The sequence below is a fragment of the Melospiza georgiana genome, chromosome 19, assembly GCF_028018845.1.
Source record: "Melospiza georgiana isolate bMelGeo1 chromosome 19, bMelGeo1.pri, whole genome shotgun sequence".
NCBI lineage: Eukaryota > Metazoa > Chordata > Aves > Passeriformes > Passerellidae > Melospiza > Melospiza georgiana.
The window spans coordinates 12,978,322-13,098,446 of NC_080448.1; the positions used below are offsets into that span (position 1 = coordinate 12,978,322).

Genomic DNA, 120,125 nt, shown 5'->3' on the forward strand with positions numbered 1-120,125 from the left:
AACAGACGTGGAGAACAGCACAGGTCACCTGTTTGCTGGTCTTGATCAGAAGCAGCACATTCAGAGAGCTTTTACCAAAAATTGCTTGAGCTTTTTTATTAGTGTTCAAGATCATACTGGATATTCCTTGTCAACTGCCAAGGTTGAAGCTTTCTGTGCTCTACCTTGCACAAAACTATTTTGAAAATTTAAACCAGAATGGCTGCAATTTCAAAAAAAATGTACCTAGGTAAAAAGACAAGCGGCTTTCCTTACATGGAGAAACACCTACTCTGTTGAGAAAGTCCATTACCTTCCTGCTTTATCTGAAGTTAAGCAGAAGGCTGGCTCCAGCATAATACTGAGTATCATCTGGTGCAGAAAAGGACTTGAGCAGGAGAAATAAGGGGGGTAGAGAGACAAGATGAGAACAGCATTAAGGAATAGGTAAAACAAAGACAACAAAAGTTAAGGGTGCATAAGGGTGATGCGAAAGACACGGGAGCAGAGAGAGGAACCGTAGTGGCGATGGCACAGGGAAGTGTAACAGAGAGCAGGAATTCCAGGAGAGGCGGGCTAGCAGAGAGAAGGAAGTTTTTTGATAGAATACGTTGTGGATTTCAGTGGCGACCCCATTTCTGGTGCAGTCTTGCCAAACTCCCCTCGCCTCCAGCGAGCCCGGAGCTCATCCCTGCCCCGCCCTGCCCCGGGACAGCGGCGCCGGGCGGCACCGCCACCTGCCGGCGGCCCGCCGCAACTGCAGCCGGGCGGGCACTGCGGGCACACCGCGGGCCTGTGCCCCGCTGCCCTCCCTGGGAAACACAGCCCGGCACGGCGGGCGGGCTGCTCCACAAGGACACGGACCCACTGTTTAAAGGACATGTATTATGTGCTGCAAGGCCTTGTGAAGCCTCTGAGCTGCAGAGCATCGCACAGAGTACAGACCCAGCTGAACGGGCACAGACCCCACTCAGCTGGCCCTGACCCCACTCGGCGGGCACAGACCCCACTCGGCGGCACTCTGACAACACCAACCATCCCAGCAGAGGCCGATGTGACCCAGCAGAGTGCCAGCCATAACCAGTGTCACACACACAGAGGATGAAATGCTCAGTCCCCAAATCCACGGTGTCTCATGCACGGGCACCTTGTCCCCAGAGAACCTGCACAACAAGCGTTATCACACACTGCTAGGGTTGAGCCAGGCCTAACAGTATAATGGAATAAGTTACTCAAATGTTAGGCAAGCTTGGGATTTAACATAGAAGTTCACAATTATACAAAGCAATTTACAAAATTAAATTTCTTCAGAAATACTAATTTAGCTTCATGACATCCCAGTGAAATATAAATTATTGTATTTATATTATCCAAGACAAAACTTCAGGCAATAATTCTAATATAGCATGTGCTTGACTGCAAGTCCTCTAAGGATGTTTACCAATGTCCTCCTTGGTTTCATCCTTCCTCTTCTACTTCTGGTCTTTATACTGAAAAAAAAAAAGAATTTTTTTTGTGGGAAAGGGCACATAACTATGTAAAAGTTCATACCAACAAGGATTTACAACTCTTCTTCATGATCCACATAAATTTATGTCCATTTTCTTTAAGTTAGATTGAAATTTGGTAGGCTTTCCCTTTGCAGTATAAAACAATAAATCAGGCACAGTTATTGACTAGATTGTACCTGCTGGGATTTGGTTACTGCTAAAATATCATAATCTGGGACTAATCTGTGTTTGCTCCTGTAACAATTCTCATTTGGCTCTCATGGACTGCCAGAGAGAAGGACTTAACAGTCACTTAGTAAATTAAATCACAGATATTTAGAGAGAAAGTTGAACTTTTGACTTGTTTCTTTATGCACCGTGTTAAGGTATCACACTCCCCAGCCAGACTGAAATCCCAGGAAGCACACGTAGTCACAGACTCTCAGCTGTCTGATGGAAACCATTCTCATTCTTTCATCTGAGAAACAGTCTGACAGCCCAGGGGCAGACCCACTGGGTGACAACTGTGCACTGGGGGCCCAGCACCACAGCTTGGCCACTGTGTGGTCTATCCCTGATCTCTGCAGACATGGGCAAGGTCCAAGGAAAAGCAACAGTAGTTCTGGAAGTTCATGTAAATTGTCTGAGGATAGATGCTGTTAGGAAAGCAGATGATGCATAGCAAGATGTGGCTTGCAAAATGCTGTATTTTAATTTTTTCTCCTACAACAGTGATACTAGCCACCACTGCTGATAATTAATAGAATTCTACATGGAGACAAAGACTTACACAGTGACCAACCTAAATTGTTATTGGTTCTGAAAAAAACCCACTATTAGTTTATGCTGACTAAGAGAATTTTCAAACAAAAACTGTCAATCACAGATCCCTCCTGGCTGGGTATTTCCTTTCACCCAGACACTTCAAAATCCAGGACAACAATTTGCTACTCAGAACTTGCTTTCCAATGTTTTCTTCTTTGTTCTGAAACCAAAATGCAGACAATCCCAAGCACTTACTTTATTCATCACCCAGTCAGCATCTTCAATGGCTCTTTTAATGATCTGCTGGATTCGCACAGGATCATCTTCATCAGCGTGGACTTTGAAACTCTGCAACATTCCAAGTGTCATTGACTTGTCAACACAACAGTTGTCAAAATAAAGATAGCATTGAAATCTCAGAAAAATATTTCTTGCAAATGAATGGATGGTCTAAAAAGGTAAAACTACACATTGTAACACCTGGCCATATGGAATTTTATGTTAAGTATTCTACTCCTTTCATACATCAACAACAAAAACCCCAGAGAGCTTCAATTCAGAACAACTGAAATCGCCTGGTATGTTAAAACTAGAAAGAGGACAACAAGTATGATCAAAGGCATGAAATTACTTCCATATGAAGCATAGAATATGAACAGTCAGATGAGATTTACCCGGGGGGGGGGGGGGTATATAAATGACTGACATGCAACCAGTAGGTTCTACCATAAAATATGTGTTTATGGAGTAAGTAATGACTGTTCACTCTCTTGACTAGCAGAATTAGAGATGAAAGCCAAGAAGAATAGGTTTCAGACTCAAAGCAAACAGAAAGAATCGGTCCTGCACTCGCTCCCACTATAACCCTTAGATGCACTAAGGTCCCAGGCTGCAGGAGAGCCGCTGTTGTTGGCTCAGCGGCAGAGGAGCCGCGGTACGCACCTGGCGGATGGCGTGTCGGTAGTGCTGCTGGATGTGCCCGGGGGGCAGGCGGCGGCAGCAGCGCAGCAGGTACCGGTACAGCTGCACCGAGCTGCGCACCAGCTCCGCCTCCGGCAGCGGGGACATGGCCGGGCCCGCGGCTCTGCAACACACAGAGAACCGAGCACAACACCGTGAGTGTGACCGACAGCACGGAACAGGCCCGGCAGAAACTTTAGAATAAACCCCAACATGAAATGAATGAGAACTTGCTGAGGTTACGGACAGACGCGGGCTGGCTGTCACTGCTCAAGGGAGCAAAGCACAAAGCGCAGAGCTCACTCCAGAGGATCGCTCCAGACTGCCAGTGTGACTTTCGGTGAGTGCCCAAACCTGTATCACAGCCCACAGCCAGGATCCTTAATGTCCTTCAAACTGCCAGCGCTTTCCCTGAGCATCCCTAGCAGTTCATCCACATGGTGCCTTTTTAGAATGAGGATGCTTATAAAGACTACAAATGGTGCTGGAATTTAACAATATTTCCTATTTTGTCATTCTGTCAAGAATTTCAAGGCTTCAGATGGAAACAACACAGATAAACATAGGAGAAGACAGAAAGAAACATTGTTAGGTTTGAAATTTTACATGTATTGGTAACAGCAACAGGAAAAGAACAAATTTACCAAGTTTCACTTCCATAACTATATTTACATGTCGTAACAGTAAGTCCATCCAAGTCCTATAAAGTGCTAATCAAAGACTGTAAATGCCTTGTCATTTAACAGATGGTTGCCATCTGCAAAGAACTAAATTAACATTTGGAAAAAGGCACTTTTTACATCATTACTCTTAAGAATAGAGATAATAAATAAACAACTGAATAATGAAGTAGGTTCATGCCATTGTTTTAGCACCATTATGATACCTACTCATTATATGAAATAATTTTTTCCTCTTTCGTAAGTAATTTAAGTCCTTTAGCCAAATGTATTTCAGAGTACACCACGACAGCTATTACATGCCTGGGCTGTATATTTGCACAGACTCAATCTTGTTGCAGTGGGGAAAATCTCCTCTCTATGCACCTATAAATGTCCATCATAATGGGATCCAAATACCGCCAAGCTTCAAACATTCCTTTCTTGTTTTCTTCCAATGTTTTTCTCTGTAAAATACCCTTTTCTCTTTGCAGTGAAACCTATGCTGGCCATCAGCTCCATGCATTTTTGGTTGGGATTCATTTCACTTTGGCATTCAAGTTGGGGAGGTGATTACACGTCCAACAGTCAGCTGAGAGATCCCTGATTCCCCTTCAAGCAGCAGAAAGACAAGCAACTCCAAAATGTGACTCCTAACACAGACTGAATCATTCCCTGTCCTTCTCTCCATGAGAGAGAAGTTTTTATCATCCAAAACAGAAAACTGGAATATGTAGTTGGATTCAAATTGATCTGTATCCAAATTTAACTTTACACATGTTTTTTGGGCGTGTATTTGGGCGCATATTCTTGGCTGGTAAGAATTTGTATAATTCCACTGACCCTAAGAACCCAACCCTGCATTTCACATATTCCCACTTAATACAGTGAATCATCCCAAAATTCAATACAGATCCCAAAATACACTTTGGGACCACAGCCAATTTGTGAAGTTGTTTCTAGGCTTTGATGTGTAAACTCATCATATGTCACTGTGCTCTAATTAAACCTAAGGGGTGCAATAGATTTCCTGTCACAAATGCAAAGATCCCTCACGTGCTGGGACTGTCCAGGGCAGCTTGCTCCAGCACACAGAAAAGCAGCTCTGGGAGAGAGGAAGGAACCAGTCATGGAAACATATGGATATGGAAAGATGAAGCTGATCAATGGAATTGAAAACGTTTCACCACAGATAATTAGGAATTTTCCACTGCAGTAATTTTTCATAGGAAAATGATGAGCTGTTGAATTCAAATTGTGTGACAAATACATTTGCACGGATGAATTTTTTTCATCCTTCGCTTTTCATAAATACTGGACTTTCTAAAAGGTTTGAAGATGGAAATCTTCACCGCATCTATTATCAAACTTAAATTCCTATGGGGCTCTCATATTCAAATTAAAAAAACAAACTACCTGAGTTCCAACAGATTCACAGCTCCAAAAATGCTTCAAATGCTGTGATATGGGCAAGTTTCACAGGGAAGTTTATCACAAAAGATCTATGTTTTTCTTAGGATGTAGCTTCATCCATTGAAAACTTCACTGGAAATCTACCACAGCACATGGAAAACTTCATGGCTGTTTTTAAAGTGGCTGTTTAATAATAAATAATCTCATGACCTGCCCATTGTTGAGTTCTAAGATGCTGGTGCCCTGTACAAGCACACCTCAACAGGGACTAGACCTTGACAACAGGTAATGCTACCCTCTGCTCTTGTGCACCCTGATGCACTGGGGAATCTGCACAGCCTCTACTGTGATGTGCCCCTTCCTCGGCACAAAGAGGACAATGAAGCACAGTGAGAATCTGCACTGTTGCCTTTTGTTCTGAAAACATCTCCCCTCGAATCCCACAAATGTTACCAATTTTATCTGCCACGCAAAAACACTCAACCTCATAAAATCTGGCTATAATCCTGACTAATAATGTAAATCTCCCTCTGATAACTTAAATATCGTGCACAGCACAACAAACAAACTATGTACACCAAGAACTGTTGAGTCAGAAATAAAATAATCCGCTAATTGTGCTTTTCTGGAATGGATGACTGTATAATGTCCTAATCAGAAGGCTGAAATCACATTTGCATTTAGATAAAGCCCTGTTCACAAAGAGACAAGTATAAAAGGAGACACTGAGACTATTGTGGCATTTCTCTGCATTGCATAATCATTTATATTCCTGATAATGATATTCAGATAGTGAAGCAAAGGCTGACTAAAGCCAATTAATCTTCACTCTGCATTAGCAGGTTTGGCAATTGACCCTGTGCACAGCAGAACCCTGATGAAGCTAAGATGACACTATGCCACTGCTTTCAGTTTACTTTTTTCCCTGCTATTGTGAGTGTTTTTCAAGCAAATCCCCACAGTTCAACAGTCATGATCCCAATCCCTCCGAACTAGTTAAACAGCCACCAAAGCTGGGCTCCAGAGACTAGAAGTGTTAATTAAAGGACTGCAAGAGTTACCTGAGCTGTTGCTATTTACAGGTTGGCTCCTCCTTCCTGCTCAGCCCTCTCTTTCCCCAGTATACAGGCTAGAGATGTGTTTTACTACTTTAAAGTATTACACCCTCAGAAGTCTTAACTCAGGAATTTATGATTCCCCATCCTTGTCAAACTTCACGATCTCAGGAAAAATAAGAATGCCAAAATAACAAAGAAATTTGAAGCCTTGTGAAACCTCTTTAACCACAAAACATCTTAGTTCATGTTGTGACATCAGTCCAGGAAGGCACCCAAGTGAACTGCTGCTACCCAGAAGGTTCTTCCTCTTTGCTCACATCTGTCCTCCCTTGCAGGTTTCCCAGATTCAGGTCTGTGAGTCCAGCCCCACGTGCCTGCAGCAGGGGCAGAACTCCCCCCTGTGGGCCACAGCTGCCCTCCCTGCTCATGGCACTGTCACACCTCCCCTCAGTCCCCAGTGGGTCACGGGAGCGCCTGGCACGTCCAGGGCAGCGTGAGGGGCTCTGCTGCCCCAGGCAAAGCAGCCAAGGTCTGTCTGTCCATGCGTCCCTGCCTGCTCACAGCACTGAGAGGCTCAGAGGGCTTGGCAGCCCCAGCTCCCTGCAGCCCCAGCCCTGCTGTGTGGGTGAGCACGGACAATGCTGCAGTCACTTCCAGCAGCCACGTCTCGCTGGCTCTCATTGAGATCCTGGCTCTGATGTGATCGCTTCTGACGAGCCGGGGCCGGGCATTGTTGGGGTTTTGTCCTTTCTAAACACGAGCTGCAGAGTGCCCTTGCATGAGTGATGGCAGCCAGGCCTGTTCACTTCTATTTCTGCTCCTCTGCCCTTTATGCTTTGATTGATGCACGAGGCAGAAGCAATGTCAGGTGGCTCTGCAGAACAATTTGGGGGGCACAGCCCTGCGGTGTAAAGTTTGCTTTACACAGTATTTGTAGAGCACATGAAGACTTAAGAACTGGAAAATGACAGATCCTGAAGATGTCTTTGTTGACAAGGAATCACCACTGCTTGGACACCCTTCATGCAGTTCTACAGCATCAGGACCCGGCCTAATGCTATTCAACAATGTCACCAGTTTAAAAATATAAAACATAATAAATTATAATATAAATACAAAATATAGAATTGTAATTGATAAAACTTGAGAATGACAGAGAGGGCTAGAGCTGGGCATAATGGCTACTTGTATAAATTAACCAAAGCCACAGGGCAGATGTCTTACCTTACACTCTGGTTTGGTATCACACAGCACAGACATGCAATACTGCAAATAAAACACTCAGGCTTTTGCAATCCTATACCAATGAGGAAACATGCTGCCCATGCTGAGGCCAGATTACCTTGTTCTGTATAATTAATAAGCATGATCAGACTAATTAGAGTAACATTCTTTGGTGCATACTCACTAGTGAGGACAGGAACCTTCCTGGTTTAGGTGCAATTCAAACTTCTCCACTTTTTCTCCTGAAAATTATTCTCCTGGCTTAAAGGAAATTCTGAAAGGCACAAGTTCAAAAGAACTTTTTCTTCTCAGCTCTGAATTGCTCAGTTCAACTGAACAAAATTAATTTTGTTCACAGTGGCCAAATCTGTACATATTTACCTCTGGGATCGTGCTTGAATAAGAATTATCAACTTTAAGCCAAAACCGCCTGTTCATTCCTTTCTTGTAAATATTGTATTTTGAAACGATCCAGTGCTTAGTTCCATTTCAGCAATTGTGATTCTCCCAACTACTTCATGTCAGTTAGTGCAACAGCTTTCTGGCTGAGGTTGTATCACCTTCTGAAACATCCAACTGGGCACCAAATAAGCTGCCACAACTGTTCTTGACAGACAGACACCCAGCTGGCAGCATAAGGCATGGAAGTGCCTTTGAAGGGCAAAACCATGCTGTCAGATTAATGACCACATTAACTCTATGGACTATGGCTCAGACAAGCATGGGAAGAATAGTAAGTCTTACATAAGGTTTTTTAGTGGCTTCTCACTATTCAGGAAGGACTGAAATTGGTTAAAGTTTATTTTACCATTATTCTTTAACACATGCTTACTTTGCTCATGCAATTCAACTTTATAATTTTTTCAAGGAAAAGTCAAGACACAAATCAAGGAGCTGTCAGTGCAGAAAGAGCTCATAGGAAAGTACAAGAATTGCAAACATCCCACTCAGCTTACAAGGGAATAAACCCTGTGCAGTGTGACCTCTCCTTTTCCTGCTCCCCCAGCACATCCCTTCCAGCCCTGGCTGTGCACATAATCCCTGGATGGTGACAATGGGGCTTGTGCCCTGCCCAGGGATTGACACCTCATCCTGGAGTTGTCCTTCCCAGCTCACATTATCCTTCACTGCAGTGTCAGGAACAACTCAATGTCTATTATTCCAAATCCACACCTGCTGAAATTTAGCATCTGCCAATCCTTCACTCTCAATCACAGCAATAATCTGAGCCAACCCCTTTCCTGGCATAAGCCCTGTCTGTGGTGGAATTAAACCACGGATGAATTTGACCCACCACATCCTGAGCAGAATCCACATTCCTGGAGCAGTGTTTACAAGCAGCAGTATTACAGGACATGTAAGTCTGGGAGCCTTTAGCCTCTTAGGGGGATTGGCCCAGCTCACTAATCAGGGATTGTTTCCATACCAACAGCTAATCAGGGGCAGATCCTGCCATGTCTTCGGGACACTTCTGAGCTCTTAAAGCCACAGCTCAAGTTTCCCCCAAAACTTCACTGTCATTCTCCAAGGCCTAGTCTAGCTCAAAGGCAATCTAACGAAAAGGAAGGTATGGGCAGTGAGAAGCTCTCACAAGTACAGACATCCCCCAGAACCCCACAGGACATTTGCTCTCGGTGGTACAGGGATTGCTCTTCACTGATTACGCACAACACACCACCTCTATTGAGTAACCACACTAATTTAGAGCGCTACTGAGTAACTGCACTAATTTAGAGCTCTGGCAGAGATGAAGGGGGTGAGAGAGAACTCTTTTCCCTTTGCATTTATCAATACTCATCTGAGTGAACGAGCATGGCAGGACAATTCTGAGTGGCAAAAGCATTTGATGGAAATGGAGCTGCCTTAGGTTTCACCCATGATTCTGGTCTGCTTACATTTGGTGAAACCTCAGGAAAAGGGGGATAAAAGCTTTGGTTCAATCGAAGTCCTGGTGGTAACCTCCAGCGCTAATAATTAACTCAATTATGCTGAATTAATTTGATATAATTATTGGTGATGAAGCAAAGACAGCGACCCAGAGAAACTTTGAGAGACAGGAAGAACAGAAGTCCTAACAATACAAAATACCCTATTAATAGCATATTTTTTCCCTCCAAACTGAGTCAAAGACACAAAATGAGTTCATTACAGTCATCTGGCTTCACTCAACCCTCCAAATTACCCCCGTACCCAGACAAATAGCTGTGAAATCCAGCAAGTGCACTAGAATTACAGCAGGCCCTGACGAATTTGACATAGCACTCAGCACAAGTGTCTGTCCCCATCCAATTACCTAAACAATGAAGATTTAATAATACATTTAAGAGATCCACAATGATTCTCCTTTAACTGAAGATGTTAATTAGGAACACTTTTCTGTTGTACTGTTGTCAGTTGGGTGTTTTTTTTGAGGAACAATCTGGAGGATGCTGCTTATGGAGTCTTTTCATTTGATCTGCAGTTTTTATCGAGTATTTTCAGACTTATTCAGTTCAAAACAAACAAATCCCAGCTATAAAAACCAAACATCTACCTTTTTCCTCCCCCATTTAATATTTCTGTGATTTGCTTTGAGAGTATTACAGAAATGCCTTCCCTGCTATGACAATACACACATTTTTACTGAGGATTTTTTAATGCTTATGTGTTTAAAAAGAACAGAAAATGTCAGTGGAAGCAAAAATCAGATGTGGTTAAGTCTTGGGAGGTGGGTTAAATGACAATGAAATCCAAAGAATTCTATGCCAATTATTGCTGGAAGCAGCACCAGAACGTCTCAGGAGTGTGCCCAGCTGCCTCAGCCTGCAGGAAGCACCCCTGGCCTGTTTCAGGGTCAGACAAAGCCTTCAGCACCCGAGCCCCCCCAGGGCAGAGCACCCTGGCAGGACACAGCCCCAGGGCTGTCCCTGTCCCTGTGCACCCCAGCAGGACACAGCCACCGATGTAGCACCACGGATAGTCCCTGCCTGTTGCAAGCAATTTAACACCCGCAGCATCACTATATTTAACGTTTTACAGTCCTGCAGGACCAGTGACATCCACCCAAGGAGACCTGGGTGCCTTTGCTCTCTGGCTTCAGCCTGAAATGCTGCTTGACTTACCCCTGTCACAATGCTGTAAATACACAAGTTTCCAAGCTTCTACTGCATTTTTATTATCCTTGGTGACAAGAATAAAAATATTACCTCTATCATCACCAATTGCTTCTGAGGAGAGATTCCTAGTGCTTCGATGTAAGAAATGAATAATATTTTTCCAATTTGCTAAGTAGGTGCTGCTCACACGCCCCCAGATCACTTCCTCCCTGAGTTCTGCTGGTTCTCAAACACAGCTGATCTTTCAGAACTCGATTTAATTGCCACCAGGCTCTGATCAGACTCATCAGTTCAAAGCAAGCTCCATTACATCCATAATTTATGTATTTGATTTCAACAGATCCTTTTGTGCCCAATAGTAAGGGGGCAAAAAGTGTTTTCCATGGGGAAAATGCTAATGTTTTCTTAAAAACAAGTTTAAAAAAATATTATTTCTGTAGAGACACCACATTTTAAAGTGGCGTGAGGGATTTTTCAAAGGCTCCAACACTTATCTGGACAGTCACTGAAATTTTGTCTATGCCTCTTTCCTACAATCTCTTTCATTTAGAGAGCTGTTGTTGCTGCACGGGGACGCATCCTGGGGAAGGGCAGGCACAGGCTGGAGAGAAGCACAGCTCCCCCTACTTCAGCCAGCACACAGGAACGAGCTGCGGGCTCAGCCAGCCCAAACGCACCTCGTACCCATCTGACACACAGGGGTGTGTGCGAAAGCCAGGAGCTCGGCAGCCCCTCCCTGCCAGCACCCCGCCTCCCCCAGAACTCCCTCTGCCCACCCCAGCCCTGCTCTGCCGTCACAGCCTTCATTTTCCCTTTCATGGATTTTTGCTTGAAAAAGCATCACTGCCTCGATTGTCTATTTTCAGCCTGTATTTAAGAAAACCCTTTGGTTCCATTTGTAGCCACATCCTGTCTCAGCCTCCCCCTCTTTTTGTTCCTAAATATAAGGCTGATGCAATTTGATGTGACATGACAAAATAGCACATTTGCATTGGCAGAAACTTTCTCTCAGCAGCAGTAATTAAAGGGAGTAGATGAGACATTGCTGAAATTGGTGTTTATTTAGCCTGGAAATAAAAGGCTTCAAGATGTCTTGAGAGGGATGTTCAAGTGTGTCACGACCATGAAACTCATCAATGAGTGCCGCCTTCTACAGGCTTCCTTTCTGACAAAGAAATGGTCACTCAAACAATGTTATTGATTTAAAGAGAGTAAAAACAGAAATCAGATTTTGTACACCATATTCCTAACCAGTGAAAATTATTTCATGTGTTTCTTGGGATTATAAATAGTACCAGGGCACTTGTGGTTCCACGTAAGACAAGGCCAGTCAATCTCTAACTTTAGAGCAAAGGCTCTCTAAACATGAGAGGAAAACCAAGATCTCATTGACCACATTAAGAATTAGGCACTTAAATATCTGAATTTTTGATCTGAGATGAAACAGCAGAGGACAGGTACTCACCTTCACTTACAACACAGACTTTTATTAATTCTCAAAGACAGAAATCCAGGAACAGCAGCCTGAATCCTGTAAGTTCAACAGGATTCACATTACAGATTAAAATTAATCTACAAAACTCATGAAATAATTTACTATGTCCAGTTTTGCTGAACAGATGCATAGCAAACACCCAACGGGGTCAGGTAATGTCAGCTTTCTGTACTCTGTTCCATTATTGATGACAGCAGTAGAACAAAGTAGTGGAAGAAGAGCGATATTTAGAAGTTGTGGGGGTTTTCTTGATATTGAGAAGTAAATTTAGTTTACTTAATCCATATGAAGAATTCAGGGAAAGGTCTGGTAGTTGTTCCACAGGCCACAGGATTTAGTAGACATAATATGGTTTCAAGGGAAACTTCCTGCTCAGGAGCATCTTCCCTCTCCTTGTGCACACAAGGCTATTCTTTCAAACCCATCTGTGATCAGCTCAAAACCGGCAGCCCACGTTTTGAGCAGGCTCGTTTCCATCCTAACACAGATGGCACCAAGAACAGGGCAGGCCAGAAAAAAATCAGTTTGCATATTATGCTTCAGTTTTTATGGGTCAGATTACCATTCAAAGCCATCAAAATGGCAACCCATATGTGATGTGTCTGCCATCAGAACTGAAGTGATACACCATCAAAATCTTACAGGGCTGATTAGACAGCATTTGATTAACCACTGACTAAACTCTGATATTTAAAAGTAAAGACAGTTTCCTTCCCAAGAATTTTTTCACTCTGACAGACCAATAAAATTGCTTTGGTGAGTCAATAAGGAAAAGCCATTTTGCCATCTTCATCCCTGAACAACTGCATCAGCACGGCTCTCTTGGCAGAAGGGAGCTCAGCTTCTATGCCAAATATTCGCTTCCTCCGTGAGCCAGGTGCAGATGTTGGCTATGTCATCTGTTCCAACTTCTTTGTTCTACAAGCCAGAAAATTGTTCCCACAGCTTTGGGGAGAAAACGGGGATCTGAAGAGCTCTTTGCATGCTTTCATTGATGGAAGAACATCAGATGTTTTAAAGAAACTCTCTCAGAAATAAGAAACGTGTCATTCCCCCACTTGTGACAATTAACCCACAGAAAGCCGTGCCCTATGGATCCCAAAGGGATGCTACAACAAGGTCAAAGCCATGGCATTCTGTTCCCAGCCTCCTCCACATCCTCTGCCTTCCTGCAGTGCCAGCTACAGCCCATGCCCTGCTCTAGGGAGGGCATTGTCCCAGATGCTCCAAAGACTCTGCTGCCACAGGGACAGGGTTTAAAGTGGGCAGGCCTCTTCTGGGAGAAGTCTATTGAATAGTAAAGGGTATTGGAAATGTCCGACTATGTTACCAGGCACCTGGAACTCAACTGCCATGCTAATGGCCAGGGCCACCACCCTGTTTCACACTGCCAATGAGAACATCCTTCATTTACACTTTTTTTCAGCCCTCTAGCCTCTCTACATGATATTTTGCTCAATGCTGATACTTCAGGTGCATATTCTCAACCAGATACAAGACACACAATGAAAAATTCACTTACAGCATCCACAGCAGAGGAACTTTAATTATCTTCACAGATTAGGCCTGTCCAAGTCCAAAAGTAAGCAAGAGACCTGCAGAGAAGAATCAATTTTCATTATCTGTTTCTCTTCAACTCGCTACTTGAAGTGCCATTAATAAAGAAGTGCTGAGAAGCCCATCCACAGCTCAATTTATCCCTATGGGAGCTTTCACTTTTGTCTGACCAGTTACATCAGACAGGAATGTATGGCTTTAACATGAACAGGCTGTTGCTTTCAGTCATCTACTCTGAAAAGCTTAAAAAAATATACCCTACAAAAAGATTTAAGTAGAGAGAAATTCTAACTGAGGAGAACTGACCCTTCAATATTTCCTGATAAGAGTTACTGGAGGTAAGAAAGCATTTACCTCCTTTAAAGAGGTAAACCTCACACTCAGAACTCTGTACAATGACATAATAATTACTTTACAGTATTCTGCTTACAAAAAACTGCTTTGGACCGAGGCAACAACAGACGGCACACAAGAAACTGCTTTTTCTCAAATACACGACTGTACAGTGAGTAAATCAAAGCAACTCATTCTCTAAAGCCAATTTGTTTATTCAGAACCTCTTCTAAGTTTGTTGAAGTCAAGCAAACAGATTTCTCTGGCTATGCAAAGACATCTGGATCAGGTTTTATCTGAGATCCTGTCACAGAGATTTTCAAAAACTACTTAAAACAAAAGTCCTGGAAGATAACAACGTCAGAGACTCTGAACTGATGTGTTTTGCCTCCCTTTAAAAGACAAGAGTCTTTGAAAAATCTAAGGCAAACTCTCAAGCACATTTACAAACACACGGATCAAAGACAGCTGTTGCCACAGATGATTCTTTTCCCCCCAAGTATTTAATAGTAGCACAACTTGGTGACATATGATGATTGACAACAGCTTGGGATGTTCAAGTTTTGGTATCTAATGTCAGCACTTATATTTGCCCTCTGAAGGCCATATCAAGATACTCACAGGCAGACCTACTGTAATAGGCAATGTGAAACAAGAACCCAGAAGAACAGATTCAACTTTAAAAGCTCATCCTGAGCCCACTGACACTTCCTAGCTCTGGTACAAGAACTAAACACCTTCTTTTCATCCATCACCTGAATTTTCCTTTGTGAGAGCAGAGGACCTCTGATAAAGATCTTGGCTGAGTGCTGCAGAAAACATTGTTAATTAGCACTTAGCAGATACACCTGCAGTTACTATCCCACCAGGACATTCACCACGCCCTTTCAGAAGTGCAGTCCTCCTCTGTTAACTCCTAGCCAATGTAATACCCAGAGAGCAACACAATTAACTTCTCCTTAGGCTGATATTCAAACCAGCAGTTACCTCTATAATTCACTTAGCAGAGCATCAAGCACCTGGGCTCAGAAAGCTTTCCAAACCTACTCAACTACACCCAGCTGAGCTTTGGGAACACAACAAAACAGTAGCTCTGTTTCATTGTTCAGTGATAAACAGTGCTTAAGGTCTAACTTGAATTTCCACTTTGGAAGTGTCTTTTAAAGAAAAGTTCATGTCAAATTTGAGGTTCCTTTGTGCTGCCAAAATGTGTAAGGAGCACTGATGTAAATGTGAATTACACTCTTGACACAGTTACTAACTGGTATAAGTTAGTTAAAGCCAATAATCTCCAACTTGCTGCCCTATTTTTATCTACTAAAAGCCCAGTGCCTTCTTGTGATCCTCCAGTGCAAAGCTGACCTGCACTCAATCCCTTCTGTGCATCAGACTGGTGACAAGATTCCTGCATCTTCATATGCCACCTCCAAACAGCTGCAGCCTGGAACAATGCCTGCATGATAATGCTGATTTTATATAACCTTTAGAAACAGATAATAACATTCTAGTGTGCCTCTAAAACATGTTTGAGAAAAACAGGCTTACTCCATGCACAGACATACTTCCAAGCAAAACTTGGGAGCCCGTGTTCATTCCTTTCTATGAGGGAGCAACAATATTGCTGTTCAATTTCTTATTTATCCTGTATCGTACATGCTCGCCATATCCAAAAGGAATAAAGAAATGTGATGTGTAAAGTCTTTACACTTTAATAAAGTGATTGGTAATAATGTACTGAAGGTAAACAGCTATAAATCTGCTGTTTCTAGCATGCTAAAACGTATTTATCCGTTTGTCTTTACGGAAATTTGTTTCAGAGGGCAAAGATCAAAGCCACACACACATTATTTTTCAGAGGGCTGCCAATGTTTGTTCATGGAATGATGAATCCCATTTATTGCGTTACAGCCCTGTCTCTGTAAGCCACAACTCTGCTTCCCACTGGTGTGAGAACAGGACCAGGAGCAGAATCAACTGCCCTGCTCACACCTCTCCTCCCTAGCACAAACTGGTCAGCTTCTACTGAGAGAAACATTTCCATAACAGTCTGACCAGACTTCTCCCTCGTTTGTTTGCAATGAAAGAGTTAATATCTGTGACCCAAATATGGAGACCCATTTTAAACTTGCTGAAAATTGCTTTTTAATCCTAGCTCTCGAGGATTTCCTTTGAAACCATCTGCCATGCACGCTGGGTACTCTTTCCCTGTATATATGCAGGATTACTATAATATGGATTCTTTTGTGTAACTTAATACATTTCAGCATATTAAAAAATTAGTTGAAATTTCCATTCTTTTCTGATTTCAAGTGCCACAAAAATGACTGTACAAGTCAAAACCACTGACAAAGCCAGCATCCATATTTATCTTATTTACTGCAGTATTTACCTTGCAATTCTAATATTTAGTCAGTCTGACGTTGGCTGGGTTTAAGGAATAGTTTTGAGTTATTAATATAACTAACGCACATGCTTCAAATCAAGTTCAAGAATTTTGCTGGATAGAAATGGATTTAATCATGTGCTTTACCATGCTTAAATTTCTTGTGCTTACTTTCAAGTCTGGAAGACCAAACATCATAATTATTAGAGATCAGAAAATATTTCCTGATATTATTTCAAATCTATTGCCCAGCTTTTTCTATTTTCTTGCTACAAACCTTTATGCAATTTAATTTTTATAGTACATATGCTGAAGAGAAATAAAACCATCACACTTGTAAATAAACTGAATTTTAAGATTGGCACATGCCACTATGTATATTTTAGCAAATATCCAAAACGTAAACCAAAGAAAGTGTATTGCTTACTATCACAATAATCACAGCTAGAGTGATTGAAAATAGCAAACATTCAGCAAGCTAGATTTATAATCAATTTATTGAATCAGCCTATAAAGAAAAAAAAATCTAAATCCCAGCACAATTATCAAGCATCTTCAGAGTGAAATACTTTTTTAAAAATGCAATTTCCCTGCAAATATTCTGAGAATAGAAAATAAGGACAATTATTTGCATGGGTTTAATCACATAATGTGATATTTCAGGAGGCAGACAGCCGACAGCCTGTGAACTTCTTTGTTCCACAAAAACACATCTCAGAGCACCAAACCTGTGCCTGGGCTTCCTGAGCAGCCCTGGGTCCTCGCTCACATGATTCATTTCACAGCCACTCACCCAAGAGCTAATGCAAGCAAGCGGCAATGCAGAATCCCCCTCCAAACCAGAGGGAGGATCCTGTTCCCTTTGATGCCTTTTCCCTAGAAAGGAGTTGTGTTAGATGGGATAAAAATATACAGGATAGATCTACACATGCAGATGTTGGGAGAATATAGAGAGGAAAAAACAAGCAAATCATTTTGTTTCAGCAGTAACAGATGTTGAAGCATCATCCTGCAGACATGTTACTTTTAATACAATACTGCTCATAAAGTGAGGGGGGAGGACAGAATCAATGCCCAATTACCCAGTTTTTTCAGGGTTTCCATTTTAATGAGCTTCCTGGATGATTCTGTCCTTTTAATTTTCCTCTTCTAATAATCCTATCAAATTAGTTTTGTCTAAAACATCAGCAAAAAGAAAATCAGCTGTCTAACAAAATCCTAAAATTGCTGGTAGCAAGTTCTTAAAAATGACACATTATTCATCATTTACTTGTGTATAAATGCAGAGCGATTCCCAAGATCCTACAGCATTGCTGGGATTAGACTTTGAGTGACTGAAAACAGCCTCATGTCCCGACACATCTGCTAATGGCAAACGGATAGAAACAGACTAACAGTGCAATGGCATTTGCAGATAGATCAGTGCTGAAAAAACAACCAAATGCAGAACAAATAGATTAAAGCCACCTTTCTGTGGCTAAGGGAGGGATTAGGGGAAGCCTGGCCTGCATTCCAGCTGCAGACTAACCTGCTTTCCTGCCAGACTGCATCTGCCACTCCCGTTACCAACAGTGGCAGTGACTTCCCACCTGCCACCTGGCCATGCGAGGAGCTGGAGACACCAGGGGTGGCCAAGGAGCCACTGCTGCAGCCAGAGAGCTCACAGAGCTCACATCCCCTGAATCCACCAGGCAGCAGAGCCCAAAACAGCCCTGCACGCCCTCTGCCGTGAACAGTGCCCGGCCTGGCAGCCAAGGACAGGGCAAGCACGAGCAAGAGCTCCAGTGATGGCACCCACAACCTCTGAACAAAAAACGTCAAGACAAACCCCCAACAGCCATAAATGTTTACTGAGCAGCTTCCTTACAACCCACTGGTCCCCCAATACCACAGGAATTAGTGATGCAGAACTAATTGATACAAATCTCCGGAGGGGAGAATTGCTGCTGGTTATCTCAAGATGAGAAATTTAGTCCAGAAGGATAAATTGGACAGACAGCTGAAAAGCTTTAGTTCTCCTGGTAGGAAAGGAATTGATCTGGTAAAGAAAGCCCTTAAAGCGATATTATCATGTCAAAAAAACAGGACTAGGAAAAATATTAAGAGTCTTAAGACAACTGAGAAAACCCTGAAAACTATGTTTGTATGAGTACAGCTAATTATTCCCACCTTCACACAAAAGATGAAAAACTGAAGATGTCAAAATTTTAACATTTCTCCTAGTTAAACTTATGTTATGAATATAATTATGAAACTGCTATAAAAATCCCTGCTCTTCAATTAGTGATTTAATTTTTGCATCTAGTATTTTTACTTATCAATTCCCCTTTCACCAAGCTGAAGAAAAATATAAGTATTCAGATATTCACAGGCATGTCAAAGATTCTATTAATGATCCTGGCAAAAAGTTGTATCAGACTTTTTCTGGATTAATTTTACTGCCCAAACCCTCAATTCCATTAATTACATCAACAATTTTTTTGATAAACAAAATAACAACAGTTCATGTGCATGTCACATACGTCATATGTGCAGCCTGCATTTTTTGCTCCGAAGTGCACATATGCAAGATATACTTTCTTAAAAACATCAGATTTCAATTATGAGGGATTATGAAGCAACAACACAACAATGAATTCTCAAAATGCTCCTGCAACCCCTGGAGCATTGGCTCATCAAGTTGTGGGACTTCAGGACGTGAGCTCTGCGCTGTACTCAGGGACAATGGGATGTCACAGCCCAGCAGCTCATGCCATCCCTGCTGCTGGGCCCAACGCTCTCCTGAGGCTGTCAGGGAACCAAACACCCCAAACTAGCTGAGGGTGGAAAAATCTCAGCAAGAGCTCTCAAACTAACCAAATTCTCCATGTCCAACCAATGCCTCTTTTCTGTCTGACCACAGAGACAGAGCTTCCATCACCGGAACCAGTGACTCCAAAGTTCCATGGAAGGGAAGATTTCCAAAGCTGCCATCTTCCTTGGACAGCAGGTTTGAATTGAGACAGGAACTGAAGTGCATGATGTGACTCAGTTCAGCCTATCCAGGCTGTGGCACACCCCACCAGCTGAGAATCTCTGCTCTCCACAGGGGCCACAGCCACCCTGAACCTTAGACAGGGTAATTCAGAGCACCTCTACTCAACTTGTGGCTTGGCATTGTTTCGCCTACCAGTTTACTCCAGAAACAGTGGATCCTGGAGAACAAGGTCAATCAACATGGGACATACTTAAATAAGCAGCAAACAGCGATGCAACTCTTGGAAAAAACATAAATGTACCATCACACAGAGATTAAAATCATGCATTGCTTTTTGCCTGGAGAGGAGGAAAAGGAAATAGCCTGCTTCTCTCCCCTCTCCAAAACCCATCATTTAGGGATGCTGCTCGCACAAGGACAAGTGCCTTGTGGTGATGCTTTCAATTCTGCACCTTCTAGGGAAGATAACACACTGTGGAACTATTTTAAGAACATCTCATTCACAAAGGTCTCCAATTCCGTCTTCAGAGACAGAGACGATTTTCTTGCTGCTTCAACATCTTTACTGGCTTGACATTTGCTTCAGAGGGAATTCATTTGCTGTTCCAACATCAGAATGGAGCAAGAGCAGCTGCCAGGAGAGGGATAAAAGGAAACACTGTCGACAAAGAGCAGCAGGGTCATTTCTGGTGCAAAGAAATATAGAACAGAGAGAACCACAGAACTGACACTTTCTCCAGAAAGCAGCAGGGGATAAAGATGTCCCCTCTGCCTCCTGCAACTGGTGTTTGGGAAGGGACTAAACAATCAGGCTTAAGTTTGTAAATGACTAATTATTACAAACCAACTGTAAGCCCCTGAGCATTCCCAGGTAAAGCCAAGTTCATGCTTAAATGCTGCAGTCAGCAAAGAACTCAGCAAGTCCTTCAGAACTCTCAAAAGAAAACACTTGTGGCTAGAAAGCTCTGCAGAGCACAAGCTCAGTGTTTAGGAGGTGACATTTTTGGGATGATTTCAAGCTGCAGTGCCAATCTTGACCATCATGTCTGTAGATGGAGCACAGTGGACAGACTTGGGGCAGGGCTGTGACCCCACCACAAAAAACTGCTCAGCAAGAGCCAGAGGGGCTGATGGGCCAGGGAGGCAACAGAGGTACCTGCAGAGTCTGATATCCAACATCAGGGAGAAGCTCAGTCTTGGATGACACCATCTGTCACTCACACCAGCTGTCCCCTACCCCATCCCAGGCACATCATGCTGCCCTGCTGCAGGAAGCACCATCCCATCATTTCACTGCTGTCCAAGGCAGTGCCACATTCCCCAGTGCTGCTCCAAAGAGTCACCCTGCCTGTTGGCCTGACTGCCAGCCTCATCAGGGGTCACCTGCTCGGTTGGATCACTCCATTCTTTTCCCTCTATCTTATTAAAATGTTGCCCTGAGTAGGGCAAGGATTTGTCTCTCATTCACAAGACAAGCAGATCCTGCCCTCCTCCTAGATGAAGGAATATTGCCATCCTTTCAAAAGTTAGGAGAAACAAAGCTACAAAACCAAACGCTACCAAAGCTAAACCAAAATATTCCTTCCCCTGCTCCTCTCTGAATTTTATTAATGGAGGAATTTATTATTTTCCAGTTTAACAGATAAAAGGTTTTAAAGACAAAAACTCTGGAAAATTATTCCTTGCAAAGAAAAGTTCTAATGTACTTGATTAACAGCAATTTTAATCCCATGATATTTCGTGTATATGCTTATTCTGTTGCACGTTAGGATCACAGTTTATTTGGAGCGTGGTATTTATCTGACTAACCAAACCTGCTCAGATTCACAGGCATGAGCACCACGTTTCTGACACCTTAAGGGCTCCAGCATCAGGATTTATGAATTAAATATTTCCAGGGTGTTATAGAACACTGAGGACTGTATCTGCAGTGTTACATCAGGGTATGTGTGGGCTTGTCAAACACCCACATGATAAATTATCAATAGTGCAGCTCAGAGCACCCCTTTTGAGGATCAGAGACAAATCTGTGCATTTTATTATGCTTTGTTCCGCTTAATGTTATTTATTTCTGCATTAAAGGTTCACAAAACCCCTACATGCCTAAATGCTGAAGGATACTCATACACAACACACGATCAAAAGACTTATTCTAATATTTCAAGTCCTGTTTTCACAGTTAGGTCATGTGGGATAAGAAAAAAATGCTGACAAGTTATGTCTGGAACTGGACAATTACATTTTATATTGTTCAAGATGATACAATCTTTTGTGTAGAATTTTAAGGTTAAAACACTGCTGAGGAGCATTAAAGAAACAGGACTAGCTGATTACAAAGTGTCTACCATCCCTTGCCTGTATGCAGAGCACTGTCAAGGAGATTATACCCCTGCAAACCAAGTGTCAAATCCCAGAGGAAAATAAATCTCTCAAGAGTTGAAGCTGTGGATTTTAAAAAATGAACAAGTGTGAGCCCAGTGTTTCTGACGCACAGTACTGACTTCTACACGCAGTAACAGACCTCTGCTGAGGATACAAAGGGTCTATTAGGTGAGCACTTTGCAAGTTTCGTGTTTTCTTTACTACTCTTCTGTTTTTTCCTTACACATACTTCCCTATGAATCAACTTGACCTTGTCCTCCTTAACCTTCAGAGCATGAGCAGCCTAAAAGCAGTTGAAGGGAGAGCTGTTAAGTTTCAGAGTGTGACAGAGGCCAGGGACACCAGCTGAAGCGTTTGTGAACGCAGTGTGCAAGGCAGATACACTGGGCAGGGTGGGCCACCCAGCGTGGCACCTGACAGAACTCCATCTGGGCACCAAGATAAGTTCATCCCTCACCAGGCCTCACCTCACTGAGCGGGGCTGGTGCAGCTGCCAAGGGCAAACAGAACAACGTGGCTGCAGCATTCTGAAATCAATACAGTGGGTCCCAGATTTTACCAACACTTCACAGATGGAAGCTGGGGAGTGCAGTTTGGAGTGATCTGGTCAAGGACTGTCAGGAAACACGTGCCAGTGCCAGGACTGCAAACCCTGCACTGCTGATGCTGAGAATCCACCAGCATGACAGCATCTAACGACACTTTCAGGGTACTTCTAAAGCAAGACACTTCTTTACCCAGTAAAGTACCTGACTGAACAAACAGTTAAGGTGACACTGTGTGCTCAGACTTGAATAATGGCACTGAGACACTGACCTGCAAATACTCTGAGAACCCAGCTTCCCATACAAGGATTATTAGGCCACTGCTCCCTTTTACTACTTGAAAAGGTTTTGCAGAAGAGAAAAGTCCATAATGAAAACGTGTGGGAGAGTTTTAAACGCCTTCCAGTCCTGCCAACACAGCCCTATGCCCTTTTGTACCCCTTCTTTCCTTCTCCCCCACACCACACCCCCAGAGCCTGAGGGGAAGCAGAAACCAGGAGAATCCTTGGGGTGCGTTGTGTTCAGACCCAGCTTGTTATCAGCTCCCACAGAAACATCAACCAGCTACAAATGTGAGTGCTAAATAAGTATTCTGTCTCCTCTTCCAAGAGGTGATATAAAATGGCTGTAAATCAAAATTTGCTTGTTTTTTTTTTTCTTAAGTGCAGTCTCTGTTTTTAAAACGGTGACATGACAGCAAAACTCTGATATAATTCCAGACTGGACTATTAGTAACCGTATTTCCAAATGCAACAGGGATAGGTTTAAGGAGCCCATCTTCAGTCCTGCAAGACTTTTCTTGATTATATTCTTGTAAAGCAGGCAAAAATTACCAAACCCCATTGTTATAAAGTATCCCCAAGGTATCAAACCCATTCTTGCAAATATTTTGCACTGAGGTTTTGGGAATCACAACAGACTGTCACATTTATATTCTCTCTTCCTCCCACTGCACAGGAACCCGATGCTGTCCAGTTTTCAGAGACAAACAGAAAGGACAGGGGACAGGACTGCACCTTCGGGGACCTGCTGGTAACACCTCAGCACTGCGTCTGTCCTGGCACAGCTCTGCTGGGCTCTTTTCTGCCAGGACAGGAGCCGGGAGCAGCGAAGGAGAGGCTGTCAGCTCGCTCCCAGCACAGCACCAGCAGATCTCCCCTCAGTCCCTGACTGCCTCTGAACAGCTCCGTTCAGTTACCTGAAGGAACGTCTTTATCACCCTCACGGTAATTTAACTCTACCACTATGGGAAAGGCTCCAGTAAGCTGGGAGAGTTTTTCTGAGGTAAAACTATTAATCAGATATGATTAATATTCACATGAGAAAATGGAAGGTGTTAAAACTGTCGAGTTTTTACCCACCCCTGTGTTTTAGGGAACACTGATGCCTTACACAAAGATACTGCAGTCCCCAGGCATGCAGATTCATAACGTGAGGGAACTAGAACAACAACCAAAGAATATTTCGGTCCTGGTTAACACGTACCTCGCAGTGTGAACACCCTGAGCGTGTTCTGAGCACACTGAAGGGAGCCTCGCAGGAACTGCCTCGGGCAATGGGCCACGGCCTCGCTGCTGGGAGCATCTACACCCTCATTAGCGCTTTATTCCCTGTCCTGCCAAGGGGAGCTCACGCGCGCCGTGACAAGGTGCCACCAGCTGCTGCCACAGCACAGGGGCCTCGTTGCCCGCCCCGCATTCGCCGCTCTCCGGTCCTTAGAGACTCGAAAAACAGGCCCAAAGCCCCACAGACCCTCACACCCTTCGCGGGCAGCCCCCGTCGGCCCCCGTGCTGCGGGACCGGCCCCGGCGGGACGGAGCAGGCTCGGCCCGCAGCCAGCGGGACCTGAGGGCACCGTAACCCGGGCGGGAGCAGAAAGGGCACAGAGGAGCCGCTGGCGGGCACCGGGACGGGGCAGTCGCAGGGCACCAGGCCGGCGGGACCCGGCAGGACCCGCAGCCCGCCCTCACAGCGGCTCGCGCCCCGCTTCCCGCCGCCCCCTCAGCGCCCACAGTGACCCCGCGCGCGCCGCGTCCTCACCTCAACCCGCCCCGGGCCGCTATTGGCCCCGTCCACCGCCCGTCAACAGAACTCCTCCGCCCATTGGCCGCTTGCCGCCTGTGGGCGGGCGCAACGGCCGCTTCCTCATCCGTCACGCGGCGCCGTGCTCCGTGATTTGTGGAGCGGCGGCTCCTTCACCGCCCACCGGCTCCGACCACTGGTGAGGAAAGCCGTCGGTCTCGCCGCCTCCCCGCCTCCCAGTGCCATTGGCCCAGTAACCTCTTTTCTGGCTTTCGTTCCTCTTCATTGGCTAATTGGATTGGATGGGCAGCTGCGATTGGGCGAAAAGCGGGTCCCGGAGGCGGGACTTGGCTCAGGAGCAGAGTCCATTGGCCGGCGGCCCGCTGTGAGTGGCAGGAAGGTGAGGGAGGCGGGGCCGCCCGGGGTGAGGGTTGTGTGAGGTGAGGGAATCTCGCGGGGTCTCGGCGGCTCCGGGCGCGGCGGCGCGCGGTGATTGGCCGGCGGGGTCACGGGGGCGGGGCCGCGCCGTGGGGGGGGCTCTGCACGGCCGCGCGCGGTGGGCGGGGCGCGCCGGGCGCCGCGCGGTGATTGGTCGGGGGCGGCTCTCGCGCAGCCCAGCGGGCCGGGCGCGATTGGCTGCGGGCGGCGTCGGGCGCGCGCCCCGCAGGGGGGGGGGAGCGCGTGCCCGCGGCGCGGCGCGGGGCGGCGGGACCAGGTGAGAGCGGGGCCGGGGCCGGGGCCGGGGCCGGGCGGGGCGGGGACCCGGGGCCGCCCCCAGACCCTCCCGCCGCCCGCACCGCGGGCCCCCTGCCCTCCACCCCCGGCCCGACCACCCCCGGCCCGGCCGGCCCCGCCCCGCCGCGGGTCGCGCTGTCAGGGGCCGCTGGGTCCTGCCCCGCGCCCCCTCCCCGGCCCCGCGCCGCCCCGTCATTCATTCGCCACTTTTCCCCCTCCTTCGCCCCCGCCGCGATCCCTGTCCTGCCCCGGCCCTTCCCTTCCTCTTTCTGTTTTTATCTTCTTTTAGCCCCCTCTCCTCGCCCTGCGCCCCCCCTTCACTTTCTTTGGGTCCTTGTGTGTGTTTCAGGCCTTCAAGGAAAAGTTGCAAACTCCCGAGTTGTTGCTGCTGTGAGGGAGCAGGTGCCTGGAAGGAGGGAGCAGGTGTCTGGAAGGAGGGAGCGATGTAGGAGGTGCCCGGGCTCAGGGAGGTTCGGGGGACACATGGAGAGGGTGCGGGAATGGCAGGGCTAGGCTGGCCGGCCCTCGCGGGGTGTTCAGGGCAGAGGCTCCGAGCCCTCCCTCCGGAGGGAAGGGGGATCGATCACGGTGTTTAATTTTTATAACAAGAAAAACAACAAAAATAACCAAAAGTGAAGGAAAAAACCCACCCCGGCCCCACCCCAGCTGCCCAAGGATGGAGTTGGAGTAGCCAAGCCCAGCTGGATGCTGGGGAAGGGGTTGGCGCCCGCACACATGAAGAGACTCCCCGAGTTGTTTGGCTTCGCGAGGAGATAAGGCCAGTGGAGCTCCATGTTTTTAAAGGTGGGCCGTGTATGATGAAACCCAACTTCTTTTAAAGTGTAGCAGATTTAATTTTTATGGCCAAATGACAGCTTGACCCAGTTGTTATCCAATCAAAGGGCATTTTTTTGAATGTCTCTTTGTGGCACAACAGCCAACGCAAAAATGATGGCGGCTTACAATGGCGGTACGTCTGCGGCAGCAGCAGGTCACCACCACCACCATCACCACCACCTTCCTCACCTCCCTCCTCCTCACCTCCATCACCACCACCATGCTCAGCACCACCTGCACGCCGGCTCGGCGGCCGCGGTGCACCCCGTGCAGCAGCATGCCTCCTCGGCCGCCGCGGCCGCCGCAGCTGCAGCCGCCGCCGCCGCGATGTTGAACCCAGGGCAGCAGCAGCCGTACTTCCCATCCCCGGCCCCGGGCCAGGCCCCCGGACCGGCTGCAGCAGCCCCAGCTCAGGTACAGGCTGCAGCAGCTGCTGCAGTCAAAGCGCACCATCATCAGCACTCACAACATCCACAGCAGCAACTGGACATTGAGCCGGACAGACCCATCGGATATGGAGCCTTTGGTGTTGTCTGGTGAGTAGAGACAAAAGTGAACCAATACCTCCTTGTCATTCTTTACCTGGTCATAACTCATCCTTGTTTTTGTCATTTGAATCAGAAAGCAGGAGAGCTGCTTACTAAGAGCTTTTTTGCTGGTTCTTCTCCGTTCTTAGAAAGTTGCTTCGCTTGTTTGCGTTGGCAGAACGAGGTTCCCGGTGGTGAGGAGCCACCTCTGACTAACAGCCCACCCTGCCGTTCTCTTCTGAGACAATGCAGCTTGTTTGTGCCCTTTCTGTACCTTTAATTAGAGCGTGCATCCGTGCAGCTAAGCCGTGCTTCCTAAAATTTCAGGTTAACAAATGAGCATTAAAATATTCATTTTGACCTGGCTTAAGAGTCAGAAATGAAAAGCGTATGAAAATGTCTTCCTTGTGCAGTCACCTGTCAAGATCTTTGTCTCACGGCGGTTTGACCTGCGGTAGTGCTGTGTGCTACCTAAAACGGCTCAGCTGAACTTTGCTCCCCTCTCAAAAATGGAAATGGGATTTCCTGCCTCACTGTAGCTCTGCCTCCGGCCCTTTTATCCCCCAGCCGCGTTTCAGAGGAGTCTGTCAGCGGAGTGGAATCTCTCCTAATGCATTTTGTGACTACCTTAGAGCCATGTATGTAATTAGTGCCCTTCAGGAGCGCTGACACAAAGCTGGCAGCAGTGTATATATATATATATATTTGTATATAAATGTTTGTCAGCGTGCCCTATTCGGAGCTGTGCTGGGAAGCATGAAGGCTGGCAGGGGGTTGTTTGGAGAGCAGGCGTGTTGCAGCGCACTTCCTGCAGCACGAATGCAAAGTTTGCAGCTGTGCGTGGTGTCCCAGCCCTCTGCAGCGTTCCCAGCCCAGCCTCTGGGTGCCCCTGGAGTTTTGCTTTAGGTGCTGGCCGAGCTGCAGCTTCAGTGAGAGGAGTGGCCGGGTCACGGAGTGTGCCAGGCACAGGCAGAGGGCTCGGCAGGGCAGGCCTCAGGAGAGCAAAGCCCCTTCTGCCTGCAGCCCAGCCCTTCGGGGTGGCCACGCGTCACCAGCCCAGTGCTGGCAGCAAATGGTGCTGTCTGAGGAGGCCGAGGGAGCTGAGGAGCGAGGTGCAGGTCAGTGCTGGGGCTGCTCTCGTGTGCCTTCCCTCAGAGCTGGGGAGTTCATTTAAACGCTGAGTTCTCCCCGTCGGAGGGGAGCTGTTGTGCAGTCAGCACTGCCGTGCTCTGGCTGTGGTACAGCATTAAAAAGTGGGTGTAAAAGAATGAAAACTGACAAGGAATCTGCTGTAAAAAATTATCTGAAGGTATTTCCATCAGTTTGTATATTTTTTTAAGGTATGGAGTTTTATAAATTTATTTGTTAAGGTCTTTGCTTAAATTCATGTCGTTATGTAAGATCAGCCCTTTTTACTGGTGTTTTGTTTGCCTGTGCATTTTCCAGGTCTTTATTTTCCCAGCTCTGTTTGCCAAAAAACAAGGTGCAGAGAGAGATCTGCTTCCACAGTATTCAGTAGAATGAAAGGTCACGCTTGCATATTTAAATATAATATCATTAAGGGTGCAGGGGGGAGAAAGGAGGTGTAGAGGGAAGAGTCTGAGTGACATCAGGTAGGAAAGGCAGTGCCAAAGCCTCTGCCCATCCCGAGCCCTGGGCTGCGCACCCGTGGGACCTGCCCCTGGGGGACTGTGCCTGCAGAGCTGCAGCTACAGCTCTGCTTGGAGGTAACAACAGCTTGGGAAAGAGAAGACAACAAAGCGGGAGGGTGTCAGCTAAAAGCAGAAGCTGGGAGCTGGGATCCCTCCGGCTGCACTGGCTCAGGATGTCATTGGTGGGAGTGAGTTCCTCTTTGCTCACGTGTGTTTGAATCCAGCGGTCACTGCTCAGCTTTTGGCATTTCATGTTAACCTCTGCTGGTGAGTGCAGGCTCAATTTAGGAGTCTGTAAGCAGTAATTAAACTGAATTTTAGTTTCATTCAAAATGTGGAAGAATGCCTATGTAATTGAATTTTATGTGAGATAAAGTAAACACTGACTTGAGTATTTATAGTTTGAGGTGACTTGGACATGAGCAATGTGCTCTTGGGTTCAAGCGTGATGCAGGATTCACAAAGCCTGAGTGACTTTGGAAGGAGGATTTGTTGTTCCTCAGTATCTTGTCTGAACGTTATTTGTGCTAATAAGTAACTGAAAAGTTTTTATCAGTGCTTCTGAGGGAAATGGATGTTATTGCATAGACAGTTGGGGTATTTGCAGAAGTCTTTCATCTTGTGCTCTGGTGTGTCACTGCTTTGTTTGGAGGCACAGCTGACCTGCAGCTCAGTTCAGTGCATCAGACGAGCGATCAGCGTGGGGCGTTGCACTTCCCGTTACCTCACCGAGAGATTTTCTCTTGGCAGTTGAATTAGCATTTGTCATTAGTTCATTTGTCTGCTGCTCGGTGATGTTTCGGGGTAGCTGATGTGCTGCTGGAGTTTTTCACTCATGAAGAGCCAAAGCCTGGTGCTTCAGCACTTTGGTTATTGACCCCTGCGGGCGGTGCTGCTGCTGCTGGGGTCTGTGCACATTCCCTAATTCCTGTGTCCTCGCTCAGCTGGGCACCTCTTGTGTGGAATCAGCTCTGCCTGCTGCCCTGGGACAGGGAGGGTGTTGCTGAGCAGGGGCAGGAGTGCAGGGGCTTCCCCCAGGTCCTGCAGGTTTGTTTCCCCACGCTCTGGTATGGTGAATTGCTGCAAACCCAGTCATGTTCCTCATTTGCCAAAAGCAGAGTGATTCGCTCTTGGAGTGTTCCCTGCTCTCATCTTCCTGAAGTGCTGAAAATATCCAGATTTTAATGTCAGCGACAAGCTCTGTCTGTGTCCTGTGGTTCAGACTGAGCAGGGCTGAGTTTGGGAAGCCTTGTGTCTGTTCCAAGAATGAGGAGCTGTCCTTTGGAGAAGTGCTCCCAGTTTTGCTGGGGAGACATGCTGCTGCCATCTGGTGGGATTCCTAAAAAAATAATAATAATGATAATTAAAAAATTGTATCAATTGAACCTGCCAAGGCTGGTAGGTTTGAAATGAGGGGTGAAGCCTCAGTGTTGCTGCAAGAGGTGGTGGTGCTGTTTCTATGCAGGGTTCCTGAGCTGGTGAAGAGGCTCTGCAGCTGCAGGAGGGAGATAGGGAATGACAACTCTTGCTGCTGGTTCATGGTGGTAACACTGCTGCTGAAATGTGGAAATGTCCTGTTGGCTGGGACATATCTACTCCAGTGGGATAGGAATGTAAGACATGGGGGAATTCTGCTTGTCTTCCTTGTGTCTCTTAATTTTGAAAAGTTATTGTCGTTCATCAAAAACTGTGGAACCAAGCAATCTCTCTTAATATTGTCAAATCCGTGTTAAAATGCATCTCTGTGGGAAAGCTGTTACAATTGACAATAGAAGAAAGTATTTGAATTAATATTTTTTAAATTCCTGATTTACTCCATTTGAAATTGTGTGTGTGGGTTAAAGTACTTGCCTCTAATCCTTTTTATTCAGGAGGTCACATGACAGTACAGCGTTCTAAACAGTTTGGCTGTTGGTGTTGAGACAGGACATCATGTTCAGGCTGTCGTAACTTTAAGGGCAGAAATAATTTAGCCTTAATCTACTGTTCATTGCTGGCCTGCAAAGGCCTGAAAATGCCGAAGTCATTGCTCCATAAAAACCAAAAGAATATTGCATACAATGGGTTGTTGCCTGGACCCTGGAACTATTTTAAGAGGGTTTTATCCCAGCACTGATACTAAGCACAGCAGCAGGAAAGACGTTCCCAGGATAAACTGATAATCTCCCTCTCCTTTAAAGGAATGTGTCCTGCTGAGCAAGGATGCAGTGGGGATAATGTGTCTGGGACAAAATTGCCAGAATGTATATTAAGGAAAAGAAGGTGTTATGGGTTCAGAGAAGTCTGAGAAGTGGCAGAAGTTCCCCTTCTGTTATCTGATGCTACTGAAAACCACAATGATGTTTGGCATAGTTAATTCTATTAACGATGCCTAGACTGGAAAGTGAGAGACGTTTAGCAAAAGCTGAACTGTAGACATTTCTTTTATGAAATTCATTAAGACTTTTGGTGAGAGAGGTTTTTGTTCTGAAGTTGAAGCTGTCTATATAATCTTTTTCCAGTCCCTCAAACCTCACCTGCCAGAAGACAGTACTTGACCATCAGGAAGTATTCTCTGTTAATTAACAGGTGGACAGTGGTTAGCTTTGACCTGTGTAATGTGACATTTTGTGTTACTCTGAAGTGACTATTTTGTTACTGCTGGGCAGTGCTGGTGCTGTTCTGCTGCTCACCCACCCCACAGGAGAGGGCTGGGGTGCATGAGGGGCTCGGTCCCTGGGGGCCCAGGGGAGCTCCAGCCCCATGGCACCGTGCCCAGGGCACAGAGCAGGGGCAGAGGAGGGCTGATGGCACTGGGGAGCTCCAGCCCCATGACACCAGGGCACAGAAGGGCTGATGGCACTGGGGAGCTCCAGCTCCATGGCACCGTGCCCAGGGCACAGAGCAGGGGCACAGAAGGGCTGATGGCACTGGGGAGCTCCAGCCCCATGGCACCAGGGCACAGAAGGGCTGATGGCCCAGGGGTGTTTTCCAGCCCCATGGCACCGTGCCCAGGGCACAGAGCAGGGGCACAGAAGGGCTGATGGCACTGGGGAGCTCCAGCCTCATGGCACCAGGGCACAGAAGGGCTGATGGCCCAGGGGTGTTTGTCTCCCCAAGCCTTCCCCCAGCTCTGTGGGGCCAGGCTTGGACCATGAGTTTCCCACTCTTTGTGTTCTACCTCAGTGAGTTCTGCTGTTGTCTGATGCAGATAGACACTGATTTCATAAGAAGGAGGCAGAGTCGTTTTTATCCAGCTATTGGAGGGAACCAGGAGGATGCCTAAGGCAAAGGAGGCAGCACTGGCAGTGGGCACAGAGTAGAGTGGGGATGGGGTTTCACATTCACCATCACAATGGAAGGAGCTGCAGGTGATGATCTTAGATCCCCACATCAGCATTTTTTTATAGGATTGCTTTATCTAAATTGGATTCTGACCTTATTTGTGAAGAAATGTAGTAGAACAATGACCTTATTCAGGTTTTTTTGTATGGGAAATTTTGCAAAGCTTTATGTGTTTGAGGTTGGGGCTTTTTTTCAAATTTCCTGAAAAGAAAAATTCTGTTAACATTTAACTGACTGTTTCCCAAACGGAGTGAATTAAATGAAATGGATATAATAACTCCTTGCATTCAAATTAGACATTGGGATTAGGTGAAATTCTATCCAAGTAATATACGAGTTGTTCATTATTGTCTTGTAACATGATGCAAGAAAGAAGGAATGTGAATAACATTTTTTTTCTCAAAGTTAGGCAAGGAGCATTTGGGATAAATTAGTTCACTGTAATTTATGCCAAGGTCAGCATTTCAGAGGTCACTTGAAATGCAAGTTGCTTTGCAGCACCTGCAGACCTTGATGTTGTTTGTATCCACACAGTTAGATCCAGTTAGATCCTGGTAGCATTCAGTGTTTTTTCTTTCTTCCTCTGAATTCTGCAAATGTTACAGCTTGTGACTGGATCTGCAGTCTAATATTGATTTTCCAGAAGACATATTTCTGATGTTCTTTTCTCTCTCCCCCTGACTCTTTCACCTCTTTTTAAGCGGATATTTAAGTTGTTGAATTCCCTAATCCCAAACAGAGTTGTTGGTGTTTAGGGGGGGTGAAGGAGTGAGGGTGCAGCCCAAAGTGTGGGTGCCCCCATGGCAGGAGATAAAGGCCATGGAAGGGTCTGGGGGGAGGCTGCTGGATATGCCTGGGCTGCTTCATTTCTCAGGGAACAATGGCATAGAAAGAATAGCTTTGGGCAGGTGAAGTGGAGGAAGCCTTGGGGATATGTTTGAAGTGTTTTTTGATTACTTGTAATGGTTGTATCTGGGTCTCATGTATCTTTAATCCTCTGGAAAGTTCTGCCTCCTGGTCTGGAGTAGGTAATGTGCAGCTGTTCTTGTGAGAAAAGCTGGCTCAAAGGTGTGTCGAGTTTGCTTAAATGGAATTTGTGTTCATTAATGTAATTGGAGATGTTTTTTAAAAGGTGTGTTAAAAATCCACAAAGGGTTTCAAGTGCTAGAAAATCTCTCTGTAGATGCTGTAAGTTTTGGTTTATTGGTAGTCAGAGTAACTACTGCACCTGCTTTGTAAAAGTAGACCCCTGAGTAGGGTGGGAGATGCTTAAATCAAAGTGGCAGATGGCAGGCAGTACAAACGTGTATGAAAAGGGTAGAGACTTCTGGGATCAGTGCTTTGTTTATTGATGATAGTATTTGTTCATAATCAGCAGTAACAGGGAAAAAGTGGATGGGATGGGCACTGGATGGGTGGTAGCTACAGGTGGTACAAACCACAGCCATCACCTCCCTAAGAGGGGTTGTAAAAACAAATGTTGTTGTAGCAGTATTTTTTTTTTAGTAACATAGGTCATATATTTTATTTAATTTTTATTTCCCTCACTGTCTTTTCTGACTTTTTCATCACTTCTGCCCATTTTTCTCATTTTCTGCCATTGTCTGTGGTACTTGGTATGAAGTGCAGCTTACCAACAGCACACGCTTAAATGAAAACAGTAGTGTTTGGAGACGAGGGGTAAATTGTAGAAAATAAATAACATTTCTCTGTGGAAATCACTGTAGCTCCATCCATAGTGCACTGCAGGAGGAGCCTGGAAAAGAGCAAAGTCATCTCCTCTATAGAAACACGTGGCCTTCCTCAGTGTGTCCTGTGGGCACATGGATGGGCTGCAGCCTGTGGGTGCCAGCTGGGTGAACACTTGTGATTCCAGCATGTGGGTCACAGAACTGAGTCTCATTTGGGGAAATCCCCAGCTTGCCCAGGGTCACAAATGCCTTAAAATCACTGAGGTGCTGATGCTTGTAAGGTTCAGTTTTGTATTGTAAGTCTGCTGGGAGCCTCGATCAATGAAACTGTCAGCTCAGTTTTCTAGGTTCACAGTTCCCTGGTTTTGCTACTAATTGCCGGGGGGGGTTTCAGTAATTGTGGAAAAATGCCAGTGGTGTTCAGGTGAACTCAGGTGTGTGAAGTGAGTGCCCGTGGTGCTGTTCAGGCTGGTGTGGGTACAGCCCTGAGCGGGGACAGGAGGGCAGAAAGCTGCAGGGGAGGACAGCCAGCTACCAAAATGCTGCTCAGAATGCACCAGAACAACACACCAAACCTACCAGAATAATCTGGACTTCATTTCAGTATTTAAAGCTGCATCATCTTTTCTTATGCAATCGTGACGGATAAATGAAGGCAGACTTACACCAGCCTTGATATGAAACAACTTCCATGGCTACAGCTCTGGAACATGGCCATGTACAGTCTTTAAAAGTGCTTAGTAAGAATTTGAGCTTTAATCTTGAGGGCTGTGGCAGAATCAGTGTGTCCTAGTAGTATCATTCTTTAATTTCCTGATGTGGTGTTTTTCTATAAAGGCTTGGATGCATTTGTGTGTGAGTGGAATTTTTATGCTCTTAATGCTGTTGGATTTAACATCAGAATGGTTATAGCAGGATCATTGTGTAAAATACATATTCTCTTATTTCATTACATTTTCTTAGAACATGATATGATGGTATTTATGTGGGATTTGAAAAAGAAATGTTTTTTTCAGAGCATTCTGTTCAAAAACTGTTACAGGAAATTTTGTGGAAAAGTGAAATATACTGGGAACTGTAGTAATCCTTGGACTTCGGAGGAGGATTTTCTTTCCTCCCTTCTCTGTTACATGAAAACACATTTTAATAGTTGCAAAAGAACCCCAAAATTGCTCACCGTAGAAGCTGGTGTTTCAGTTTCCTTGTCCTTTTGGAGTGGTGCTGATCCCCAATCTGCTCCTGGTTCAGAGCAGTTGGTCTCCATTATCTGGGTGCCACCAGGAGGGTTTGCTGAGTTTTGTGGTGTCAGGGTAGAGTGTTTGCTCAGTGGGACCAGTGAAGCTGGGGATGGTGCTGAGCTGGTGGCCAGGTACTTATTCAGGGTTTGAGATGCTTTATTATGCTTTTTCTGAAGAGTGACTGACTCCGCCTTCTTCCTTGGCTGTGTGTGTGGAGTTGGCTATTGATGGTAACGCACTATATTGTTTGATATAAATTCATGTAACTATGGGAGAGTTACATGAATTTAGAGAATAGCAAAACTTGCTCCATGGAGGCAGCAGCAGCTCTCAGCAAGGAGCAGTGTTCCTCCTGTGCACAGCTGCTGAGTGTGTGCTGGCACTCTGGCTGAGGGAGGGGAGCCTGGCACGGGCTCTGGCTTTCTCTGAGAACCATTCTGTTCAGCCTTTGCTGGTTTGGTTCCTAAGGGGTTAAAGTGTACTACAGGAAATACAGGAGAAGTTCTCTCCCAGTCCATTCTGAAGCCCTTGACTGATGTAGGGCACTCCTGTCTGGAGTAGGGCTGCAGGTCACTGCCTTCTGAGCACAAGTGTGCCTCTGCCTTTTAACTGGGGACCTGCTTGGCTTCCTCCTGCCTTCGTTTGTAAAGGCCCTTGGCAGCCCATGTGAGACTATTTGAAAGCCTCAATTAGAGCTTTTTCCCCCCAGAGATTGCATAGTGACAGCACAAAAGCATTGTTTAAAGGCTGTTCTCATCTTGCAGTATAACTTCTCTTTGGATGATTCTGTAAGTTCTGCTTGGCTCGCTCAGAGCAGTCTTTGGAAGGAGGATTTCTTTTCAGGACAAGGAAGAGAAGGCATTATTATTTCTGGGCTGCTTGCCATCCATCTTTCTTAATTTTATCAATTCCTAGGCTGGTGTTCTTGCTAAAATGAAGAAAAGAATTTCCTGAGCCTCTCAGTGCTTTCTGGCTCCCCTGTGTTGTCCGTGTTGTGTTTGAAGCGGAGACCAGAGCTCCTTGCAGCTGATTTGTAGCTGGTGGGGGTGATGATGGAGCAGAAGGACAGTTTTGGTTGTTGTTGTGGCCAGAGGAAGGGCTGTGGGTCAGACAGGGAGCCGTGTGTTCCTCTCGTGAACCTGCACAGAGCAGCATGCCCAAGGTCACACGGGGGCTGTGTGCAGGGTTGCCCAGCACCAGGGGGGCACCTCACACCTGCTCTCAGCTCTTTGGAAAAACAGAATAAAGGCAGTCAAAACAACGCCAGGGGAATTGAGATACTATTTCTGGTTTTGGACAGAGGTGGGGAGTCTCCCAATCAATTCGCATTTTTCAAGTCTCAGCTCATATCTCAATTGCAAGGACAGGTAGGAATGGACCCAAAAATGGAGATCTGCCCATAGTTCTGTCAAGGGCAATTGTCTTCTAAGTCATTGTACTCAGAGTCACTGTTGTTAACATGATGTACAGGTAAAGACCAGTGGGGTTTAGTGCTTTTTGTTTTCCTGTAGTTTAGCATATGGAAATGAAAAAAAAAACCCAACTACCAAACACAGAACCCACCAAGGCTAGTATAAAAATAATACCCAGCTTTTAAAGTGAAATGGCAGTGAGTAATGATTAGCATCTACTTTATTCTTATGTCTAAATTCAAATTGTTGGGGGCAGAAGCTCCCACATATTAATTGCAGTTAATTTAAAGGGACAGTGGCCTGCATCATTAGTGCTCTGTCCAGTGCTGCTTCACCAGTGAATGTTCACATGATGAGCTGGAACAAAAGGATGTGAAATTAAGACCTGCTATGTTTAAGTCTAAAAGCCATTGAAACTTGCCATTTATGATTTGGCAGAGAAAGAATTTTATCTTGTCCTTGTGGATCCGGACTGTGTGCAGAGGGGAGTGTCTGTGTGGGCTGGGGAATCCTCCTGTGTCAGGGACTAAAGCAAGACCAGCCCAGATCCTGCACTCTGCCAGTCTTTGTGCACCACTGTTCTAAAAGAGAATGTCCTACAGCCACTCTGAGAGGCAAAAATGTATTCTAAAAAATCTGTTTTACCATGGATCACTTGATTTAATTGACGACAGTAAGAGTTCTACCTAAGAGCTTAACTAAAAGCAGATTTTAATTATGAAGTCGAAAGTACATTTGATTTGGTTTTTCAATTATTATAGATACCTCAAGGTATCAGAGTGCTTTTCTGAGCATATTTGCTCATTGATTGCACTTGAAAAGTCAGGATCAAGGACTTGCACCGTGCTTTTGCCAGCAGGGCATTCACATCCTCACCCAAGCCTGTAAGCTGAGCTGAGCTTCCCTTCTGCCCCTGCTGAAGAGACAAAGCATGTATGCTCCTTTGGTTTGGATTGCTTATTGTTTTCTGAAGCAGTTGAGGAAAAGTAGGTGAATGTTGACAGAATCAGGACCAGCTTTGACCTACTTGTGGCTTTTTTTCTGATCTCTGTCTTGGGCATGTCACCTTATCATTTTTAAGCTACTGTTTACTCATGTGAAACCTCATCTAAAACATTGAGAACTGACAGGTGTTTGGTAATTTGAATATTAAATGTATATATCATCACTCCCACAGTTGTTCCCAAGGAGATTTTGTCACTTACCAAATGACCCAGTAAAGGGAATTCTTCTGTAATAATTTTATTTCATCCTGAACTATTGTTTAAATTTTGAGTTTGAAGTATTTTAGAGTCATTAATTTCATTCCCCTGGAATTGCACCCATGGTAGTGATTCCATCTGTTATCACAAGGTTTTTGACAGACTCAGAATAGAGAAACATATATTAGGATTTTCCTGTCAGTTCATGGAGATCACTGGAAGCTAAATACAGCTGTGAAAGGAGGAGGTCAAAAGGGAGTCCTGCAGGTCAGACCTTGGTGTTTCTGTGGATGAAGATGTGAAACCAAACCAACTGCATTGTAGCATGTCAGTTAATTTGGTTTATAACAATTCAGGCTGGTTTTCTTCCAGTGGGAAGAGGGAGAGACACACTTTCCTTGAAGATCTTGTAATATTTTAAACAGTTCTGTAAGATGACATTTTGTGGGTGAGTTTTGGAAGGGGGAAAAGGCTGAGGATCACTGGAGCTGTGCTGCCTCCAGCACCTGGTGCAGGTCACCTGGCCCTGGCACCAAGACATGGACAGGGTTGGCTGGCTTACCTGAAAATTTAGATTTTGCAAATTTTACAGGATTTCAGACATTTGAACAGTAGCCAAACGACCTCTCACAGAAATTCATCAGCTACATGTTCTGCTGCTGCAGACAAGGAAGAATTTTGAGCAGTCTCGTCCCACTCTCAGCAGGCTGTTCACTCAAAGGTGCTGTTCACCTCTCCACTTCAGTGTGTCACTCCAATGTCTCCGGATTTCTGAAATTGCCTTTTGAATCTATTGAAAAGGAGTGGTTATGGCTCCAGTGTAATTGAGACTGTCAAGGAAATAGGTGGAATTTTTACAGCTCCGTGAGACTTGATGGTATGTGACAGAGGATCATTCCCTTCACTGGCCCATGGTAATGGGAGACTGATGTGTCTTTAAATGCCCTGGCAATAAATAGAAGACTGATTTTTACCTTTTTTTTCCCTTCTTTTTTGCAAGGCTATGGGTCTTTCTTAAATCTTCATTAACATGTAATAAAATATAAAGCACTTCTTTCATGTTCCAAAAATATCCCATCTGAGACATGTTCTAGACTTTGGGACTGTAGAGGTTATGAATTTATTTATTTCACACTTGTGTTTTGACGTGTCCCTTCTGTTCCTACAGTAATTCAGAGAAGGAATGACTTAGCAGGGTTGAGCACATAGAAATCTTTACATAGAAAAAAAATGGCAGCAGTTTGCAATAATTCATGTGAGTAAAATGTGCAGAGGAAGCCTTAGAGAGGCTGATGTGAAGTGCCCTGTGCGCAGCTACAAGGACACAGCTTGTAATGTGGCTGGGCCTTTCCCACCATTGCCAGACAGCCTGAAGGAGGACCCTGAGCTGCCACCATGGGAAAAGCTGCACAGCTCGTGTCAGATGTGCTGCTCCTTTGGCTCTCAGCTCTTGGTTGGGTTTGTTCAGCAGCAGAGCAATTGAGATGTCTCTGCTCAGTGTTTACTTTGGCCGTTGTGAAGTGTTGGGCTTGGGAATTACAGCATCTTATAGGCTTAGTGTGTATTTAAAGTAATATTTTAAAGTTTGGTGATTCTAACATGCATGCCTATGCAAAACAAATAAAACACTGTTATCTAAAATAATTTCTGGTAAAGAGAATGAAAGAGAAAGTGTCAACTACGAAGCATTTTGGGTTTCAATTCTGTGTTCTGTATTGTAGAATACAGAATTCCTTTGAATAAGGAATGGGCGGAGTAAGTTGAAGCTTGAAAGGTCAGTAAATAAGATTTAACTCTTTCAGCTAAAAACCTTGATGAATGTTCATGTATTTATCATCACTACAGAATTTGGGGAGATGAATATAAATAGCAGTAATTCATAAAATTAAAATGTACCCTCAGCCTCATACATATATACCTATTTATTTGTGTATTTATATTCAAATACATCCAAGTCCTGAGGCTTAATCCTTAACCAACAGATACCAATATCTCCCTGGTGGAAGCAGGGAACACTGGAGTGTAATTACTTTGAAGTACTGAGTTTCAAATATTTGTTGTACACTTTGGTTTGAATCCGCTTCTGATTTTTTAAGTCGGGAAACATGATTGTGGTGAAACAAGGACTGGCTGAAACAGGACAGGTTTCCCCTGGAGGAGGAAGTGTTGAGGTATTGATTGGGATGAGGTGCTGAGCTGCCTCACAGGGATTGCTGTGCAGAAAGGAGCTCAGGCCCCGTTTCCTGTGGGTTTGTTCTGCCCTGGCCCCCGCGGGGAGAGGTGATGGGAGGATGGAGGTGCAGGGAGAGTGCTGGTGAGGAGAGGAGCTGGGTGGTCATTGCAGGTTTGTTCTGTCCTGGCCAGGGGAGAGGAGCTGGGTGGTCATTGCAGGTTTGTTCTGTCCTGGCCTGGGGAGAGGAGCTGGGTGGTTATTGCAGGAGCGAGGTGGCAGTCGGGGATATGACCAGAGACCTTATTAACCTACTTTGCTTGGAGGTGCAGAAATACTCCAGGAACTGTGCCAAGGCCTGCAGGCTTGTTGGACGTGGAGAGGAAGGTTTCTCATCTGGGTTTTTCTTGGTTGGCTGGTGGGAATGGGAATAGAGGTCAGTGAATTGGGGCAGGAATGTGCATGTTATAGTGGTATAAGGTTTAAAAATAAAGAAGAAAGAACTGTAAAAATACATGAAGCTCTGTGTGTTTATTGGGCATGTTATTTATTTGTGAACGTCACATCCAGAACTATGCCATTGGCTGAAAAAAAATTAAAAATTATATTAAAAATTATCTGAATAAATGTTATGTGTAGTGTAGTAATTTATTGTAGCTGTGGTTCATATATGCAGTTGAGAAGTGAATAAAAAGGTCTGAAGCAGAGTCAGAGAATTTTGTATAAGTGGGGAAATAAATTTGATTTGGAAAGCAGTTTCAATTTTAAGCTTCCATGAAGGAAGACAAATGAAACATTTTTAAAGATATTAGCCATAACAGTATCCCTTTAATTTTCACTCCTTTCTTTTAAGTAAGATACTCTGAATCACTTTTTGTTCAAGGAGACAGATTTCTTGCAGTAATCAGTTTTGCTTTTAGCTCTGATTTGTAAAGAATAAGTGGTAATGGCACACATGCTGGAGGGTGTGATTAGAACCAACGTTAAAAGGCTTTTTTTGGACATGGATGGCTGGAAAAGGAGCTCTGGAGAGGTCTGCATTTAGCAGGAGGGAGTGAAGCACACCTTTGAAGTCTCTTAACCCTTTCCCATAAAACACCTGTAAGTGGAAATGAAATCTGGATGTTTTCTTCAGGCTCATGTGGAAGTTCTACATGAAATCTGTTAGCTTGCATTCAGCCAGTGCTTTCCCAGATCTCATACCACTGAAAAGACCAGCTCCTGAGGATATGTGTTAGAAAGACTTTGCTATTTGGAATAACTTACAGGTTTCCTTGAAGTGCCTTTGGGTATTTTTTGATTACTTTACAGTATTCCGTGGAGAATGTTGAGAAAACTTAATGAAATGCTGAGAATGCGCATTGGTAGTCAGTTAATTAAATTGTCTTTTTGTGTAATCTTCTTAAGTAACTTATTTTCTGCTCAGTGCCTTTCCAACAAACACAAATTTTTTGTTCACATGCAGATTCCTGCATGCGAAACCTACTTTACTTGCCAAAATATTAAGAAAATATTTAGCAGGTGGAGTATATTTCTTGAGGTCCCAGATGTCTAAAAGTGTAAGAAGTTTTTACTTTTGCCTGCGAACACCTTCACCCAGCTTTTGCCAATCCATATCAGCCCATGGCTCCTTGGCTCAGTTGTGTCAGTGAGCCCTCAGACTCCTGCAGCTGATTCCCAGGGATGGGTGAAACAGGGAATTCTATGACTTGGCTTCTCTGCCTCAAAGTTCAATCCAAGTGAAATCCAAGTTTTGCTCACTAGTATCTCCTTAGCTATCTTTTTGCAGTTTGCTTTCATATCATATCTCTCAAAGATATTTTTTTTTCCCCCACTGTAAATATTTCATTTTAGGATCTTTGAAGTATTGCCAGCTGGAGGCTGCCACGGAGCAATAGTGACCTGAAAATCAACAGCACATCCAGTGCTTAAATAACTCGAAAAATAACAGCTGTTCTTTTTGATAATGTCTTTTAACAATGAAACCTTATTTTTCTGTGCTTGTGTGCTAAAAATTCTGCTGTCACTGACAATTCTGCCTCAGTGTTTCAGATTTTTCTGTGCTGCAGCTACTGGGACTTTTTGTAGGCAATGATTTAGTGCAAGTTTTGGAATATTTTTGAAGTCCCCAAACTGCTGATGTGAATAGGTAGACACTTGTGTCAGTGTTTGGGCCCTGCAGAGTTCCTCGGGGTGAGCGGGTATTTAATGTAACTCATAGGTGGGATAACAGGGAGTGGTGTGATTTAACAGGGAATGGTGTGATTTCACAGGGAATGGTGTGATTTCACAGGGAATGGTGTGATTTAACAGGGAATGGTGTGATTTAAGGGGAATGGTGTGATTTAACATGGAATGGTGTGATTTAACAGGGAATGGTGTGATTTAAGGGGAATGATGTGATTTAACAGGGAATGGTGTGATTTAAGGGGAATGGTGTGATTTCACAGGGAATGGTGTGATTTCACAGGGAATGGTGTGATTTAACAGGGAATGGTGTGATTTCACAGGGAATGGTGTGATTTCACAGGGAATGGTGTGATTCCTCTCTGAGCTGTGTCCCTGGCCTGCGGCTGGGTGCAGGACCCTCCTCTGGTCAGTGCAGTTCCTCACTCCCTGGAGTCATCCTGGGATTCCCTGGCTTGTGCTCCTCCTGCAGCCTCCCTGCTGCTGTGCCTGTCGGGGCTCCTGATTTCCAGTTTCATTGCTCCTTCCTGGGGACAGGCCTCGTGCTGTAAGTTCAGAGCAGCCTTCCCCAGAGCTCTGGCCATGGCAGTAAAGTGCAGAGGACTGAGCACTGCTCTGCTGTAATGTTTTCCTCCTTTTCCTAATGAATCTGTGGGTGGCTTTTCTTTTAAAAATTATAGCTGAAATGACTATGAATATCTCCTTTACACCAGATTGTATCAGCTTTTGCATCTTTCAGACAATGTATGTACAGCCAGAGGGTAAAACCCATTATAATGCCATGCTAATTGCATGAGTGTGTGTGCTAAAACTCTCTTGTTGTGAGAAATCCAACCAAAACAAATCCTTGCTCCTGATGATCTCTCTCCCAGCACTGCTGGAGGGGAGCCCAGGTCACCCTGCTGGCAGGACAGGGTGCCCAGGGGGCTGTGACACTCAGCACGGCCCTGGCTGCACACACAGGGAGAAAAGACTCATATGGAATTGGGAAACTGGGGTCCTCAGATCAGGAACCTGGTGATCTCCGAGGAGGCTCTGCTGGTTCTCTGCATTCGCTGCTGCGGTGAGGCACCTCTAGAGAAACAGCTCATGTGTTACCCAAGAGCCCTCAAAAAGAGATTAATGCCACCTCTCCCTCTCGTTGTTCACTTGGCAGAGGCAGTGTGACTGACTGAGATGCTCTCTGACACATGCCCGGGCTGCCATTGTTCCTGAACAAGCGTCTGTGTGTCCTGCCTTTGTCGGGGGCTGTTCCTGCTGGCCGTGTCTCCGTGCCAGCACAGCTGTTTGGGGCCAGCCCGAGCTGCAGCAGCCCCTGCCCGCGGCAGGAACGCCTGACTCGCAGCTTTGGGCTGCAGAACTGACTTTCAGGCTACTAAAGTTAGAACCGTTTAGCATGTGAATAATTTAGCTTCCGTTAGGAATTGTCACAGAGCTTCAGAACAAGTTTTGTGCGGGTCAGGAGCGGTGTGGGACATGGACTGCAGTCTGTGATGGGAGAAAACACTGCTGGTAGTAGGCAAGGTCACTGCAGGGCCTGGAACATCACCTCTGGCCTGTCTCCCTGGTGTTTGAATCTTTATAAGGGTAAATTGCTAAAGCAGCTGCTTTGTGTAAAAACTCAGCCTCTGTGGATGCGTTTCCTTTTCTTCCTTCAGTAAGACATCTGTTGCTAAATCCACATATATATATATATTGGTTTGTTTTCTTAAGGATTTCACACTTGTGTCCTTATTTTCCTCACCTCTCCTCTCTGCTACCCTACAGTCCATTAAATGTTGTGGATCAGTTTTTGTCACATTTTGGTCGGGCTCAGTGCCTGGCAGTGACTTTGCAGAGAGCAGAGCCCGGTCTCATGGCCTGTGCCTGTGTGCAAATTTTATGTACTCAATCAAGCATTTCCCAGATAAGAGATTTGATAAGTGCACAGCCTCTCCTTGCCCTTTCACTTCAGTCTTGGGAATCTTGTGGTTTTGTGAGCTTTTCTAAGGGATTTTTAATATCATCCCATGCTCAAGTATATTTTGAAATATGCCAAGATGTGATTGATTGCAATACCATGTGCTGAAAAAGTGGCATATAGGGATCACATGCCCTTGAGTATGAGCTGTGCTGTTTGTTTTAAAGTGGTACATCAAACATGCCTGGGTGAGCAGCTGAAATGCTTGTGGGACCAGGCCACTTACATATCTCAGAGTAAGGCTTGCTGGAAAAGCCTGTGTGATTAAGAGTCAAGCAACTGAGGAAAAAAAGTTCACTGACTAATAAGAAAAACTTACAGAGTAATCCTTTTAAATTCCCTCCCTTCTGGTAACTCCTGATGTAAATTTATAGATATTCTCTATAAATGTGAAGGAAGGTTTGTTTCCGTGACAGAGCAAACTCCACCAGCACTTTCCCACACCACCCCAAGAACATTCTTTCATTATCTTGCTCCTGTGTAATAATTGCACACGGAACAGTCACAAACTTGTTTTTCTACCAGTTGAAACTACAGAACAATGTGTATGCCTTGACCTGGATTCAGGGAGAGAAAAAGTCACTGTTGGCATAGACTCCACCTTGAAAATTTGCCATCAACATGGCAGAGAGTTGCTAAAGGCTTATAATGCGTAATTGAAACGGCTGAATGCCTGCAAGGATTCTTTGAGATAAGGATTGTCTTTGAAAACATTTTAACTAGAGGTCTGGATTGTGTCATTAATCTCTTCTGTAGTCCTATTACTTTTTAAAATTGTATTATTTCTGGTGTGATTAGCTTACAAAGTAAATAGAAGGTGCAGGTTCTGTAAAGTATCTTTTTTCTTTATATGTTTTATGTCAGACTATTTTAAAAGCTTTTTATGTAGTTCTTAAATAAACAAGACATACATACATTATGTACAATCAGCAGAACAGAAGGGTTTCTGGTGGCAGGAGAGTGGCCCTGCTGCACAGGGCACCCAGTGCAGTTCAGGGGATGCATCCCATTGCTGTGCTGGCCCCAGGGCTGCTCTGCTGCTGTCCCTCAGCTGCTCTGGTGGTGATCTGCCCCCTAGAATGTCCTGGCCCTTTGTCCCAGCTGTGTGCTCCCCTGTGTCCCTGCAGGGCTGGGTTTGGGCTCACTGCACCCTCAGTGCTCAGTGCTGGATCCCCAGCTCGGGGTCACTGTTCAGTGTCACTCCCAAAGGCACGGTTAGAGCTCAGCTGGCTGCCTTGGCACAAGATTCAATCACTTATTTTTTGCCCCATACCTATATATAATTTTTGCTAGGTTATTTTTGGTTTGAATCCCGGTCTGTGATCTCTTTATCCCAGCTGCAGTTGGTGGTTGGTAAGTGGACCCTTTGAGGCTTCAGTAGTGCCTTGTGATGGATGGTTCCTGCCTGCTGGGCCCTTTGCTGAGGGATTCACCCGTGCTGGAATGGCCTCACAAAGCAGGGCAGGGAATTCAGATGTGTTCTTCTGAGAGCAGCAGTGAGTGAAGCTGCCTTTCTAGCTGTTCTCTCAATTAGCTCCTAGGAGATTTTCCTGCTTTTCTAGTTTCTCCTGGGGATATGTGACCCGATAGCATATTGCTATAAATAATTATTTTACTAGTATCAAAGTAGGTACTGTACACAAACACAAAGCAACATTTTCAGCATCTTTTTTTGGATGCTGTAAATACCAGGTTTTCAGACAGGCTGTTTCCTTTCTTCCTTTCTTGTTTCTGTTCTTTGGAATGCAGGCCTGACAGTTCTGATCTTCAGAACTTGGATTGTTAGTTTTGTGCTGCCCCTTGAAGTGAAATTGCTGGTGAGTAGCACAGAGCTGCCAGCCCAAGGCAGGGAGGTGAGGGGCAGGCTGGCATTGCTGCTGCTGTGGGGAAAGAGCAGAGGAATTGCTTTCCAGGTGGATACTGCAGGGGATCATCACTTGTTTGTGAAAGTGGGTTATTTAAAAGAAAAAAGAAAACTGGTCATAGATGAGAATGACACAGCAACCCCACTGAATTCCTTCCTCTATGAGAGACTAGGAAAAGTCTGTTCACCCAAAGCAATGGTTATTGTATGGAGACATTTGGAAGAGCAGAGCAGCCACGGCAGGCCTGGCACAGCAGAGGAGTCACATGAGAGAGAAAACCAGCAATTTTTTAAGGACAAGTGTAGTTATCAGGGTGCGTAGCTGGATGTGGATTCTTCTGTGGGTTCAACACTGCACTGAGATTGAAGTTATTTTGGTCATCCCAGTAAAAATATGCATATACTCTATTCTGTAGTTTGAGAAACTCACCTTAAAAACTGGGATTGGGAATTGAGGCACCATAATCTCCTTGCTCTAGTTTTATGGTTCTCATTATAAAATTCTATTTTCAGAATCCAATTATTTTAAATTAAAATACTTGCCATGTGCAAAGCACCTTATAATTCCTGAGCTACTATACTTGCATTCCATAAGTTGTGTGGGAGAAGGACCAGTATCATGCCTGTTTTACATTGGTGCAAACCTGGATACCACGTGCTGTTGCTTCTCCAGATGTGATTTGGTGACATACCAATAAATAGTCTTACACTTGCCAGAGTTCTGTCAGAATAGGATTATTAGATCTTTTACATTCTTTGGAGAGGAAGAAGTGAGCGATAGACCTGGTAAAATCCAATCTGGGTAACTGAGAGCGTTTTAATGAGGTGTTTTTGGGAGGTGAAGGGGATGTTTATCCTGACATCCACTGCAGGTGTTGATGTCACCATGAGCTCAGTGTGTGGCCCTGCTGGGCTGGGTGTGTGCTCCATCCACAGAATGGTCACATCTGTGTGGCACGGGCTCTGCGGGACACTGCTCAGTGCCCTCACATTAGTGCTCTTTTCCCTAGAAATGGCTTCACTTTGTTCTGACTCACTGAGCTGAGAATGATAAGAAACTTTAAAATACTCTTTTCTTCTTTAGCAAACTGTCTAACAGGAGTATGTGATGTTCTTTGTCTTTTTTCCTGTAGGTCGGTAACAGATCCACGAGATGGAAAGAGAGTTGCACTCAAAAAGATGCCCAACGTCTTCCAAAATTTGGTCTCTTGTAAAAGGGTCTTCCGGGAGTTGAAGATGTTGTGTTTTTTTAAGCATGACAATGTAAGTAAATTCAAAGTAATCTTGAAATCTTTGAGAAAACCTAAATGTAAAATGGAGCTCTCTGTAACAAAAGTGTGTTTTGTTACAGAATATCTAAAATATTTACAGTGATCAGATTTTCTGGAAACTCAGATATTACTGTTGCAGACACTATAAAAATGAAACTGTCAAGAGTCTAAGGATACTCATAATTTCCCCTCCAAAGTGTTTGCAAACAGACAGTCAGTACACTTCTTCCCAGCCTTTTTTGAGGCTTTAGGTAAATGTCAGGCTGCACAGAGCTGTGTCAGCTGGACACTTCCTCCTGAGCTGTTCTGTCCCCTTTGCTGGTCCTCTCCCAAACCTGCTTTAGGTAAAATCAGTCAGCTTAACTTAAAACGTTTAAACACTATTTGGTTTGACCCATGAAGTCTGAAGTGCATCTGAAGTTTGGGTGCTTCACCCAAATGTCATGAACCTTCCTAGGATAGGATCCAAATGACCACACCAAGGAGTATCTGTCTCTGCTGCTGCTTTTCTACGTTTTTGCTTTTTTCTACCTTTTTTACCTTTTGCTTTTTGTACCACTGAGCTCCTTATTCAGAATGGGAACATCTTTGGGGTTTGCAATTCCCATGTGGAAGCAGTGAATCGCAAAACTCTGAAAGATTAAAGGCAGTACAAAGTGTAATATCTTCTGCTTTTACATTTCTTTGCTGGAATTACTTTCAAAGATTCTATGTTCATATATATTGTAAAGAAACCACTTTTTATTGGATAGATAAATTTGTGCTTTCAAACTACTGCTCCAACAGCTGGAAAAAATGTCTTGAGTTAGAAAAGAGAGAGACATTGAATATACAGAATATCTGACATGGTGGGTTATTAAATTTACATACCTGGTGAGACAGAACATTGGTCTGTCTGTGGGATAGAATAAAATGAAGCCATGTGAGAAATGTGCAGTCTATGTCTTTTGGAAAGGGATTTGTTCTGGAATAGGCCTTGACCTTGTGTGGTGTTTCCTAGGTACTCTCTGCCCTCGACATCCTCCAGCCTCCACACATCGACTATTTTGAAGAAATGTATCCTAAATATAAAAATAGAACATCTTAATTGAGGTAGATGTGATTTTCATTAGCTTAGAAGCTGCCAGTGTGTGGTGTAATCTATGAAATGGAACCACAGAAGCCTCGAGCCTGCATGTGGACAGTTTTATTTCCAGGAGTGAACCTGTAGCATCCCGAGCTGTGAGGTGGTGCTGGGGTGGGATGGTGCAGGGCTGAACTTTGGGGTGGGATGGTGCAGGGCTGAGCTTTGGGGTGGGATGGTGCAGAACTGAACTGAGCTTTGGGTGGGATGGTGCAGGACTGAGCTGAGCTTTGGGGTGGGATGGTGCAGGGCTGAGCTGAGCTTTGGGTGGGATGGTGCAGGGCTGAGCTGAGCTTTGGGTGGGATGGTGCAGGGCTGAGCTGAGCTTTGGGGTGGGATGGTGCAGGGCTGAGCTTTGGGGTGGGATGGTGCAGGGCTGAACTGAGCTTTGGGTGGGATGGTGCAGGGCTGAGCTGAGCTTTGGGTGGGATGGTGCAGGGCTGAGCTGAGCTTTGGGGTGGGCTGGTGCAGGGCTGAGCTTTGGGGTGGGATGGTGCAGGGCTGAACTGAGCTGCGATTGCACCTGGGCCAGTGTGTGCAGGAGTGTGGGACTGACCAGCAGGCCCTGCTGCTGCTGCTCACAGGGATCCCCCCAGAACATTATTTTTTAAACCATATCCAGTAATTAATCTCCTCTCAGTTATTTGTATTTTAAAAGACGTTGTGGTGGTTTCAGAGAGCTCTGCCTTCACAGGCTTTGGGAGTTAGCAGAGAGGGTTCAGGAGTGGCAGGGCTGTGGCTGTCCTTGGTCAGCTCTGTCCTGGTGCAGAGCCCATTGCCCAGAGCTGTGTCCTACAAATGTTCTGTGCCACTGGTGCAGCACAGGTACAGCTGCCGGTGTGGAACTGGGTTCTAGCAGTGAATTTGAGGGAAGAACTTCACGTGAGGGTCGTGTTTTGGTTTGGTTGTTTTCCTTTTCTAACTTGACTTGGGCTGTCTTCTAGTCGTGACGGAGGGAATTTCTGCTTTCTGCAATACTGAAAAGTGAATCCCCGCGGTGGGAGGGCTCTGACTCTCATGGCAGGAGAAGTTCTTTGCCACTCCTGTGATTAGACTTGGGCAGGTTGGGTTTTGGTGCTGGTGGGTCTAAGCTGCTTTTTTGTATGACCCACTTTGCAGTTAATGGGTGGGAAATTGTCATTATTTTTAGGAAACCTGAACTTTTGAAGTATGGTTTCATCTATTTATGTAATACCTTGGATTGATTGGTGAAGAAAGTAGGTGTAATCAACGTGGTAATTTTAACCAAAGTACAGCACAACTTGCTGGTGGAGAAACACATTATTTAGTCGAAAATATTGCTGTGCTGTACTGGGGCTTTTTCATATGAGTTTAGGTAAAGCTTTAAAATTCTGCTTTGATATTTCTTTCACGTGAGAGCATATAAGTAGTCTTCAGAAACTGGATTTTGGTTATGTGCACTAGTTCAATGCCCTCATTTAGAACAAGTCATATGAGTTATAAATCAGATCTAGGTTAAGGATTACTCCTTCCGTGTAATTGTACAATCAAGAATATTTAAATGGGATAAGCTTATTTTTATGAGCTTAGCTACTGCCAGGTTTTGAATATAAAACCAAAATGTTAGTTTCCTTCATGGCTAACTGACTTTAAGTCATTCTGAGTTGTGTTCTATAGGGCTGCCTTTTTTATATTTTTGTTAATTTCTTGACTCTAATATTGACAACAGAAGATTATGTGTAATCTTCTTTATCCTTTCTTTTGAAATAATTACAATAAGTGCACTTAGGATTCTTACATTCCTTAAAAGAATGAATTAATACCTATTTTTAATTGCATGTGTTTCTGCTTACTGTAGTGTAAGGAGAATTTTCTTGAGACTGGTTTGAAGAAGATCTGGTAAAGATGTTTCATATTTGGGGGATGTAGATGTCAAAACTTCTTTTGTTGGTCCACTGATAGAGTTCCCAAAGATATCATAGGGTTGTTCCATTTTTACAGAAGGACATATTGAACAGTGATAAAAGTGTAAAGGGCTGGAGTTGGTATTGAGTGATTTCCTTTGTTCTTTCCAAAGAGTTGTAGTGCCCTTTTTGGGGAAAGAAACGTAATAAAAGAATGACTAAAATGATATGAATGATGTGTTGCAAATGAGCTGGTAGAGTTCATTTCAATTATTCAGTGTTTCGTAGGTACAGCAGGAATTGCAGAGTGTATTTTTTAAAGAGAACTAATTATAAAACCACCTTAACATTTTAATGATAAATTAAAAGATTTCTAAGGAAACTAGTGGTGAATAAAGGAATTTTGATCTAGTGAGATTTTTGTTTAGGATGAAAATTCCTGCCAAACACTCAGATTAAGATATAATTTGAATTAATAATGAGGTTTTCGGCTGAAAATCTTTGTGGCCATTTTGAATCTTATAGGTATTGATGTTTTTACCAATATCACCTGGTGCAAAAATGAATGATTGATAGCTCTTTTTTCCAATTACAGAACCTTCCACAGTTGATTGTAATACTGAATTCAGCAACTGCAGATCCATGAATATTCTCCTTTAAGAACTATCCAAAGTTTCTGTAGTAACTTTATGAAAACTTTGCCCATTAAAGTGGATATCAGAAGCTGCTGAAAAGTCGCCACTTTTCAGGGGTGGGGTCTGGAAAAGGTTTGAATAGCAGTAAAAGCAAGAATGTGCAGTAAACTCACAGAGAGGTGGAAGAGCTGTGTTCTGGTGGGTTCTGGGTGGGTCCCTGGTGTCTGTAGGGCGGAGAGGAGCAGGGTGAGGGGCTGCTGCAGGCAGTGAGGGGCAGTGCCAGCCCCGCTGGACCAGCAGCACGGGCTCGCCCTGGGACAGGGCTTTCCTCTGATCCATGGCCGGGGCCAGTTCCTCTGGGCCAGCCCCCAAACCAGCTGCGCAGGGACTGCCAGGGTCCCTCTGGGCCGCAGAGCTGGGGTTTGAGGCGTGCAGAGACCAAGTGCAAGCCACGATGAGAGTGCCACATCACCCAGGGCACCTCATCCCTTCCTAACGTTTATCTGTCGCTCTGTAAAATCCACCAACTCAGCAGGTCCCAGCCAGCAGAGCAAGTCGGGTTCTTTTGTGCCGCGCATTTGCTTTGATAATTACTCTGAAGCAAATTGGTACATTTGTAGATCTAATTTTATACAGCTACTTAACTAATTACTGCTGTCAGGAGCAATTTCTCTCCGGTAGCAGCGCCGTGCTCAGCGCCCGCGCCCGCGGTGGCACTGAGGAAAGCAAGCTGAGGTACTGTGTGAGCAGGGCACGACATCCCGGGTTTGGGGTCCCTTCTGCTCGGTGTCCCCAGCAGTGGCTGCTGCAGGCAGGGTCCCAGCAGCAGCAGCAGCAGCAGCAGAGCCCGTGGGTCACGGCAGAGCACGCTGCCACCAGCCCGGGCTCAGTCACCCCGAGACAATAATCAGATGGCGGCTGCTGCTGCTGCTGCTGCTGCTGGGGTTAATGGCACCTCTGAGCCTGTCAAGGGCTTGATTTAATGCGCCCCAGACCTGCACTGGTGCAGGTGCCATTTCAGGCCCTCATTTAATTTAAGCTGCTTTAGTTGGCATGGCAACTAGTTGAGACATCTGGGAGACATTATGCTCGGGATTGAGATTTAGGAGGATTTGTGGCGTAGCAAAACAAAAATCTTATCGTGATAAAGTGCAGAGTAATGCTTTTGGGTTTTTAAAAGTATTTTGCATTCAATTGAATGTAAAGATTTGTTGCAGGTATAAGGTAAACCGCAGATTTTAAAAGTCTGGTATAAATATTTAAAAGGGTCTTTGCTAAAGGAAAAGAAAAATTAGAGGACTACAAATTATGGTGCTGCAGGGTTGGGTTTTTTCTTTATGAATTCTTTATGAATGCAATTTTAATATTTTTTTCCTCAAAAAGTTGGAGATATTTAATTTATAAAATGAGTTTTTGTGTGGTGTTCTGTTGGCAGATGAACCCTTTGGCCAACAGGGATTTAGCTGGAGAGGGTTTGTAGAGCAACAGATGAAAGCAGAGCATTGACTGGGTAGAGATGAAAGAAAATGAGCATTCAATACCTGGCTGTATCAGTTAACATGGGGCAAACGTGTTTTACCTCCTTCAGCCACAAATGTGGTAATAGCACACTCCTGTTTCAAATGTGACTGCTAAACTAAGCTTTTAAAGCAGTGATGTTTTTAGTTAATGCCTGTATTTCCCCCAGTATTTATTGTGATGATTTCTGTGTGTGTTACTGTTGTCCCACAGCCAGGACATTGTCAGGATGGTCTCCATCCTATAGGGTGCAGCTTTCACCCCATTTTGCTGCTTCTGAACCCCCTGAACACACACAGGCCCCTCTGGAGCCACCTCCCCTCAGTCTCACTGGTAATTTGCCTTTCAGTAACTTTGTGCAACTACCTTAATGCAAACTCTCATGGATTAATCTGTTTTCTTTCACAAGATGTTTTTTATTTTCATTCCTGTAAGAATTTGACCTCTGAAGCAGCTTTCCTCTCTTTAACTTAATGGTTGTGACCTGTACGAGCTCAAGTAAGTAGGAGTTAGTGAATGTTTTGAGAGATTGTGTGCCTGTTGTGCTTTTCCTTAACCACTGAACTGCAGCTATGTTGTCACTGAGTTGATGCAGAGTGACCTCCATAAGATTATCGTCTCTCCTCAGCCTCTCAGCTCGGATCATGTCAAAGTTTTTCTTTACCAGATTTTAAGAGGTAATTTTCTTCCTCTAAATTTAATGAAAATTGTGTAGTAGAAATATTTCTTTCCTTGATGTTTATTCTCAAGACATTCTCATCTTGAATAAGCTTCCTGTAGGAACTTCTTCTAATGTCATATTTGAATAAATACCAAGCATGAATTATTGTACCTACAAGAGCATGGCACCCCTGCTGCCTTAAAGCATTGTCAGGGAAAGAAAAGTCATGCTTTTAGAATCAAGGAACAAAAAGGACACTTAGACTGAACCAGATGGGTGAATATGTGTAATTATATCCCCTTAAGGCAAAAATTGTTACTGAAAAGCAGAGCAGTAAGAGGTATCTGAAAATTCCAGAGTGGGGATTAGCAGGGCATCCATGCCATAATCAGAGAGATGACGCTTTGCTTTTGATTTGTTGTTTGTTGGATTGGGGGGGGGGGTTATAAAAACACTGCTAAATTCCTTTTTCTGCCTATTTTTTATACTCCAAAATTTTGCCCTGTCATTAAGTGACTGAGTGTGCATTACTGGCTGGGAGTTACTCATTTAAAAACTGAGGCACAGGCAAAGCTTTGCTGATCAGGAGTTGCCAGACCTTCTGGGGAAATGTTGTCAGCCTTAAACTTCTTCTAAAAGAGAAAAAAAAAATTAATTTTCTTTAATATTTCAGGTCTGAAATATCTACATTCTGCTGGCATTTTACATCGAGACATTAAACCAGGGAACCTACTCGTGAACAGCAACTGTGTCCTTAAGGTGCTGCTTACTTTTATTGAAGATGTTTGTGTGTGTATGTTGTTAATTTGTAAACAAAAACATTCAGTGTGAATGCTTTCCCTGAAAGTCCATGTAAATTGAAAAAAATCCTGCAGATTTTTTAAGCAGTGGAAATGAAGCAAACATCTGCCTTTCCCCTTTTCTCCCTGCCTCTCCCCACATCTCCTAAAGCCAGAGAGAATTCCTGAGTTTGGCTTGGGTGGGATGTCCTGTGCCTGGGAGGGGCAGGGGGTTCTCAGTGTCCCTGTGCTCCTCAGGGGAAGATGACACCAAATGCCCAAGGCACCTCCATTAACCTTGGGTATATGGAATTTTGGAGGACTGAGGTGTGTTGTACAGCTGTGCCAAACACAAAAATTCAGTGTTGTTTACAGGGATTTGCTGAGAATTCAAATTGGCAAAGTTTGCTCACTTTTCTTAACCCTTCTGGTTCAAGACATTTTTAACAATTCCCTAAACCCAAATGAGTAGAGCTGAATCTTTAATATTTTGAGACATATCATGAGCAAGTGAATTTGTTTGAGTTTAAATACTCCATACCCAGAGATTGAGTTTTTTGTAGTGCAAAGCTTTTTAATCTTCCAGATTATAAATACTGTAATGCCAACTTAAAATGTACTGTGATTTCCAATCGAATTGTAGGAAGTTTAAATGGCTGTGGAGCAAAGCAACATGATTTCCTCCTATCCCCTCTCCCCTGGCTTGTGCAGTCAGAGCAGATTATCGAGGTGTTTAAATGCTGCTTGGGGATCCCCTGCCTCCTTCCCAGAAGGCTGCCTATTTGAAACGCAGAAGGTGTTTTGGTTGTTTTAATTTTCTTATTTGCCTTCTCAATTTAGATTTGTGATTTTGGATTGGCCAGGGTGGAAGAGTTAGACGAATCCCGGCACATGACTCAGGAAGTTGTCACTCAGTATTACCGTGCTCCGGAGATCCTGATGGGCAGCCGCCACTACAGCAATGCCATCGACATCTGGTCTGTTGGCTGCATCTTTGCAGAGTTGCTTGGCAGAAGGATATTGTTCCAGGCACAGAGTCCCATCCAGCAGGTATCTCTGGATATACCCACCTCACCTCTCCCTGGCTGCCTTCCTGCTGCCCCTGCTCCTGCAGGCAGAGCTGCACCTCGGGGGACACAGGGAGGGGCTGCAGCGTGCCCAGGGGAGGCACAGAGCTGGGAAGGGGCTGAGAACTCCTGAGGGAGCTGGGAAGGGGCTCAGCCTGGAGAGAAGGAGGCTCAGGGGGGCCCTCCTGGCTCTGCACAGCTCCCTGCCAGGAGGGGATAGCCAGGGGGGTCGGGCTCTGCTCCAGGAACAGGGACAGGATGTTGGTTCGTGGTAGCTGGGGAATCTGCTGCTCCAGTGGAGAGCATCCCGTGTCTGAGCTGTGTCCTGTGCTCTGTGCAGCTGGATCTGATCACAGACCTGCTGGGCACGCCGTCGCTGGAGGCGATGAGGACGGCTTGTGAAGGCGCCAAGGCACACATACTCAGGGGTCCTCATAAACAGGTACTGCAGGGCTGCCTGCAGCCACACAGCCCCACCAGGCAGGGCTTCCTCTGGGCAGGGCGGGCCTTTCACATCCTGACTGAATTCCCATGGCCTGTTGGTTCAGAACACCCGGCCTGGATGTTTGCTCGCGGAGCTGTGCCTGGGATCGGGGCTGAGGTGGGCACAGGGGGTTGTGGTGCTTGGGACGGGGGCTGATCTGTGCTGACTCCACCTGCTCTGGGCACAAGGGGGCTTTTCACTAGTCAGGGGCAGTTCTGGCTTCTGCCCTGGGGGATTGTTGGGCTTGATGCCCCAGGTGAAAGTCCCTTTCTGAGGCAGCAGTGTTTTGATACCTACTTTGAATGAAGATGTTAAATTTAAGAGTTGGTACTGGCAAGAGACATAAATTAGAATTGACAGTATAATTCATAAAGCCCTGGAGGGCTGCTGCACTGCCGGGATCAGGAGTGCTAGAGGTGGAATCCACTCCCTGCCCAGAGCCAGGGGCAGAACCTCCAGCACCCCACCCCAGAGGGTCCCTGCTCACCTGAGCTGCTCAGGAAGGCCCAACAGGAGGCTGAAAGCTGAGATACAGCATTCTGCACAACTGGAGTAAAAATTAGCTTGGAAAAAGACACCAAACCAAAGGAAAAAGGCAGGATGGAGTCATTGTGCTGACTGGGCAATAAAATGGGCAAATGCAATGTAGTGTTAACAGATACAAAGAAATGCTTGTGCAGGCATCTCTAGTGCGGGGATGAGGCTCTGTGGCTCTCCTATAGGGTCATTTTTATGATTGCTAACAAAATTAACAAAATTATTGGCCTGTACTTGCTCCAGTAGTTAAGTTTGCATCATTATTTTCTGCATGTTGAAGTAATTTCTCACGTCTGCTCACTACAATAGTAGTTACCATAGAAATGAGCATTGCATGTATATTCTGCTTTATTATTGACATGTGGGAGTTCTGCCTCCCTGGCACTTTGGATCCACTACATAAAGTTGTTGCTGTTCCATTTCATGACAGGATTTTTTAATTTGAGCATTAATAACAGAAGGATTTCCTTCACATTTTCTCTGCCAGTTTTAAGTTAAGTTTATTTTTCTGCTGTCATGTGCTAGAAGAGTTGCGACTCCTAAACCTGGTGTCTTATGACCCACAGGATGGGAATCCTAAAAAGCTAGTGAGGTGAAATGGTATAAAAAGTTTGCACTACAGATTTAATGTCCTGTACCCACAAAGTTGTAAGAAATACACTCTTAAGAGTTAGTTTTGTGTGTGTTGGGGAAAACAATGTTCATTCTCCCTGGAGTGCCATGGGAGCTGGTGTGCTCATTGCACCTTGGAGACAGGGGATATAGAGCATCCAGGTGATGATTTGTATTTTTGTTTTCAACTTGAAGCACACTTCATGTTTGAGTGCAAATTTCTGGCTTTTCATATTCTGAAATGGAGCTTTTGCTGGTTGTAAGTGGTTAAACGTTGCTGGTTTCCTAATTAGACTAACAGGGAGAGCAGCCCAAGTTAGAAACGGGCGATTGCTTTGTCACACCGACTATTTTTACTCGCCGTAGGTGAGCGCAGTGGGAGAGAGGGGTGAGGCATTTTGCTGCTCTGTGCAAAAATAGATTAATGCCAGAAGTTTCTGATTAAACCCCCCCTACCCCACTGTGTGCTGGCAAAATGGGTATTTACATACTCTGTAGACTTTGTCAGTTTGGTATTTAAAAGTTCAAGTGAATTTTGTTCCTGGCAGCCCCAGGGTGAGCGAGCTGTCCCTGTCCCTGTCCCTGCTGACCCCCTTCCCAAAGGAAAACATGTGGGGTCCATCCCCTGCCTGTTGTGATCCCTCTGCTATGGGAGAGCAGGCCAGGAGGAGGAGAGTTACCAAACACTGCAGCTTTATATTCCATAGGCTGCCCTGAGAAACCAAGGCTGGGGAGTGCTCAGGGCTCTGTGTGGCACTTCAGGGTTAACTTCGACTGATGTCACTCTGGAGGTGTAGTTTTATTTATTCTGGGAAATTTACAGCAACTCTGACATCCAGTACAGTCCTTCTGTCACTGTCAGTCAGCTGTGGATCGCCTGGGCAAGGAAAAGCAAAGTAATCCATAATTTGGGAGGGATTGAGATTGACAAGTGAACTACTGGAAATGATGGAGTTAATCAAACCCTGGTGGGAGTGGTGTCTGTAGAGAAAAATACAGAAAGAAAAGCAGGTTTTTCCAGGAATTACACCTGAACTAAGGGGAGCAGTGATCAATTGGACCTTTATTACAGTTGCTGGGTTTTGCAGTGGTGATTATTGTCATGCTGGAAAGCGTTAGGGACCACTTGTCCCCTGTAACAAGGAGTTTGTCCTTGCTGACTGGAATAGCGCGTGCGGGAACAGGGCTCTCCTGCTGATGGATCTGACAGGACACTCTGTGCTTCTCTTCCTCCCATTCCCCCTACAGCCATCCCTTCCTGTCCTATATACACTCTCCAGTCAAGCTACACATGAAGCAGTTCATCTCCTTTGCAGGATGTTGGTCTTTGATCCAGTAAGTAGGACTGAAAATCGCCTCTAATACTTCTGCTTTGAACGGTTTTTGTTGTCTGGTGCTTAAATTGAGTGCTGTAAGTCAAGGACTGCTTTAGCTGGTTTCCTTCTACATGGCATTGCAGTACTTCTGGTCCATGAAAAAGTAAAAATATCATATAATTGGCTGATCAATTCCCCCTGGAATGGGGGTTTCAGGTTTCAAACTGAGTGGTCCTGGGAAGGAAGCCTGGCAGTGGGAAGGATGAGGCTGTGCATGACTCATGCTCTTTTCCGAGCTGGGTGTAGGTAGCAGAACATCAGCTACTTTGATGCAGTTCTAATTAGGGACACGGGGGTGTTCCTGGTCTTGCAACACACAAAAAATTCCTCCTGCATCCCCAATCACAGAACAGGATCGTTTTTCCACTGAGCATCTGTTTTTCTAATAAAAATGTGCTGCTGTGGATTTTGGATTTTGTTTCTTGGGACATTTTAGAGAATTGTCACAAGAAAATATGGTATTGGAATTGATAATCTTCGTTATTTCGTTCCTACAGAACTCCCCAATATTGCAAATGTGAAACAGAGTGACTGCAGTGCAAAGGAGGAGGCTGGGGGTTGATGAAGCATTTAGAAGCACTGCCTTTGGAGTGTATTTTTTTTAAACCTTAACATTGCTTTGCTGAGCAGAACCATGGAAATGTTAAACTATAACTTCCACATTTAAAAAACAAAAATTCCTTTCTGACTCCCTCAACAGTTAGAATGCTGTCTTTCCCAGCTTGTTTTGATTTATTGCAGGAGTCATAATTGTAAGGTTATCTGAAGAAAAAGCCTTTGAACAAGAGGCACGTTCCTAAGAGCCGTGTGCTCAGCGCTTGCCGTGGTGGCTGAGCCAGGTCGGTGCCACCCAGGCTGGTTTGTGAGCCTCAGCTCCCCTCTAGTGGCAGCTCCTTCCACACCACCGCGGGTTTGTTAAGCACCGAGGATTAGGTGATGAGTAGCTCCTCACCTCACGCCTGCTCTCTTGCCTTCCCTGCAGTCCAAAAGGATATCTGCTAAGGATGCCTTAGCTCACCCCTACCTGGACGAGGGCCGGTTGCGGTACCACACCTGTATGTGCAAGTGTTGTTTCTCCACTTCGACTGGCAGAGTTTATACCAGTGATTTTGAACCCATCACTAATCCCAAGTTCGATGACACTTTTGAGAAGAACCTCAGTTCTGTTCGGCAGGTTAAAGGTGAGCAGGAGTTAACCTTGCACGTGCACTTGTCCCCCTGCACTGGAGGGACATGGGATGGAGCTGGGATGGGGTTGGGATTTGTGCTCTGCATCCACACAGTGACCCCAGTGCTGGTTTCTTTTAGTTATTTTTCCATAGTAGACACTGGGAATAATTTCTTTTCACCAAAAGAACAGAATTGTAAGTGTTCTGAGATAAGGCAGTGGCACAAGCATGAGCTGATCTGCAGAAGTCTGTGGGTTTCAGATCTCAGCAGTGCCCATCCCTGGCACCCTGTTCCTCATCCTTTTGCTGAAGGGGGGCTCTGGGGGAAGGGGAAGTCGCTGGGTGTCTGTGGCTGTTTGGGGCTGTGAGGTGTGACCTCCACAGCTGTCCTGCAGCCTGGAGCTGAAGCTGAGTGGTCAGATTCAGGGAAGCTGCAGCTCTTCTATCCTCCCTAAAATGTACTCTCAATAAGGGAAGTTCTCTTTCCCTCCAGTTGACATTGCATTTTACTGAAGCCAGAAGTGTTAATGCTGTGTTGTTTTGTATTTTTCTCCTGTGTACAGAAATAATTCATCAGTTCATTTTGGAACAGCAGAAAGGAAACAGAGTGCCTCTCTGCATCAACCCTCAGTCTGCTGCTTTTAAGAGCTTTATTAGGTAACTGTATGTAATCACATCTGATATGAATTCCCATTTATTAGTAGTACAGAAGTCACACATCCAGAATGTTTTAGGTTTTTGGTTCCTGAGATAGCAAGGGCCCATAGATAAAACCCTTGTGAACTGTATTTGTGAATTCTTCTAGAATTTTACGTAAAACATGCAAAACTTCCAAGTAACATTTTGTGCAAAAGAACAGAAGTCAGACTGAAACTGGAATTGTGAAGGTTGGCAAGTTGAATTTGGGTTGTGGAGCTGCAGGGTGAAGGCATTGCAAGGAGGGACTGAGGGGTGAAAATGCACAGATAAAGGAATATTTGCTGTGGGTGCTGGTGGCCGTTGTCAGGCTCGGTTTGGGTTAGGGGTTTGGTACTGGGGTGTTTGATCCCCCCGGGCTTGGGTTGGGTTTGGGGTTTGGTCCCGGGAGCTTTTGTCCCCCTGAGCACTGAGCAGTGGGCAGTGTCCCTGGCCCTGCACTGAGCAGTGGGCAGTGTCCCTGGCCCTGCACTGAGCAGTGTCCCTGTCCCTGCACTGAGCAGTGTCCCTGTCCCTGGCCCTGCACTGAGCAGTGTCCCTGTGTCTGTGTGTCCGTCTGTCCGTGCAGCTCCACGGTCGCCCAGCCCTCCGAGATGCCGCCGTCGCCGCTGGTGTGGGAGTGACCCGAGCGCCCCGTACTACTGAAGATGTAATGTAGCTTTCCACTGGAGCCTGGGATTTGCAATTCTGGAGGTTAATCATGCTTGTACTGTAATTTTACTAATGAAGTTTTAAATTAACAACCACTACTTGTACAATATGAATAATACTTAGAAATGTACTAGACTTTTAATCTTGTAAAGTGGTTGTGCTTTTAGAAGAAAATATTTTACCCAGAGTTGCACGTGTTTTATGAATTCTAGTGCAGCTGTGATGGCTCAGCTCAGAACAAACAGAATTGAACCAAATTCGGGGAGGTTTTTTTTTTTTCCTTTTTTTTTCCTTTTTTTTATTGAAGTGAGATTGTACAAACAGATAGACATACATTTTGATATTGAGCCATTCCTGAAGATTTTGGGTTTTCTAAAACTAAGGAATACAGAAAACTTGACTGCGACCAATCATGAAGTCCCTCTGGGTGGCCGTGGCCGTGGGAAGTGGCCACAGCCCCTGATGCCCAACCCTATAAATAGCTTCTCACTAGAGCTGTGATGGTGATGTGTGCTGTTCTAAAATCAAATGTTGTGAGTAGAGAGAATGAGTTTGTGACTAGGAGAGACTAAACCTCTGTTTCCTTACCCAGTATAAATATATATATATATTTAATCTATTTTTATTAGAAGTTTTTCTGCTCTTTCTTACATAAAACCCCCCAGCATGCATCTTCTATGTGTGTAAATAATTCAATTTATGGGCTAATTTCAGAGATCCCTGACATCATTGCTGTATAGAGAGAAACTAGCTTGCACATTTTAGGTCTGTGAAATTTTGTGAGAACTTTTTCCTGCACTGGACAGTTGAGACAAAAAAAAAAAAGAAAAGGACAAAAAAAAAGCACATAGGGAATTCTGTTAATTGTGTTCGTGTCTTTAGGCAGAGCTGTGGAAGTCTTGAAATGTCACAGTAGTAAATAACTTTTATTACTTTTTGGCTAATTCTTTTTCTGTTGGAACACTGAATTCTGTGCATATGTATATATGAACACAAATTGAAGGCCTCTACCTCCTGGAGTATACAACTTGGTTTGTTTACCTCCACATGATTTTTTTTTTTTTTAAGTTTAGTGTGGAGACTTGAAACTTGAATGTCCCTTCCAACTTTTATATTTAAAACAAGACTAGAAAATTGAAGACTGTTTTTCACCTGTACAAAGGAATACTAAAAGGTCGTCTTAAAATTTGAGCCTTGGTCTGGAGAGAAACCATGGTGTTTGTTATGGACAATTAACTGTTAAAGTTATTGTAAGTTATCTGTATTTAGCAGAGTATTTTCAACAAGAGTGATCTGAGCTGGAATTGGAGACTATTAGTAAGTTATGTTTGGAAGTTTTAACTTCAATGAAGTAATTATTTGCTGTGAAAGAGACAAACATTGAATAACTGAACAAAGATGGTGCAATATCTTTGTTTTTTATGAGGCTCCTAGAAATAAAACCAACTGAAGCATTTCAATTCACTTGAATGAAAAACGTGTTTAATTATCGAGCCCCAGAAGACACTGGTATGAAAGGTAAAATCTCAGAGGTTGGTCAGTTAATGTGGCACACTTGCTGGTCACTTTGTAAAATGTAGATTTGGAGTACAGTGGTGAAAACATTAAATGTGACATTTGAAAATGCGGCGGTGGTGTCATTCTTCCCTGCCCGCTGTGTCCCGTCCCGCTCTCCTCTGGGATGTAAGCGGGCGGAGGTGCCGCTCCCGGCTCCGCTCGCGGCTCCGGGCGGCTCCTGCAGCCGTGGCTGTCACCGGGCCGGCGGAACCGGAGCCCTGCGCTCGGGCCGGGCTGTCACGGGACGCGGGCACCCCTGGGCTCTGGAGCTCCGCGTCCACGCGTGCGGGGGAGGAACGGCGGGGCCGAGGTGCGGGACCAGGGGGGACAAGAGCCGGGCTGGCGGGGGCGCGGCTGCCGACACCCGGAGGAAAGGGGGAAAGGGGGAAAAGAACGGGGAAAGAACGGGGAAAGGGGAAAGAACGGGGAACGGGGCGTGGCCAGGGCAGGGTGTGGCCGCTGGGCGGGGGCAGGGCAGGGTGTGGTCGGGGGCGGGGCCGTGCCGCGGGACGTGGCCGCCGCCGGGCGCGGCGGGGCGGGGCCTGCGCGGGGGGCGGGGCCAGCGCGGCGATGGCGGCGGCTCCGCGGTGGCGGGAGCGGCTCTTCGCCCTCTATTTTATCTCGCACATCCCGATCACGGCGCTCATCGACCTGCAGCCGCTGCTGCCCGCCGGGATCGCGCCGCGGGCCGTGAGTGGGGCCGGGGGTCGGGCTGGGGCTCGTTCCGCCGATGCGTGAGGGGCACCCGCCGGTTGGATGGGGCCGGGGGCGGCCTGCGCCGAATCTCGTGTGTGGAGACATCGGGGGGGGAGAGGGGGAGAGAAACTGCAGCGAGCGTGTGAGGGAGCGTCTGGGAGAGAAGCGGTGCTGGTGCCACGGGATGAGTCACAGCCGGGTCATTCATTGGGGAGGAGCGGGAAGGGGAGCGGGCATGAGAACGGGAGAGGGATGCTCGGCCCGCGCGTCCCGCGGCTCTGGCCGGTGCTGCTGCCGAGAGCTGTGGCGGGGATGTGGCGGCCGCTCCGTGTCCCCCGGAGGCCCCGGGGAACTGGTGCAGGTCACTGCTCGCCCCGGAACGGGCGGTGGGGATGTTGCTGTGCCCAGAGCGGGCTGTGGCTGTTCCACCGCTGCCCGTGGACATCCTTTCCGTGGCCATGGCCCCGCTGTCCCCTCGCTGTCGCGCTCGGCACCGGCGCCCGGAGGCTGCGGCAGCGCGGGGCCCGCGCCACGTGCCCCGGACGTGGCTCCTGCGGGCCCGGGCATTCTCCGATCCCGGGCTTTCCTCAAATTCCTGCCAAAAATGCAACAGGGAGTTGTTGCTGCTGCAGGAGCAGGCATGCCAAATTTACTAATTTATTCGTAAAAATCTCTGGCTTGCTGGGTTTTGAACAAAATCATAGAAGACAATATCATAAAATCAATTAAAATAACGGTTGGATGGCAGATGATTAGTTCAGCCCTCATCATCAGGGTGTCACCTCCTGCTTGAGTTTTACAGCTGGTGACTTGGTTGTTGCCATCGGAACTGCCAGTAGGATTACTCCAGTATAGGAACCATTTCCAATTAATAGTTAACCAGCAGATCTCAATGCATATCTCTCTGTTCAAAGTCCAGCGTAAAGCCATGCTGGAGTTTACATTTCTGTCAGAAACTAATTGCAACTGCCTGACTCCAAATCCTGGTGCTAAGCTGTTCCCCTGCAGCAGCCTTGCTCAGGACCAGGGGCTCACAGCCTGGTGGCTTCATCCCATAGAGAACCACAAGCTCTGCCCTGCTCTGGTGGATGCTCAGTGACTGACTGTCGTTTTGGGTTTTTTCAGCTGACAGACCTGTTGCAGCAGTATGCAACTTCCTTCAGGGACCCCCTGATGCTGCAGCCCCCAGAGTGGTTCAAGGCATTCATCTACTGCGAAGCCTTTCTCCAGCTGCCCTTCTTCCCCATCGCTGCCTACGCCTTCCTGAAAGGTGGGGGGAAACAGGGTGATCGAGGGCATGTCCTGGGGGCATTTCTGCAGGACAGCTGCTGCTGTGCAGCAGAGAATGTTTCTGTATCATGATTAGGGGGTTTGAGGGAGTTACTGTGGAGGGCTGGGCTGCCAGGGCCCACATGAGTGTTCTACCGAAGAAAGCAGCACAGAATAAAGTTTGTCATAAACAAAACCTTGCAACTACAGGTCCTTGTGCAGTGCAGCCATTTGTGTAACCACCATCAGCATTTGACATCTGGGTAATTTCCAGGCCAGCTAAAGGTCTGGGTCAAGCCTGTGTACTCATTTTGTTACTTTAGATCTTTCAGGATCACCCCTTTGTTCTAAATTGCCATCAGGGGAGAGAAATTTCCTTGGTTCCTACTAGTACTGAGGGTTTTTTCTGCTCCCTATTCCATCTGAGCGATGGCTTACCCTGGCAGAGAGGCAGCAGTCAGTGTTCTGTCACTCGGAATTCTGGGTGTTTCAAAATACTTAAATATTGTTTCCTTTTTGCTTCTGTACAGGTGGCTGCAGATGGATCAGGACTCCTGCCATTATCTACTCCACCCACGTGGCCACCACTCTGTTTGCCATCCTGGCCCACATCCTGTTCCACGACTTCTCCAAGGCGGAGCACGCGGGGCCTCAGACGCTGCGCGAGCGCCTGGCGCTGCTCTCCATCTACCTGCCCTACCTGCTGATCCCACTGCTGCTGCTGTTCACCATGCTCTGCAACCCCCACTACAAACACGTGGAGAAGAGGAAAAGGAAGTAGCTGGCTCTGGAGGTCGTACACACACCTGTGCTGCACCTGGTTCCGACCCTGCGCTGGCGGAGTCCTCTGGGACAAACATCTCCCTCGTGTTGGCTGCACTGGCTGCTGCAAGGAAAAATGGAATTGGGTGGAGTGCACAGCCCTGCTTTGACCACACACAGCTCTGGCAGGGGCCTGGGCCAGCCTGGGGTCAGGTCTGTGCAAGGCCTGTCTCCCAGGAAAATGGTCTTTTAACCCTTTGATGTGTAACTCTGTGAGGGGACATACACACACACTCACACCCTGCAGCTGATACTGTTCTTCCAAGGTCCCTTTTCCCAAAATGACTGTTTGGAAACCACTCAAGTAGGAAATCTGTCTTCCAACCACATATTCTGAAGAATCCCCAACCCATTACACACAGATTTGCAAAGCTGTTCTTTTGAAGCATTCCAAATCATATAATGATTCTTAACTTCCTTGCCCCTTCCTTTAAAATTTCCACTGCCTTTGCTCTGCTTCATTTTGATTAATTATAAATGTCTGATCAATGATAAATGTGCCAAAATCTGGATTCATGAATGCTTAAAGTTACCCTTGACAACCAGGAGTACTGCCCAGAGGATTCTGAAGTACTTCAGGAATTGTAACCAAGGAGTTGGAAATTTCTTTCTTCCCTAAAATCACTTCAGGTATGGAAATAAATAACTAAACGCATTAAACTGCATTCAGTCTTCTTCAAGGAATGGCTGAAGGAACCTGCAGTGACCACGAGATGGTGGAGAGTTCACAGAGTAAATCCATGTGTAAGTTACAACTACAGGTAGAAGTTCTGTGGTTGGGGTTGGTTTTCATCTGGAGCCTGGTGAGGTGATGAGCTCGTGAAGCTGCTCGGGCACTGCTGGCACATTTTATTAACTGTGTGAAGTTAAAGCCTTCCCCAGGCTTTGGAAAGTGCAGCATTTCCATACTGAAGTGCTGCAGGCATACACAAAATGCATCTGTTTGCACTTCCAACACGAGGCTTGAGTTCACACTTGGGTTTGTAGTTTACAGTTTGTGCACTCCTGGTGTCACTGACACTCAGAATGGTTTCCCTCATCAGTCTGGTGTTCCATCCTAATAATGCCCATAAAAGGATTCAGCTCTCATGACAGTCCTGAATGGACATTCCTCAGGAACAGTTCAAAGTTCTAAATTCTCATGTAGTTTCTGCTTTTTTGTATCTGTAATTGGTCCATTCTGGAAATCATACATTTCTGTCTTTTTTTAATAATTCTATAGAAAAAGTAACAGGCAGATATAGATTCAATACTGCTGCTTGTGTGTAAACCTTTACATTGAAAAATAACAGAGGAGGAGCAACTAATTCTGGTACAGCCAGACAGTCTGAGAACAATAATTTATTTTCTGATTTCTATGAAAGAGCTGTAGACTTCAAAAAGCGACACAACAAAGCACCAGTAGCAGTAATTCAACTGGAATTTGAATTAGAACTACTGACTGTACAAAACTGGTATAAAATCAAAGGCCAGAACAGTCTGTGCAGCTGTGAGCTGTCAGCCCTTCTTATTGCCATGGTACACTCAAGCCGAGGCACAGCCCCTCCATTGTGCAAACCATCTGCACTCCTGCACAGTGGAAATTGCATATTTCTGAAATTCTCAAGATTCTGGAATGGTCAAGTTTCCATGTGAGCTGGTTTTTATCTTAAAATCCTCTATTTCTGGAAGATGAACTGGTCGATGAATTCGTTCTGGTCCGCTTCGATTTTGCAGAGGGTCTCGTACTCGATCCGGTACCTGCGAGACAAAACAGAGGGTCCAGGACCCCGTGTGAGGGGGTCAGGGCAGCCCTGGGAGCTGGGAGGGGAGCTGGGCTGCCCGTGTGAGTCACCTGCAAGCAGCAGGTGCCTGAGTCACACACACAGCTCTTTATCAGCCAGACACGAGGCCTGATGCAGCTCTCAGAGTTCTGCACCGCCCCAGCCCGTGCTGCCTCTGTTCAGCCCTGAAGCCCTCAGGGATGAACCTTCTCTGGGTCACTGCAGGGCCTGAAGGTAACTCCAGGCCTGTGGCATTGTTCCCATGTGCTCCGGCCAGGACACACCTTTGATGCAGGTGGGGCTGTCTGAACCAGCCCAGGGTCCCACAGCACAGGCAGACAGCCCTGTGTCCACCCTGAGCCTTCCCAGCCTGCACAACACCCCAGAGCACTGAACACAAAACTCACCTTTCCAGCTGCATCTTCTTCTCTGCTATCAAAGCCTGGAGCTGCTGCTCCTGAGCCTCTCTCTGCTTTGCAATCGACTTCAGCAGGTTCCGTGCCCCGATGGCCTGGCAGGACAGGGCAGGGATGTGTGGAGGGGTTTTGGTTCGCTCCTTTAGCCCCTTTCCCTCCCAGCAGGTGGACTGTGAGGCATTTCAGCCATGCCAGCAATACCAGAGGGTGATGCTGTGCTCCTGAGGGGTGGGTGGTAGTTTGGTGTTCCCCAAACTCGAGGAACAAAGTCAGCGACTCCTCTGGATACACAAACTGGGCACTGGCCCTACAGCCTGACAAGCTCAGGCTACCAGAGGCCTCTCCTGCCTCTGCAGGACAAATTCTACCAAGATGGAGTGATTAAAAAGCACACGTTCTGTTTCTGTGCAGAAATACAGACAAGCAGGGAGAGCGGGACTGGTTCATGTGTGAGCAATATGACACTGTCATAAGTTTCATTAATTCATTACTATTGATTAATATTATCATTGATATAAATTTTAAAGGCCCAGTTAATCCCAGAGGAATGCCAGCAGAATACTGACAGAAAATCCTTGCTTCTGCTGTAAAGGGAGGGAGGGACAGAGAGGCCCCACACAGGACAGTGCACACGAGAAGCGAGGAATTTACTGCACAGTACCTTCATCTTCTCACTTTCTACAGCTTTGGCCAGTTGGTCAACGAGCTCAATCAAGCTGCCCACTATGTTCTGAAATTCTGCTGTTTCTGTAAAGGAAAAAATTGTCAAGTGATATTCACAACTTCCCTAAAAAGATCGACCGCTCCTGCTTTGCCGTACAGTTTTTAGACGAAGCTGTACGTTTAGGGTTTACAGTAAACAGGAAGGTTTTAGGACTCGGGCGGGATCAGATGAAAGGGGCGAGAGAAGGCCTGAGGTGCCCGGCCCGGCCCGGCGCGGCACTCACTGTCCACGAAGGCCCGGCACTGCTCGCGGAGCTGCGCCGTCTGCGCCGCCACCTCGGGCTCCAGCACCCGCAGCTTGTTCAGCTCGTCAAAGTGCAGCCCCGCCGCGCCCAGCGCCGCCTGCGCCATGGCCGGGGCAGCGAGCCGAGCCGAGCCGAGCCGAGCCAAACGGAGCGGAACGGAGCGGGGCCTCAGCCGGCACTGCCGGGCTCGGGCTCCTCCGGCACCGCCCGGCCCGGCCCCGCCTCCGCCAGCGCTGCGCCCGCCGGGAGCCGGGGAAACTCTTCCGGGCCGGCGGCTCCCGGGGCGGGCCGGGGGTGAGGGGCGGCGGCGGCGGCGGCGGCGGCGGCGGCGGCGGCGGCGGCGGCGGCGGCGGCGGCGGGTGAGTGAGAGAGGCCGGGCGGTGCGCGGGGCCGTGAGCGGGGCCGGGCCGGGCCGGGCCGGGCCGCCTCTGTTCGCTTCCCCCGCGGCCGGGGCGGACGGAGCCTGTCCCGGGGGGCTCGGGCGGAGCGGGCCCGCGGCAGGGCCGGGCAGGGCCCGCGGGCCGCTCGGTGTGACCCGCGCGGGGCCGGCTCCCGTTCTGCACCGGTACCCTAGGGTTCCCCCGGCTCCCACCGGGCCGTTCGGGTCCCTCCTTTCCGGCCGTGCTGGGCCGGGGCGGGTCCCGTTGCGGGGCCATTGTTCCGCAGCCCGTCCTGCCTCCCACGCGGGGCAGGAAGGGACGGGAAGGGATGTGGGGAGCTTTTGGTCGTGTCAAAAGGGGTAATTAGAGATCTCTGGCAGTTTACAGAGGCCTCACAGCTCCTCCGTGGCCACCTGCAGGAGTTGTGCTGGCTCCTGCCTGTGCTGGCGGGGCAGGGGGTTTAGCTTCTTTGCCCGTGTTTAGCTTCGTTCTTGGTCAGAGCAGTGAGAAACTGCCTGGGGGGACGGAACTGACCGCTTACCCTTCTGAGGAGCTCGGTCGGACAGGCTGGATTCCTGTCTCCTCACGGGTTCGGTCTGGCTGCTGTCATAAACATGCCACTGTTCTAAAAAGGGGATTTTGAGGGTTTAAAGCAAGGCAGGACATCAGTGACAAACAGTGGTGTACGTGGTGGGGAGTTGTGTTTATTTTCTTTTCAAATTAGAGCTACGTTCACTGGTCGGGGCTCCAGGATGGACGCAGGAGAGTTTTGAATGAAAGGAGTTACCAGAAAATAGAACCTTGTGATCCATCTTTTCAGTGTTGAGGCATTTGAAGAGACATTTGTGTCTCCAGTTCAAAGTCAAACCAACATCAACAAGCCCCGCTCAGGGGGATGCAGGGGCAGGAGGCTCTTCAGGGCATTTCAGCTGGGCTCAGAGAGAGTTGGGCTCTGTTGGGAGGCCGAGGGGGAGCTGAGCCGGGCCCTCCTGCCGTGTGGTGTTTGCAGTGTTGGCTGGAGATACAACAACAGGAAGTCGGGAGAGTTTCACGTGCCTCAGAAGTGTGACACAGCACAGGCGGCATCAATTGTCTGAAAAATGGCTGAATCGTGTTTTGTCAGGATGTGCGTAGTCGTGTCCTTAGGAAGTGTCTCTTCCGCAGAGTGACATCCTCGTCTGTGTGTGGAGTGGCCGTGGGGCTCCGTGCTGACCACACTCCGTGTGCTGACCCCTCGCCGTGGTAACTGCTGACCCCTCGTTGTGGTGACCACTGACCCCACGCCGTGCTGGCCCCTCACCGTGCTGAGCCCTGGGTGATGCCGGCCCCTGCCCCGCCGTCCTGGCGGGCTGAGGCGTGAGGGCGGCACCACGGCGGGGCCGGCCCGGCCCACGCGCTGCAGGGTGGTCATCTACCTGCAGAAGGCCATGTCGGGGGACACGTGCCTGGGCAGCGCCCTGTGCCCGGCCGCCGGACACAAGCCCAAGGCCGGCGCGCTCAAGGGCGGCAGCCTGGGCAACAAGTACGTGCGGCTCAACGTCGGGGGCTCCCTGTACTACACCACGGTGCAGGTGCTCACCAGGCACGACACCATGCTCAAGGCCATGTTCAGCGGCAGGATGGAGGTGCTCACCGACAAGGAAGGTAAGGATGTGGCTTTCATTGCTAACAGTTTTGTAAAACAGCAGGAGTTTGGTGGTGGTTTTACTCCGTTAAGGATGTAGAGAATGATATATGCCAAAAATAACTGGGAGCATTAGGCAGCCAAGTCCTGTTGGTGCTAGCAATCCTTTGGCTTTATAGAAATACCTGGTTTTGTTACTCAAAAGAACTGGGGAAGGACTGGTCCTCTTTCCTGCCCTCGTGCTGGTGAGCAGCTTGGTGTTGGTGTAAAGACTGAACAGACAGTCTGTGGGTTTTCATTTCTGTCACATCAAGCAGTGGCATCATTCAAACCATCCACGTAAGGAGGGACGTACGGTTTTCAGCTTTGAGGCTCAGAATAGCCTGCCTTGCTTTGTTGAAAAATCTTTTTTTTTTTCCCTTTTCCTGAGCAGCATGTTTCAGTTGTGGCTCACGGTGCCATGGCAGCATTTAGGGATCAGTCAGGCAGTGTGTCACCTCCAGCTGGACACAGGATATTTTAAATCCCTGATACATTATAAAGGGCAGAACACGCAATTTTGTGTAAGAGCCTCAGCCTGGATGGAAAATGAGAGTCATGTTCTGATAGCTCCAGCTGGAGAGTCCAGCAGGGGTTTAGCTTACTTTCCTAGGTTGTTTTCTCTGCCTAGATTCCAAAATAACACTTTTTTCCTGCCTTCCACGTTATGGGAAAGGGTTTGGCACCGTACTAAGCCTTGTGTGTGCGTGCATCCTACACTGCTATTGTTTGGCAGCAATCAGACATCCTGTTTCCTTAGGGAATGTGACTTCAGGGATTTTGTAAAATTGCAAGAATTTGTCCATTTGCTACTGTTTCCTCTGCTTCATCCCTTCTGTGCTTCCTCCTGATCTGTCTGTCCTATTCTTTGCCCCTTTTTGAGGACTAGAACAGCTTTTCCCCCACACTGGGTTTTCTGGGCCGATCTGCCTTTTAGCATCTTCAGAACATTTCTCTGTCTTTTGAACTCCAAACAGCAGCAGCAGATGTGTTTGGAGAATTGCCAAATGCTCCTTATTAGGCCATAGAAATTATCCATATCTACTTGTTGCACTCAATAGTGAATTCTGTCTTCTAGTCCTTCCTTGGCTCTCAGAGGTTTCTGACTGCCCAGCATCACAGTGTAGCCCTGCAGTTGGGTTCCTGCAGCAATCTCAGTGCATTGTGCTGGAAGCTGAGTGTTTTTAGCTTGGGGCTGTGCTTTTGGGGTGCTGGAAAGCAGTGGGAACATCTGGGCAATATTCAAGGGGCTCCACTGTCAGGTTCTGTTCTGGAAGCAGCTTCAGTTTGCTCAAAGGCAGTAGGGACTTCCACTGGGTGAAATGGGAGAAGCATCCTGAGCAGTGTCAGGAAACCTCAGTGTTGTTTAACCTCTCCAGGGAGCTTTTCCTTGCCTCTTGTGTTGAGGTGGCTGAAATGTGTTGGCTCTTTTTCAGGCTGGATCCTTATAGACCGTTGTGGGAAGCACTTTGGAACAATTTTAAACTATCTCAGAGATGACACAATTGCACTTCCAAAACACAGGCAGGAGATCAAAGCCTTGATGGCAGAAGCCAAATACTATCTTATCCAGGGCTTAGTGGACATGTGCCAGGCAGCCCTGCAGGTAAGAACAGAAGTATCCTGTGAAGTGTTTCACGGGTGTTTTGCTTATAAAATTTACTTAAGACAACTTGAGAGATTATCTCATGGCCTTAGAAATGGCACCAAGTCTGAGATGTGCAAGGCATTTTTAAAATATGAGTTAGTAAACAGGTGGTGAGGGATCTGGGGACACGGCCTGTCCTGCCCACACTTGGGTTGTGCTCTGTGTCCCTGAGGGCTGGCTCGTGTTGGTGACATCCTGTTCTGCCACGTGCTCAGTCCACAGTGGCTGATGCTCATCTGTGCAGTGGTTTGAGTTGATTAAAACTACTGCAGACTCCTTCTATCCTTTTCTTCAAGAAAGGATGTAATATTAAACCTACTTAAACCAAGTATGACTGGACCTTGTCCTGGCTATAGCTGAGGACATCCACCTGCACCCCAGTATTTCAATTACTGCTGCCTTCCGGGGATGGGAAATCTGTGCTGTGATTCTGGGTTGCAGATCAAGGTAAGCTGGGTGGTTGCTGTAGCAACCCAGCTCTTTTCCTGTGCATCACAGCCTTTGGAAACATGGCTGGAGGGGCTGAAGGAGGCAGCAGCAGCAACATCAGCTTTAGCATTCCTTTCTTATTTCCTCTCTTTCTTCTTTCATTAAAACAGGACAAGAAAGACTTGTATGAACCTGTCTGCAGCATCCCTATTATCACCTCTCCAAAAGAAGAGGAGAGACTGATAGAGTCATCAATGAAAGTAACTGCTCTTTTCAACTGTGGATTTATTCTAAATGTATTGAAACACAGAACTTACCTTTTCTTCTTTTCTCTCACTCCCAACAGCCTGTTGTTAAACTGCTGTATAATAGAAGCAACAATAAATACTCCTACACCAGGTATGTCCCTTCTTTTTTCCCCTCACTTTAGTGGAAAAGTTGCTTTTTGACTGTGGGAGTGGAAGATGATGATGAATGATCTAACTTCACTTCTTTTGGTTTGTTTTGGGTTTTGACAACTATCTTGGTTTGAAAAGTAAGTAGGGCCTTACATTGCATGTCTGACAATAAAACTTTTTTAAAAAAAAATAATGTATTCATTCTGGCAGTGTGTCTGTGCTGTGCAGCATGCAGAGCACATGGCTTTCCAGGACACATTGACTCTGGACTTCTGCTGTCATCAAGCCAGAGAACTTCAGTGAAGTGGGGTTTGATCATCTCGAGCATGGATAGTTCATGTAATGCTTTGGGACATTGTGCTGTCCTTATTAATTGTTTAAGTTGACCTCTAAAGGCTGGTGTGTTTGCTCGTGGGGTCAGAGCAGTGTATTTGTATCTGAAATGGGCTATTACCCCTCTTTTCTTGGCAGCATGCGGCAGTGAGTCACTACTGATTTGTATTCTGCAGTTGGATCAGTGCTGAAAGCTGGCGGAACAGGCAGAGATGGCTGCTTGAAAAGCCCTGTTCCTGCTTTTGTTGCTGTGTTTCAGTAACTCTGATGACAACTTGCTGAAGAACATCGAGCTGTTTGACAAGCTGTCCCTGCGGTTCAACGGCAGAGTGCTGTTCATCAAGGACGTGATCGGGGACGAGATCTGCTGCTGGTCCTTCTACGGGCAGGGCCGCAAGCTGGCCGAGGTGTGCTGCACCTCCATCGTCTACGCCACCGAGAAGAAGCAAACCAAGGTAATGGAGCTTCACCTGCCCGTGCTGCGGGTTGCAAACGGTCCTGATTAGCTTCAGGAGTCTGCAGAGCTTCTCTCACTTCAGGAGTTAACTTTGAATTTGCAGTGGTGCAGCTGAGGTTAGCAGGGTCCAATGTTAAGAATTAGAGAGACTGTATTCCCTTCTAGAGCAATCTAAAAGATAAGGTGAGGGAGGTGACCTGGTGGGAGTAACCCTCCATCACAAATTTTTTACTCTTTATGATGTGTGGGTTTGTGGCTCACGTGTGGGTGTGTGTTGCAGTTGTTACCCTGCATGGCTGAGGAACAGGACACGTGCTGTGTTTTGCAGGTTGAGTTCCCTGAGGCACGGATCTATGAGGAGACCCTGAATGTCCTGCTGTACGAGACACCCCGGGTCCCAGACAACTCCCTGCTGGAGGCCACGAGCCGCAGCCGCAGCCAGGCCTCGCACAGCGAGGATGAGGAGGGGCTGGAGCTGCGCGAGCGCGTGCGCCGCATCCACGTCAAGAGGTACAGCACCTACGACGACCGCCAGCTCGGCCACTAGCTGGGCTGGGCCTGCGGCAGCTGCAGCTCCCCTCCTGTCCCTGGGCAGGAGGGGCATCCCTGGACAGCCATCTTCACGGGGCGCCTCGGCCCCTGGAAAGGCAGCGGGGATTTGTGTGCACAGAGCAGCACTGAAGGCCAAGGCCTTGCAGAACTGAGGTGTGAGTTGTGCACCTTGTGCCGTACCTGCAGGCTGGCCCCTCCTCCTGCTGGGAGGGGGATGTGGAATGCTGGTTCTCGGTTTGTGGTTGCTCTTTCCTAGCTAACGATTTGCCAGTTTCCCCCTTGCCGTGAGCAGCACTGCTCTTCCTGAGTGAGGTTGGGCGGTTTGAAAAGCTCTTTCCAGACAGCTCCCCTTCCAGGGCCTTGTACAATGGAACTTGCAGTTATTAAATCAAGATACTGAAGAGAGAACTTGAATGTGGCTGCTCTTGGCAGACCCTACATGGGATGACCCCCCGCAGAAACGTTTGGCTGGCCAGTCAGCTGCACCTGTGCTCTCCCAGGCCTGTCCCCAGAACACCTGCAAAGGTTTGTGTTCCAGGATGGTGTCTTTAAAACTCGTTGATTCCTAGGCAAGCTCTTCCAAAGTGGTGAGAATCAAGTCATCAGCCTCTCCATGTGAAAAGTGGAAGTCTCTGAAGATGTAAATGTGTAGGTAGTGACTTGTCCTGGGAGAGGGGGAAATGGGTATGGTGAGGGAAGAAACCTGAAGTAAGCAAACCTGAGCAGATTGTGGCACTGTTGCCCTGGTTGAAGCTTGTCACTGTGAAATCCTGTTTATATAAACAAGGGCAATCTGGGGAATTGCTTTTACATTCCTCCTGTGGCCTAAAAGTGCTATTTGATGTTAAATTTCTCAAGCAGCAGGGAAGAAATTGCAGTGGCTGGAGAAGTACAGGCTAAACAGTGTTTTCTAAGGCTAGAACATGTGACTTCAAGTTCTGTGTCCTGAATCCCTTCTAGAGGGTAGAAGTTGAAGAAGAAAAACAGCTGTGAAAATATTGTTCTAGCATGGAACTGTGAGAGGCTTTGGGCATAGCAGAGAGTTGGCTTATACTGGATTTTAAACTGAAATAATCACTTTTATTCTGAGTGCTTGGCTGGGTGTTGATTTACAGGGCACTTCAGGAGGTGGAGGTCAAGTCTGCTCTGAAAATTTGGAAATTTCTGGAATTTTTCTGGAAACAGTTTCAAGTTCAGTATGAAAAGCCATTGTTGTACTTTTAAACATTTGCTTGTATGTTTGAGCTGTAGGTAGCAGTTTTGCCACTGTCATGTAGGTAGCAGTTTTGCCACTGTCATGGTAATTCCTGCTGGCTGCCCACTGGAGCCAGGGATACTTTGGATATATTCCACAGCTGCCTTTGTGTTCCCATATCATTCCTGGTCACGAAGCTCCAGATTCCACAATGGTCAGTCCTGAACTGCTTTGACCAGTGCCAAATCCACCTGTAAGATTTAAAGAAAATTACTGCAAAACCCTGACAACAAAATGATCCCAAATTATTGCAGGGAGTTCCAAAGGAGAATTGAGATCTAGATGGTTTGGGAGTAATGGAAGCAGGGGAGGGAGCAAAAAATTATTTGCACTCATTTAGGTTTTTGAAAATTAAAATATTGTGGGTTAGTAAGAAAACACTAACAGACTTAGGATTTTCTTGCCTCTACACGTGGCAGGATTCACTTAATTCTCCTCCCATTCAGGAAGCAGCATTGCACAGGGATGCACCTGCCTTCTTGTGAAAGGCCTCTTGAAATTTCTAATAATCCTAGCAATCTCTTTTATACTTATTTCTGTAAGTTTTTGTTTTCCAGCTGGTTATTCTGTTGTGCCAGGGAAAACACAGCTGTTGAGGTTTAGTTTCAACAAAGATTTTTGTGATATTTCTCTCTAATTCTGCTAGAGTGTGATGTGGATTTTAAAAAATTTTTCCCTCCACTGATGCTATTTAATTAGAAGCCACCAGCAGAGGCTGCAGTGATGGGGTCTTTGTGCTGCATTTAATAGCTTCAAGTTATTATCTTGTGCTTTTTCTGTCTTGTAACAAAGGCTGATGCCATTTCAAAAAAAACACGCGGCACTTCTGTTTCTTGGCAAATGATTTACATTATTTTTTCTTGTTACTATCATAGTGAATGTTAACAGAGTAAGTAAGTGATGCTGATAGCCTTGCAAAACTGTGTTTAAATGAAGTTATAAGCAGAAAAATGTCATATTTGCTTTTATTTTTTCTGGGGAGGACAGGTGTGGGAAGGAGTGTGTGAACGAGAGTGTCAGATCCCTGTGCTACTCCAGAGGCTTTCTGTACTCACAGATTCATTAACAAAATGGACCCAACTTGTGAATTGTTACACTGTAATAAGCAGAGGAAAGCCCATGTTTTGGTTTGGTTTTCCTTTCCCTATTTCCCACAGCCAACAAGTAGTATTAATTTCTGATTTGAATTTAGATTAATTAACCTGGGAAGCAAACAGTTTTGAGAACCATCTGGGTTGTGAGAATCTTTTACCAAGTGTGAAGGATCTTCTGGGTGTTTGTGGAATGTGGAATATCAGTAAGAACTGTCAGCAGTTGTGCTCAGGTTTGAAATACGTGCAGATATCCTTTCCCTTTCACTGTGGGCTCTCCTGAGTCCTGCTTGTCTGGAGCTGCTCCAGCACGGGTGTCACTGAATCTGCCTTGCCCAAATCATGCCCTGCTCCAGTCTCTGTCCCACCAGGTTCTGCTCATTTCGAGTACTGGAGCTGAGATGTAACACATGCTTTGTATTCTCACCTTAATCATTCTTTACGTGATTGAAGGCTATTAATTATTGTGGCAGGAATGTTCTAGACATTCTAGAACATAAGATTACAGCCAGTGTAGTGCAGAAGCAGCAGCAGGGAGCAGGGTGATGCAGTCTAGAGGCAGCATTGGTGGGTTTGCAGTGAGCTCTCCAAGGATCTCTGCTCAAATTAAGCTCAAATTAAGCACAGATTAAGACAGTACAGGTTTCTAATTGTATGTGTTTGTCTGCAAGTTGAGACTTGTACTGGCTTCCGCCCAGACCATCACCAGTGGGTGCATTAACAGGAATTTGGAGCAGCCTTTGGGAGAAAAAAGAGCCTTTTTGCCCCACTTGTAGGGTGTGAATTGTAAACTACATCAGCTGTCATTCTTACAGGACTCACTGTCTCTTCACTCCTAAATTGAGTCCAAGCCCTGTGCATGCAGGCAGTGCCCTGAATGAGGGAGTGAGTGTGTGCCAGCCGTGCCCAGCCCAGTGCCCAGCCCTGTGCCCCAGGGCTCTGGGGTGTTTCCCAAACGCAGTGCCCGTGCCCTGCCAGCCCTCGGGCCCTCTGCAGGGAGGGAGGGAGGGAGCCCTGGCTCGGGGTGATGGGGCAGCAGGGGCACAGGGGAGAGCTCTGCAGGGCTCAGCTCCGGCTGCTGCTCAGTGCCCAGACAGAGGCACTGCTTAACCTTCACCCTGACATTCTGGTTTTTGAGCAGGAGACATTTATCCTGCTGCAATGTTCCACTCCAGTGACTTTGGTCTTTTGCACTTGTTGGTTAAAACAGAAAATAAGTGATGGACAGGGAGGGTGTTGGGGGGACCATGCTGTCACCGAGAGCTGCGTTTGAATGGGCATTGCTTACTGTGGGCTTTGTTTGATTTTGTTCTTCTTGAGGTTTTTCATTTTCGGACAGAATTCTCTCCAGGCAATACTGGGGATAGACCTGAACTGGATGGGTCTGCCCAGCAGCCCCTGCCTACACACTGAGGTTGTGTTCTGTGACAATCCTTGGCATTCACCTCGCAGCCACCTTCCCCCGTGCTGTGGGACAGAGTCCTGTTCCAGCCCTGCCCTCCCAGGGGACAGGCTCTGTTTTCTGCATGTGTGTCACTTCTCCTCCTCCTATGGAACGAGTAACACCCTACCCTACCTCACAGGGTGGCTGACACTTAATTTGTTTATTGGGAGTAAAGGATTCTTTCAGATTTCTATGATATTTTATATACAGAGGATAACAAATATGATTGCTGATCTTGTTTAAATTGACATTCTGTGATCAAGTTTTTTTCTTAGAGATTCAGTCTTTGTTTTATTTTCATGTCTAACTTTTAAGGGTCAGTTTTACAGAAAAAGTACCTAGATAATGCAGTAATTAATCAATTATCTGTTGATTAAAGTGTTTCACCAGTGCATTAAAACGAAACAGAACACTAATTTTTAATAAAGTGTTATATTTTGTCTTCTGTGATTTTTCTCCAGCATCATTACTTTTTATTGGTAGTGTGGGTCTGTGTAACTTTAGTTCCCTGTTGCCGATGCGATCCCCACCGAGGATTTGGGGTTGGTGCTCCCGGACCGGGGCCGGCAGCGGAGCGGGGATCCGTGTCCCGCGTGCCCCGTGTCCCTCTGTCCCGCGTGCCCCGTGTCCCTCTGTCCCCCCGTCCCCCCGCTGTCCCCCTGTCGGCTCCGCTCTCTCCGCTCTCTCCCCGCGCACAGCGCCCCCCCGCGGCCGGGCTGCGCCCCCGCCCCGCCCGCTGACGTCACGCCGCGGTGAAGATGGCGGCGGGCCCGGGTCGGGAGCTGTGAGCGCCCCGGGCCCGCCAACATGAGCTGCTCGGCGGACGCCGTGAAGGACAAGCTGCTGTGGAACGTGAAGAAGGAGGTGAGGGCGGCGGCGGGGGAGGCCCCGGGCTGTGCGGCGGGCAGAGCCCCGCGCTCCGGGGTCCGGCCCCGGGGGGCCGCGGGTCGCATCGCGTGGGGAACGCCTTGCGGCCCGGGCGGGGGCCGGGGCCGGTCCCGGTGCCGCCCCCGGTGCCGGCGCCTCGGCGGGGAGCGGGCTCGGCCGTGCGCGCCCGCCCGGGGGGCGCCGAGGACGCGGCTGTGCCCCGGCGGGGCTGGCGGGGTGCGGGCCGTGCGGCTCCGGGGAACCTCGGCGCTCTTTCCCGCGGGCGCACCTGGAGCCGGCATGCCGCCCGCGGGACTTGTGCGCGGCAGGAGGCTGGCATCGGCTCCCGCGCCCGGCGTTTGTGTTTCCCGCAGCACTCGTTTTCTATGACTTTTTCCTTAACTGGGAGCTTTACCGGAGAAGGGAGGGAAATCGGAGGTAAGAAAGGTAATCTGAGGTGCCCGTGGATGAGCCGAGCTGACTCCCAGGTGCCAGAGCACCTGTGCCCTGGGAAGGGTTAATTTGGGTGGTTGTTCTGTACACACCTGTGTGACATTGCCGGCTGGGGCAGCCAGAGCCGTGTGTACACGAGGAGCCCAGCCCCGCACCTGAGCGGAGGTGTTCGGTGCCGCTTCTCCTCGCACGGCGCTCCCCGGCTGCGGGGCGGTGCTCGGCACTGCTCCGTGCTGCCCGGGGCTCGGCAGGACGGACGGATGGCATCGCGCTGGAGCGGCTGCTGCCGCAGAGCAGGGCTCCTGCCGGGGCGGGCGGAGGTGCCGGTGGTGCCCAAGGGCCGTGGGCGCCTCTGGAGCGCGTTCCTGCTGGGGCTCCCTGCGGCCACCTCTCCCCTTGCACCCATACCGGATTTTGTGGGCTTGTGGCACTGGCTGTGGTGAGCTGCGTGTCGCTGCCGGTTATTACACGGCAGTGAAGCGGGGTTTAATGCTTATCCCTCACAGCAGTAACAAGTTTTTCTAACAGATACCTGCCCTCCTGCTCTTTCCCTCCTCAGTTCACTGCTGGGGAAGCAGCAGGAGCCGTCCAAGTTCAGATGTAAAGTTGTTGCTGTGGCCAAGGTTCCTGAGCCCGGCTGCCATGTCCCGGTACTCATTAATGCTGGACTCAGAACACATCAGGTGTTGTAGGGAGTATAGAAAGGGCAGAGCTGGGACAGACACAAGGACTGTGTCCCAGGATGACCCAGCCAGCAGCTGGCTCTGGGCAGGTGGTACCTGCTGAATGCTGCCACAAACATGCCACTTCGATTAGAAATTTCTGCTTGAACCAGAACCTCTGAGCTGAGGCAGTGCAAGGTTTTATTTAGAAGTGGGTGTGCTTGCTCTCCTGAGTGATGCTTAAATATATAAATAAATCTGATAAATGTTTTCCAAGTGTGAACATTGCAATCTTGTGCTAATGCATGAGATGAAAAGTGAAATGGATTTTCATAACCCAAGCCAGCTCAAGCTGAGGAGAAGTAGTGGTGTGTAATTAAAAAATCTGAGGCTAATTTGTTTTTAAAGTCTCTAAAATGTTTTTAATTGGACTCTGGTTTTTAAATTACTTGAATAATGCTTGAAAGTGTTATTTGTACCTTCTGTGTCATCTGCATTTTTGTTTGTTTTTTCCTTCTCCCAAGTCCTCACCAAGGCTCTTTTAGAGCACTTAGAGTGGCTTGGCTTTTTAGGGTTGACCAGAGCTTTCCAGTCTAAAATAGCCATGAAAGCCTTTGTTGATTAAAAGCAGGTTGAGGTAACACCCCTCACGTGTGCCCTCACAGACCTGTGGCCCCTGTCTGTGCTCACAGTCAGAAAATGGCTCAGGTCACAGTTGGAGACCCTGAGATGGAGATTTTATTTGTCTTCAATAATCAATTGACAAAGAGGCAGGAATTGAACAGGAGCCACGGGTAACTGCCCACCAGATAATGCTGCCCTTAAGGATTGTATGTAACTTTCTCCAATAGAATTTTCAACCTCATTTTTTTTATCATGTGTGACTTCATACAGCCACTTCTGCCTGCTTGCTGGGAAAACCTGACTCCATGTCCATGTCTGTTCTCAGAGCCCTGGTCCCCTTCCCTTGTCCTTTAAACCCAGACTCTTATTTCCTGCTGAGTGATTTTCCCATAACCTCAATAGCCAAAGTTCATAGGCAGTGGATTGTTTCTGTGGGCTGTTCCACCAAGCCTGGTAAAATTCAGCTGTCTTTGCAAAGTGTAGAACAGTTATCTCCAAAGTAATTTGGTCCAAAGTGTTTAGTTTATTTTGCCTCAGTCTCTCAGCTAAAACTTCTGCATTTTTCCTTTGGGAAATTTGATGCTGTTTGCTTTTCCTCAGATGGACTTTCCCATTGGTAGGGAATGTGTTTTGTTGGCTCTCACAGAAAGGAAGACATGTAATGTGTTTCGAAAATGTAACTGCTGGGATTCATGCTGAGGCCGCTTGGAAGTTCACGTTTCAAGCATTTATCTCTCTCTGCAGGAAAATCTGTTGTGACAAGCAGACTCATAAAACAGGCTTTTTTCTCTGGCCATTTCCTTTTGCCTCCTGAAATGGAGGGTTTTGCCATTTCTGGATTTAAACAGTACTTTCTAGCTGTGAAACAAACAGGATAACAATAACCTTAGCAGTTCTACCCTGAACGATTTCAGAGCACTTCAGAAGCTCAATTGCTCAACTTGCAGCTGAAATGTAAGGGCTTCTGAGCAGAAGTGCAATAGTTATTGAACAGCTTTTATTACACTGCCAGTCTTTCATCAGGAGTGAGGAGTCAGTGCAGTAGGAGCTGTCGATAAAGGAGGTGAGCAGAAGCTGCCCAAGCTGAAGAAGATATGGATGGTGGACATTAGGTTTTTTCCTTTAAGGAAAAAATGCTGTAGGCTTTAACTGTGTTCCTGGTTATTGTGGTGTGTTAAGAGCATTCTTCTTTACAATTTTTAAAGTTTCCTTAAATAAAATTTAAAAAAATTAAACGTAGAGGCATTTCTCTTGTGTATTTTTTGAGTGAAACTTAATAAATAATCCATGTATTATAGTATGGGTTCAGTGTTTGACTGCTTCTGAAAGTTTTAGCCCTTGTAGGATGTGGGATAAAGTCAGAGCAGTGATCCATTAGAAGATCCTTCAAATGCCAAGCAACTTCTCTCTGGGGAGTTTGCTTTGCTTTACCTGTACAACACTGCCAGCAGGACCTTCCTCAGCACTGAGATCTTTACCTGGCTGGGCAGAGCTTTGTTGTCCCTGCTCTCAGGGGGGGCAGATGTGTCCCCAGAGCCTGGCACCTGTTCCAGGGCGAGCAGGTGTCCCCAGGGCTGCAGCTGGTTCAGGGGCAGTGACACTGAGTGACACGAGCGCCTCTCTGTGCCAGCAGGCAGGTGCAGAGGAGAGCCTGGTGAGGGCAAGCGGCTCCTGCGTTCTGCAGGGGAGGCGCAGAGAGAGGATGGTGTTTGCAGGGCTGGACCTGCGCCGGTGCCACAGCCGGCCCCAGCGCTCCCTCCCCCTGTGCAGGCTCCTCTCCGGGCTCTGGGAGCAGCCCTGCATCCCTTGTGCATCCTTTCCCTCTGGGGGCAGGTGGGGACGCTTCTGGTAAAGAGATTAATTTGCAGTTTGGTCAGGTCTGCTGGTAGCTGCCCGTGGGTGTGTGTGGGGGCTTGTGCTCAAAAAGCTCCATTGTCAAGTGCCTCCTGAGAACAGGGACAAAGCAGCAGAATTCCCTATGAAGAGCTGTGCAATATTGCAAGGGAATTAAGGAAACAAGAAAAAAAAAAAGCTTGTGTTCCATTTGATCAGAAACACTTGCTTTAGCTCCTTGCCTGGAGCATCCATGAATTACGTGGCAGTGAGGGATGACGTGGGATTGAAGAACATTGCATTCCTGCTTTTGAATCTTCTCATATCCTGTCTATGCCTTAAAAATGTTTTCTAATAACATTCAGTCACTCTCCAGAAAATGCAGGGAGCTTGCTTGGCATCTGGTGGCAGTGGGGAACACACAGAGAGCCTACTCTGTGTCCTTAGCTCTGGGGATTAAAGTCTCCTCAGAGACACTGGATGGTGCTGCTCTAGAAAAGTAGCATTGATTATTAAATCTGAAACACTTTTCTTTCTCAGTTTTTGTACACTTAAAATTTTAGCTGTTGGGGATCTCAATAGCATACTGAGCTGATTGGGGTGTGCCTGGGAAATGTGTGTCGCAATGAATTGGCTGCTGAGCACTTGAGCTTTTGCTCATTGAAACTACTCTTCTTCCTCCCCGTTGTTAGGATGTGAATTGCAGTTAATGTTCTCTGGGATGCTGAGACCGATTTCATGGTGTGCAGTGCTGAAGTCCTGTCTGTGCCCTTGAGCTGTGTGTGCTCAGGCTGCTGTGACTGTGCTGCACCAGGGCAGAGTCTGTCTGCCTTCAGCCCAGGGGCTCTCAGTTGCTTTTTGCCAGTAGTACACCAGCCCTTTCCTTGGGTGAATGAAACTGTGCCAAAGGGATTGTTGAGCACACAGGATAATCCAGATGTGAGACCCATTCACGAGGCCTCCTCACACCCCTGCTTCTCCCTTGATACACTCCTACTCCTCCACCTCCAGCTGCCTCACTGTGAGGTCCTGAGTTCTAACAGCCATGTCAGAAAAGCCACAGGAAAGAAACAAATTGCCTGGCTCAAAGTTTATATTGTCAGGCCTCAGGTGTGAGCAGCGAGCCAGGTTTTATAGAGTGCAAATGACTTGTTTTGAAATCCTCAGCTATAAAACACTTTGAAATCCTCTTACACGTTTCCTTTTTCCCCTCCAGTGTTTTCTCTGCGACTCAGAGGGCTCCTGTTTGATAAGGAGCACAGATTCTGGAGGATCCATTTGATCCAGAACTTGGAGCGCGGCAAATGCCGTGTTGAGAGGCTCGTGCAGCAAGTGCCAGAGCTGCAGCCTGCTGCCAGCCGGGCTGGGGGTGTACGAGTGGGCACAGAGGCCCCAGGAGGAGTTCTGGGGGAGGGGGTGTTTAATTACAGCATCCAGAATTGGTCTCACAGATGGTCTTGCTGGAGGAGGAAGCCCTTCAAAGCAGAGAAGGCACCTCCACAGGCAGCTGCAGAGCCCAGCTCTCAATGGAGCACTGCAGCTCTCCTGGTCCAGCACCAAGGGGAAAAGCCCAAAACCCTGGGACCTGTCAGTGCCATGAAGTGGTACCCAGTTAGCTCTAAATGCTGGAAGAGAGTGTTTGGTCGAGTCTTCTGCCATGGTAGCACTTACTTTCACGTATTAAAAGTGAATTGGCATATGTTTAGTCAGGGTGTCATAACCCTGTAATTGTAGCTCACAAATGAGAGAAGTCAAAAATTATGGTTAATTTGTACACAGAAGAGAGCGAGCTCTCCACGGCCAGGAGGAAATGAGTGTCTGTTAAATGAGTTGGTGATGAGCTGGAAACCAGTGAGGTTTCATGTGGTGTCAGGCTGAGGAAGCCATTGGGGAGAAATCACTGGCAGATGAATGGAGGGTGACTACAGCCTCTTGCCAAGAGCCTCATTGTAAGAATTGTCTGTTTCTTCTTTAATTTTTGAAAGTCAGTAATTTGCAATTATTTCCCTCTGGAGCTTGATACATCTTGAACCCTGAAACTGGAAAGGAACTTTGTTTTAATTCATTAAAAAGTGTGATAAGTGTAATTTTATTTGCTACAATTGCTGAATCGTGTCTTGAAGTGATAACTGAAGGCACTGCCTTCTCTGTAGGTACTGTAATAATTTTGTATACTGTCTGGTGCAGCAGAGCTTCGAATCATTTCTAATTGCTGTGGCATGCTCCCTGTTTCCCAGGTAGGGAGGAGGCCCTAAAACTCTCTGGGAATGTGTGCCCATGTCGCTCAGTGATGCTTTGTGCTTGAAAAAGAGCAGAATGGCACAAGTGGAAATGGGACATAGCTACACAATCTGGTTTCATGAGCAGAAGAGACTGTGAAGGCCAAGGATGAATCATATAAAAAGTCTTTCACAGCTCTTCAAAAGTTGTGCTGGAGAAGTTCTCTGGCGGGTGCTGTGGGCACACTGAAATCTGCCTTTGATGGGGGCACACCCCAAACAGCCTGTCCTTGTTCTGCCAGAGGTTTCCTCATGCTGTTATAGGCCCCTGAGGTTTGTGTGTGCTTCCCTCCTTAGATCCATTCCTCCCTGCAAAATGTGATGTGAGGGAGTTGTTTGTCTGTTGGTGAGGGGGAAGGGGCAAGCAGTGGTTGAAACTGAAACTCCCAAGTGCTGTGCTGATTTTGTTGGGATCGTGCAATCATTTCTCTCTATTCATTTTAGGTAAAGCAGATCATGGAAGAAGCTGTCACCCGGAAATTTGTACATGAAGACAGCAGTCACATCATCGCCTTATGTGGTAAATGTCACACAAAGAGCTAATGCTACCTAACCTTGCTTTTCCTCTAGACATTTATTTTCTCTGCTGTCAGAGGTAAATGGAGGGATTTAGATACTAGAAATCATGGTGTTCAGGCCCATTTAACCTCTGTATTTGCTGTGTGTGTTTACATTACAAGTTGTAATGTAACTCTTACTAAAATGTCATTATCCAAGTACCCAGCCAAGATGACAGGTGGGTTTGCTGGAGGCTGGCTCTGTGTTCCAGGGAGCTCCCAGTGTGGTCTGCCTGCTCTCTGTTCCTGAAATCCTGTCCTGGAAGCTGTGCTGCATTGTTGGTGTTACAGGTGATAGGGTGGCAGCTGTTTCTGTTAGACTCTGCTTGGCCAAAATTAGGAATACTTTAAAGTCTTCATACTTCTCTCGTCCTCCTACTGTGATTCCAGTTGGTTTTGTGTTCTAAATTCTTCATGGTCTGAAGGACTAATGACTCTGCACTGAGCTGCCTCATTATTGCCCAGCAATCCTACCTGTCCTGAAGCAGGACTCCAGCCTGCTGCTGCTTTGAACAGAGCCAAACCAGAAGAAGGTGAAGCTGAATGTTCTGTTTTTACTTTGGCTGATTGAATGGAGAAATCCCTTCCAGCAGATTTGGCTAACAGCTCCTGGCTGGTTTTCTCCTGTGTGTACAGTTCTCTTCCCTCCCCCACTCCAGTTTCGTGTGACTCTTCAAGAGGTTTTTCCCTTCTATTTAAAATTAGATTGGTTCAGTACATGAGTCATTTTTGGTGAATCTTCGTTATAAATATAGAATTCTTGTGAATCATTTTACTCTCCTGCTAGGCTGAGTTTAGCAAGAGCCTCTTAAATACCTGATGGCTGATTTCAGGGTCTCTCTGCATCAGTAGCTGAACAGGTCATAGCTGCCCTAGGTGCTAGATGGCTGAAGGTGCAAGATGCCAGTTCAATGTCATGTGCCCCTTGTCCTGGGAGGTGCTCCAGCTCTGTGCCACCCTTGCTGGCCTGGAGGAATGGTGCCTCTGAGCAGGTCAGCTGTGCTCATCCATCCAGCAGGAGGGATTGCAACCACGAGGACTCTGCTCCAGCCTGTGCTCCCTGCCTGGGTGCTCTGGGAGGAGGAGAGCACTGCCGATGTTTCCATCCTTGTGGAGAAGCAGTGAGTGCAGGAGATTCTGTATTTGTTCCCAACCTGGTGCATAACCAACCCAGGTTACATCCCAGGGCTCTGCCACCCCTCTGTTTCCAGGAGATCTGGCTGTGGTTCAGAGCCACAGCAGCCCCATTGGCCTGTGGTTGATTTGTCCGCTGTGGGACAAACTTCTGAATTCCTTTGGGCTAGGTTTGCTGTGGAGCCAGCCCCAGGGCACAGTGCAGCACTGAGGGTGTTTGGAGCAGCTTCTGCTGGGAGCTGGAGCAGCTTCTGCTGGGAGCTGGCTGTGGCCGATTGCAGCCGGGCTCTGGGAGACGTTTCCTTGGGAACAGCAGCTGCACTGACGTGGGGCTGGTGGAGCCAGCCCTGCGCCAGGGCCAGGGCAGCTGCTCCTGTGCTCCTGCCCAGCCTGCCCTGAGCTCCTCTCCTCTGCCCAGCCTGCCCTGAGCATCTCTCTCTGTGCCAGGGCAGCTGCTCCTGCCCGGCCTGCCCTGAGCTCCTCTCTCTGCCCTGAGCTCCTCTCTCTGCCCTGAGCTCCTCTCTCTGCCCCCAGCTCCTCCTGCCCTGCAGCTGCACCAGCCCTTGCCCCCTTCTGCCTTTCTGAGGGGAAGGGGAAGGCAAAGCAAGCATCTCTGTTTCTGCACTCACCTCAAGGGTATTTACAGGGTTTCCAGTGCAGCACATTATGCCTACAGTGTTTGTCCAAAAGCTGCCTGCAGTTTGCTGAGCCTTTTCTGTGTGGCTGACCACCTTTAGTCTGACAGTAACATGCTGCTTGAAGCAATTAAAAAACTTGTTTAAGTGAGCTTCATACTGCAAACAGGGTTTATTCATGAATGCCTCAGACAGGGTTACCCAGATGATCTCTACATTTCCAATATCTACTTTGAAATGAGTCTTAGTAGTTTGCTCTCTTAGAATAGTACTTTGAGTATATTAAATTAAATAATCCTGAATTCCCCATGCTATAAACTAATCACCATAGAATTCAGGTGGGTTATGGAGAGTTAGCGTGTGTCACAATCAAAATATATGTTATTTAAATAAATCCAGCATGCCACCTTGGCAGAGGGAATATACTTACTATGGTTTTGGGAAAGCTTAGTAGTAAATGTGAGTAAAAATAGTAACTTGGGCACTATTAAACGTGCAGAATTTGGCTTTTCAATGAGATTTCAGTTCAAATTAAGGAAGAGATGAACTGCATGGAAAGCTTTTTTTGGCCTGAATAATAAACCTGCTACCAGTAATTAAACCCATTAATTAAAATGTGCAGAATCCCTTTGTGGCTGAACTGAAAAGACCAGTTCTGATTTGAGCTGCAGAATGGTATTTAATGTTGTGCTTGGGGCTTCTTGTAAGCCTTGCTTGAGGATGGCATTGCACGTGTCCCTTGGGATGTGAGGAAGAGCAGGGAGCTGGGGGATTCCACTGCTGTTCCTGGGGGATGCACCTGAGCTGTGCAGCTGTGGGTGGGTTTGTGGCAGGTCCTTTCCTGTTCCTGAATCTGAACTCAAATCCTCTAAGACATTGAGGCTCTTCTATGAATGAAAACAAAAAAAATCCCCATCTTCTTTTTGTTTTATTGATGCTTTGTAGCTTTTTTGGTATACTTTGGATACTTGGCATGTGCTGTTTCTTCCCATCTTCAGTTACTAATTGGTTACAGTCCTTCACTTCAAAGACAATCGGAGGTACTTGGTTTTCCTTTCCTTCCGTGTCATTGAATAATCTTTGCCTTCCAAATATGTTCTAAAACTGTGTCTAGACCAGACCAGAAATGCTTTTTTCCTTTTGAACCCAAGGAGAAAATTTGCCGTTTCTGGATATTATTTTACTGCTCTGTCCTGATAGATTTGTTGAGGATCTTTGCTGCAGAGCCTGCAATTCCAGGTGCAGAGAAGAGGAGCAGAGAGCCTCTCCTAGAGGAGCTGAGGAAGCTGGGCTGGCTCAGCCCCTAGGGGATGAGCCAGTCCCATTGATTTAGCTGCATTAACCTCAGTTTTTTCTTTTTCCATCCCCATTATGCCTATTGCTTTTCTTCTCTTATTAACTGATGAAAATGACTGGTTTTTTTTCTAGGTAATGGTGTGTTTAAATAACACAGATCTTAAAAAAAAGAAGAACAAAACCACATCACGATCTGTCCAGTCATGCACTGGGAAAGATGACAGGGCTTGACTGCAGAGCTGGATCTGGATATTAACTGAAGGTGTTTGTATGGGGTCTGTGACTGCATTTAGTCATATGTGCAGCCCTTCAAACAAAAGAAGGATGTGGTGCCTGCCTGGGGGAGCTTGGGAGGTAATGAATTCCCATTAGTAAGCAGTCCTTGGTGCTTTCTCTGTGTGAATAATACATCAGAGAGGTGGCCTGAGGCCTTTGAGCAGACATCTGCCACCTAGAGAGAAGGGACACTTGCCTGAGCACAGCCAAGTGCTGGCTTGCCCTGCTGCCAGTCCAGTCTTGTCTGAAAGCTGAGCAGCCTGTGAGCCTTTGGTGGGTCTGGACGTGGTGGCTGAGGAGGTCCATGCACAAACAGATCCCTGCAGTAGCCATGCAGTGCTGTCAGTGCCCTTGGCCAGCTCTGCAGGGTCTGTCCTTCTGTGTGGTGACCTCAGGAGTAGAAGCAGGATGTGCCAGGTGGTAGGGGAGTGCTATGGTAGGGGAGTGCTACGGTGCTACCTCCTCTCACACAGTCTCTCCTGGGTGCTCCTGTAAGTTGTACAGCAGCTCTTTCAGCTTCCTGCGTTTCCTTCACTCGGAGACTCAAACACAGCCTTGACTTGTGCCAGGCTGTGCCAGGCTGTGGCCTGATTCCATGGCTGCTTTTGTGAAGCACTCCTGAGCTGGCATGTGTGTCTTATGCTGGTGCTTCTGCTCTCCTGCAGTGTCTGTGTACATCAGGACTGCGTGAGCATTTATTGTTCTCAGAAACAGAGCAAGGAGAGCTGTCACCCACAAGTGCTCCTGAGATGTCTGTGCTTCAGGCTGTAATTCACACTCCAGATCTGATGTGTGGGCCCCGAATCCATCCTTGCAGCTTCCTTCCACAGAGCCCTGGGGCATCTACACTTGGATAATCATCCCTGTAAGATGCTTCCTTCTTCAAAAATAAGTAGAGGGAATTGTTGTTTGAAATAGGTCTGTGTCACTGAGTATCTGTTCACAGCAGAAGGACTGGTGTGTTCTGAGAATCAGAGTGGCTCTTGGGTCCTCCTCACAGTTCAGAGCAATGCAGTGTATGACAGGATTGTCGTTAATGAATGTGCAAAACACTAAGATTGGACTTTGTGTGGAACAGTTCAGCAGTTACTTCCAGCAGATGAGCACTCCATTCACTCTGCAGGGGGAGGCAGTAGCAGAGCCCTTGTGTGGCTGCATTTTCTGGAGTAGTTGAGATCTGATAAGGTGTGAAATTGTAGGGCCTTGCACGTCTGTAGGAGCACAAAGAACTTCAGCTGAGGTTATGGGTCAGTCCCCATCCACGCTGGCAGTGGAAAGCCAGGAGTCCTTGGAACATGAATGTGGCTGGTGACACCTGGAGAGCAGGTACCCAGGGTCATCTGGGATGGTTGATTCTGAGCTGCACGAGTGCCCAGCAGGGCTGCTTTACAGTCCCACTGCTAATCACCCAGGGTTAATTCCTTCCTCAGGATGACTTGTTATCCCATTTTGCACAAAGTTAATTGTCTTTGAAAGATAACACAATTTTGTTCCCATCATTTTCAGCTGGAGTGACAGCATTCCAATTCTTCTGAAAACCAGCCCCATTAGGAAGAGATGCCTTATGCTTTGGGATTTTTAGCTGATTGCCTTGAGGCTTCTAAATAGCACCATATTCAGATTTGACAGAAAACAAAGAATTCAGTTTTCTCTCTTTTTTCCTTAGCTCACAGAAATGCAACTTCTGTAGAAACAGATGTAAATAACCACTGCCCAACTTGACAGTTTATCATCTTAATTCTTTTGGCTTTCTACCCTTGACATTGATATTTTAAAAAAATGAAGATTATCTGCTGTGGAAATGCAGATCACTCACAAACAAAACACAAGTCTCCCTGTATTACTGCTCCTATTTGGGAAACAAACATTTTCAATGATGAATAATGCTTAAAAAATAGTTTACAGAGATTCTACCTCACTTGATAAACACATTAGCCCAGAGAGTGTACCAGAGATGATCATAATTGGGGGGAAGCAAATATTTTTTCATGCACATTTAGAAGGTTTTTGATTGTGCTCCAAAGATGATGCTTGAATTAATGAATGGTGTGCTGTGGTGGGGAGGAAAAAAACAGAGTGAATATTAGCTCTGATGTGAAATGAAACCGTTTTTGAACTGGATGTGTTTTTAGCTTGAGAAGTGAAATAAAATCTCTTGTGCTTTTTAGAGAACTCTGCTAAACATTTTGCTTTGATCCTGGGTCATCAAATTGGATAATTTTCAATATTTAGAGAAACTTCAGTACTTTTGATTTGCCCTTAACAGTGTTTAATGAAAACACTTCTGTTTTCTGGAGGTTGCTGAGATCCTTGAAGCTTAATGATCACGATTTTAAAGAGGAGCAGTCACTAAATTTCAGCCCCAAAGTTTCCACTTTAGAACTGGGAATTGTCCATTTAGATACTTTTTAAGTTATTATTTTCTAGGGAGTTACTGAACATGGGGTGTTCTGTGGCACAGCCCACAGAAGCAGGTTGAGTGCAGGGGCACAGGAGCAGGTTTGGATGTTCCTCTGCAGCCCTTTGCACTCAGGCTCCATCATCTCCCAATGACACAGCAGGCTGAACTGGCTTCAAACTGGGCAGATCTGTGACTAGGATAAAGCAATAGCAGCTGGAGATCATGAGCATCTGATGGCTTCTTTATCATCCTACTCTTTTCACTTGTTTTTAATTTCTTCAGCCTCATGAATTCAATTCCCCGTGCACAGTTTCCATGAAAACAAGGTATTTAGCTGCAGTATTTCTTCCTGTCTAAGGAAAATCTCATCTGCTAAGTACACCCCATAAATAATTCTTCCACAGGCTTTCTTTTCTCTGCTCACCACCCTTCCAGCCCCAGAACTTTCATTTCACAGTCCATTAAGTCATATCAGAATTTTCATAGAGCCAAAAAAGAACAAAACCAAACCTGTTCACCTGACCCTGGAAGAAGTAGCTGTGGTGAAGTCATAAAAAGGTGACATTTCCTGAAGCCTAGTGGGCACTGTGATTATTTGAACTGTAAATCAATAATATATCTGCACTTAATTAAATTCAGCAGTGAATACTGCAGAGAATGTTCCTCAAAACTGTCTGGAGTTAATGAATTTCTAGATGGCTGCTGTCAGCTGAACCATACAAGAGAATTACCTGAGCTGTGCTGATTTATTCCCAGTGCAGAGCTGCTTTTCCACTGTGTGTGTGATGAGTTGCTGCCTTTTTGTCTGGTGGGTTTTTGTATGTGTTTGTTGTAGGTACAGTGACAGTAGGCAGGCTGGGGATCACCCTGGGCTGTGCAGTAGTTACTTACCTGTGTGCACACGTCTGTAGGCAAAGGCATGTGTACATTCACACAGACTACCTGTGTGCACACAAAACCACCCAGTGATGCCTTTCTGATGTCAGCAGTTTCTCCAGGAACAGCTGAATCATCTATTTTTAGGTCTTCTTAGAGTGTCAGATTCCAAAAAGGGAGAAATGGTTCATTTTCCCAGAAATTAATAAATAACCCCATTTCCCTGTCCCAAAGGTTCTTGTACTACCACCCCTGAAATAGTTTGTGTTGTCTCTTTAGGCAGCAGTGTGAGCTGTGCAGTTTGTGACTCCTGGGGATCAGCTGGTTTGGGTTTATCAAAAAGCACCACGGCCAAGGTCCCCTCGTGTCTTTGGGAAGGTTCTGCAGCGTGAGGGGCTCCTGTGCCAGTTTGTTCAGGATGTGTGAGGTTTCCTCTGTGACTCAGCCTGGCCGTGGGCGATGCTGGCAAGGTGCAGTGAGATCAGTGCCTGCCTTGGACACGCAGCCAAAGGGAAGCCCTGGGGGCTCTGCCAGGAGCTGCTCCCTCCCTGCAGTGCTGTGCCATTCTGCTGCTGGCTGGGAGGGATCCCTGCTGCTGTTCTGCTGCCCTGTGCCTCCAGGGTGGCACCCACACGGTCCCCTGGGCTGCAATGGGACGGCACCTGTGTCTCAAGGTGTGCTGCCCTGCTTGCCTGTTTTCCAGTCTAACTGGGCAAAAGCTGTGGTGCGTTTGCAAGCACATTCAGATCAAGTCAGATGTGAATGTATTCCAGCTGTTCTGGAGTAATTCTTGTAGAAAGGAGCCTGGAGAGAAGAGTGCAGTTAGTCTCTCTCTGGGGTTGAAGTGTAGGAGAATGAAGTGACCTGAGGGTCACACAGGCTGGGCTGTAACCTGCCCCTCAATCCAAGGGCTCCTTACACATAGCACTGGACACGTGTTAATCTCTTGTCCTGTGGAAAATACATTTTGAGGCAATCCAGCAGAAATTTCAATGTCTCGCCCCTTGTAGATGACCCCTATGTGTGCATTATAGGCAGCTGGGGACTGATCTTACCCAAGTTCTTGTGATGAGAAATGTCACAATGGAATAGTTAAATATTGGGGCTCTAGGGACAGTCACTGGGGAAATTGCCCTCAGTGGCAGCTGCAGCATTTATTAATAATTAAAGCTGTGCCTGCTGTGCTTTTCACTAAATTTGTTTCATTAATATTTTATTGTTTTAAAGAAATAAAAAAAAACCAGTGAAGGTGGGAAGAGAGTCTGTTTCCTAAGCAACAGCAATGCACTTCTTTGCAGTTATTTTTAAAGGCAGGTTGCTTCATCTAAGATTTGGAATCAAATTGCTGCATTGCTCCAGGCATCTGGAAAGCTGCTTTTCTTTTTTCTTTATTTCTAATTGAAAGACAGAGCACAACAGTTGCTGGGTTAAGAGCTGTTGTGATGGTTGCTAGACAGGAGCTAGACCGTGCTGTGCAGAACTTGGCCGTGCTGTCATCGCTGCTGTCCCCCGCAGCGCCGCGGGCGTTCCTGCACGGATGCTCCTTCCCCTGGCAGGGAATGAACCAGCCTGGTTCCACTCAGAGATGGCATCAGTGCCATGGGTGTTCCTGCACGGATGCTCCTTCCCCTGGCAGGGAATGAACCAGCCTGGTTCCACTCAGAGATGGCATCAGTGCCATGGGTGTTCCTGCATGGATGCTCCTTCCCCTGGCAGGGAATGAACCAGCCTGGCTCCCCTCAGAGATGGCATCAGTGCCATGGGTGTTCCTGCACGGATGCTCCTTCCCCTGGCAGGGAATGAACCAGCCTGGTTCCACTCAGAGATGGCATCAGTGCCATGGGTGTTCCTGCATGGATGCTCCTTCCCCTGGCAGGAAATGAACCAGCCTGGCTCCCCTCAGAGATGGCATCAGCACCGGGCTCCTGTTCCTGTCAGACCATGGGCCGATTCCAGTTTATTAAGTACTGCCATTACCTGTACTTTACAAGGTGCTTGTAGTAGCAGATTATACACATGCTGACATCATCTGGGTTTCTGTCTGTCTGTCTGTCCCCTCCCGTTGACACAGCCCTGCCCAGGGGCCGTGAGCAGGCTGGCTGGCCCAGGAGGAGGCAGGAGGCAGCTGAGGATAACGCTGTGTCCCGTTCCACAGGTGTGGTGGAGGCGTGCCTGCTGCACATGCTGAAGCGCAGGGCTGCCGGCTTCCTGCGCTCCGACAAGGTGGCCGCGCTCTTCACCAAGGTGGGCAAGACCTGTGCCATAGCTGGGGACGTGTGCAGGAAGGTGCAGGAGCTGCAGCAGCAGGTGGAGAGCAGGTGAGGCTGGGCTCTGTTTATCAGCCAATGCAGGTGTGTGTGCAGGTGCTGACACAGGCTGCCCGTGAGTGCACAGGGGCTTGGCCCAGGTGATGCAGCTTTGTCCTGTCAGCACCTGTAGGTGTTGGTGTTTGATCAAGCTGGCAGTGAGCAAAGGGACAGACGTGGGGAACTGAGGCTTTGGGGTTTCATTTTGCCTCTCAGTACAGCAGAGGAGCACATTCAGCCCACACGCAGCAGCAGAAGTGACTAATTACTGGTGATTGCAGAGATGGCTCACAGTCTGGGCATGGTGGACCAGCTTGGACTGTTGGTGGGAAGGGAGGGGGTGGAAGGAGGAACTCAAGAACAGACATACTGGAAAAGCTGTTTTGGCATGCTCCTGCCAAACCAGGAGCAAATTTCTAGGTATCATAGCAGAAACAGTTAAATTAATGGATACAAAGAGTGATGGTATAGGAAAGCTGTTCAGTACAGACTGGACTTAAGCACAACAGAATCCTGGAGTCAAGGTTACTGAAAGTCTTAGACTTCTTGCTGGTGGTGAGTAGCAAAGTTAAAATTTTCCATGTGGTTCTGTATATGAAATCACAGTGCATGAGTGTCTTGTCCTATAAGCTCAGGACAGGAGCATTTTTAATTCTGTTTGTAGGCACTGCTGTGCCCTGAGAGCTCTTTGCACACTGTAGGAACTTTTAGCTTCTGATCAATTTCCTGTAAAGAAGGGCTTTGTGAGAGAGCTTGTCTTTCATTACTGACAATTATTTAAATTAGCACTTATATTTCTGTGTAATTTTCTGACATTTATCTTTATTAGACTTATAATTATCAGACTTTGTTATGTAGTTTTTGACAGATATGTACCTATTTTTGATATATTTTTAGTTGGGCCTACTGATACAGACAGGGATTTTATTAAGATTAGTTTTTTAAATGTTGAGAAGAAGGATGCTTTCTACTGAAAATTCACCAGCCTCTCTCCTGGTTAAGAGCCCACACAAACACCCTTCTAACCACAAGAGAACTTTGGCTGTATCCTCTGACAGAAAGGAGCAATGAACTTAAATTCTGTGGTTTCTCTTGGACAAATTTTGTGTGTTTTTCAGCTATTAACAGCCACAAAATTTAAGTGCTGTAGAAAATACACACAGAAAAGATACTATTGGGAAATACTGCAGGGGGTGGACTCGCTCTGCTGGATATGTGAAATGAGACAGAAGGGCTGTAACAGCTTAACTGCTTCTGAGGCTGTGGCTTAAGAAAAGCCCTGTTTGGGATGCAGCTAAACACCCAAATTGTTCTGGTGGGGTGCTGTCATAGCCTGCTGCAGGACTTGGGACCCTGTCAGTGCAGGGGGCAATTACAGATCTCACCCAAACAAATTGTATTGACTCTGTGTAACTGAACAGTTTCCTGAAAGGGAACCCAAGTGCTGGCAAAGCACCTGAAGATGTCAGGGTTTCCTTTCCTCATTGAGGCAAAATGGAATCTTCTTCTATTTGAAGGGGGAGGTTTTTGGAAAAGACATTGAGGGGGTTCCTGTTCCCCTCAGCCCAGGGCAGTGTGTGCAGAGCCAAGGCAGGTGCCCCTGTGCTTTGCAGCTCCTTTCTCCTGCAGCTGCGCTGTGTTACCTGATGCAGGAGGATGGCTTTCACTGGATGATGCAGCTGTGCAAATTCTGACTACTTTTATTTTATCACCTTTTGCAGGAAAAATCAGCCAAATGGGCAGGAACCCCTCAAAAGGCAGGGATCAACCACGAGCAAAACACCTGTCCTGACACCTCAGGCCATCAAGCACATCTGGGTTCGGACAGCCTTGATTGAGAAGGTGCTGGACAAGATAGTGCAGTACATTGTTGATAACTGCAGGTAAGGAAAGCAGCAGAAGCACAGGGCTTTGTTGGATTGATGCATTTAGGTGTCTGCAGCAAGGGATTTCATCGAAAGTCTTTGGCAAACCCCTGTGATGCAAGCTTCTGGTAAGATGAAACCACTTACATAGGCATTTAGAAAAATTGTACTTTAGCTTTTCATCACTGACAGTGTTTCAGACTTACAAAAAACATTAAGAGGCATTCAGCTTTCCAGAAATCAGCTACAAATGTAACTTCAAGTATATCAGGTGCCCATATTGTAATGGGCATGATACAGAAGAGTTAATGGGGCACACTGAGGACAGTCTCCCATAAAAAGAGAAAGGAAGGGACCCTAAAGCTTGGTGTGGTCCCACAAGGGAAGTTTGCTGGCAGGGTGCTCTTGTCATTCTGCGCTTGCAACACATTCTTGTTCATCCAAAGCCAATGGGTCTGAACAAGGATGAGAGCTAAGGGCAAAGCAGCTTATTTTCACAGTATTTTCCAAGTTTGTGTTACTGTTTTCCTTGTCATCAGCTTTGCTTTCATGATGTATCTTGCCACTAAAAGCAAGAGAATGGAAGAAAGGTCTTTGTGCTGTTCAAGCAAACTGTTGCTCTGGGATATGTAATGCCAGCTTGGATTTTATGAGCTGTGTGTGGAAGAGACAGAGGGAGGGTTGGCCATGTCCCAGAGACACAGTTAATGAAAGCATTTTAGTCCACTGCCTCAGTGTCTGCAGATACATGGGTACAAGGGGTTTTAATTTCTTTTCCACACAATCCACAGGAGACACATCAGGGGAGTTTGTTCTCAGTTGTTCCATCACCTCACTGCCTTTCCCATCCCTTCAGATGAGTTAGGATCAGGTCCTTCATTGCAGGTGTGTGATTTTGAGAACCTGACTTGGTGAATAAAACAAACCTTTTCATAAGGCTTGTTACCATGCATTTTTGTGTCATTACTGCTCAAATGCTCCATGTTCACATCCTTCAGCTGTTCTGTCCTGGAGGAGGAGCAGGTGCTTTAGAGTTGGAGCCCCATCTAGTGAACAGACCACAGAGGACAGTGGCATTCCAGAGCTGTGGGTGTTTGGATTTTTTGTCTGTGTGGTTTTGGAAAGCAGCTTTGCCTGCTGCAATGGCAAGACTTGGGGGTCACTGCAAGAGCAATGCAGTAGTTCATAGTTCTTCACAGTGTTTCAAGATGATTCCTCACAGATGGAAGACATGTTTAAGAATGTGTGGATTGTTTTGTCTCTGTGGAAAATGGGCAAAATTGCTTGCAGAGAACTATTGTTTGTTCCCATATTGCAATTCTGCCCAAAGCCCCAAATCAAATATACTGGGTAAACACACTGAGCACAAGGCAAGCTCCTGCCTCTCCGAGCTCAGCTGGAAAAGAGATGAGACAGAATGAGCATATCAAGAGGCCCATTGTGTTAGACCTGTAGCTACACCCAAGCTTTGAAATGGTTCATACCAACTACTGTTCTGATCTTTTATTTGCAGTAAATACTATGAAAAGGAAGCTTTACTGGCAGATCCTGTTTGTGGCCCAATACTGGCTTCTCTGCTAGGTGAGTTCTTGCAAAGTTACTTTTTATGCTGAAGAAAGTAAATTGTTTCTTAAAGCATTTTGCATTATAACAGTGTTACAACAGGTGAATTTTGTATCTTGTATGTAGTTAACTATTTATTTAACAGAGCAACAGTGACAATGTTTCTTCCTTACAAGACCAGAAGAGATTGATCATCTGGTGGAGTTTGAAAGCAGAATGGGAATGGATTTTTACTAAATGCTGGCAGTTTGTAACTGCTAATGCTGCTGTGGCAGGGCACTGTTTCCTACAGGAATACTGTTACACAGCCCTGGATAATAGGAGTGATACATTATTATATTGTCTGCATTATGGGCTGATCCCCTGGGATCAGTGACCATTGTTATTCACTTGGCTTGAGAAGGAAATCTCACCTTCGGTGCTCAGCCAGCAGGACAGCAGTGAGTGTGTCTCTGAACAGCTCAGAGGGTTCCTCCTTTGGTCTCTTTTCCTAGTTGGACCGTGTGCTCTGGAGTACACCAAGCTGAAGACAGCTGACCACTACTGGACCGACCCGTCGGCCGACGAGCTGGTGCAGCGGCACCGCATCCACGGCGCGCACGGCCGCCAGGACTCGCCCTCCAAGCGCCCGGCCCTGGGAGTAGGTATTAACTCTGTGCCAGTCCCTGGCTGGGCACGGGCTGGGAATACAACAGCCCCCTGAGGGAGGGACCTGGACCTGGAACAGCCTTTCTTCTGTAACGGAGCTTTATCACAGATTAGAACTCCATTTGGGCCACAGTGCCCTCTTTATCTGTACGTAGAAAAGTCTGGGACCCAGCACTATGTTCTGTGGCATTTGACAGTTGTGGTCTGACCAGGTAGTTCACAAGAAACTGTGAGGTGCCATGGTCAGGGCTGAGTTTCTGTGCCAAGCCCTGGCTGCACAGGAGTTGCCCTGCTGCCCGTGCCCCGGCTGACCCGCCCGCTGTGTGTGCAGATCCGCAAGCGCCACTCCAGCGGCAGCACGTCGGAAGATCGCTTTGCTGCCTCGGCACGGGAGTACGTGGAGTCCCTGCACCAGAACTCCAGGACCCACCTTCTCTATGGCAAGAACAACGTCCTGGTGCAGCCGGTGAGTGCAGCAGCACTTGGGGCAGGCACCGGGGCAGGAGGGCTGGAGCTGGGGTAGAGCTCCGACCTGGCAAGGGCTCGTTGTGTTCTGTTAGCACAGAGCTGCCTTCTGCTCGCCTCTCCTGGGCTGGGGTACTTTTGACACCTCACAAATGCTTTCACTGCCTGGCCACTGTCAGCAAGCACTGGGCTGTAGGCAGGAGCAAACATACTGGACTGTATTTCATAAACCAGCTGACTGTGCCGTGGTTTTTCCCCTCTTGCTATAGCAATATTGTATAGCAGTACTTCTGCTGTTAGGGTTTCCCTCCACACTTCCCAGATACTGCAGCTATGGAACTTGCAGGGCATAGAAAGACTGGAGCATATATTTCATGCAGATATTTTGTGCACTTGAGTCACCTGGGTTGTCTGTTTGTTGCTTCTGTGAACAGAAAGATGACTTGGAGGCAATTCCTGGATATCTCTCTCTTCATCAATCAGCAGATAGTTTGACATTGAAATGGACTCCAAACCAGCTGATGAATGGAACCCTTGGAGATTCAGAACTGGAGAAAAGGTACTCATTGCATTCAGGAAAGATGGGAAGAACTGTGTAACCTGCTGGGGGACACCAGGAAAGAGGAAGGGGAGGGGAAGAGGGCAGCAGAGGTTGTACAAACCTAGTACCAGAATATCCAGTGTGGAGAAACTAGCTTTCCTTTGCCCTTTACTTGACCAATAATTTACTTTCACTGACCAAATTTAATAAGCAGTTATTAACTTAGCAGAGCTCTTTCTATCAGGTGCTTGGAACTGCAAGCATTCCTGAATATGGAAAAAACAATGTTTCCTGCATTTTCCTTCCTTTTTAGTGTTTACTGGGACTACGCATTGATTGTGCCACTGAGCCAGATCGTCTGCATCCACTGCCACCAGCAACGTAAGCATAACCCTTAAGCATATTCCTTAAAAATACATAAACAGGAGAGCCACTTGAATGATTGCTTTTCCTCCCTCAGTGTCAGGAACATCTCTGACTAGTTCTGGCCATGTGGGAATGAGCGTTAAAATCTCCAGTCCCAGCTCATAGAGGATGACAACTGTATGAGGCTTTCATAGTTTGCATGTATCCTGAGTTTCTTTAGGACTAAAGGGCTGATATCAGCCTTAGATCACACTGTGCCTCACAAAGGTTTATTTATCTACTTAGAGATGATCCCAAATAAAATTTGCTTAGAAGGTAAGAGCAGCAAACTGAGGCTGTGATGTAACAGTGTGGACTCCCCTTGTCCTCCTTGCAGCAGAAAGCAGATGGACGTTGGTGCTGGTGAGCCAGGACGGGACCCAGAGGCCCCCGCTGCACTTCCCGCAGGGAGGGCACCTGCTGGCCTTCCTGTCCTGCCTGGAGAACGGGCTGCTGCCCCGGGGCCAGCTGGAGCCCCCGCTCTGGTCCCAGCAGGGCAAGGTACTGTGCTTCTGCTGGGCTCTTGGGTCAGGCTGCTGTTGGTGTCTCTGCTCCTCAGGGCCAGGCACTGACTTCAAGCTGCTTTGTGGTAAAGCAGGACACAACGCCATTTAGTCCAGTCTGCTTCTTATACACGTGGTCTGTAAAAATTGTTCACACCTTCATTACCCCATTGAGCAATGAGCTGGAATCTGCTGTTGCATCAAGATACAAACCCACACAATAGAAGTGAGATTCAGATGGACTGGACAGAGCTGCTGCCAGAGGCTTGGGGTGCCCAGCTCCCATAGATTACAAGAAAAGGCTGGTTTACAGCACACAGAAAAGTAGTATTAAGTACCCCTAAACCACCACCTGTATATGACTCCACTGTTTTCTCCCTCACCTCCTCCCAACATTGAAAGTTTGGAGATTTAAGATGCCAAAGGACTGTAGTACTTAGTTTGTTGCACTCTGTTAGTCACTCACAGCTGAATGTATGGAATTATTCTTTTCTCTAGGGCAAGGTGTTTCCAAAGCTTCGAAAGCGGAACAGCAACAAATCAGTGGACCTGGAGGAGATGCCAGCTGAGGACACATCCACAGATTATGTCTTCAGAATTATTTATCCTGGACACAAGCATGATAACAGTAAGTTTCGAAACAGTTCTGCTTTGTTTGGAAAAAAAACCAAATGAAAAACCAAATCAGGCATCTGAGAAAATCTTGAAGTAATATCCTGCAGGTGACAAGCCACATTTTTGTAAGGGGGTAAAAAAACCAAACCTCTGATAAATTTAACTGAGACTTAATTGTGATCAACAGGTACAACTTAGGTTCCCTTAATTCAGTGAGAATTGCTATCTTAGTGGAAATGGAGTTGAGGAGGGGAATCTTGTATTTACTCTGTGTTTTACAGAGCAAGTTTTCAAAATACTCCCCTGGGCTTGCAAACTGAGACTGAAACAAAAAAGATTGCTTGACTAGCCAAGAGCAGTTTTGCTCCTGAAGTGAGGATATTTTTACTGCCCACAATGCTTGCTCATAATGTTGTTATTAGGAAAAAAACCCTCAACCATAAACCCTTAAAAGTACCCCAAGAACTCCCTGGGCTAAGTTTTCCTGGCTTGGAAGCACAAACTTAACAATGGATAAAGGCTCTTCCAAGGAAACTCAATGAATTCCCAAGCACCAAACCACCTCATGTCATCAGTGAATACAAATTCCTTACATGCAAGAAGGCATTTGAGCTAGTTCTCAAGCAGCACATTCAGTTTTATTCCCCTGGCAAAGAAGCAAGAACTTCCTGGGCAGATCAGACCCTAAAGTTTACAGGGGATTTGGAGTTACTGCTCACACTGGGACTTAGTGCAGCTGAGAAAGCTGAGAAAGTCTCCTCTGCAGCCTCCTGGGCCTGGGCCTCAGTGCTGGGCTTTGTCAGGGCTCCTGGGCTGGCACAGGTGAGTGTGGCACACACCAGCAGAGCACCTGGTGCCTGTGCCTGCTGGAGGGAGGGCTGCAGGGCCCGGGGCTCGTGGGGCAGGGGCTGCAGGTGCTGGGCCAGCAGGGGCTCTGCCTGTCTGCAGAGCCACACACAGCTGGGACTGACCTTTGCTCTCCACGTGCATCTGGCACAGGCTTCAGAGAAGGGGCCACAGCACTACTAGGGCACAGGGAAGGACAGAAGCTAGCTGGAGCCTAGAATTCCTGTGGAGCTTTGCTCAAAAGCATACTCAGCTGCTGCAGGCTGGCACTGGGATCCTTGTCCCTTGCCATGGTGTGCCACGTGTGCTCTCACAGCCTGTGCACACTCAAAGGCTGGCCTGGTTTGGTGGAGCATGCTTTGTTTCTGTAAGAAACTCAGTTTTCACAGCCATTTACAAGAGCTGTGCCCTCGAGCAGAGGGCAGGATTCAGGTCCATTGTCTTTGCTGACCATGTCCTTTTGAGCTTTCCCACAGCACTGAGTTCTTTCTTCTTATGCTCCTCTTTCACTATTTTCTTTGAGCAGTAACTATTAACTACCACCACTTAGCTGCCAGCCGCTCTACCTCTGTTGACGATGATGAGGAGGAGGAAGATAAGCTACACGCAATGCTATCAATGATCTGCTCTCGGAACCTCACAGCTCCTAATAGGATGAAAGGTTTTTATCCTCCTCCCCCTGTGTCCCAGAGCTCTCTTGCAGCTCCTTCCACTGATGCATACAACAGTGTTGGCATTATTGCAGGGAAGGACATTGCACTCACACCACGAGATGTGCAGAGAGGCTGGGAGTGGGCTCACAGCCTGTGGGGACTGGGAACAGCATCTTCCCATCTTCCCTGCCCCTGGATGTGTGTGCTGCTGAGCAGCAAACCTCCTCTGCCAGGGGGCTTCCTGCCCCACCTCCATACAGGCTGGACACCAGAGCAGGTTCTCAGGGAAGGAGGAGGGAGTGTGACAGCTTGTGATCTCACAGTGAGGGAGCAGAGTGTGCAGAGAAGGCTGTGTGGAGATGCAGTGCCTGTCAGGGCTCAGTGCATGCATTCCACTTCCACCAAAGGCTGGGTGGGCTTCAGAGGACCAGCTGTGAGCTCCACCACCCCTCCACAAATTTGTCATCTGTTTCTTCCTATTATTTAAGTTGGTATTCTCAAGATGTGTGTGCATTTGGCATCCGGTAGTTTAGCTCTGTGCTAAACTACTGGATGCCAAACAGTGCTAAAGTTCTGGGTTAGACAGGGTATGAACAGGTGTTCAAGGAGAGCCTCAATTCTTGTAGGCTGCCCACACACTTATCCCAAGGGAGCAGCCCCTGGAAATTGATAAAGCCCAGCCCAAGTTAATAAAGAGTTCTTGGAAGGCATGGATGGAAAGAAGTTCCAAAAATAGTGTTGCCCTTGAAAAAAGACTCTGTTTTAGGAAGTTTCAGTGTGTCCCAACTGATTGTGCCTGGATATGGGCAAAAATGGGAAGGAAGACATTTAACTGCCACATACACATTAACCATAAGGAACACAACTTAGTTTTTAGTCAGTTGATAGAACATGTAAGTTATCCCGCTAGAATGGCTGTCAGGTGTCTGCTTTTGGCTATTTAATCTTGAAGGGGATGGTAGAGTGAGGGATGTGCCTGTCTGGGCTGCTGTCTCTCCAGCAGCCCCATCCCATAATGACAACACTGTTGTAGCAGGTTTGCCAGCCATCTGCTTTGACATTTTGCAACATGCTCGACTTTTGCATGTAGCTGAATTTACAGATAACACCACTACAATTAAATAAAAGATGCTGTTCACTCTAATTCTTCACTAATTCAGGTACCTTTCATCTGAATCTTTAGGTTCTGTGGGGTTCTTTCCTTGTTTCTCTAATAAACAGAATAAAAAATTAGAATTTAAAAACCCAATTTTCCTGTCTACAGAGGAGAGGCAAAAACTAATGATCTAAAAATGTTTATCCAGTGGTTTTTATTTGAACCCAATAAGAAGCTGTAATAAAGACTGGGTCGTTCAGCTCCTTCCTGAAGAATTAAGGTGAAGAGCATTTTTGCATCACACTTTGTTTTGTGAAATAAAACACACATGACTGCTTCCGCATGAGCCTGTGCTTTTTCTGTTAACAAATGGGTTGACTCCACTCCTCCCTCACCTCTGCCCACTTTCTAATAGGCACTCCTAAAATGCTTTGTGCTACCTTGATTTAAAATGCATGAGATGATTTGGAATTGCCCCTCCCCACCACTCAACAAATATCTGTCTTAAAAGCACGGCCCAGGGGACTGGATTTTGCTTGTAAATGTTAATTTAGTGGCATACTTTATGACATACATTATTGTATTTGCCTTAATTTTAATCATGGGTGAGCTGAAAGGCCAGTTATTTATTATAAACCAAAAACCCCACGAGTTCAAATGCCAGCTGGGAAGGCTGAAGAGCTGAAGCCAAGCTCTCTGAAGGGAGCTGCTGATTTTCTGAGTTGCCTTTCTGAAGCTGGTTAAAAAAGCAAATAGATTTGGTAGAGCAGGGATAACTCAGGAAGCTGCATTGTACAGTTGGATCACATACTCCTGTAGAGAGTATCCTTTTATAAATATAGTGTGGATATTGGCAGGACTGGAACTGTCCTTCTGTGCTGTGTTTTAGAACCTGGTTCTGAGGGGAAAGAAGCATCTTCTGAAAGTAACTGACTCAGTCTGCCTTAATTTCTTTCATGCCCCAGCTTTCACTCTGGCTGGACCAGCAGTTTTATGGCTGATTCCAGGAACTGTAAAATGAAATTCTGAGACCTGAATTAAATAGAAGGTTGGGCTAGACTATCTCTTCTGGCCATAAATAACAGTTCCATAATATTACACAAGAACCAGTTTAGTTGTTACTGCAGCACCCTTTTCTCTATTCTCTTGAAATGTGAACTGGGATGTGCATGGGCAAGAGAGGGGCAAATGGCGAAGGGACCCTGCACAGCATGCTGCAGGTGCAGAGCAGTGATTCTGAGGATGCTGCTCTCCTGTTTCTGGAACCGAGGCTCAGAGCCTGTTGAGGAGTGAAGCATGAACCATCAGGATGCACAGAAGGAGGAGAGGGAGAGAATGGAAGAGGCTGATGTCCTTGTGTCTTGTCTGGTTTTTCCACAGACACCAGTGAGATGATAGAGATGCAAGGCTTTGGGGCAAACCTGCTGTCGTGGCAGCTGGAGCACTGCAGCCAGGGCTCCTCCTGTATCTCCTGTTCCATGGGCAGCTCTCCCTACGACATTCCCAGCTGCTTCACCTGCATCCACGACAGGTGAGCAGGCTGTGCAGAGCTTACCTGGGCACTGTGTGCACGCCACGGGTAAAAGCAGGAACGCTTGGGTGGTTGCAGCACTCAAGACAAGGGTAACAATTTTCAAGTAGTTTCTAATATAAAAAGATGACGTTAGGCAGCAAGAAATTTAGTTTATTAGGACTAACCTATTAAACTGTGCTCAAGTCACATTTTGATAGAAAAATTTCATCTAGTTCTTCTGTTTAGTGTAAAATACTTCAGCTCTGGGAATGTTATCTTTAACAAGTCATTCACAACTGAATGAAGGGCAACAGTTCCATTTGACACAGACCTCTACAGTGCACCTGCAGCAATTGTGGCTATGTGTGCCAGGGGGAAATCTCCCTGGGGCCAAAACGTTGTGGGGGGATATGCTTTAATAAGTGGAGTTTGTTATTACTGTGTCCTTTAACTAAATAAATCTTGGTGCAGAGAAAAAATTGCTCTGTGTAGGACACAGGGATCAGCATGGAATTCTTTATGCTCTCTGTCTTCACCACCCGCTCTTATCCTGTTGGTGCCTCTCCACAGAACTCCCCTAAAGATGTTGTGTGAAAGCATGAAGAGGCAGATCATTTCCAGAGCCTTCTATGGATGTAAGTGCAGCTTCTTATATCTGGCCCATGTGGTATCCATATGTTTATCTAAACAACACGGGATGTTTGGCTTAGAAAGCAGTGTGACCCTAAATTCAGGGCAGTAGGGTGGATGTAGCTGCAGTGGCAGGGTTTCAGTATTTGTGGGTTTTGCTGCTGGCAGTGTGAGGAACGATGCCCAGTGAGGACAGAACACGGTTGCACACGGCAGCGTAACGCACGGCGTGGATGTTGCTGGTGTGTGTCAATCCGTTCAGCCTCTGGCTCCACTGTACCCGCTCACTGTGGCGGGTGCAGAGGAGCTCAGGGCAGTCCCTGGGTGTCCCTGGCCCCTGGCTGAGCTGTCCCTCGTGTCCCCAGGGCTGGCGCACTGCCGGCACCTGTCCACGGTGCGCACGCACCTCTCGGCGCTGGTGAACCACAGCATCGTGCCCCCCGACCGCCCCGCCTGCGCCGCCGCCGGCCTCACCAAGGAGCTCTGGAGCAAGTACCAGAAGGACAGGAAGGTCAGTGACATCCCCAGTGGGCATGCACGGGCCCCACGAAATACTGGAGGTGTTCGACCCCAGGGTCACTTCTCAACTCGTGAGAGAGTCAGTTCTTACAGTCTCTTTGCTTCTCTGATGATGCCAAAGATATAAATTATTATCAAAGCAACTAATCTATTCAAATTTAGATTATTTTTATGGAAGGCATGACAGCCTGTATTAGGCTGGATTTCAGCTAAGGTCCTAAAGGCTCAAGCTGCAGCATTTATTTAGTGTCCTGCATGTATTTCACTGTCTCTGTACTCAGTGTGAAGTGTATCTGAGTGTACCTGGGTTAAATACTATGTATTGCCTTCAACACCTCTTTCTCCTGGCCACTGTAGAACTACAAGGAACTGGAATTACTAAGAAGAGTCTATTATGGTGGGGTCCAGCATGAGATTCGGAAGGAAGTGTGGCCATTCTTGTTAGGTCACTACAAATTTGGCATGGCCAAGAAGGAGATGGACCAGGTAAGCCATAGCTTCTGTGCAATCTGAGTTCCATTTGCAGAGTAGGTTTTGTTTTCTGAATAGCAACTGTTGGTCTTTATTAGTGTGTGATATTCCCAAGGGAAAAACACTACTGAAAACATTAGTAGCACATGCTAGCAGAGGGGTTTTCATACTGTGTTTTAATGTCTGAATGCCACTAAATGAGAGTTCTCTCTTTCTTGAAGTCAGGGAACTTGCATTCAGCTCTGTCTGTGGCATGCACGTGCCCTGAGCACACCCTGTGTGCACAAATTTGTCACTTATACAATGGGGAGACATTGACATTTGGATGGGAATTTTACTCACCCCTGTTTTATATGGTGTGTTAGCTGAATTATACTTCAGACTGCTCCTTGAAATAACTACCTTTTCTCCATGGTGCTGCATCTGCATGCATGGGCCTTTTCTGGAGCTGGGAACAGCCCAGATGGACCCTCTGGAGTTACTGTGTGGTGGTAAAACATTGCTTTTGTGACATCACCCAAAGATTGGCTGAACTGGATGGAACAGTAATGAGGCTTGGCCTGGAATATAATTAACACATTAATCTGCTTTTCAGTTAGTGTTATTACCAGGGAGGTAGCACTCATGCAGTAGCTGATTCTGTTCTGGATTAAATTGATAAGGAGGGGTTTATATATCAAAACATTTGGCATTTGCTAACTCCCAATTACTTTACATGCCAAGGGGTAATTTATATCCCTGTGAGCACCTGCAGAGCAGAAGGACAGCCTGACCTCGAGCCTTGCCATGGACAAATCTGTGTCTTATGAAGGGGGCTAAACCTAAACTAAACCAACATTGCTCTGGCAATTTGAGTTGTTTTACTCACAATAATCAGTTCTCCATCAGTTCAGAGATGGAGAAACAGAGCCCTTCACTGTTCAAACCGGGTCACAGTCCAGACTGTCCTCCCTGAATCCAGTCATCTTAGTAGATGTTTATTATAGATTTTGTGGCTGTAGTGTGTACATCAGGAATGTTCTACTGAGCACTGCTCCATTCTTTTTTTAATCTCAGATTTTCAAGAAAGGCAAGGATATTGGAGGTTTCTTGCATAGACTGCATTTTGCTGTCTCTGATCTCCACAAGTATATGAACTATCAGATTTATGATCCATGTGTAGAAATAAAAGGTATGTCTGGAAATGAGCAAGAGGACCCAGATGCTTAGTTTTGAGTGGGAGATGTGAAGCCATCTCTTATGGATGCTAGCCCCATCTCCATAGGCACGTGCATTTGTACAGCTAGAACATAAGAGATTTGGCAAGAAGAGATAAATACTGGAGTCTGTATGATAGGAATTAAAGTAATTTCATACAGAGATGTTACAAGACAGAAAATATCTGATCTGCAGAACACAGGCTCCTACAGAAGATTTTTCTCCCTGAGTTTGTACCCTACTAACCCAGGGGTACTTCAAACTTACTTGGAATTGTAAGGAGCTACTCAACACCAGTAGTAAACACGAGAGATAGCTGTCTCCTCAAAGGAATGGGTTGTTGGAGACCTAGTTTACACTGAATGTAGGAGTCTGTTAAATGAGAGACATGAAAAGTCACAACACCTGCACGTACAGGAAACTCATTGTGTCCTAAACTGAAGTCATTGCAGGTGATTTATCATCTTTGTCTTCTGATGGTATTTTTGCACTCCCAGATGTGGCTGTCCTCCAGCCCTCCACCAACTGCTGTATTTTATGATTTATGACTCGACAGCTACCTCAAGTGACAAAGAGCCTGCAGCTCTCAGCAGCAACGCTCGGGTAGCAGCTCAGCCAGCTCACAATTCTGCTTTCTCTTCAGCTCCTGACAAGTGACAGAGCAGTAAAATTGCTACATGTCCCTTAACAGCTCAAGGGGGTTTCTGTGGCAGTCTTTCAAAAGAGAAAGCCAGCAATGACAAAGACCTGGTTTATTCCTGTGGTGCCCAGTGTGGATGGATTTGGCCATGCAAGTGCAGCCACAGGACGGGGCTGTGGGAGCTGGAATCCAGAGTTTCTCCTGGGGTCTGACTCTGTACGGGCTGGTGTCTATGAACCTGTGACCTGGAATTCTTCACAAGGGCTACGTTAGAGGTGGACCAGAGGAGCTGGAAGGAGATGTGATAGAATTAGGGATGATGCAGGTGGAGGCAGTGCTTTCTCCATAGACTGCATCTGACTTCTGTGTGAGGTTTCACATGACATCTTCTGTTTTGTCCTGGGTCACTGTCACAGTAGCTCAGTGCTGTTGATAGTGTATACACCTGCTTATATAGACCCTTTCTGGTGCCTACAGTGTTATTAATGCCCAACACCTGAGTACTCCTCTCCAGTCACAGGGATGTGCTGCTGCAGCAAGAGGGCCTCAGCACCCTTTGGGCTTTCAGGCTGAGACCCTGCAGCTGCCTTAGAGCTGTCCCTCCTGTTTCCTCCCGGTGTCAGTGCCTTCTGGCAAAGGGGGGAGTGTCTCAGGACGTGTGTCTGTCTGCAGGTGGACGCAGACATTGCTCTGAGGTACCAGAAGGTGATGGCTGAGTGGAAGGCCTGCGAGGTCATAGTGAAGCAGCGGGAGAAGGAGTCGCACTCAGCCACGCTGGCCAAGTTCTCATCGGGCAGCAGCATTGACAGCCACGTCCAGCGGCTCATCCACAGGGACTCCACCATCAGCAACGATGTAGGTACTGCCTGCCCACTCACCCTCTGGGGTGGGCAGTGCTCAGCGTTGGCAGAGGTGGAGGTCAGAACAGCTCCTGAATCCTGGGCAGAGACTGGAGCTGTGGTGTGCCCACGTTAGAGTGAGGAGCAGGTCTGAATTTTGGATAGTCTAGAGCTGTTGCTAAGGAGGACGTGCCTAAGGGGCTCTAAGGTCCCCCTAGGAGGGCAGATCCCCTCTCAGCAGAGGAGCAGCTCTGCAGATCTCCTCCTTGTAGCTCCTTTAGTCGGAGCCAGCACGGAGCAAACGACGGCTGCCGTTGAGGTGCGTGTCTGGTTTTGCAGGTGTTCATTTCTGTGGATGAAACGGACCCAGTGGAGCAGGAGCCCAGGGGGCAGGAGGAGCCCCCGCTGACGGCGCCGCCCGCGGCCGCCGAGTTCGACTCGCCCGACTCGGGGCTGCCCTCGTCCCGCAACTACTCGGTGGCCTCGGGCGCCCTGTCCAGCATCGACGACGGCCAGGGCGGCTCCTTCGAGGACGGGCCCGAGGAGGAGGGCAGCGCCGAGGGCACACGCACGGGGCACGGCGCCCGGCCGGGGCTGCTGCAGCCGCAGGACTCTGTCCCAGAGGAGCAGCCGGGCTCCCAGCTCGGCTCCCAGGACTGCCTGGTGGACGTGGCCTCGGTCTGCGCCGCATCCTACACAGTAGGTCACAGTGAAGCACCTTCGTCTCTCTGCACGGCATTGCTCTTGAGCAAACACTGGTACTTTTCAGATAGGATTTACTGAGAGAGAGTCCCAAACTAAACTACACCGGGTGGGATGAGAACTGAGGATTTTTCCATCCAAATCTTTTCATCTGGATTTTGAGCTAGAGTGGAAATATTTGGGTGTTTTTTTAAGTAGGAGGACAAGACAATCAGTGTGGTACATCTGTAGCAGTTAGAACTTTCCAGTGCCTGGGGGTGTGGACAATGTACTGCTTGTAAGATTCTAATGTTATTTAAATCAAGCTAAAACCTCCATCTAGTCAAACTGAACCACAGCCTAAATCTAGATTCAAGATGCCACCACCTCTGTTACTCTTGCTGTCACCCAGCAGCATAGTTTTTGCTTCTCTCTGCTGAAGTTATTTAGCTGGAAATAGCCGTTTGGAAATAAGACAGGTTTGGCACATTTCCCAGTGAAAACAAATGTGTTTTACCTGGCATTTTTGACAGTAATTGAGTATTTCGATGTCCTCATCTGCTCAGAGTATAATTGTACTGTTTCTGGTTTGGTGATTCTCAGAGCAAATTTGCACAGAGTCCTGGGAATACTGTAAACTTGGCAGATCTAACTAAAACTTCTCTGTTCTAGATAGAGTTATTGGACACTGTTGCCTTAAATTTGCACAGAATTGATAAAGATGTCCAGAGATGTGACCGGAATTATTGGTATTTTACTGCTGAGAACCTGGAGAAGCTCCGAAATGTCATGTGCAGGTAATGAGCTTGTAAACACAACTTCTGTCACAATCCATAAGCTAATCTATAAACTGTAATAATATGCAAATAACAGTCAATAAGAATTCTCACTAATGACTTTAAAACGACTTGCCAGAAGGATGTCAGGTTAGAGCATGGGTCCAAGTTTGGAATGCAGGTTTGAGAAGATTTCTCAAGTGACAGACCCTACTTTAGAGAACTGTTGTCTGAATGTACTCTGAGGTCTGTGTTTCTCCTGATCAAGATGATACCTCCATGCTCAGAGGGCTGCTTTATCCAGGCAGCAAAGAGTAAAGGGCTGTGAATACTCTAGGAAGAGTCAGAAGGTTCTGAGACTCACAGCTGCAGCAGCTGCTTAGGATTTGATCTCACATATGGAATCAGCCTTCAATACAAGGATTTCTTCTTTCCACAGCTATGTCTGGGAGCACCTAGAAGTTGGTTATGTCCAAGGCATGTGTGACCTCCTGGCTCCTTTGATGGTTATTCTTGACAATGGTAGGAAGGGTTTTCCTTTGGGACATGCTGGTATCCTTAGTGAGGCCTTTCCTTAGAAATGCTGTTTCAGAAGGAGTTGTCTGCATTAACCAGGGCTGGGTCACCAGCAAAATCAAACCTACAACTCCTGATTTGTGTTTTCTCCACCCATGGCTGTTGAAATGGCCAACATTACTGTCTCGGGGCTGCCCTGTCACTCACTGACTTCCAGATTAAATTTTACCAAAGTTAGTAAAATTACTGTGTTCTGGGAGTTGCTGATGCTGAAAAGTCAACTGCAGGCTGGAATGTTTGAAACATAACTAGTAAAAATGGTCCAGAGTCAGGAACCAACCTCTCTTTCATCTAAATCCTGGGATTCAGAGAACAGCAAAGGGGAAGACCCTGTTTTGCCCAAGCCCTGCAGTTCTATTGTTTTGGTTCAAGAAGTGCCACAATTGCCAGCACTGAGTGTCTGCCTTGTCCCTGCAGATCAGCTGGCCTACAGCTGCTTCAGCCACTTGATGAAGAGGATGAGCCAGAACTTCCCCAACGGAGGTGCTATGGACACACACTTTGCCAACATGCGGTCCCTCATCCAGGTGAGTCTGGTCTGAGGGCATCTGAAGGAAACAAGGCTGTGCCAGAGGCTCAGCACTCACCTGATGCCACAGTGAAGGGCAGGAGCTCCAAGGAGTGGGGCTCAGGTGTGACCTCAGCTGGGGAGGAGGAGTTGTGAGTGCATTTGTGGAGTTACAGCCTGAGAGCAGGGGTGGAGGTGGAGATGGACATTTGCCACTTGTTGGAAATCAGCAGGATCTTCACCTTGTTCCTTGGCCCTTTAAAGTCATGGCGAAGATGAGCTGTGCCTCCTCAGTCCCAGCACTGGCACACACAGCAAAAGGCTGTTCCTGTGCTCAGCAGCTGCTCTGGCCATGGGATGAGGAGCACCTCTGACCTTGGCTGCTTTCAGACCACATCCTGACAGCTGATGTTTTCCATTCTAGATTCTGGACTCAGAACTTTTTGAATTGATGCACCAGAATGGAGATTACACTCATTTTTACTTCTGCTATCGCTGGTTCCTGCTTGACTTTAAAAGAGGTAATAATGTTCTGTGCCTGTCGTTTAGGGTTGTGTGGAACTGTAGCAGCTCTGTGTTCTGGTGTGAGTGTCTGTCAGGATGGTGAGGGGCAGCTGGGATCACTGGAGAGTTTGTAGCCAGGAAAGGTAATGCAGCTCTGAGATGAAACAGCACTAGAACAAACTGGAACAAGTCCAGGCTTAGAAAGGGGAGTTGCAAATTCCTGATGATGTGATTGAAGCCAAGTTCCTGCCCAGTTCAAATGCCTGTTTGCTCAAAAAGGTGATTCCACTTGTCTGTGAGCTTTGATACCTCCTGTCTCATCCTTGTGGTGACAAGGAGCAGCTCAGCAATAGCTCAGGAGCTGCTGTGCTTGGGGTGAGGGGCCTTGTCTGGTGTGGGAGCAGCCCTGGTCCCAGGATCCTTGCACAAGCACACTCCACAGAGTGTTGGGGCTGACAGGCCCACTGCAAAGCCAGGCACACCTGGGCACACCTGCAGCCTGTCACGGAGCCCTGCAGAGCAGCCAGGCCTCCTGTGCTGCTCCCACATGGTCCCCGTGGTTCGGGTTCCTTCCTGGGCTGGGCTCTGCACCACCCTCCACGCTAATTGTGTAATTGTTCTTTAGGCCAGCTCTGTGCCCTACGCGCACAAGGGACAGGAGCTGGCTGAAGGAGAGAGGGGGAGAGGGAAAGGAGGAGTCTCCAGGGGCTGTTCATGTCTGAGTGAGGCCTGTAGACATTGGTGAGAGAGGAGGGACATGGTCAGTTGAATAATCAGATGCTCTTGTAATGTTTATTCCCATTCAGAATTGTTGTACGAGGATGTATTTACAGTGTGGGAAGTTATTTGGGCAGCAAAGCACATCTCTTCAGAACATTTTGTCCTTTTCATTGCCTTAGCACTTGTGGAAGTTTATCGAGAGATTATCCGTGATAACAACATGGACTTCACTGATATTATCAAGTTTTTTAATGGTAAGAGCCGTTTTGATAAATAGTAATGAGACTTTGCTCCTTCTCCCTTCCCGAGACTGTCTGGTGCAGTTCTTGTTGTGACAAACCCACGATCATTTTAAGCTCTGAGTCTCAATGCCAGGTCCTGCAGCACAAGGGATTAATCCACTTCTTCTGTCTTTAATTCTCCTCTAAAACCAACCCTCTGGAATGTTCCGGGATTGCTGCTTGTTACAGTAATTAATTATTGCTAATGCTACATGCATATCAGTGCCAGGGCAGGAAGGTGGTGCTGGGAGTTAAGATGTTTGTCTGTGTCTCTTAGAAATGGCCGAGCACCACGATGCTGCAGAGATCCTGAGGATAGCCAGAGACCTTGTCTACAAAGTGCAGACACTGATTGAGAACAAGTGACCACGGACAGGCTGTGCCTGGGGCCGCGTGTGAGCCACTGGATGGAGCATTCCTTGCACTGTAACTCCAAATGGTGTTTTAATTGCATCTTCCATGTAACGTAATAAATAGTGAGGACATAGTAACAGACTTTTAAAACCCAAACTTTCCCTTCACCAGATGAGGTTGGTGTTTGATAGTCCTTGTAACACTGACTTTGTATTTCTAGACAAAATCTTTTTGCATTCTCTATTTCCCTCTCTAGAAGACATCTGCCTACATCTTTGCGATGTTGAAAGGGGGGATTTGACAAACTGCAACATTTCTGTTTTGACTTACTGCACCTGTAAAGCCTGGATGCACCTTGTGTGCTCTGCCAGAAGCTGCTATGGAGGCAAGGCTGGGCCCACTGTTGCAAGCACTGGATGGGGTCCTTGAAGGAGCACGGTCCTGGCCTCACTGTCCTTGCCTTGAACATGGAAGAGAATGTGTCTGAGCTCCTGTTGCTAAAACATTTGGGTTTGTATTTAGCAGTGATTAAAGCCGATAAGGTTTCTGGCTGGGAGAATGGCCTTAACCTGAATGCCACAGTTGATGGGAGCAGTGACGAGCTCATGAGCTAAAACACCAGTCTGGCCTTGGCTGACTGGCTCTCGCTGCTCATTCTTGATGGCCCACACAGACCTGCCTTTGTTCTGCTTTGCAAACTGGCCCTGTGGCCGCTCCCAGCTGCCAGGCCCTGCCCTGTGCTGCTCAGGTGAGCGGGTCCAGCCCCCAGACAGGCCCCTGGATTCCCGTGCCATGGAGAGCAGATGGCAGTGCCCAGCCTGCCCAGGTCCCTCCGTGCACACTCCTCCTCCTCCTCCCTGCCCTGCAGAGCTGTCAGGGCTCCTGCAGACACAGACCAGGCTCTGCTCCCGCCAGCCCCTGACAGGTGAAGGAGCTGGAATTCCTGGGGGCTCCGGGTTGCTGCTGCAGCCCCTGCAGGGTGTGGAGCCCTCTGTGTGCCCCAGCCCCTGCCCAGCCCTGTGTGTCTGTCCACTTGAAAACTGGAAAAGTATTTTTTAAAAGAATGAGGAGAGTGAGAAAAACCTCCAACTCCCAGAGCCCAGGGAGTGATGGATGTACAGATAATACTGCACTATTTTCCTTTGGTATGTTGGGAATGTTCTGTACAGCTGTTTCACACAAACCCAATCTGTGAACTTTGCTGTATTTGTTAGAACATTCTGTCTGATTGGATTTTATCAATGTTGTGTATTATTTATTTTTGTTGAGAGCAGACTATTCTCTTTATTGCTCAATTATTTATGTTTAAATGTAACTTATGAATAAATACTTATCATCAAGGCATCCCATGGAGCTCTTTGGGAGCAATTTCTCTCCCCCCGAGGTGATTCCAGCCACAGAACAGGGATGAGGCTGTCTGGGAGGATAGGGCAAGATGTAATTAATGTTTCTCTGATGAGCTGCACGGGCTGTAGTGCTCAAGGCAATAAATAGGTCACCATTAAGTAGACTCCTGAGGTCGCTTAAATTACTTTAAGGGCGGTTTTCATGTAGCCACTGGCTGAGCCTGAGCCAGCCCAGCCCAGGAACAGAAATAAGCTTATCACAAGTGTTAAAAAGTAAGAGTTTCATCCTGAAATTTTAGGCCTGATTTGCTGCAGCTGCATTGAATCCAGCTGAGCTGCTGGACTTCCAGGAGAGATCCTCCTCCATCACTCCCAGCCCTTGTTCAAACCCCTTAAGCTCCTCTGGCTCTGTCCTCTGCAGCAGGGATGGTCCCTCCTCAGTCTCACCTGACTGCTACTGGCAGTTTTTGCAGCAGTGTTCCAGGTTTTCAGGCTAAATAGGTCTGCCTGGAGATGAGTCCCTGGGGAGTCACAGATAATTTCCCCATTCCGCCATAGAAAGGCCCAACAAAGGCCTCTGTGTGCTGGGGTGGGTGCAGCTCTCCTTCAGACGCTGCTTGTTCCAGCTGCTAATCAGGTATTTATCCCTATCAACAAGGATCAGGCCTTTATGAAGTGCCTCCAAGGACATGTTGGCCTAAATAAACTTCCAGTGTCCTGGTGTCCTCTGTGTTCACCTGTCTACAAGGTGAGACTGGGGTGGGCAGGGCACATGAGCACCACAACTGGCTCTTGTCCCTCTGTCCTTCCCACACGTCTCCACCATGTCCTTTGCACAGCCTCAGTAATTTTTAATGCAGTTCTTCAGACCCCGGTGCTCCCCCCAGCCCCACCCCTGCCCCAAGACCACCCTGGGGTTTGACTTGCCCGGTGCAGGATCCGCGTCTGTCACATCCAGTGCTGGAGACAAGGGAGGGGGAGGCCCTGGGGCTGCAGCTTCAGCACCTGCAGGAGAGAGAGAGTTCCAGGTGGGGCAGGTGCGGCCACTGCTCAGCCCATCCCTGCCGGCCCCAGCCCAGGGCACAGGAGGGACAGAGACCCTGTGGGGCTGCCCAGGAGGCTCCAGCAGGAGGGTCCCGGGCATGAGGCTGCTCTGCTGGGCCTTGCTGGGGCTGCTGGGGCCCCTCTGCCCTGCAGCAGGGCTGGCATGGGCTCCTCAGCAGGAGAAGGGCCCAACACAGGGCACAGGACACGGCGCCACAGACTGCTGAAGCTGCAAAGGCTTTGCTTTCCCCTGCAGAGCACTGCTGGATCCTCGGGCAGCTCCGTGCCTGCTCTGGGTGAGCTCCAGCCCCGCGGATCCCGAGGGAGGGAAGGCTTTGCTCTTCAACTGGGAAGTCACAAACAAAGTGAGGGATCTGCATGCAAAGCACAGGGAAGCAAATGCAGAAACCTGTTTCCGATTTCAGTGCATGTTTATTTCAGTTTTATATTTATTTCAGGCAAGTGCTTATTACATGGATATCATTCATGTTGGATACCTAAATTCTGGAGCATGAAGAGCCAGTATTGTACAGCTGAATAGTAAAAATACAATATGTACAAAATTAGTTGCTTTTTCACATAGCAGATGTATCCAAACACATAAAAATCTTTACAGTCTAGTTTGTCAATATTCAGTATTTCAGTAAATTGGTAACACAGTGACACGTCCTCACTGTAAACACAGACTGCACCTGCCCAGGTGAGCGACACGGGGGCTCCTGTGAGGTGCAGGGAGGGACGGGGGCTCCGGGCCAGCGATGGCAGCGACTGGGCTCAGTCAGCAGCTCCTAACACGGGGAGCACAGCGAGACAAAATAAATAAATAAATGCTTTAGGCAGCAGGGGGGTCCCTGCTCCCACCACGGCTCCTCACCCAGCGATGGCCAGGCTGGGGCCTGAGCAGAAGCCAATAAATGGTTGGGTGGGCGCAGTCAGGCCCTGACCTGGCTCTGCCAAGCCCCACACCCTCCTGGCTCAGGCTGTTAAGGCGTTTCCATAAGGCATCACACAGGGCTCTGCCACAGCAGCACAGCCTGGGGAGGGCCTGCCTGCCTGCCCGCCAGGGACAGCCTCAGAGACGGGCTGGGACTCTGCAGCACTTCCCTGGTGCTGACTTCTGCTCCCTCACACTCAAATTCCTATTCACAGCACAAGGAATGGGTGAATCAATGGGCCTCATCCAGAGCCAGAGCAGAACCAGCCATGCCGTCCTGATGAGGAGCACCATGACATCCCATGGCCCATTCCCACCAAATCCCAGCAGAGAACAGCCCTGTCCCTGCCCTAACAGTGCAGGGACAGAGGCCATGGGGCCTTCCTTCACTGATCAGCAGCCTCAGGCAAGGAGTGAGCCAGCCTGGGAACAGCCAAACACAACCTCTGCCAAGCCTGCACCATCCAGTGCTGGGCTCGGGCTGGTATTTTTATAGTTCAAGTTTGGATTATCAAGTTCTGTATAACAGGGACAGAAAGAAGCCATGACTGATTCTACCCACAGCCTATTTTCCTTAACACTAAATATCTGCTTCTAACAACTGATGTTTCACTCAGGGAGGAAATAACCTAAAGACAGTGTTATAATCCATTTTAATCTGTCCCAAATGATAACAAGGGATGGAAAACAGGCCATAAGTACGAGGGTTTTCCTCTCCTCACCCTCCTCACCTCAGCTTTTAGAATCAAAATAAGACTGGAATGAACAACTGCTCAGAAAAAAACATGCCAAGTCTCAGAGGAGCCTCACCTGTGAGTGCTCAGAGCTGCCCACCTCCACACCAGCTCCAGGAGCCCTCTGCAGCAGCCATGTATCTAACTAAGCTAATTAAGCAAGTGCCTAAATACCCAGACAGGCTGAGCCTAAGTCCTGCTCAGGTAAGCAGAGGTCACCTGGTTCATCTGGCCAAGGCTGCTCACCCCACAGACACAGTGGGGACACTGGATACCCATCCCAGAAAGCAAAGGGGCCAAACAAGCACTGACCACATCATCACAAGGGGCAGAAGGCACCTTCCCCCCAACCCCTGGCACATGGGAGGTCCCCAGAGCCCCTTGTACCCACCCAACCTGGAACAGTTCTCACTTTTTTTCTTTAAATGCAAAAAACGCCCTCAGGATGCAAACCAGTCCAAAGAGACACAGGCTACATACAAAAACCAGACACAATAAGCTTTGCATTGCATGTCTACAGGAATCTACCAGGCGTGCACGGACAACCACACCGACACCGACACAGCAGCGACACCTCACCTCCACCTAAACCACCCAAAGGCATTTTTTTTTTTTGTTTCTTTTGTTACAGAAGGCCACTTTGAAATAAAACAAAGAAAAAAAAAGACAGGGAGCCCAACAGCAGCAGCAGCAGCCGGCTCAGTGGGATGATGAACGCTCCGGACATGCCGTGGGCACCTCGAGAGCAGAGGCCTCTGCAAGGGCCGTCCCCTCTGTCCAGCTCTGCTCAAGAAACCAAAACCCAGCCGTGCCAGTGGCCAGGGGCCCAGTGGTGACACTGGAGCCCTTCTGGCCTGGACACCCAACACTCGGCCCCAGCACGGACAGACAGATGGACATACACACACACACACACACATGCAGAAAAACCCCAACGGCAGCAGCTTGGCTCCAGCCCTTATTTCCCCATGTGAAATGTGGGTCCCCAGGGACACACGAGGGTCCCCAGCTGCCCCCAGGGACACACGAGGGTCCCCAGCTGCCCCCAGCTGCCCCCAGGGACACACGACCCACTTCCTCTCAGATCCCACGCAAACAACTGCAGAGAACACGGGAAATCAGATCACTTCCCTTCCTAAGATAAACTACACAGATCTGGCAAATTTTTACTGGTGAGGCCAGGAATACATTCCTGTATCTAAAGTGTCAGCGTTAAGAGCTCTTTTGAGGATCATTTCAAAGCAGCAGTTTGGGCTCTGTGCCCTCTGCCTGCCCCTCCCTGGCGGGTGAGCTGGCACTGCCCAGCACGAGGTGCCCCGAGGCCATCCCGGGGCTCTGTGCCCACACGGTGCCCAGCTGCCAACACCCCCGGCCGTGCTGCCTGAGCTGCAAGCACAGCTCCAGCTCCTGAGCACCACTTGGCTGTTGGCAGCAGGACATGGAGCGTGTGGGCTGCAAGGGCACCTGCCCTTGGCAGAACCAGCTCCACTGACCAACAGGGCTCCGAGCCAGGTGTGACAGCACAGAAAACCCTCTCAAACTACTATGCAGAAACCCCATTTTCTATTGTTTCTGTGGCATGGTTACCAATAACTAATATTATTCAACAACAAAAAAGATTTCTTGTAAACTTCATATATTTATTGGTTTTTGGGGGGACAAATTAGATCTTATGAATCCCCAAGTGTACATATATATTTATATATAGCTTTCTCCATAGGGAAAACATATATCAAAGGAGGAGAGACATTCCTAAAGTGCCCCTTGTCATACAGTACTGAACGGGATTTCTAAGAGCATCAGTGTAAATCCAAAGTTTCTGAGCAGGAATAACAGAGGTGGAAAAGGAAGAGCTGTGGCTGCTTTCTTCCCACATAATAGAGAGAAGTCTGCTGACTTAAAAAACAAAAAGAAAAATCCCAAAGAATGTTTCTGGTAGCCCTGAAAAAGGCAGCTGAAAACATGGGTACACACAACATCTGGAGCAGCTCCTGGGCAGGCCAAGGGGGATGTTCCTAATGGGAGGCCAACACCCATGAAGGGGATCAGACAAACAGACTCCATGGCACAATTCCAAGGGGAAAGAAAAACTGGCCAAGACACAGGACTGGGCAAGGCAGGGGCACTCTTTGCTCTAAACCATAAGGGAGTAGAGGATGAGGTCAGCAGCACCCCCGTCCAGACAGCACAGGCCATTCAGTAACCCAGCAGCAAGCTCATCTCCCTGGGGCTCAGCCAACACTCCTGCACTGAGCACATTCTCAACCTGGCTCCTTCTCCTTCCATGAAGAGAATTTGTCCTTTTGTGAGTTGGAACAGTAAAAAAAGGCAGAAGAACATGTCCTCCCCCTCCTGACACTGCTGCAGAGGGCAAAGCCACACTCCCTCCTGAGAAGGGAGTGACCCTGTTGCACATGCTCAGCGTTGAGGAGTTTCTGATGAGGAGAAACTGAGCCATACCCAGCCCTGTCTCTCAAATACTGGCACACGATGGCCTCCTTGGGAAAGCACCTGCAGGGACAGAGGACAACACAGTCCTGGCAATTCTGGGAACTCCCCAGTGTTAATGATGCACTGCAATGAGAACAAATGATCTGCTTAAATGGGTTCTATGAAAAGAAATCCTTTGAGGTTTGTCTATTCTGCAGGAGCTGTGCTGGCAAGCACAGCCAAGACTTTCCTGAACTTAAGAATGCATGAAAGAAAAATAAAACAAGTGGTAACTGGGGCTTTATGAACAGACTTCACAGAATTCCCAGTGACACCTGCTCAGAAGGCACAATCACCCCTGACCTCTGCAGTCACTTCTGCCTCCAGACCAGTTTTATCTGGGGATAGTATGGAACAGGCAGATGCTCTCAGTTACATCCCTGACACTGCTCACACCAGTCCCCAACAGGCTGAAGTCCTGCTAGAGCCAACAGGTCTTTAGGGCAGAGTATGGACGCTGTTTTCCTGCAGGAGACCCCGGCCCCACACAGGACACAGCACTGTGAGGTGCTCAGCCACCCCCTCCTCCTCTCCCAAAGCTCCTGGGCAGATGTGGGACCACCCTCCCATCCTGCCCTAGGAGAGGGGCTGCTGGCTACAGCAGCGTTTCGCCTGCAATAAGGACTGTGGAATATTTGTTTTAAAAAGAGAGGAAGACAGAATGGAGATCATTCACAGCAGCAGCTACACACACTGTGCAAGGACCAGAACATCCAGAGAGCAGCACAACACCCTAAGCAGCCTCCCAGGCAGGCTGGCAGATACCAGCAGGGCCAAACAGCATCCCTCCTCTCCTGGTCTCTGGGATTTGCCACTGACCTCAGACAGGTCTGCCCCAATCCCGGGAAGGGGGAATGGGAGGGTCCTGAGGGATGAGGGTTCTTTGGTGCACATCTCACGGTCAGACACGAGCTCACACTGATCTCCTGCAGCAAAGCCTTATCCTGCATAAGGAGAGACTGCTTCCTTGTCAAAGGGAACAAAGCTGCTTGAACTGCCCGCGCTCTGGAAGGGAACCACATCCCCTTTTATCCCTTTCCAAACCCACCAGCTCCCACACCAAAGCGTGGTCAGAACAAATTAACAAACATTAAACCATGCAGCAAATCTACCTCATTTCTCTATGTCTTCTTGTCCCAGGTTCCACTCACCAGGCCACAGCAACGCCCTGCAAGCTGCCAGCACAAAGCGTGTGCCTCTGCCAAACAACAAACCCAAGAAACCTGGGGGGAGCTTGGACCGGCAGGA

General features: G+C 47.2%; 6 protein-coding genes across 17 annotated transcripts; 4 read left to right on the forward strand and 2 right to left on the reverse strand.

Moving 5' to 3' along the window:
• Nucleotides 1–1,216: 1,216 nt before the first annotated feature.
• LYRM9 (LYR motif containing 9) lies at nucleotides 1,217–24,380 on the reverse strand. 4 transcript variants are annotated; one of them, XM_058037699.1, is made up of 6 exons: nucleotides 24,356–24,380; nucleotides 13,661–13,733; nucleotides 12,109–12,174; nucleotides 3,177–3,318; nucleotides 2,490–2,582; nucleotides 1,217–1,469 (listed from the first exon to the last, which is right to left on the reverse strand). In XM_058037699.1, exons 4-6 carry the CDS (start codon nucleotides 3,300–3,302, stop codon nucleotides 1,452–1,454), a joined length of 237 nt encoding a protein of 78 aa, XP_057893682.1. In that variant the 5' UTR covers nucleotides 3,303–3,318; nucleotides 12,109–12,174; nucleotides 13,661–13,733; nucleotides 24,356–24,380; the 3' UTR covers nucleotides 1,217–1,451. The 4 variants fall into 4 exon arrangements, with proteins under 4 accessions (XP_057893682.1, XP_057893680.1, XP_057893679.1 ...); XM_058037697.1 differs by lacking the exon at nucleotides 24,356–24,380 and adding an exon at nucleotides 23,801–24,152; XM_058037696.1 differs by lacking the exon at nucleotides 12,109–12,174 and having other exon boundaries at nucleotides 24,356–24,376.
• A 627-nt stretch (nucleotides 24,381–25,007) lies between these two features.
• On the forward strand, nucleotides 25,008–61,044 carry NLK (nemo like kinase). Of its 2 annotated transcripts, XM_058037753.1 has the most exons (13): nucleotides 25,008–25,052; nucleotides 25,422–25,876; nucleotides 26,010–26,445; nucleotides 46,270–46,399; nucleotides 47,408–47,463; nucleotides 52,119–52,225; nucleotides 52,883–52,968; nucleotides 53,829–54,038; nucleotides 54,396–54,497; nucleotides 56,937–57,023; nucleotides 58,047–58,245; nucleotides 58,797–58,890; nucleotides 59,498–61,044. In XM_058037753.1, the coding sequence occupies exons 3-13, from the start codon at nucleotides 26,021–26,023 to the stop codon at nucleotides 59,550–59,552; spliced, it is 1,551 nt and encodes a 516-aa protein (XP_057893736.1). In that variant the 5' UTR covers nucleotides 25,008–25,052; nucleotides 25,422–25,876; nucleotides 26,010–26,020; the 3' UTR covers nucleotides 59,553–61,044. The 2 variants fall into 2 exon arrangements, with proteins under 2 accessions (XP_057893736.1, XP_057893735.1); XM_058037752.1 differs by having other exon boundaries at nucleotides 25,422–26,445.
• A 644-nt stretch (nucleotides 61,045–61,688) lies between these two features.
• On the forward strand, nucleotides 61,689–64,579 carry TMEM97 (transmembrane protein 97). Its single transcript, XM_058037750.1, has 3 exons — nucleotides 61,689–61,827; nucleotides 62,959–63,103; nucleotides 63,633–64,579. The coding sequence occupies exons 1-3, from the start codon at nucleotides 61,708–61,710 to the stop codon at nucleotides 63,881–63,883; spliced, it is 516 nt and encodes a 171-aa protein (XP_057893733.1). The 5' UTR covers nucleotides 61,689–61,707; the 3' UTR covers nucleotides 63,884–64,579.
• A 670-nt stretch (nucleotides 64,580–65,249) lies between these two features.
• Nucleotides 65,250–67,186, reverse strand: IFT20 (intraflagellar transport 20). The gene is made up of 4 exons (XM_058037751.1): nucleotides 67,051–67,186; nucleotides 66,765–66,850; nucleotides 66,095–66,198; nucleotides 65,250–65,664 (listed from the first exon to the last, which is right to left on the reverse strand). The coding sequence occupies exons 1-4, from the start codon at nucleotides 67,175–67,177 to the stop codon at nucleotides 65,583–65,585; spliced, it is 399 nt and encodes a 132-aa protein (XP_057893734.1). The 5' UTR covers nucleotides 67,178–67,186; the 3' UTR covers nucleotides 65,250–65,582.
• Nucleotides 67,187–67,415: 229 nt separating this feature from the next.
• TNFAIP1 (TNF alpha induced protein 1) lies at nucleotides 67,416–74,182 on the forward strand. 2 transcript variants are annotated; one of them, XM_058037726.1, is made up of 7 exons: nucleotides 67,416–67,430; nucleotides 68,616–69,095; nucleotides 70,551–70,720; nucleotides 71,362–71,451; nucleotides 71,538–71,590; nucleotides 72,182–72,377; nucleotides 72,708–74,182. In XM_058037726.1, the coding sequence occupies exons 2-7, from the start codon at nucleotides 68,879–68,881 to the stop codon at nucleotides 72,924–72,926; spliced, it is 945 nt and encodes a 314-aa protein (XP_057893709.1). In that variant the 5' UTR covers nucleotides 67,416–67,430; nucleotides 68,616–68,878; the 3' UTR covers nucleotides 72,927–74,182. The 2 variants fall into 2 exon arrangements, with proteins under 2 accessions (XP_057893709.1, XP_057893710.1); XM_058037727.1 differs by lacking the exon at nucleotides 67,416–67,430 and having other exon boundaries at nucleotides 68,432–69,095.
• Nucleotides 74,183–77,491: 3,309 nt separating this feature from the next.
• Nucleotides 77,492–112,935, forward strand: SGSM2 (small G protein signaling modulator 2). 7 transcript variants are annotated; one of them, XM_058037839.1, is made up of 24 exons: nucleotides 77,492–77,585; nucleotides 83,884–83,959; nucleotides 92,770–92,932; nucleotides 94,642–94,803; nucleotides 96,299–96,366; nucleotides 96,843–96,988; nucleotides 97,328–97,462; nucleotides 97,896–98,020; nucleotides 98,316–98,383; nucleotides 98,745–98,908; nucleotides 99,409–99,538; nucleotides 100,898–101,032; nucleotides 103,501–103,651; nucleotides 104,204–104,268; nucleotides 104,629–104,774; nucleotides 105,140–105,268; nucleotides 107,763–107,945; nucleotides 108,269–108,628; nucleotides 109,283–109,407; nucleotides 109,826–109,908; nucleotides 110,380–110,489; nucleotides 110,895–110,991; nucleotides 111,781–111,948; nucleotides 112,253–112,935. In XM_058037839.1, exons 1-24 carry the CDS (start codon nucleotides 77,529–77,531, stop codon nucleotides 112,339–112,341), a joined length of 3,135 nt encoding a protein of 1,044 aa, XP_057893822.1. In that variant the 5' UTR covers nucleotides 77,492–77,528; the 3' UTR covers nucleotides 112,342–112,935. The 7 variants fall into 7 exon arrangements, with proteins under 7 accessions (XP_057893822.1, XP_057893825.1, XP_057893824.1 ...); XM_058037842.1 differs by having other exon boundaries at nucleotides 111,874–111,948; XM_058037841.1 differs by having other exon boundaries at nucleotides 100,922–101,032.
• Nucleotides 112,936–120,125: the final 7,190 nt, after the last annotated feature.

Bases quoted from the DNA above. Each gene is read 5' to 3' on its own strand.
- TMEM97 (XM_058037750.1), top strand. From the start codon at position 61,708: ATGGCGGCGGCTCCGCGGTGGCGGGAGCGGCTCTTCGCCCTCTATTTT. The intron at 61,828-62,958 runs GTGAGTGGGGCC...GGGTTTTTTCAG, and splicing joins CCGGGATCGCGCCGCGGGCC to CTGACAGACCTGTTGCAGCA. The intron at 63,104-63,632 runs GTGGGGGGAAAC...GCTTCTGTACAG, and splicing joins TGCCTACGCCTTCCTGAAAG to GTGGCTGCAGATGGATCAGG.
- SGSM2 (XM_058037839.1), top strand. From the start codon at position 77,529: ATGAGCTGCTCGGCGGACGCCGTGAAGGACAAGCTGCTGTGGAACGTG. The intron at 99,539-100,897 runs GTAAGTTTCGAA...TTCTTTGAGCAG, and splicing joins TGGACACAAGCATGATAACA to TAACTATTAACTACCACCAC. The intron at 104,269-104,628 runs GTAAGTGCAGCT...TCGTGTCCCCAG, and splicing joins TTCCAGAGCCTTCTATGGAT to GGCTGGCGCACTGCCGGCAC.
- LYRM9 (XM_058037696.1), bottom strand. The intron at 2,583-3,176 runs GTGCGTACCGCG...GGAATGTTGCAG, and splicing joins ACCGACACGCCATCCGCCAG to AGTTTCAAAGTCCACGCTGA.
- IFT20 (XM_058037751.1), bottom strand. From the start codon at position 67,177: ATGGCGCAGGCGGCGCTGGGCGCGGCGGGGCTGCACTTTGACGAGCTG. The intron at 66,199-66,764 runs GTACTGTGCAGT...CTGTCCTGCCAG, and splicing joins TAGAAAGTGAGAAGATGAAG to GCCATCGGGGCACGGAACCT. The intron at 65,665-66,094 runs GTGAGTTTTGTG...TTTGTCTCGCAG, and splicing joins AAGAAGATGCAGCTGGAAAG to GTACCGGATCGAGTACGAGA.
- NLK (XM_058037752.1), top strand. From the start codon at position 25,988: ATGTCTCTTTGTGGCACAACAGCCAACGCAAAAATGATGGCGGCTTAC. The intron at 54,498-56,936 runs GTACTGCAGGGC...TTCCCCCTACAG, and splicing joins TCAGGGGTCCTCATAAACAG to CCATCCCTTCCTGTCCTATA. The intron at 58,891-59,497 runs GTAACTGTATGT...CTGTCCGTGCAG, and splicing joins GCTTTTAAGAGCTTTATTAG to CTCCACGGTCGCCCAGCCCT.
- TNFAIP1 (XM_058037726.1), top strand. From the start codon at position 68,879: ATGTCGGGGGACACGTGCCTGGGCAGCGCCCTGTGCCCGGCCGCCGGA. The intron at 70,721-71,361 runs GTAAGAACAGAA...TCATTAAAACAG, and splicing joins TGTGCCAGGCAGCCCTGCAG to GACAAGAAAGACTTGTATGA. The intron at 72,378-72,707 runs GTAATGGAGCTT...TGTGTTTTGCAG, and splicing joins CCGAGAAGAAGCAAACCAAG to GTTGAGTTCCCTGAGGCACG.